The 144179-nt window shown below is 33.3% G+C and overlaps 5 protein-coding genes across 8 annotated transcripts; 3 read left to right on the top strand and 2 right to left on the bottom strand.

The window, feature by feature from the left end:
- Nucleotides 1-33080: 33080 nt before the first annotated feature.
- On the bottom strand, nucleotides 33081-138516 carry LOC143052919 (uncharacterized). Of its 4 annotated transcripts, none has more exons than XR_012971293.1 (3): nucleotides 34762-34789; nucleotides 34651-34668; nucleotides 33571-33685 (listed from the first exon to the last, which is right to left on the bottom strand). XR_012971293.1 is itself a non-coding variant. In XM_076226090.1 (3 exons), exons 1-3 carry the CDS (start codon nucleotides 138505-138507, stop codon nucleotides 135485-135487), a joined length of 594 nt encoding a protein of 197 aa, XP_076082205.1. In that variant the 5' UTR covers nucleotides 138508-138516; the 3' UTR covers nucleotides 135271-135484. The 4 variants fall into 4 exon arrangements, 3 of the variants coding, with proteins under 3 accessions (XP_076082204.1, XP_076082203.1, XP_076082205.1); XM_076226090.1 differs by lacking the exons at nucleotides 33571-33685; nucleotides 34651-34668; nucleotides 34762-34789 and adding exons at nucleotides 135271-135792; nucleotides 137985-138101; nucleotides 138339-138516; XM_076226089.1 differs by lacking the exons at nucleotides 34651-34668; nucleotides 34762-34789 and adding an exon at nucleotides 138339-138516 and having other exon boundaries at nucleotides 33081-33685.
- Nucleotides 45530-48782, top strand: LOC143051445 (uncharacterized). Its single transcript, XM_076224336.1, has 2 exons — nucleotides 45530-45736; nucleotides 48210-48782. Exons 1-2 carry the CDS (start codon nucleotides 45541-45543, stop codon nucleotides 48707-48709), a joined length of 696 nt encoding a protein of 231 aa, XP_076080451.1. The 5' UTR covers nucleotides 45530-45540; the 3' UTR covers nucleotides 48710-48782.
- Nucleotides 75750-78752, top strand: LOC143052920 (uncharacterized). Its single transcript, XM_076226091.1, has 3 exons — nucleotides 75750-75970; nucleotides 76101-76241; nucleotides 78310-78752. The coding sequence occupies exons 1-3, from the start codon at nucleotides 75760-75762 to the stop codon at nucleotides 78618-78620; spliced, it is 663 nt and encodes a 220-aa protein (XP_076082206.1). The 5' UTR covers nucleotides 75750-75759; the 3' UTR covers nucleotides 78621-78752.
- On the top strand, nucleotides 89736-93107 carry LOC143052005 (uncharacterized). Its single transcript, XM_076224977.1, has 3 exons — nucleotides 89736-89925; nucleotides 89972-90217; nucleotides 92644-93107. Exons 1-3 carry the CDS (start codon nucleotides 89736-89738, stop codon nucleotides 93015-93017), a joined length of 810 nt encoding a protein of 269 aa, XP_076081092.1. The 3' UTR covers nucleotides 93018-93107.
- On the bottom strand, nucleotides 121796-122783 carry LOC143052004 (uncharacterized). The gene is made up of 2 exons (XM_076224976.1): nucleotides 122774-122783; nucleotides 121796-122493 (listed from the first exon to the last, which is right to left on the bottom strand). The coding sequence occupies exons 1-2, from the start codon at nucleotides 122781-122783 to the stop codon at nucleotides 121796-121798; spliced, it is 708 nt and encodes a 235-aa protein (XP_076081091.1).
- Nucleotides 138517-144179: the final 5663 nt, after the last annotated feature.

Here is a 144179-nt window from a genome sequence, read left to right as displayed (position 1 = left end):
AAGCAAAATCAAAATCAATCACAAATAAACTGTGTTACTATCTGAAATATGCTTGGAAAATTAGATCATGTATTGTGAATTAATTGTACCTTTATTATATTATGTATTGTTCTCTGCTATCTGTTATTTTGTCACATTGTATTGTATATACTTGTTTATGTATTGCCATAGCATATTATTCATGCTTTCGCAAATAAAATATTCATTCATTCATTCATTACTGTTCGTTTGGCAATGACAAAAAGTGTTCTTTATCATCTAAAAGGAGTAGGTCTGATAAGGACCGATTTTGGCCTCAAATTTCAGGTTCATCTGACGAAAGATTTTGACCACTTTTTAAACACTTAAGTGTCTACTTTACTTGAATTAATTAGTTTATGTGAAAGATTTTAACAGATTTAGTCATTAAAAACGATCCGATTCAAGCTCAAATATGAAAAATCTACCTAATATGCCGAAGAATGTCGCTTTTCAGATGGTTTTTGGTAAAAATGAAAGTGGCCGCATCCGTGTTCATCCTCAACCTTTATATATGTTATGTATTATCATAAAATACAACTTACATTTCAATATTAAGGATGAACACGAATGCGGCCACTTTCGTTTTACACGAAAACCGTCTAAAATTTAACTAAAATGCTAGAATTATGAGGATTTCAGTAATTTAGCATGACTTAATGGTGCTAGTACCAGATATATGTGCATTGTATTGTCAAAAACAGCCTATATTTATGTAGCAGAAGCATTCTACTGTCCAATAAATAACTAAAGGTTTACATTTTAACAATTTTGTAAAACTGCTATATTTTGGGGCCAAAAAGGGGTCTTACTGAACCTACTCCTTTTACAAACTTTGCACAGTCTGTGTTCTCTTTGAACTTTTTTATAACATCCTAATTCAATTTCCAAATTATGATCACTTGCATGTAATTTTGTTAAAAGTTGACGACTAAGTAGAGTAACCAACAACAGCTACTGTCTCAAAAATATGTATACATTAACACTCAATCTACAGTTGTTTTTTTTTTTATATATATATTTGACAGTACTGCTTAGATACCTTAACCGAAGACCAAAAATCTTTACTGGAAAAGCATTTAGAAAGTATTGACCAGTCGGACTTCGCCTATCAAATCAATACCGCAGTTTCTTCAAATACTTTGATAGTAGACAGGGCAAAGACTTCAAACATTATGTGAGTACAGCTTTTCATTACAAATGATAATCAATACAATAAAATTGAGAATGGAAATGAAGACTGTGTCAAAGAGACAATAACCTGAACAAAAACATTGCTGAAATAATCAGGCTTGTCTTATTTTTGCATAAGAACTGAGCTGTCCTTGCTTTACCCTAGCTATTTAAAAGATGTCAGAAAATAACAATGTAAAACATTGAAACAATATATCTGACATGAAATTAAGAAAATAACAGTACTGTAGTTGAAGAGTTGCCACCGTCATATGTAGATTTGGCGGTCGCAAATGCAGTTTTACTGGCGACACATAGCAACTCTTCAACTACAGTACTGTTATTTCGATTCTAATGCATTACAAAAAGAAAACATACGATAAAACTTGAAAAAATGTCTAAATTTGACAAATAGAAAAACATCCGCGAAACTTCATGAATGATTTTGGCACAAAGAGGTCATGGCTAAACGTGACTCATACAAATGAAAACTTACAAACTGGAGGTTATTCCGTTACCTGTACGCTTCAAATTCAGATAAAATTACATTAAAACGGCGAATTTGAGGTAGGTGTTGTTTTATTTTCGATTATATAGTAAGTAATAGAACATTTGTCGATTCAGTCAATTCAAAATGGTGGTACCCTCCTTAGTTACGCCTGGTCAACTGTGGGTTTGACGGCAACTTTTAGCCAATGACAAAAAAAATTGTTACATCCAAATTGCATTAGAATAAAGGATAGGTGATTATGTTTTATTAGTTACACAGTGTGAATTGTCCTAATACGAGAATTTATCGGGTCAATAAAATTCATATCGGGTGAGGCGAAGCCAAACCCGATATTAATTGTATTGACCCGATACATTCCGTATTAGGACAATTAAACACTGTGTAACGAATTTATCCTGATTTTGTTATATTACATATTTTCACATTTAAATTCAATATGATGACAGTATCAACGAAATATAGTTTATATATTTAATCTAAACTGTGAAAAATTAAAAATATAAGGGCTATTAAGCAACTCATTTTTTTTTATAAGGTCAATGGTACAAGGGAGATAATTCCAATTGACGTAATAAAAAATTGTACTGAAATTTATTAGGACAATAACAGCCAATCAAATTGCGAGAAACTACTCTTAATCAGGATAATAATTGTTATCCTGCAATTAGCCAACTATTGTACAAATAACAGGTATACACTAAATTTTTGCTTTATTTGTACTTGTGCAAATAAAGTTTCCTGTTACCCCACTTACAGGTTGAGCGAGTGCTTATATGGATATTTCTGTTTCTGAACCAGTTCTTTTGGGGTCCTTTTTGTGGTCCGCATTTCAACTATGTCGATTTCTTCGAGAAATGTGCCGCTTCAGAATGTAATAAAATTTGATAAAAAGAAGATTTTTAGGTGCAACATGTGAGTTTTTTGACTTATCATTGTAGAAATTACAGTCAATATATTCAGAAATTAAAATGTCGGCTTCCTTAGTTAGAGACAAGGAGATAGATAATTTTACGCTTACTGTAATCCAATCAGAACCATTGTTACATATTTATTGCATTAGAAATTTTGAATGACCATGAATTTGTGTCATATTAGAATAGAAATAATTCATTGAGTTATTTTTAGACATGGTATTCCCTATCTGCCATGGTATTTGCTAGGGTATTTCCCCATCTGCCAATGTATTTGCTAGCAAATACACCGTCACATGGAATTCCCTAATGGCAAATAACCCGGCAGAGAAAAGAAAATCGCAATATATAGAAATTTGTGAAAAATACCATGTTTCTCATCCAGTCAAAATACAGAATTATTACATAAGGTGGAATTACAGGATAAAAACAATGTATGTACAGAGCCGTGCTTTTCGTTCTGTTTCTAAAGCTCATACAAATAAATGTTATATTTCCCGACATTGTACATATATATGTATATGTATAACACTGACAAAAAAAATAGATAGTGCAGCACAACTTGATGTTACAATGCAAGCATGCAGAGTGCATCATAATACAGGCTATATACAATGCAATGTACAGTGGGATTACCATATGAATGACGGCAGGGTGATATATTTATGTGACTATGTTTTTTGTTGTCTAATAAAAAAGTATGTGGAAAGCAAATTTTGTAAAACTCCTATTGGATTTCAGCACAACAGCATGATAGTATGGTGACATCACATTGACATGCATACATTTCTGTTGATTAAAAAACTATTAAATTTTATATTTTATTTTTACATCCATTTTTTTTTTTTATTTTTTGTTTTATTAATATGTTTTGCAGCTCCAAATTGCTGTTATCAATATGGAATATGCTGCATGGCGTACAAAGTACATTTTGGCGTTGGAAAAACTTGCATTGGTAAGAAAGATACATGACAATATATTTCCAATTAAGTCAATTTCATTATTTTTATATCTCCGCTTTCAAAAAGGGGGTATACTGTTTTACCTCTGTCTTTCCATCAGTCCGTCCGTCCATCAGTCCGTCAGTCCATCCGTCCAATGAATATCTTTCGTCACATTTTTCGCAGGAATTACAATACAAGGATTTACGAAATTTGCTTTCAAGGTTTATATAAGTCTGCTATACCGTGTGATGCGTTTTTAGATTCATCACTTGACAACTTCCTGTTTACCGAACACTCGCATATTTTTACACTTTTCAAATTATCCACTTACGGCGTGGGTATCATCAGTGAGCAGTAGCTCGCAGTTTCACTTGTTATTTTCTTTTGACTCGATTTACTTATATTAGATTTTGTATTGCGCCATTTTATAATTCTATGAAATGCACATTTGTAACATACATAATTACCAAACAAAGTATATATAACCACAGACAAACATCTATAATTGGCCATTTACATGAGAAAAAAAATGAAATTTTGCTAATGCCACTTTTAAGTTTTATTATTATGATTATAACAAGGATTTTGTTTATCTGTTTTTTTTTTTTTTTTTCGTTTTTTTTTTTATTTTGGTAATAATTATGAAAAACAAATATACAAACTCTTTCTTTTGTAGATTTCAAAGTATATTTTATATGAACTTACTTTGATACCAGTTTTTTTTTGCAGGACATCCGCACTTACATGTACATGTAAACCAGTGCTTCTAATAATGCACTTCCTTTTTATTTGGTAACTAGCTAATATTATAAATGTTGATGCTCACTAATTTATACTTTTACTTTTGAGTGAAAATTATTAAAATACAACATTTATAGGCATATAGGCATTATTAAACTCACGAACAGAACATGTTTTCATTTGTGTTACCACCTATCTTTTTATGAATTTAATAATTTTAAAACAGTGTTTCAATGGTTTCAAACCTCGCCAATTATCTGAATTGATGGATAAATAAATTTTGCTGTCAAAAACACAAAAAAATATGTATGTTCTTTTAACCTTTCTCATAAATAATAAATAATCTCTAAGAAATGTAGACATGTGTGGTATGCAATTTTCCAATATCTATTTCTAATAGGCATAAATCCTGTAAACATATTTTATTGATCTTGTATTGTTTATCATTTTAATAGTCTGTTAAGTTTCTATCTATCATTTTTAGTTCTTGCTCAATTAAAACGCAAAAGAGGATATATACAAAAAATTGCATTTCAGGGCAATTACTCCTAAAAAGCATTTTTAAAGAGACACAGTCTACTTATCTGTGTTAAAAGATTGCAAAATTAACAACAACAAAAGGCTTTATTTGGCTCATTAGTTCCAGGGGAAAATATTTTAGAAAAAGTTAAAGGACACTGACAGACGTAGAGTCTAAAAATAACAAGCAAAAAGTGTTAATAGAGCTTCCAATTCTATTTTCTATAAAATTGACCTGTAGAAAAAATATGCTAGAGGTATAGGGGAGGGTTGAGATCTCACAAACATGTTTAACCCCGCCGCATTTTTGCGCCTGTCCCAAGTCAGGAGCCTCTGGCCTTTGTTAGTCTTGTATTATTTTAATTTTAGTTTCTTGTGTACAATTTGGAAATAAGTATGGCGTTCATTATCACTGAACTAGTATATAATTGTTTAGGGCCAACTGAAGGACGCCTCCGGGTGCGGGAATTTCTCGCTACATTGAAGACCTTATAGTGACCTTCTTCTGTTGTTTTTTCTATGGTCGGGTTGTTGTCTCTTTGGCACATTCCCCATTTCCATTCTCAATTTTATTTCACTGCTTAGTACATGAATTAAAAACTTGTTACAGTTAGAGAGTCTTGACAGCACTTCAGACAGATATTTAAACAAAGTAATCCTTTTCATTACATACCTGCTGCTCTTTATATGCACATAAATCAATATGAAAATCTATGAATCCATCATATAACTAAGCAATTCCTCAAATAATTTCCATCTATTGCTTAGCTTCTTCTTCTTCTTCTTCTTCTTCTTCTTCTTCTTCTTCTTCTTCTTCTTGAAGTACATGTACTTTCATTGAAAATGCTAAAAGAAATAACGTCAAATTAAATGAACATAAAATATCTGCCAAATTGCCGTAAATATTTTTATACGTCATGTTGATTGTTATATGGCAAAATTGGCTTATTTTGATCTTTTAAAACAAGACCAACAGATCTAGACTTGCCCCGTAAAAAAATAACTACTAGTACAAAAATGTATATGTATGTAAAAAGTATTAAATTATATAAATGTTCTAATCCATCTTATTAAATCCATATGACCGTTGTATGAATTTAATGGTGTGTCAAAGTGGTTTAATTGGATCTCTGACTAAACAGTTTTTGTTATGATTGATAATTCCAATCTTTTCCATCAGTCAACAGTACATGTGTTTGTGCCTGTCCAAAGTCAGGATCCTGTAATTCAGTGGTTGTCGTTTGTTTATGTGTTACATATTTGTTTTTCGTTCATTTTTTTATATAAATAAGGCCGATAGTTTTCTCGTTTGAATTGTTTTACATTGTTATTTCGGGGCATTTTATAGCTGACTATGCGGTGTTGGTTTTTGGTCATTTTGAAGGCTGTACGGAGACCAGTAGTTGTTAATTCTTGTGTCATTTTTGTCTCTTGTGGACAGTTGTCTCATTGGCAATCTTGCCACATCTTCTTTTTTATACGGTCAAGGAGTTTACTTAAATAAGTTACATGTATTAGTGAAAATAACATGCATGTCGTTATGCCATTAATTTTATGAATTGTCTACGTTTTGTTCTAAATTTTTCTTCATTTGAAGTAACATATGTTTGTGATTTGTTGTTTTCGGTGGGCACTAGGGAATTTTTAAAACTATATATATGCGCAGTAACTAAATACATAGCCTAATTTTCAAATTAAATGAATACATTTTTAATCAACCATGGTAATTTCTTTAGTTAATAAGACAAGGATTCTAAGGGATTAAACTTCGCTGTTATAACAATGCTTAGTTATCATTGTAATTAGACATGTAATGAATTACATGTATCATATGAGATAGTTTGGGTGGCATCACTTATACCCTTTACAAAATGAATATAATGCTCCGCATGACTGAGCTTGATACGACCGCAGAGGTCGACGGACGTCGAACACATAACAGTTGGGGCAAGTAGGGACACAACATTCAAGCTGAGTAAAACTCCAAATTTGGATTGTGATTAAATATTTGACACAGCATAGGTTTCTGGCACAGAATGAATATGATCTAAGAACTTACATTTTTTTTAATTTGATATTTACCTATTATGGTCCAATATCCAAATTTTAAATACATGGTTAATTTCAGCATATCAAAGAACCCCGAGAATTTATTTTTTGTTAAAATCCAACTTTCAAAACTTTAGTTTTAGACTCTTTGGACTGTTATGTAGACCAATTTGAAAACGGAACCAACATTTAAAAATCTAGATATACGGTTAGATTTGGCAACCCCAACACTTATTAGACTTTATTTTTCCTCAATGTGGACCAATTTAAAAACAGGGTCCAAAATACAAAAACTTAATACACTGTTAAATTCAGTTATAGAGAACTATTGATGTTGTTAAAAGCTGGAAGTCGGCAATTTTCACACCATTATCACAGGTTAGGAGGGGTTTGGCACCAACAAAGTGAAACTAGTTTGAAACCATCGAATCCTGTATGTGCCTGTCCGAAGTCAGGAGCCTGCTATTCATCAGTTCGTGTTATAGTTCGTTGCAGTATATTTTATTTGTTTATGTGCTCCTTGTTTTGTTGATGAATCATTATCTTTCTGTTAGTTCCTTCATTTAAATTGTTTTACATTTGTCAATTTCAATTGGCTTCTTTTATAAAGAAGTAAGATCACAAAAATACTGAACTTAGAGAAAAAAAAAATTCGGAAAGTCCATAATCACATGGCAAAATCAAATAACAAAATGCATCAAAAACGAATGGACAAGAACTGACTTGGTACAGGCATTTTCAAATGCCGACTTTGCAGTATGCTCTTTTGTTATTGCTGAAGTCAACTTGTAGGATATCATAAATTATTATGACGTCTAGAAACACTATTTTAAATTTTTGCGTTACGCCATTCAGCGACATATAATGTAAGGTGTAAAATAGAATAAAGTAGCTTTCAAGACATCATAATTATTTGGACTACATTTGTATATTGTAGGTGGGCCTCGGTGGTCGAGTGGTCTAAGTATTTCTTCTTTGTAATTCAGCACTCCATCAACATACTGACGATAATGTACTGGGCACTGATTTTACTATGCTGCGTGTGAGTGGGATCTAATTTTATTCGCATATGTACAGTGAATAATATAAAAAAATTCAAAATTTCAACATAATTTCTTTTTCTTCTATTTTTGTGGTTTACATTTTGGTTAAAAGTATATACATTGTCGATTGAAGAATTATTCTAAATGTTTAGATGTTTATTAAGAACAGATCGGAAACTTTCAAGAGTAGTACATGTACATTGAACTGCAGCTTCTATGGGAGAAGGTTCCATTGTAAAATTGTTCTTGGGTAGAATGAGTACTTGTACATGTTGTATGAGTCTTTATAGTGGTTTGTATGGGTCTGAAAATATAAATATATGAATGTTATCGTGTTCTTGTATCGGATTGTGTGAGTAGATATGTTGGGTATATGGCTACAAGATGTAAGATTTTGTAGAAGAAGATGATGCAGGTTCTTATTTGCCTTTTCTCAAGTGTTGCCCAATTTAGTGTTTGCCGCATTTCAGGGACTGAGCTGGTGTTATGGTATCTGTTGTATGTGTACCTTGCTGCGCTGCGCTGGACCACTTCAAGTTGGTGTGTTTGTTATTTGGTATGTGGGTCTAAGACACAACTGTCGTATTCTACCTTTGTTCTTACTAAAGTTTTATGTACATGTATGCTTTTTCTTTAACTGTTTTTTTATTTACCTTTAAATTTCTTCAAATGAAGTTCAGCTTTCGTGTGGCTGCAGCTGTGATATTGATTAGAGTTCGTCCCATTGTAGGTCAGTTTGTAAATATGCCTAGATATTTTTGTTGCTGTTTTTTTTGGGGTACATGTTGGACGAGAGTATAGTCAAATTGTAATAGGTTTTTCTTGAGGTTTTTTTTTTTTGAAGGACTGCACACTTGTCTGGATGGAATGACATGAGCCAGTCCTTCTCATATTTTGCTGCTAGTGTAAGGTCTTCTTGTAGTTTTTGTGTGTCTTCTTTATTTCGTATTGTTTTATAAATTATGTTGTCATCTGCAAATAATCTTAGAGTGCTGTGGTTAGGATCAGGGTTACTACTGTAATCTAGTTATCACTAGCCAGTCAACACCAAGGAAGACAAGTGAGTTCGAATTAGAGATAATGAAACTTTTCTTCCTGCTTTTGTCCAATAATAAACACAAATGTGCATTATTGTTAACCTTTCAATGCCCTTTTATGTAATCCATGAAAAAAAAACTCTGGACGTTTCGTTGCGTTGACCTTTACTCTAGACTTTCACTTCTATGTTTCGGTCCCCAGGTTCTTCTTATTAATTGACAAGTTGTCCATTTACAATTTATCTGTTTATAAGTAGAAGTAAAAGACGAATATATCTCTGTCCATTCTAATTATTTAAAAAAACACAGCTGCAAATATCGCGCGAGCGTCCATGGATTTGCGTCATAGTGCACAAAACGTAATCGGTGAAAAAAAATCCGGGTCTTGCGGGTTTTTGATTTCGACGTGCCAAGTACGTAAAATGAAGGTCCGGAATCATAATTAGGGATAAGAGTAGAAAATATTGACAAGAAATGCAGAACAAATAAGAAAAAAATAAGAAATAAAGAACAGATTGTAAGAAAAGCAGAATTATAGAATAAAAAATCATGGGGTTATAGATAATAATAAAGAAAAAACTAACATTACAGAACAAACTATTAAATAAAAAATATTTATTTATATTATCATTTATTAATTCATTACTGATTCACTTATTTTAAATTCTGTTCAATTCAGAATAAAAAAAAGCTCTGCTGTGGTGTGACATGCTTTTTAACTAATTTCGACATTTGTTTCCAAACATTTTTTTTTTGGTGGAGATTTATTTTCCCGAGGGTATCACAAGCCCAGGAGTCAGCATTTTTTGTGCTGGCATGAATTGTCATTGATATGGTTATATTTATAAATTACTGTTTCTTTTTATTTTTTTCAAATACCAAGGCCTTTCTACCTCAGGCATAGATCACCTTAGCTGTATTTGGCAAAACTTTTAGGAATTTTGGTTCTCAATGCTCTTCAACTTCGTACTTTATTTGGCCTTTTTAACTTTTTGGGGTTCGAACGTCACTGATGGGTCTTTTGTAGACGAAACGCACGTCTGGCGTATATACTAAATGTAGTCCTGGTATCTATGATGAGTTTATTTAATGCCTTTTAAAACATATGAAAACATATGAAAATCATATGTTTTTCATATATTTACAAACATATGTTAACATATGTCATAAAAAATATGAAAACATATGTTTGCTTACATATGTTTTCATGTTTCAAAACATATGTAAACATATGATTGTAAACATATGTTTATCGTGTTTGTCCTAAACACATGAAACATATATAATTTAGAAAACATATGAAAAACATGCGTTGCAATTTTTCCTGTGTAAGGTAGTTACAAGAACAAATGGAAGTTTTTAACGACTTTGACTGCCTATACAACCCTTGTACGGTCGGATCAAGGTAGTTCAGTGGTATACGCCATTTTGAAAAGTAAAAACAGAGTAAATAACCGGTCCAGTTCTTTGTCCAAATCTCAAAACTTGAAGACCGATTTGCAATTAATCTGTTACACTATTGATGTATATAAAGAAAACTTACTTATTCATTGCATTAAAAATGTTTCAACAACTATTTAATAATTGTGCTTTTTGAATTTTTTTTTTTAAATAAGTCCATTTAAGGGGAGTACATTTCAGTACAAAACGTATATTGGAGAAATAGGGCAAATATCATTTTTGTACTTGTATCAAGAAAACAGTTCGGTGACACCATTTTTTCTTTTTATTTTCTTAAAATATATTATAAAACCTTGTTTTCTCATATTTTATTTCAAAATTCTGTTTCTTTGATTTCTTTTTATGGTCAGAAATGTGTTATTCATGAATAATCTAATTAAATTGTGGCAATTGTGAACATATCGTGCCTCGACAAATAGCTTGGTGACTCATATTGTTTATATCTTTTTTATTTATTAAAGGCATCGTAAAATCTTTGTATTGGCAAAGTATAAGAAAATTCTGCATCTTTTTTTTATATATCCCTGAACTTCCTTAAGGCAATACATATGTCATTGTTTGATAATTGTCTTTACACATGCTTCAGTTCATTAAATGTCAGGTGTAGTGCTCTTGTTATACAATTTTGAGTTACCTTACTGGTTACACATCAAACTACTAGTACTTATAACAATCAAGTCCTGACAATCAGAAAAACAGAATAACTTAGATACCAACTGACCTGCTTTTCCACCATCGCCCCTTCCTCCTCCTAATCCTCCTCATCTACCTCCTAATAGTAATGTCAGGTCGCCGCCACCACCGCCTGAATTAAATCTTCCGCCACCACCACCGCCGCCGCCACCACCACCATAGCTGTATTTTGTGCAATATGCAGCTCCGACAAAGAACACAAGACGTAAAGTTAGTTTAGCCATAGTGACTGAGGTTTGACGATGTTTAACCAGTGTGGTGATACATCTGCTTAGATGTGTATTTATACTATTCAATGTTGTGATAATTCTTTGATCATGATTGATGATGCTTAATCAATTAAACTTACTAGAGCATTGGTGAAACGACATGTTTTTATTGCAGTCATTTATCAAATTGAAAACTTTTCAATCCATCCTTGATCAAATTACATCACTGTCAGTATTTTTGCATAAAATAAACTAACCAAATATTTGAAGGAGATGCAATTTGGACATAGAAGTTGTCTATATGCCGCATTATAGCTAGATTAAAGTCTACATTCAGCTGTGTTTAGTTAGTATATATGGTACCTTATGTTTGTGATTCATTTTTCAGTGATATTGTTAAAACTCACAAATGTAAATGAGTTTTTGTTTTGTACTATGTATAAACCATTTGTAAACCAAAAGAATCATTGTAATTCTGACAAAAAAAAGTACATTGATTTAACAGCGGAAGACCAAGTGCTTAGATATGATAAAACACTTTTTAAATTTCTTACGTCCAAAAATAACCTTTTGAAGTCAGTGATCTTAGTTTCATTTGAAGATAGTCTGTTTAAATTAGTCAAATCAGAGGAAAATATTACAGCGATATGGTTTTTTTATATGTATTCAAAGTTCAACAATCTCATATACTCAAAACTTTTTTTTTTCAAAATTCTAGGTACATTTAATAAAACAAAGCAGACATTTTGATTTGTGTTGTATGTTTTAGTTATGAAACTCAGAGAAACATACATGTATCACAGTGCTAAGTTTTTTTTTTATATTTTCAAAGTTCACTAATCGTATATGAATGTATCTACGTTTCAAAATTCTAGGTACATCTCAGAAAAAAAACAAACGTTCAATATCGGTTTTATGTTTTAGTTACTTAAGGAAATATCTTAAAGAGATAACCATTTTTTATTACCAGTTGCATACTTGTAAAGCATAGTAAAATAACGTTTCCTTGACATTCCCTGACTCTATTTTCTGTTCTATTAAACATCAATCGATTATAAAAAAAAATACAGAATATATATATATATCATGCAGGTCAAAACCAAATGTATTTCCTTATTCAAATAGAAGACAAATACATTTGTCAATTTCTCCAAGCAGAATTTGACAGATGGCCATTTAATTTCCTGATGTAAAAGTACACTTTACATAATAGAACCTACAGTGTGTCCTTTCGAAGAAGAATGATTGTGACCCTAATTGAATCTTGCAATACGAAGATTGAAGTTCACACAGTTTATCATTATGTTGAAATGAAGATAATTATAACCCTATTCAAATGTAAAGGTTTATGTGAATTTTTTAACACAAGCATAATCAAGCAATGGCATAAGACTGAAAAATTTGGACAACTGTTAACTCTGCAAAATAAAAATATATGTAATTGTTGAAACCTTAAAAAATGCCTTCGACAAGGAAACATAGAGATATTAAATAAGAGTCAATAAGACAGTTGATAGATATGTAAGCATAGAGATATTAGATAAACTTCAATTAGAGAGAAGCTCGAAATATAAACATAGATATGTTAGATAAACTTACATAAGAGACCTGCTCGATACATAAACATAGATATTTTAAATAAACGTCCATGAGACAGATTCTCGATATGTAAACATAGAGATCAACTTCCGTGAGACGGCTGCTCGCAATGTAAACATAGAGATATTAGATAAACGTCTGTCACAATGCTTATAGGTTGCCTTTCTGAAAATATTGACAATGAATTTTCCCATATGAACTCATGTTACGGCTATAACTGTACCACTTGTATTATGAAGAATGACAAAAAATCATATCCTCGAACGAAAAGTTCATATTCACTACATTTTATTTCAAAGGTCAAAATATACGGTTGTACGGCATTTTTTAAACGTGTACATGGTTTATATGCCCTGATCTTCTAGGAGTTTAACTAACACTGAATGTCTTAATTATCACTAACTTGACTGTTGGATGTCTATGAGATGAGGCGTGATTTGAGAAACAGCTGTATTTACAAAATGGAACATATACAAACATTTGTCGAATTGAAAACTCTCTAAAACACTTTTTCTCACCTTTATACGTTTTTATCGGAATTTGGCTTTAACGCAATTACTGCATATACTATTAGTTATCGCGTACTATACATTGTTTACTCCCTCTAGTGTTTCAATTGTTTAAAGAATTTTAAAACAATACTTTAATTATTTCCGGCTTACCCTATGTGCATGTTTTCTGATATGATATGCCTAGAACCTTTTTAAGACTGCTCATATAACATACTGAAAGCATTATCAGAAATTGTAAATGTAATGTTAAGCAGTCAACCATTCAAAGTTTTGAATTTTCCTCGGAATATTTTTGTGATTTTACTTTTTTCTTTACTCAAGTGATTATATATTTAGCTTCTCTTTTAAATATTGTTTGATGTCTGTTGTTAATTGATTCACTAATGCACGTTTTTAATATAACTATATGTATCACAGATGAGCGCATGTGGTGTACATGTCGTCCAGAACAATGTTTTAAAGGCGAATTTGGTTTGGAAAGACATTGCAGACTTGGCTCCATTGCAATGGAATACCTGCTGCGAAGTTTTACCAGATAGGGTAAACAGCCGTAGTAATGGTGGAACTGGTGGAGCTGGGAATGGTGACAGAGCGCCAAATGAAGGTGGATCTACAAATGGAGGAAGTTAAAAAAGATAAGATGACAACCGAAACGACAAAAAATACGAAATAATCTTCAGTACTTTATGTAACAATTTTAAAAGGATATGTTATCACGAAATCTGTCACAAACTTTGGATAAAATCTATTTCCTGAAAACATGAAGACATATCGACAGATGAAAGTAAAACATGCGCAGGATACACAATGTAACTTACTGATGTTGGCTTGTCGTGTTTTCAGGAATCTTCTAGTCTTGACCATTTGAACGCCCTTAAATTGTTTGCCCATTGACCCTAATTTTTCTTTTTATAAATATTGAACATATATTATTAAAAGCCATCTGTAAAAATCTTAAACAATCTTTGTTATTTTTAATGGTTTTTAAAAACTGAAACTTGTTAATGATAAAGCACTGAAAAAAAAAAGAGCGAACATGTCATTGAGTTTATATCAAACAATTGTGTGACTTGTCAATTCATTTTAGAAACACATATAAGCGTTTCCTTGATCAGCTCAGTCGTCTTGGTGACTCCATACACTTTCAACTTGGTTTTTGGAGTTTTACCTATTATCATGTTATAATAATTGTTGATTTAGATTTGTGTAAAAGAAGTACAGCTAGCACATGAATTATTAGAATCTTAAGTATGTAGCAATATCATTGTATACATCTTTATTGTTCAAGTTCTGAAGCCGAACGAATAAATAACAACGATAAAAATTTGGAATTAATTTGTTTTATTTTTATACTTTACTCACTTCGAATTTCAATAAAGTCTGGTTTCGTTAAAAAAAAATAGTCCGAGAAAAACATATGAAATGCCAAATCAACAAATTGAACTCTTTGATTTACTCGTAGAATAATATTGTAAAATAAGAAAGTTCAAAACGCACTGTTTGGATACTTAAGACAGTCAATTGGCTTTTGATTATTACTGCAGTAACTACTTATTTTATTCTTATTTGCTTCTCAATTTGGCAAACTATATCAGCTTTTTTTTTTAATGATAACACATTCAGATGAACAATAATTAGTTTCTGTTATTAAAACATATAGCTTGCATTCATGATTTTTTTAAATAACAGTTTAATTATTGCAATTTCGATTATCCGAATTCAAGTTTTTAGTATCGTGATACCCATCCAGCTGCATTATTCACATTAGTATAAACATTGCACATGTCAATACAAATATCCATCTGAGCAATCAGTAACGTGTGTGATGTTATTGTACCTGTATAGAAAAACATCCCATAAGTATTGTTGATATATTGCAGGCTTATTTATGACACTCGTTTTAATATCAAACCGTGACAACCAATGTGAATTCATTTTCTTTTCTATACAAAGTACTTTGAACAAATGATTTTAACAACTCCCTTTAAGTAATGTTCACTGCCCTACCCCAATTTTCACTTTTTTCTATTTTTCTATTCTGTTTTGCTCATTCCTCGTTTGGCAAAATTCTGCAATTTGATGCGACTGTCATGCAGGTGAGAGTTTTAGCTAGCTATAACCTATATTAAACCAGGTTTAATCCACCATTTACTACATACGAAAATGCCTGTACCAAGTCAGAAATATGTCAGTTGTTTTTCATTTTGCTATTTGAGTAGGGACTTTCCAATTTGTAATCTCCTCGGATTTCAGTATGTTTTGAATTTTACCTTTTGTTGTATTACATAGAAGGTATTAAACGATGTGTATGTCTCCGTGATCATATCCTCCAAGATCGTTTGAATCTACCTGACACAAGAATAAACATATGCCCACTGTCGTATTCTACAGCGCCGACGCCATTTTATAATCCATAGTCTACACTATAACATCAAATGTCTCCACTTGGACCAAATCTTGGACTAGAACCTTTGCCATCTTTAGCTATTAATATCAGACACCTGTCCGTATTCGACATCAGATCACTATCATTCACCAGATCCTCTAGCAGCTCTTCTTGTACCAGTTGTTTGACCAGAACATCTACCACCTGCACCTGCTAAAACAGTACTATCACGCTAACTGCGGAATCCGCTAGATACGCCACCATTCCGTATCCATCTCCACATCTATCTCAACCATCATATCCAGCTCCGCTTTTTTACATAGATCCAACTCCATATCCCGATCCACCACTATATCGAGATCCGCATCCATACGCAGATCGTTCTCTATATCCAGATACAAATACATATCAAGATCATATATATCTTCATCCTATTATCTTTCTCCGCTTCCATTCCAAGATCCATCTCCTTATCCATCTCCTCTTCCATACCAAGATCCATATCGAGATCGGCTTCCATACCAAGATCCATTTCCAATTCCAGCCCTGCGTCCATGTCAAGATCCATTTAGAAATCAAGCTCCGCTTCCATACCACGATCAATTTCCAATTCCAGATCCGCTTTATACCGAGATTCATTTCAAAATCTAGCTCCGCTCCCATACCAAGATCCATTTCAAAATCCACCTCCGCTTCCATACCAAGATTCATTTCCAATCCCAGATCCGCTTCCATACCAAGGTCCATATCCAAATCCAGCTCAGCTTCCATACCAAGATCCATTTCCATATCCATCTCCGCTTCAATTCCAAGATTCATTTCTATATTCAGATCCGCTTCTATACCAAAATCCATTTCCAATTCCAGCTCCGCTTCCATACACAGCTTCGACATTTGTTTAAGACCAGACACTAGTCCAAGGTCCACTAGCTCCATCGTGCTTCTGCTAGTAACCCGTCACTACTAGACGAAAAAAACTGTCCATACCAGTAACAGTTGTTGTAGGACTGTTTTAGTCTGTTGAAGACTGGAGATGACTGTCAAACCAACTGATAATAACTGTTTAGGTAGTGACATTTACTTTCATTCGTTGTTACAATCAGTTCATGTCTGTACAAACACTTTAGGAGACTGTGAAAATCAAATTTTGCTATCCATAGGCATGTTGGCACTGTTGCAGTTGTTTGTGTCTCACCCTCTGCAAGGTTCGATTAAGATTTAAATGACCAATTACTTGATAACTCATACTATTATCATATTTGGGTTTTTTTTTCGCTTTTTAAGTTTTTGTTTTGCAATCGTTGTTTGTTTTTTCCGTTTATTGCCATGAAATTATCGGTTTAGTTTTGACTTCCTTTTGGTAAATTTCTCTTGTGTGTTGTCTATACAGAGTCGTATATAATTTGCTTCGTCATACCAGATGACTCCGTTAAAAAAAAATCCAACTTATTACAGGAGATGTTGATAGATTCGTTTGAAATTATATATTCGTTTGAAATTATATATTGATTAAGATTTAATAAATTATGTGGAGGTGAAAATGATATGAAGTTGAGTGATTCGTCGGTGTACCTATTATTTAGAATTTTAGTCTAGAAACTTTTTTACCCAGAACTTATTTTATTCATCCCTAATATCATCCAAAGTTCTAATTTCTGGTGTCTCAGAACCCCCACCTGGTTTCCATGGTAACGGCCAGCATTCAAAGATGGCGTTTGGACGTCCAACTTCAAGAGCCTGGCGCACCCAAAAGAACTAGACAAATGACTAAAAATGAAGTTGTATTTGGTTGACAAAGATGTTATATTTTCCGTAACAGCTGTTTCTTTCTTTAAATGTGCCCTTTTATAATAAAAAATAACAGAAGTGACATACAATCCAACAGTGGCCACACCAAAAGTCAACTATCTTATCAATTTTTAAAATGTTGTATTCGTTTTAAAAACAAGAAACAGCAATCTTGGTATTCATGAGCTTTCTAAGAATAGATATGCCAAGTTTTAAAGAGATCAATAAATATAGACGGGGTGTGCCAATGCGATTTTTAAAGATAAATGATATTCAAGTCCTTACGCGGCGACATTTAAACACTGAATTGATTCAGATCGATTATTCCCCTTTTCGATGTAAAAATGACGGCAAAGAAATAATCGACATTTTGATAGATTTTGACTAGAAATAGACACATTAAAGATAAAAAATAATGTTATTTTTTTTCATGTTTACGCTTGAATGTGTTCATGCATCTTTAAAGTATCACCGTGCATACTAAGAGAAAAAAAGGGGATACGCTAACGTTATACTACATGTAAGAGCTTTCGTAACCCAATGTTCATTTCTAACTGCACATGTGTGTCATATGTGTCGAATGCAAATAAAATTATCTTGCTTACTTTCTTAAATTTGATTATTATTGGGTCTTAACGACTTTTAGATTACCAAGGTTTGGCATAGTAAAATAACGTGATGACGAACGGCAAACCAATATTTCTAAAACAAAATGATTCTCCTGATAGGGAAAATGCTTTAACAAGCACCAGTGCATGGTAGTATGAAGCCCCTTCCATCAAACTCATGTTTCATGAGATATAGTAATCTGCTCAGCCCTGTTAAGGTTTTTTAAATGCTTAATAATATTTAAAAACATTTTTAATTAGTTCATTGAATTATTAGGATCAATGACTGTCACATAATATGTGTGAATTGGTCTTTTTAAAACTATATCAGCTGCATGTATGCAAGAATTTTTAGAGCTATGTTCATTTGTTGAACATGCATCTTCATTCATTGCAGTCTTTTCAGTATAAAACAGTAAATTGTTATAGAAAAAAACATTAAAAAAGTAATTTCCTTGAGATAAAACTATTTGTTTATTCAATAAAGTTGTATACATGTGTTCATTATGAGTATTATCTGCCTATTAAATACATATATGTCTATTTCAAGTTTCAATGTCAAAGAAACTTATGATAATTTTTCATTAATTTCAAATAGTTTTCTCAAAATTAAAACAAAAAGCATTGCCTATGTCACATTGAATTAAAACTGATAATTACAATCCATGCAATACTTTCTTGTGGGTTTCAATGATCCATAACAAATGTAGACATGTATCATCCTGCTGGTTTTCATATGATAATGTTGTACTAGATAATTCTTTATTTCTATACTTGTCTTTTTTTTATTTCACATGTAACATGCAAAGAATATTCCTATATTCCTATATTCATGTAAAATGTTGTGTTTTACAAAGTAACAATATATATATATATATATATATATATATATACCATTAAGTACATGCAGGTACCACATATGATGTTTGAATTATAATTCTCACTCCATAATTATCTCAACTACTGCAAATAATGCATAAAAATATGAACATTTCCTTTTGTGTGTTGCTCCTTCAAGAAAGAAGTGCACAGTCATTTCCTCTGATGTAATACTTTTATTTCTTTGTCTTCAATGTTCCAGAGTCAGTTTTAACAGTAATTTAATCCTTCCTTTTGTTGTCATACTGCAAATTGCTGCATTCCAAAAGCTGTACGTGACAGGGCATGGGGTTTTCATATTCAGCATTGTTATAGTTTTGTTATATGTTCTCAGGCTTTTATCTTTAAAACATTGATTTCACTTTCTTTTCATGTATAGATCTAAAACTATCCCCATATATGGTTACAAATTGTCTGACAATTTCCTTGTGTGTGTTTGTCTTCATATGAACAAGTGGTCACTCTTTTTCTCTGACTACTTTCTTCAAATTTCAGTTAGGCTATAGTTTAAACTTGTTTAACAACATCTTCATACATGTACTGAAAAAATATGTAAACAATTAGTGACATATTAAAGTAATTGATATTCATGTTATGATACAAATAGAAAACTTCAGTCAAAATTGTCACATTAGTGTATTCCTTAATTATTATTAATATCAAGTAAGGAATATACATTTATTGAATTAAAAGTAAACTTGACACAAAGTTTAATTGATGAATTGTCTGTAAAAGTACATAAAGTTTGTAAGCACAACTTATTTTAACATTGTTTTGCCAATTCGTTATTTATCAATATGACTAAAATCAATATTGGGTCAGTGTGACTAAATACACCAGACAACTTATAGACCTAACCTGTGGGTCTGGATGTTGTTTACAGAATACATACAATCATGTAATAATCCTTATGAGCAAAAAGTGAAAAAATAAAAGGATAAGAAATTAAAGAATCAGAAAAGACTGATAATAAAAGAAAATGCTGGTGTGTAAAAATACAAAGAATAGAGAATAATGAGCAAAATAGATAAATATTATAGAAAATGGTATTAAAAAATGAAGAACTGAAGGACCCTAGCAAGAATCATTCATTATAAAATAATTAATACTTTAATTGGTGTAGACCTCATATTTGATTTTTATAGAAACTACACTCTTTATGCATTGACGGTCAACTTATATGTACCAGGTGTAAATCAATCTGCAAAAAAGTTACAATATTTATTGACAGGTTTCAATAAACTCAATTGTATACACACCTGTAATTGTAAATAAACACAATTAATTAAGATTGATCTGTTGATGTAAATTGTTTTCAAATAAATGTAGTATTCGTTGGTATTAAGTCACACCCTGCCTGAAGTTGCACGATACCATGATGCCCTCTCTCTTTCTCTTTCCGGTAACCACTAGACGAAGTCATAAAACGTAAACCAATGCCAGAACCAGACACAGAATACCAATCAGCGTCTTGGGTAAGTGTAATCATTTACTCGGGATCACAACATTGGCGCCGCGAGCACTTATTTGCGTGGTGCATTGCAATTAAGATCTCATTTTGTGATTTGAGGCGACGTTCGCTTCAACAGTGATTCCCGCGGAAAAGAATTCGGGGGAAACCTTTGCCGATCGTTTTGTGTTGTGTAATACTCTGGTAGAGAATATTACATAACATTACAGGGGTTTTGCAGCGCGGTAAAACTCCTGTTTTTTGCGTTGTATTGAGTATTTGTTGTTTTTCATATTTTCAAGACGACTTGGATCACGTGACCCAGAAGGGCCAGGGTACCAGTCGTGTTGTTATTGCTTTGTTTACCTCTGATAACTGCAGACCAGAAGGACGGGTTACCAGTCGTATTGTTCTGTTCGCTTCCGCTACTAACCGCAGACCAGAAGGACGGGTTACCCGAAGCAGAAGTATTTGTTATTGAATGAAAATAAAATAAAATAAATAAATAAAACATCTGTAGCATTAAAGGAGTTGGTTGTTGTTGTTTAATGATCAATAAATAAACTTTGTTGAAAATCAGTGTTAGTTATTTACAGTTGCAATATCCATTACAAATATAAACACTTGTAGCTTTCAAGAGCTACTCCAGCTCCCAGCTGGTATAGGAATTAAAACTGGGGAGCAGATAATAGACATAAGGGAGGGCAAGGGTTTTGTGACTGAGTCAGACCTAGCCACAATTTCCCATCTACGAGCGACAATGGCCCTCTTGTCCAGGCTAGACTTTAATCAAAATGGGGGTGGCCGAAATATTGGGCCACCACCTGAGGCCCAAGACAGGCATAATAAAATGTTGAACAGGGTGAACACACCAATAGATGGGGGACACGTTGCCTCACAAAGCACCCCATCACGGGTCAGTGTTCAATCAGCATTTAAGCAAGAAGCAGGGCATCAAGGGCAAAGTCCCGGACCCTGGGGAGGGTCCAGCCAGATGGACTCTGCCTTTCTTGAGTGTAGTCCATATCCCGGGGATGTTGGAGCTAGACCTAAGACCCCAGGAAATTGGGATGGGGATACAGGGAACAAATAATAAAAAAACGAGTGGAGTCACCCCAGTATGGGGGACCCAAACCAAGGCAATCCCCAACATCAAGAGAGTAGTACCAAGACCAAGCCGCACTGGCCAGGGGAAGTCAGTGCATAGGACAAAACTGTCCCGATTAAAAGGGGCGCACCTTCATACCCCATGGGTCACACAAACAACTATGCAGATCAGGGATCAGCATCCTGTACCCAACCAGCCCATACTGGTAGGAGACACCGCGCAGTAGGTATGGCAAGTGGCATGACAATAGGGGCGATGACACAAGACAGGCTCCAACCCAAATGTATGTAGAAAGACAGGACAACAGGGATGGGGACAGAAGGCCGACCCCTGCCCATGCCTATGGGGATAGGCAATTCCAGAATCCGTACAACCAAGGGTATACACCGGTGCCCCCACAAGGGGTTACCACAGGGGGGAGTTATGGGCAACAGGCGTACCCAATGCCACACAATGAGGATAGGCCCAGGGAAAACACAAGGGGACCAGACAGCAGGGGTGGGGCACGTGGAACCTTAAGTGGAATCTCTAAGGCTAGCAATACCCCAAAGAATATAAAGTATGACGGGAAAGGCAACTGGCAGGCTTTTTTTCACAAAATTTGCAAAGTATGCAGAGGTTTGTGAATGGGGTCCTCAAGAATGAAAAGACCAACTTTGCTGGTGTCTTGAGGGGAAAACCAGCGAATATTATGCCCTCATAACTGAAAGAGACAGGGAGGTCGGTTATAGGGAGCTTGTGGAGAAGCTGCACAAGCGGTTTGGTTTCAAGGCAACCCCTGAGACCGCCCGGGTCCAGTTTAACAATGCCCGGCAAGCCCCTGAGGAGTCTCTCGAGGACTGGGCTGATCGGGTGTTGTCCTTGGCCACCAGGGCATTTAAAAACCTCCCGGATGACTATATGTATGAGCAAGCCGTAATGCAGCTCTGCCAGGGTATCGAAAACAAGGAGTTGGGGGTGCAAGTCTCTAACCTTCAACCCCAAAGTATAGAGGAGGCCGTAGATACGGTTATTCCAACATAATACCCATGCAATATATGGGAAGCCATTTAGACGTGAGGTCAGACAGGTAATGAGTGGGCGGTATGAAGACCACCCGGAGGTGTTTCATGAGTACCAGGTACCGCAGGTAAGGGTTACCATGGCCCCCGAGAGGGCCCCTGAGAGGGCCCCAATGAGTACATGGAAAAGTCAATTGGAAAAAACCAATAAAAAGTTTGAAAATAAGCTGGGTTAAGTGCATGAAAAATTGGACGACATGATGGACCAATTTAGGAAACTTCTCACTCGCCCTATGGCAAGAAGCCCCTCACCAGGCGGACGGCCAGCAACAGGAGAATGTTTCCCCTGAGGGGAGAGAGGACATTTCAAACGGGACTGCCCAAAATTTAGAGGAAGGTCCCAATCAAGAAGCCCCTCCCCATATCGAGGATCTGGGCGGGAGAGTGTATTTTATCACTGCTATAAGCCTGGACATCTTCGAAATAAGTGCCCAGATCTGCGATCTAAAGAGATAACTTTCACTTTGCTGAACAAACTCGTACAACGCCGAATCCGTTAACTCCAACGGGGCAGTTCAAGAGGCCAGGGCAAGCCCCCGAAAAAAGAGCTTGGCCTGTCAAAAGATATGCAGTTTAGGGAACAAAATGTGGGGGAAGTGACCTTGGGATATCATTGTCCAGAATCAGTTTGTCCGGGGAAAGAGGTAATGCCCAAAAAATTACAAGAGGCAGAGGGGGTGTTATCATTAGAGTCTGAATGGGAAGGCACCCAAGACGAATTTGATTCAGAAGAGGAAGTCATTCAAGACCATGGAGTTGACCGTCGGTTGTCAAAAACACTGATATATGTGTTGCGGCACGGTGCCAGTAAATGGGGACTCGAGGTTTCGCCTGGGGGATTTGTGTATGTTGATGAGCTCCTGTCTAGGAACCCAGGGTTGTCGCGGTAAACCCTCAAGGAGCTTACCCGTTTGGTTGAAGTAGATGTGGACAAACGTTTCACTTTAGAGAGGGACCAAAATCATGGTTGGTGGAAAATAAAGGCAAACCAGGGGGCATTCCATTGATGTGGGATCCTTTGGTATGCCCTCAGTAGAGGAAAATACTGTTGCCAATGCCTACCACTACACAACCATGCTTGCCTGGGGGCATATAGAAGAGGAAGGATTGAGGCGGATGAATAGGCAACACATTCATCTATTGAGTGAGGTACCCCTACCTTCAAGCCTCATTGGGAAGTACAGATAATGATAGATGTACCAAGGGCTCAGGCAAAGGGTTACGAGTTCTTTTTGGCACCCAGTAAGGCTATATTATGCCCGGGTAACCAGGCAGGAGTCCTACCAGTTCAAGTTCTTTATAGGGGTTGTTCATCTAGACTCTGGAGAACAAATCAAATTTGGACCCCCTCTTGTTCAGTCAGTGCTTACCCAAGATCAGGGGGACCCTGGGGGTGAGGAGAGGGGAGAAATACCAGGGAGCTTATGGTTTAAACGCGAAGATACAAACCTGGCAGCAGTAACTATGGCCAGTTATGGAGAACCCCAGGGTAGCTGGGACTCCACTGAGGGTCATAGCCCTCTCAGGGCGCTTATAACCATTGATACTGACCTAGAAAATAATGAGGAAGCCCATAACAGTGGGGCCTCCTCTTCAGAGGGGGAAGCAGACACCACATTGGTTGATGAGGAAAATGATTGTGAAATAGTCACTGTCTGTCAGCTTCGTTCCGGAACGGTATTTAGGGTACCCATAAAAGTTCAGGGGCAGAGTTTGTTTGCTGCAGCAGAAGTGACCCTAATCTCAGAAGAGGTATACCGGTCCCTAAAATTTGTTCCCCCCATCCTCAGAGAAGTCATCATGAATACAGCAGGAAAGGGGATGCAAATGAATGGGTATGTTGTCGGGCCCGTGAAATTGGAACCGGGTTCCAAGCTCATACAGACCAATCTGTACGTGGCCCCTATAGAGGACGACATGCTGTTGGGTTTCGACTTATTAAGGGCACACTGCATCGATTTGCAAATGTCCGATGGACAGCTGCGAGTAGGGGATGAGGTCATACCCATGACTAAGGGTAATGTCATGCAGGCACCAAGGGTAGCTAACGTGATAATACGTGATAAAATTACGGTGCCGCCCAATTCAGTGATGAAGCTCAGCTGCAAGGTTAACTGTGAACTGCCAAGTTATATTGTCGAGGCAGGCAGCCCCTCTGGTCTTTTGGTTCCCCGCACTTTACATGCGGCGGGGAGCCAACCAGTAGTGTGTCTGATAAATACTTCAGATAAGCATGTACACGTGCGTCAGGGGTAATTAATTGCCTAGGCGGTAGAAGTGGAGCCCATAGAAGTCCCAGCAAAAGTACGAGTAGTAGGTACAGGGGTTGGTACTGGCCCAACAGAGTCTGACCAGGGAATCCCACAGCACCTCAGGGATCTCTTTGATCGCTCCAAGGCAGTATTACTGGGTAGCCAAGAGCAAGAAGCCTTGACATCTCTGTTAAGGAAGTATGGGTATGTTTTCGCAGCAAGTGAGTTTGATTTGGGAACATTTTCAGCCATTGAACATCAAATTGACACTGCGGGACACCCTCCAATAAAGCAACGAATGAGAAGAACCTCTTTTGGGTTTGCTCAGGAGGAGGAGACCTACTTAAAAAAAATGTTGGAGGCAGGGGTCATTCAGCCTTCAGTTTCTGAATGATGCTCTGCCCCAGTACTGGTAAGAAAGAGGGACGGGGGGGGGGGGGGGTCAGGTGGTGCATTGACTATAGGGCTTTGAATTCGACCTGTGTAAAAGACGTATTCCCCTTAGCGTTATTAGAAGAGTGCCTGGATACCCTTGCAGGAAATCGATGGTACTCCAAGCTGGACGCTAACTCAGCGTATTGGCAAGTGAAAATCAAGGAGGAGGATAGGTCAAAAACCGCATTTATTTCAAAATACGGCCTTTTTGAGTTTGCCAGGATGGCATTTGGGCTCTGTAATGCCCCAGCTACTTATGCTAGGGTCATAAACTTGGTTCTAAGGGGGTTAACCTGGGATATAGTGTTGGCCTTTCTGGATGACATTTTGGTTCGGGGAAAGGATATAGAGGATTTTGTAGGGCCCTTTCCAAAGTCTGACAGAGAAAATGAACATCTGCTCATGATTGTAGACCAATTCAGCAAGTGGGTGGAGTGTATCCCTCGCCCTTCTCAGACGGCTGAAGTCACGGCAAGGGCTGCTGTTAACGATTTTTTCTGTAGGTTTGGGTATCCATATGAAATATTCACAGACCAGGGCCCTAATTTCGAGAGTTTACTCTTCCAATCAGTTTGTGAACTGCTCCATATCCACAAGGCTCGGACCACCCCATATCGCCCTTCTGCTAATGGCCAGGTGGAGAGATTTAATCGTACCCTCCTGGCCTCCATCAGGTGTTTTGTGGGTACCAATCAGAAGACTTGGGACTTACACATTCCCCAGTTAGCGGGGCAATTAGGGCATCAGTGAATCGATCCACCGGGTTTACCCCTAATCGCCTCATGTTGGGCAGAGAGGTAAACTTCCCTGCTGAGTTAATGTTCAGGCCACCAAAAACGGGGCAACCTTCAGACCTGGCAGGGTATGTGGGTGACTTGGAAGAGGCTCTAAGGTCTGCCCATGCAATTGCGAGTGCAAACCTCAAAACCTCCCAGCTTAGAGCTAAGCAAGCCTACGATCTTAGGGTAGTTGCCCGTCAGTACAAGGTAGGGGACGTTATCTATAAGCTGGACACAGCTTCACTGCCAGGAAAGTGCAAGAAGCTTAACCCTATGTGGAGGGGACCAGGGGTCATCCTAGAAAGAATCTCGCCTTACCTGTACAAGGTAAAAATGAAGAAAGCCCTCACCACGGTGAACCACGACTGTTTAAAGCTGTGTAGGGATAGGGAGCTACCAGCATGGGTCAATCGGGCAATAGTAGAGCTTTAAAATGGGGGTTGGCCCAAGCAATGCAACCTAACAACACGGTAACCCCTTCACAAAATAGTGTTCAAGATCCTGTCGGGGTGGACCAGGTGCCCCCACCCTACAATCAACTGAGGGCAGGAAGACAAATGCCTCAGGAAATACAGGGGCACTGTACTGCACTGGCTGAGGACCTTATACAGGAGAATTTATGATCTCCTGTGACAAGTGCAGTGAGTGGTACCATGGTAGGTGTGTTGGAATCTCTCCACAGGAAGCGGAAGAGTGGGAGAACCAGGACTACATATGCTCTGGTTGTAAGATAAAACAAAATAAAACAGATCCACCGCAAGTTAGTCTGAATCCTACTAGACTGCGGAGGTCAGCCCGTAGGAAGGGTTCAGAATAGGGTGCTATAATGATGCTGTTGTACATAAGGAGTTTTTAAGTCATTGTAAATAGTTTAAGACATTGTACATATGGAAGCAACTATTTGACTACATGGGTATCTAGTTAGGTAGCTGCTATATTGAAAACGAGGCCAGATGTAAGTAAGTTGGGCCCTCAAAATGTATTTTTTTTTGTATTTGCATTAAGACCATAGATGTCCAGTGACGACGGGAGTACTGGAGGCAGCCCGAAGAGGAGTTGGGCTGCCGAGGAGAAAAAGAGCAGAGAGAGGTAAGCCCCAGGGGACGACACCACGATAGGGTCCCCTCAGTTGAAAGGGATGTCCCAAGACAGGGAGACACAAAGGTCCAGGAGGGGGAAATTAGGGGCACCAGGAATGGGAGCCACGATTCCAGGGCTCGGTCAGGTAGTAGGGAAGGCGCAGTTAGGGACCCCAGTGGAGGAAGGAGCCGCTTTTCCGTTTCCAGGAGCACTCCAGTGGCCGCTGTCCCGATGGCTAGGGGCACCCCTGTGGGCATTCCAGCCGACCGGGATGCTCACAACGCGCCTCCGCTGGGTAAGAGTTTTCAGGGAAGAAAGGAAATAATGCAAGAAAGGAAGAGGAGAAGGAATCGGCAGTAAGAGCGCCAAGCCGAAGAGACAGCCAGGCTTCAGAGGGCACTTTGGGATGCCCAACAGAGGCGGACACCCCAGTCCGGTGCAAGAGGTAGAGCAGGGGTGTCCGCACAGAACTCGTTCCAGGGAGGAGGAAGGAGGGACACTGGGGTGTCGTCGCAAAGGACACCCCAACGTTACTACACGGCCACTGGGACAGGGGTGTCAGGACAGAGGACACCCCAGAACAATAACTCACAAAGAGAGACTGGGGTGTCGGGCCATAGGACACCCCAGGGCGCCTGTCAGGCAAGGGGGTCTGGGGTGTCGAGTCAAGGGACACCCCAACCGGACTGCAGGCCGAGAAATACTGGAGTGTCAGGCCAGAGGACACCCCAAGGAGCTACAAGCCAAAGGAGACTCCAGCAGGATTACGTGCTGAGGGAGACTGGTCCACTGTGACCCAGGGACGTGGTTATCTGCATATGCATTGCAGGAACTCCCTAGAGGATCACCCTGGGTCACAGCCATAGAAGTTCACCCCAGAAAGCCCATCAACTTGACGATAGTTCGTTTGGCAAGATGGAACAGCTGTTGGGGTTGCCTGGGGTGAGGGCCATAGGAGAAGTTGGGCTGGACCAAAACCAGCGGGACCCACCCCTTCTGAGGCAAGTAGGCACATTAAGGTGGGTCCTGAACCTGTGCAAGGGGAGGCCAGAGGTTCCCCTCATTCTTCACATTAGAGGAGCTCCAGAGGATCACCATAGTGCGGAGGCGCACCTGAAAGTCCTAACCACAGTCAGGGAGCGGGTGGCCTCTCAGCAGAGTATCCACCTTCATTGTTTTGACGGAGGAATGCAGGAGGCAGTGCGGTGGATGGATGCATTCCCAAATGCCTATTTCGGCTTTACGGGGGAGGTTAACAAGTTTGACCAAGAACAAGGGCAAGTGGTGTCGTCCCTCCCCCTGGAAAGGATCCTACTGGAGAGTGATGCCCCCTATTTCAGGCCGTCATGGGTGCCCAACAACAGCTATGGGCATCCCCAGTATATTGCCGAGGTAGCAATGGGGCTGCTGGCGTTTAGGTCAGGGGACACCCTTTGGGCATTGCTGGAGGGAGGTAAATGATTGTAAATAGGTGTATATAATTTTTTTTAAAATCTGCCCAGAAAGGAAGATTATTTTTAAGTTTATTTTATTATTATTTTCTTTTGTGAAAATAGCACACTAGCCCACCTAATCCAGGGGGCATCGCGAGGGGTTGAAGTGACTGGGATCGTTGCGAGAAGGGGTAAGGGGCTGGCTGTACATTCAAACAGGGTTTACTCAATTTAGTAGCCCCAAACAAATAAAAGTAGTACCTTTGTCTAATCTGGGCCCTCTCATCTGAGGGGGCCCATCCAGAAATTCACTCTTATTTTTACATCAATTTTGGACAATTTGGCAAAAAATCATAAAAAAAAAGATCCTAAAAGTACAACAAAAATATAAAACTGGGGGGAGTGTAGTATTCGTTGGTATTAAGCCAGACCCTGCCGAAAGTTGCACGATCCCATGATGCCCTCTCTCTCTCTCTCTTTCCGGTAACCACTAGACGAAGTCAGAAAACGTAAACCAAAGAGACAATCGTGCCACAACCAGACACAGAATAGTAATCAGCGTCTTGGGTAAGTGTAATCATTTACTTGGGATCACAACACAAGTTTGTAAAAATTTTAAAAAATCTACACAAAGAAACAAATACTTAAGATAAACATTATTATAGTGAATAAATATTACAAATAAACATTAAATATAATATAATGCCTTTAAACTAAACATAAGGTAACTGAACAAATTGATATAGACACAAAATTTAAATGTGATTTAAAATGATAGTATGTAAGCAACAGATTTAAAAGCATAAATGAAAAGTTGTTTATCAATTATGGCCATGATACTAAATAATATTTCTCACATATCATAACATCTTATATGTGTGCCTGGCTACACAATTTTATAAAATACAGACAAGCCATAGCCATTAGTATGATGCACAGAGTCATGCATGCATATATTTTGAATAATTCTTTGTTTTACTTTTATAATATGTTATAAATTGGAATAAGAAATGATTTAGAATGAGTAATCAGATCGATCTAAAGACTCATGTTCAAATATACCTAATAAATCTTTAAAAAAAATCTCAAGGTGTTTGCCTCAAACAGCCTCAAACATAAATTATAAAATGACATGCATCACGTGACAAATTAAGGGGAGAGGAGGAATTTAGGCATAGGGGAAAGCTGGTGGGGCTCAGGTGGGCATGGTGTTCGGACACTTTAACAAATTCTACTCCTTACGTTGCATGGTTGATCATGGTTTTTGACCATTAATGATTAAGAATGTTTGACCCGCATGTGTGCATCCCTGGTCAGTCTGCAAAATGTCGACATAAAGTAATTTAGTCAATAGACAATGAAGATCGGATTGTTTATAAGCACGTAAAATAGTGTTAACGTGAAAAATTAATTCAAAGGAAGTTTCCACAGACTGCCCACATCATGTTGACAGCGGAAACGTGTCACATTTTTAAGTAAACATGCAGCTTTCTCGTCGGACTACATTCATAATCGTGAATAAAATGAATATCCACGATCCTCGGTAGAAGGCTAAAATGATTTAAAACTAACGTACCTCAAAATATAAGCAGCACACATCTATATTAACGTGTTGTTGTCGAACTGGTGACATTGACTTCTATCATAACAAGGTGTCCGATCAGCTGTTCGTGACAAGCTCAAAATTGACGTCGACGAAACGTCTTAGCCAATCAAGTGTCGAATAGTTGAGAAAATGACGTCAGATTTAGATTGCGATGCAAACACCGACAATCACTGCCATTCTTTTTTTAAACTGCATTAACCTGCCTGCGAAAGTCTCTTGTGCGCACAAAATGCACTTCTTGCGGATTAAAATTTTAAACTTGTTGCCTTTTGGTAGCTTATTATTCGTGTGTTTCTTTGTCAATTATGTTCTCCTATTTATTTATATTGTAGTCCTGTTATGTTGTGTTGTCATTTTAATGTTATATTTTACATGGCCATTAAAGAGGGAGGTTTGGCATGCCACAAAACCAGGTTCAACCCACCATTGTGTTCTTTAAAAATGTCCTGTACCAGGTCAGGAATTTGGCCATTGTTATATTATAGTTCGTTTCAGTGTGTGTTACATTTTAACTTGTTTTTCCGCGGTGTCGTTTGTTTTCTCTTATTTTTGAGTGTGAATTCACATTACTATCAGACGTGACACGGTACTTATCTATCCCAAACTCATGTATTTGGTTTTGATATTATATTTGTTATTCTCATAGGATTTTGTCTAATGCTTAGTCCGTTTCTGTGTGTGTGTTACATTTTAATGTTGTGTCGTTGTTCTCCTCTTACATTTAATGCGTTCACCTCAGTTTTAGTTTGATACCCCGATATTGTTTTTTGTTCGTGGATTTATGAGTTTTGAACAGTGGTATACCACTGCTGCCTTTATTTTTATACTGCATAATTACTAGCTGTATTTGAAATCATACATCAGGGACATTTCTCGATGATAATTTTATCTAATCTATTAATAACGGGAAAATGTCTTTACCGTCAATGATTTGTAAACCCTCGTTACTTTTTTGTTGTTTTCCTGTCGGCCAGCGGCCGGTTACAAACTATAGTTAACAGTACAATGTGAAAAGGAGGTTACAGATGTTAAAAAGAGATATAAAAGAGGGACAAAAGATACCAAAGGGACAGTCAAACTCATGAATCTAAAACAAACTGACAACGCCAGGGCTAAAATTGAATAAAACAAACAAACAACAGCACACACGACACAACATAGAAAACTAAAGAATAAACAACACGAACCCCAACAAAAAACTAGGAGTGATCACAGGTGCTCCGGAAGGGTAAGCAGATCCTGCTCCACATGCGGCACCCGTCGTGTTGCTTATGTGATAACAAATCCGGTAAATAGTCAACTTCGGTAGGTCACATTCATGAAAGGGAAGGGGATTGTAGTTACGACGTAAGGAACATATCCGATATCATTTGTGAAACGGTTATTCCATAACGGTCAACCAACTCGTGATGGCGTCCGTAAAATTCACGAAGGGATGATTTCAACATCACCATTTGGAACTTTGGTTTAATAGCTTCCTTGTGAGCAGCAACCCTCTATCAAGAAAATCATGATAGGAAATGCAAGCACGGGAATATCGTATCAATTGGGAGATATATAGTCCCCGTATGCAGGTGCTGCTGGAATGTTGCTACTTAGAAAGTTCACAATTGGAAAGCTGAAATCATCTCTTTTGTCGTAAAGTTTTGTTTCAACCGACCCTCATTGTCAATTTCTAGATGTAAGTCAAGATATGAGGCCGACTTAACTGTATCTGTAGTATCCTTTATCTCTAACTCGATTGGATAGATGCGTTCCACATATAAAATGATCAGAATACTGCATTCGTTGAGTAGAAATGAACACTATTTGAAAGCATGTCTATCATGACGTATGCATTAAGCCATGTTAGTTGCGGAACAAGGATTTGAAAAGAAAATCTGCACATTCTTTCTTTTTTCTTTTCTTTCTATCGTTACGAATGGAAGTTCTATATCATCGCATTTCTGTATCAAGGCAAATTAAATTGTGTGCTTGTAAAAAGTATACGCACTATCGAAATTCGTGTGAGACCCCCCTTATGTAAAAAAGAACTATAATTGAATTTAAATTAAACATTTGGTAACATCTTGCAGCATGTATGTCATTACATTTTGTTATTTACAACAATTTCATAGTTATCAAAGCATAAAAAATGCGGTCTTTTTGACAAATACGATATTTCCAATTTGTTCATTAAATCATCAATAACATTGATTTTTTTCATAAAAATAATACATCAAAACCAATTGCAATTCATTTATTAAATAAAAGACAAAAACAATTGTCACTTTCGACAATCAAATTTGACAGATTATCCTGTATTTTCTTTTCCTAATTATGATTAAATAATATGTACACAATACAGGACAGAAACAAGAGTGTATGAATTAAATTGTCATTGACCCTGAATGAATCTTGCATGACTATATTCAATCTAAAGACTACCAGACTAGTCAGACATCCAATTCATCATATTTTTTGACATGACGATCATGTTACAAAGGACTGCCATCAATTAGTATCAGACAACAACTCCAAACTTCCTTTGATAATTAAAATAAACTAGAACCCATTTTAAACTGTAATGTTAACGTTAAAAACCTACAGTTTTGACAAGGAATTGAAAGTTAACTTTTGAAACCTGATGGGAAATTTTGGAAATAACGAAGCTAAAATATTTCTTATAACCAAATAATATATAAAGTCAATGAATTAAACGTATCGCAATCTTTTAAGTGTTTATATTTTTATGTTTGTTGTTTGGCCTAGGCATGAAGAAAACCGTTTGATTTGTCATTGATAATCAACAAAAATTCTGCATCATTATATATGTTTATTGTAGTCTATATATGTTTCAAATATGATATGTACTGTCAAACAAACATTGTTTAGTATGAATATCCTTTTCCACCTGACCAACCGGAACCTCCACTGGAACCCCAACCGGAACCTCCTCCGGAGCCTCCACCTGACACAACAATAACTGCAGGTCCACTGGAACCACCATATCCGTATCCACCACTGGAACCACCATATCCATATCCACCACTGGAACCACCATATCCATATCCACCACTGGAACCACCATATCCGTATTTTCCACTGGAGCCACCATATCCATATCCACCACTCGAACCACCATATCCATATCCACCACTCGAACCACCATATCCATATCCACCACTGGAACCACCATATCCGTATTTTCCACTGGAGCCACCATATCCATATCCACCACTGGAATCACCATATCCATATCCACCACCACCACCAGCTCCAATTACAGATACAACTCTTCCTACTACTAATCCGCCACCACCACCACCTGATCCAAGTCCTCCGCCACATCCGCCCCAACCACAACCATCTCCATACCCACCACTGTAACCTCCGCTGCTTCCACCGCCATATCCGTAACCTTTAATAATATTAAAATTTCAATTTCAATTCCACGATAATATATTAACCATTTTTATAAATGTATAACACTACTTGACCAGTCTGAGAACAAAAAAATATTTCATGTTTCTCACTTAAGGCATAGCATATGCAACTGCTTGATAAATTCTTATTTGAATGCTGAAATAATTGTTTGTCGGAAATATTACTCCTGTTAAACATCAAGAGTAAGATTTGGAGTAAGATTTCTGCTTATAAACAAAACTAATAAAGTATTCTAACGTGACGTTCTTCATACCCTTTGGGTATACACCTGTGGTAAATGTGAGTTTATAATTTGGGCTGTTCCAATCGTACTCCCACGTCTTACGATTTATTATGAATGAGATACCCGACGTCATAGAACGATAACGCCGAATATTAGCATTTTTACGGAATAAAACACACTTGTGAAACAGAAAATCATCAGGGAAGTGATGCATATACATGTATGTGTTAAAGGCCATTTTTTAACATATAAGACATACTAGTAAAATAAGTTCAAACATATCACTAATTCAGTTTTGCTCTCTTCTTTACCTTAATTTAAATTTAACGTTTATTTATGGGTACATCAAATGTCTGCCTTCACCTAAAGAAGTTCCATCCAAACGAATTGCCGTATTTGTCCTATTAGAATGTATATATCGCTCGAGGTAAAATATTAAGGATAAAGGGCCAACTCGTGGTAAAAGCCTGTTATACGATTAATAATTTTTTTTTTATTTTCAAGGTAAAATAGTAAACGTTTGTTGATTTTGTATGATAATAATGCACGACTTTAATTAGAACGTTTATTTTCCATTCTTAGGGTAGATGAAGTGTCTTACTTATAATCCATATTTTTGTGTAAAAAAAATGCCAAAATGAAGTTTATATCATTCTTTAAAAGAAATATAAAAATAATGGGTCACGTGACAGATAAAATATGAGAAGATAACTGACCTCCTTTTCCACCACCGCCTCCTCCGCCTCCGCCTCCTCCTCCAACTCCTCCTAATATTAATGCCAAGCCTCCGCCTCCGCCGCCTGATCTTAATCCCCCGCCATATTTACCAGAGCCGCCACCACCACCGCCGCAATATGCAGCTCCGACCAAGCTCACCAGAATCAAAGTTATCATTGCCATGGTGACTGAGGTTTGACTATTTTAAACCAGTGTGGTGAAACAACTGCTAAAATCCGTATTTATACTATTCGATGTTTTGCTACCTGCTTTGATCAAGATTGATAATGTCTAATCAATGAAACTTACTAGAGCATTGGTGAATCGACATGCTTTTATAGCAATCATTGATCAAATAAAAAAGAAAGATTATTTTTTTTCTAAATATATATTCTTAAATACTTATAAGTCAATTTGTTATGAAATTACATCATTGTGAGTATTTTTGTAAAGAAAAAAAAATCAATTTTTCCAGAGGCAGATTTTTTTCTTAGTATATATGTTACATTAATTTACAAAATAAGTTATTTGACAAATCACTAACCAGTGAATTTGAATCATTTAGACATTTTATATTGCTCTTTCATTTGTCTTTGTTCTATTAGTAATGTTCCTTTTAATGTTGGATTGTTTTAAGTGATATCCATTTGGCGTGGCTCGGTACTTAAACATCCCGTCAATGTGTTTGTATTGTCTTTCATTTTTGTTCTGTTGTGTTTTGTACATGCGACCTTTTGTATTTCCTTGGTTTTTATAACGTGACTCTTCTTTTAAAGATCCCGTCAGTATTATATTGTTCTATTTTATTTCATTATTATATATTTCTATTATGAATTACAAAATACGTTGAACCACAAACGTCGAAATTATTCAATCGCGTAATGGAATGAACTATGTGTGGGTTCTTATAAATTCTATATAACGTTTAGACTATTTTAAATCTCGGTCTATTTCTGAAATTAATTCTTACATACTTTTGATTTTTTAATCCTGTATGCTAACATTGGCTTTGTGAAATTTTAAAAATGTTTGTATATACATTGAACGACAAATATCTGACGTTTAAAATTGTATGACGCGTCAGACACGCGAATCAATGAATGTGTTTGCAGATATATGTTTTGCGTTCTGTTAAATTGTTCCTTTCAAAATTGTTACACGATGATGACTGCTGTACCCACTGTTTTATTTATCATGTCTCGTATCTTTGTAAATATAACGTAATTTGATGAGACTGTCTAAGGGTGCATTGTATCATCATCAAAACTATCGTTAATGTGTTTTTGTACTGTGTAAAAACCATGTCAAACCCATGGATTCATTGTTGTTATGATAACAAAGATCAGCCTTAAGGTGGAACCTAACACTACAGGGAGATAACTCTTTTAAATCAACAGATCGTTTTAATGACATTGTGTTGTTGAGGAAAAGTTAAGCTTCTCAATGATCAAAATAAGTGTTTGTCAAACTGCTATATAACCAGTGTAATTCTTCTGATTAAACAGTTGGTTCACTTTTTAATTTTTTTTATATTTTTGTCAAAGGGTCAAAGTTAATACTTTGTAAAAATTTTATGAAAATTAAACGAGCCAAATTTATTTTAGTGAAAGGGTTGGGTATCACCTTAAATTAACAGAGAATAAACCTGTATTAGCTGTAATATTATAAATCCATGCTCATTGTTATAAGACGTCCATTAAATTACATACATTATAATAAGTAACCAATACAAGTGGAGAACTAATGCTTATAAACGATAGAAAATTTGTCAAATTGTGCACGTCCAAAATGACCTGTCAAAATAAGTGATATTAGTTTTAATTACAGAAAGGGATTATCAATACATATTTTCTGTTTATTTATGAAACTCAGTGAAACATATTACAGTGCTAAGCGTTTTTGGTATTTTTAAAGTTCACTAATCCTATATAAATGTATCTATGTTACAAAACTCTAGGTACATCTTATAAAACAAAATGCAGGAGTTTTATGTTTCAGTTATGAAACTGACAAAAATATATTACAGTGATAATCTTTTTATACATGTTTTTCAGAGTGCATACTTCTAAACCACAGTAAACTGACGTTTTCTTGACATTCGCCGCTTCTATTTTCTGTTACATTGAACATCTATCGCTTATATTGTCCCCCAGAAAATATATATACATAGGATCCTTTACTATAGATAATTTAGCTGATCTGTAACAATAACATCTTCATGCCTTATATATCATGTACTGTAGTATGCCGCTAGATTACAACTGACGAGGAAAGGTAACACACGGCCAGCGAAAGCTCTTTTTTTGAGAGCCCAGGTGGTCGTGTGGTCTAGCGGGACGGCTGCAGTGCAGGCGATTTGGTGTCACGATATCACAGTAGCATGGGTTCGAATCCCGGCGAGGGAAGAACCAAAAATTTGCAAAAGCAAATTTACAGATCTAACATTGTTGGGTTGATGTTTAGACGAGTTGTATATACATTATGTACACAGCCATGTATCACCATCATTGATGGCGATCCGATGGATACATCTGTTGTAGAGTTGTCACTAACTCGGACGTACTTATAAATATAATTATTTTCTGTGACTGTATATTACATTAATTTGTAGGATCCTTTACTATAGATAATTTAGCTGATCTGTAACAATAACATCTGCATGCCTTATATATCATGTACTGTAGTACGCCGCTAGATTAAAACTGACGAGGAAAGGTAACACACGGCCAGCGAAAGCTCTTTTTTTGAGAGCCCAGGTGGTCGTGTGGTCTAGCGGGACGGCTGCAGTGCAGGCGATTTGGTGTCACGATATCACAGTAGCATGGGTTCGAATCCCGGCGAGGGAAGAACCAAAAATTTGCAAAAGCAAATTTACAGATCTAACATTGTTGGGTTGATGTTTAGACGAGTTGTGTATATATATATATATATATGTATATATCAAACATGTCACAACCAATTGTATTTCAAGGAATGCAATTATCACTTTCTACAAACAGAATTTGACAGATGGCCATTTAATTTCTTGATGTCAAAAGTACACGGTAAAAACATTACCAACACTGTTACCTTGCTAGGAATAATGTTATTCACCCTCAGTGTGTCCTTGTGAAGAAGAATGATATTGACTCTAATTGAATCATGCAGTACGAAAATTGAAGACTCACAGAGATTATCATGATGTTGACATGAAGATTATATGGGTATATTCAAATATAACGGTTTTTAACGAATTTTTTAAACGAAACACAAGCATAATCAGAATGGTCGATATGTAACTATAGAGATATCTTCGTTAGACAGTTGCACAATATGTAAGCATGTACCAGCTATGATTATTTGGAATATCTACTAATTTTCACTTCTTCATACTACATTTGTATGAGCTTCAAGATTATTCCCCTCATAACTGTACAGGGAAGTTTTAACTAGCTCTAATTGTATTGTTTTATTTTTGATAGTCACCCCAATTTATATCTAGTGTGAAATTATGTGTTTATATGGTATAATTTTTTTGGTATTTCTAATTATTGGAAGAATTTTATGCACATGAGTAGTATACCTAAAACGACAAATTATTTTTCATTTACATGTAGATATTATTAAAACCGTGTTTTTTCAAAAGTGATTATTTTCAAAGGGTGAAATATTTCGCAGTGGTGTCTTGTCATAGCTTTGTTGGACTTGTTTGTTATATAACAATGCTTTAGATTTTAACGAGAGAAATTTATGTATTACTGAAAAATTATTACACCACGGTTTTCGATATCACAAACTAGTTAAAATATTTACTAAATTTGATCATCGGTATAAGGACATCATTCGGAAATATAGCTCAACATGCAGACTTCTTATACGTTCAGGTATTTCACATCCAATATTTTATGGAAATATTCTTTATAAAGCACAAAAATGTCAGTATTTACCTCAGAAGCTAACAAAAACTTTTAATATACTTATTAAGAAGGGATATAGTTACGATACTCTTGTCAGGTCATTAAAGATTGCATATTTTGGCGTTAATATTGATTCACTTATAGGATCGTTGCATCGGAACTAAACACATTTATTATTAATAAACCAGTTGTTGGCATGACACGGGTTATGTTCTTCTCTTATGTTATGATGGAATGATACTTAACCCCTCACGGGGAGGATTGTGCCTGATATTCATATGATGAAGACATCATTTTTCAATCAGTTTACCCTGCCTTCCCTTCCGGAGCACATGAGATCACCCCTAGTTTTTTGGTGGGGTTCGTGTTGTTTATTCTTTAGTTTTCTATGTTGTGTCATGTGTGTTGTTGTTTGTTTGTCTTTTTCATTTTTAGCCATGGCGTTGTCAGTTTGTTTTAGATTTATGAGTTTGACTGTCCCTTTGGTATCTTTCGTCCCTCTTTTAATTGAAGTCTGGAGCTGGCATGTCAGTTAACTGCTAGTAGTCTGATGTTATTTATGTATTATTGTCATTTTGTTTATTTTCTTTGGTTACATCTTCTGACATCAGACTCGGACTTATCTTGAACTGAATGTTAATGTGTGTATTGTTATGGGTTTACTTTTCTGCATTGGCTACAGGTATAGGGGGAGGGTTGGGATCTCACAAACATGTTTAACCCCTCCGCATATTTGCGCCTGTCCCAAGTCAGGAGCCTCTGGCCTTTGTTAGTCTTGTATTATGTTAACTTTTAGTTTCTTGTGTACAATTTGGAGTTTAGTATGGCGTTCATTATCACTGAACTAGTATATATTTGTTTAGGGGCAAGCTGAAGGACGCCTCCGGGTGTGGAAATTTCTCGTTGCATTTAAGACCTGCTGGTGACCTTCTGATGTTGTCTGCTCTATGGTTAGGTTGTTGTCTCTTTGGCACATTCCCTATTTCCATTCTCAATTGTATTGCTTTCTGGCCTTGAATGTTTGTCCCTAATATTTTATTAACTGTGCATTTGCATTCAGTTATCGCAGATCAATTGTATTTGTTCATAGTGTGTTAATTTACCTTTTTTGATTGAGTTAAGCCTTCAAATTGATATTTATCGTGTGTTTTTCTATGTTGTGATGTTATGCTAATGTTTCAGAAAAAGGGAGAAGGTTTGGTACCATTTAAGTCATATGAAACCTCAAATTAAAATAAAAATATGCATATGTTTTTTTATAACTACATGGATAGTTTTCATTATACAACTTATGTTCATATACATTTTTCTGAAGAACATTCTTTAATTTTTCCACATTAAGAAGAAGTTTGCTTATTTTTAATTGCTTGCTTCCAGGAAGCAATTCGACGACATATTTTCTGTATGCATAGTGACCTGAGCGTGACCCTCCTCGTAAAAATCCGGTGATCGCAATACGCATGGATCTGTCATTAAAATAAACAATAATCTGATTATACATGTTAAACACGCTCAGTACCCATGTTTTTTGTTATTTGTTTACTATAAGGTGACAATTGGTAAACTTCGGTTTCAAAACACGGCATTTGATGAACTGCCATATTTGTTAAATCATAACAGACACAGAGAAAACAAAATTGACAATTATACGATGCATTTGCGTAAAAAAGGATAAAATCGTGCACAGAGGACTAAGTTTATGATATATACATGCTTTGGTTCAAAAATTGGATAAATATTATTTTCACCTCTCACTCGTTTCTTATGACTTAATTTTTTTAATCCCGCTGCAAATGTTTGCACCTGTCCTAAGTCAGGAATCTGATGTACACTAGTTGCCGTTTGTTTATGTAATTGATACGTGTTTCTCGATTCTCGTTTTCTGTATAGATTGGCTCGTTGGTTTTCCCGTTTGAATTGTTTTACACTAGTAATTTTGAGGTCAATTATAGCTTTTTGTTCGGTGTGAGCAAAAGCTTCGTGTTGAAGGCCGTACATTGACCTACAATGGTTGACTTTGATCAATTGTTATTTGGATGGAGAGTTGTCTCATTGGTACTCACACCACATCTTCCTATATCTATGTAAAGATAAATATATACCTTCGTGAAACAGATGCTTGATATTTAAACATGGAGATATTAGATATACTTCCGTTAAACAAATGCATGATATAGAAACATAAAGTAGCATATTTGTCTATTGTAATAAAAATTCATAATATCTAATTAAATTTGTAGATTTAGCTAACAAACTCCTTATATTTGTATAAAGTAACGTTCGCTTATAGTGGAGAATTGTTTTAAAGTTAAATAAGGTACAATTAAAAATTGCTTGTTAGTCCTTCTTTGTGATTAGTATTAGATAATTTCCCAATCAATCTATTATGAAGGGGAGATAAATAATTCGATTTTGATTTATAGTCTTTTTAAAAGATATTGAATGGTTCTTTATATTGGTATGTATTCATCTAAAACGTTTCAAATTTATGAAATTAAATTCGTACATCAATGTTTTTGATACACCAATAACAAAAACACTGAAATATATTGAATTGGAACATTTTGTAATGATTCAAAATTATATAAGAAACCTATACTTAATTATAATATAATGAACCTGTCGTAGGAAGAAAATACAATAAAAAATAATTTTTCAGAAAAAATGGTCGAACAATTTAACTTTCATAGCTCATAATTAACGTTTTTACAAAATATTTTAATAAGGTATTAAGAGATTATTTGCTTCTCAAAGTGTGAGGTGCAATAAAAATCGTATATTTGCATCATCTTGATAAAATACAGATTTACTTAAGTCCTGAACATTTCGACATTTGTTTGTTTATTTTAAAAAATACCGGGTTTTCAACAAATCACAAGTACATGTTAAGATCCGACAAAATACCGATATCCCGATATCGTCCGGTAAATATGCTACATAAAGATATTATGTAAACGTCCGTCAAACAGCTGATCGAAATGTAAACACAAATAAATTATTAAGAACATTGCTACATACATGTAGCAGATACATAGGTAGGGCGAGTCTGATACTTTACAGCGATAAAGTCAGTGTTAAGGAAAACATTTTTTTATTTGTTGGTTATAATTGATTTTTAAAATTCGCTTTCATTTAAGAGAAAATACCAATATACAATTATTCTCTTATTTTTGAGATATTGAGATAAGACGTGGCACGGTACTTGTCTATCCCAAATTCATGTATTTGGTTTTCATGTTACATTTGTTATTCTCGTGGTGTTTTGTCTGATGATTGGTCTGTTTCTGTGTGTGTTGCGTTTCGATGTTGTGTCGTTGTTCTCCTCTTATATTTAATGCGTTTCGCTCGGTTTTGGTTTGTTACCCCGATTTTGTTTTTTGTCCATGGATTTATGAGTTTTGAACAGCGGTATACTACTGTTGCCTTTATATATGGCCCACAGGGAAGGTGAATATCCATAATTGACAAAAGGAAAAAGTTTTATTCATTGAGGGCGTAGATATTCGTCACATATGAATGGCCACATTTTGTTTTATACCGAACTAACGGTAGAAGGACCTTTTGATTCATTGTAAAAGAACTGACCTTATTTTAGTAACAAACACAAGTTGACGTTTGGAAATACATTAGTGCCTTAGAATTTCTCATATGTACAATGTAGAATATTTTGTAACTGGAAAGGACAGTTTGTAAACGTTAAAATCAGCAACTTATCTTATATTTTGGTATCACAACTAGTCCACTGATACTATCAGCGATTAAACATCAAAGTAAAAATGCACAACAAACAGATTAATAAATAAGACAAATTGTCTTCGATTAACTCGTCGTACAAAAGACACACATACATAAACAGAAACAACGAATTAAGTGTATGTTAAGTAATACCAAAATATTCGAGGTTTTTATATGTCTTTTGATATTAGTAAAGCGATTTCAATTGATATTTTATAGTGTGTCGCTCTATGTTGTGATGTTACACTCTTGTTTAAGAATATGATGAAGGCTGTTACTTATTAAAACGCTTAAACCCACTGCATTTGTTTGTATCTGTCCTGGCAGGATTCTGATGTTAGGTAGTACTCCTTTGTTGATGTGGTTAATACATTTTAATGTGAACCAACCAGAACAACTGAAAACAGTAAAACATTTTTTTATCGTGTAATTGTAAATTCATATCACAGAGTCAGTTAGTAAGATGTTATTCCAATTGCGCTAAGTGATCATCTCATGGCATATCAACCCAACATTACACTAAAGCTGATTTTTTTTTTTCAGAAACGGAATGATGTCGATTGGTCTCAATTATATTTTGGACGAGAAATGTAGCTTGGGTTAAATTCTAAGATATTTTCAAATTAATTTTACCAGAAGTAGCTCCAAAAATATATAACTTCTGAAATTATTGAACATATTAAAAAGATAGCTTTTAATTATGTGTATACACAACAGAACAGAAGGAGAAAAGTAATTTTGTACCTAATATAGATACATATAATAAGAACTGTAATGACTCAAATATATCGTGGCTAAAAAGAGGGACGAAAGATATCAAAGGGACAGTCAAACTCATAAATCTAAAATAAACTGACAACGCCATGGCTAAAAATTAAAAAGGCAAACAGACAAACAAAAGTACACATGACATAACATAGAAAACTAAAAATGAACCACACAAACCCCACCAAAAACTAGGGGTGATATCAGGTGCTCCGGAAGGGTAAGCAGATCCTGCTCCACATGTGGCACCCGTCGTGTTGCTTATGAGATAACAAATCCGGTAAATAGTCTAATTCGGTAGGTCACTTTTCATAACTTTTTGACAACTATAGCTGATAAAAAAGTAGCCAAATAACCAACAGTGCCAACAAGTATTAGATATCATGGATATCAAAACAGATATTTCAGGCAGATGTCTCACAGATGTTTATATAATATCTCTATGTTTACATATCGTACAACTGTCTCACGAAAGTTTATTTAATATCATTATGTTCACATACCGATACGATGGTCCGGGTATACAGTTAATTCGTAGTGCATATTTTAAGGCAATAAATAACAATTAAAAAATCACACCAGCGCTTTCTCAATAATACTTGTACAGTGTGTTGTACTATTTTGGGGACAAATTATTAAAAAAAATAATAGAAAACTTAATCGGCTCAAAATAAGGACATTTTATGTTAAGGGAGTTTTCAAATTTGTAGACAGCTTCCGAGGTGCTGATTTTTAACCTTTTGTCAGGTGGACCAATTCACTTCTTTACTTTTACTTTAAAAATCATGACCCAATTTTTGTTTACAGTGTTATATCTCCCCTTATTTGCTATTTGACGCATAAAACATGGAGAAAGAAATTGAGAAAAAAACAGGCAAGTAACACGCTGTTCACACTAGAGACTATATTCGTAGACGATAACTGTGGTTCGAAGCAACTATCTCACGGAAGTTTATCTAATATCTCTATGTTTAAATATCGAGCATTTGTCTCATGCCGGTTTATTAATTGGTGTATTTCTGCTTTTTATTATGCTTGTGTTACTTTTTTTTTGAATTCATATGAAACCGATATATTTAAATATGTTTATTTCAATACAATGATAAACTGGAGGACTCTTCAATTTTGTATTGCTCGATTCAATTAAGGTCAATATCATTCTTCTCGCAAGGACACACTTAGGGCCAATAACATCCTTTCTAGCAAGGAAACACTATGCATAATGTTATTGCTGTGTACTTTTTTTAAAACCAGGAAATTAAATGGCCATCTGTCAAATTCTGATTGTCGAAAGTGATAAATGCATTCAACTTCTATTTGATTAAGTAAATGCAATTGGATTTGACATGTATGATAGATATGTGTATATTTTATGGGAATTTCTTTTTCGATTGATGTTAGATAGAACAAAAGATAGAAACGGGGAATGTTAACATGGTCAAGGAAACGTCAATTTACTATGCGGTACAAGTATGCAACTGGGGAAAAAAATAAAAATGGAATAAATTTCTCTCTGTTTCATAACTAAAATATAAAACACAAATTAATCTCCTGCCTTGTTTTGTTTATTAGAGGTACCTACAATTTTCAAACGTTAAAAAATTGGTAGAAGATAAGTGAACTTAGACTTAAAGCTTAGCACTGTATTATATTTCTCTGGGTTTAATAATCTAAACATAAAATAAGTATTGCTATGCCCTTTCTTTAAATGAAATAAGATCACTTATTTTACAGGTCGTTTTATAACGTACAAATTTCACAAATTTTCTATCGTTTTTAAGCATTAGTTCCCTCCCTAATCTCCACTTGTATTGGTTACTTACTATCAGGTAACTTGATGAACGTCTTATAACAATGAGATTGGATTTATAATATTATGATTTATATATGTATATATTTTTGTGAACTTAATATGCTGAATTTTTTTCTCATAATAACAAAATGAAAAGTAAACTCATAGGAGAGCGAACCCTGATGATATTTAAAACGGAGAGGCCTTAATCTATGTGTGAACAAATCATGTCATGTGAAACGATTTACATTCACCGGTTAGTGATTTATCAAAATTACTGATTTTGTAAATTATAGTAACATATATTCTGACTAATAGAAAAATCTGCCACTAAAAAAATACACATATGAATGTAGTCATAAAGTGTCGTGAAGACCACTTTGCCGTCCCGATTACACCTCTACGTCCTTCAAATATTTGGTTTTATATTTTTTCTTTCCACAATTACTGACAATGACATAATTTGATCAAAAATGGACTAAAAAGTATTTAAGAATATATATTTAGAAAAAAAATCTTACTTTTTTATTTGATAAATTATTGTTATAAATTAATGTTGATTCACCATTGCTGTAGTAAGTATAATTGATTAGAAATAATCAATCATGATCAAAGTAGTTCTCAAAACATCGAATAGTATAAAAACAGATTTTAGCAGTTTTATCACCACACTGGTTTAACATCGTCAAACCTCCGTCATCATGTCTATGATAACTTTGACTCTATTGAGTTTGGTCGGAGCGGCATATTGCACAAAAGGCGGCTATGGTAAATATGGCGGAGGTGGTGGTGGCAGTGGCTATGGTCTATATGGCGGCGGTGGTAGTGGCGGCGGCAGAGGCTTGACATTAGTAGTAGGAGGAGGGGGTGCAGGAGGAGGAGGAGGTGGAAAAGGAGGTCAGTTGGTATTTAAGTTATTCGTTTTTTTTTTTATTGTCAGTGCCTTTTTTTCACGAGTACCGGTTGTATGATGAAAAACAAGAAAAGTAACTCCAAAGTGTAAAACAGTGGTATATTTCCTGACGTTAAATCAGGTAAAGCATTTATAAAGATAATTATAAAGCATAACATATGAGCTAGTCTATGTGAAAAAGTTTAAAAACGTAAAATTTAAAAAATTCTAAAAAGTGTGCATACTTATTGGTAGCAGACATGTGATTTTACGTTTCCTCATATCCTAAATATATAAGCTATAGGCAACTTCTAGTTCTGACCCCACCTGTTTGTCTTATTAAAATTTTTAATGAGCTATTTCATATATTTCAATCATTTTCCAAGATCAGTTTAAATGTCTAGATTTGACAATTGACAATGTTAACACCAGTAGCAGTGGGAATTATGCTCTTGCTTACGATGCTGATAACAATGCAATCAAACCAGGCAATGGTTCGAATCATGTGCAAGGACGGTTGATCTATATAAAATTGAAATAACCTAACTTAACTTAACTAACATTTCAACTTCTAAAACACAAGAAGACCTGAATTTTTTTTTATTTCCCTCATGCTTAAATGTTGTCTTACTTTCTTTAAAACTGTAGAACTGATGAAAAATATTAAAATCTTGAGTTTTTGGTCAGTATAGAATTAGTCCTGGAAACAAATGATTTGACGCCTGTTCAAATACAAAATATTCAAATATTTCTACGTCTTTTTTTCTGTTTTAACTGACAAATTCTGGGATAGAATTGACAATTCTATGAATTTTCATATTCATTTTTTTTCGGATCCAATCGTTTTCAAAAATAGTATAACAAACTTTAATAACGTATCCTATAAAGTTTAGCAAACGGACTTTTTGTACCTTTTCTTATGGACTGGCTTATATGTTTTGTCTTGTGGTAGATAAGGTGTCTTCCTCTTTGAAATACCAGAAAACAATCGTTCAAGATCTTTAATAAAATGTGCAATTTTTATGAGAATGTTACACATGTGTAAGAATTTTCAATTTCATGTTTTAGCATATTTATGGTTGCATTAAAAAAAAAAATCCCGAATACTTTTGTTTGATTCATTTTTTCCAACTTTACCACTTAAGGTGAGGCAACTGAAGGGTAGGTGCAGATCATTTAAATAAAATTGCTTTTACGATACAATGTGTTAGGAATTACCTATTTTATTATGTCGTAAGATAACGGGTCCCCTAAACTCTTTTTTCTTTCTTTTTTTCTTGTCTCATGTATACGAAAGCATAATATTACAGGTATCTTGTCATATCTCATCTCAAATTATACGGTGAAGTTTTCCTGTTATGGCAAAAAATGGGTCTTTCATGCATAATCCGTACAAAATCTGTCAATTTTGCACAACCTGCAGCGTGAAAATAGTCCCCATGACCCATTATTTTTTATCATTATACAATTAAGAATGGAAATGGGGAATGTGTCAAAGAGACGACACCCGACCATAGAAAAAAACAACAGCAGAAAGTCACCAACAGGTCTTCAATGTAGCGAGAAATTCCCGTACCTGAAGACGTCCTTCAGCTGGCTCCTAAACAAATATATACTAGTTCAGTGATAATAAACGCCATACTCATTTCCAAATTGTACACAAGAAAGTAAAATTAAAATATACAGGACTAACAAAGGCCAAAGGCTCCTGACTCCTGATGTTAATGATATCTCAACCCTCCCCCTATACCTCTAGCCAATGTAGAAAAGCAAACGCATAACAATACGCACATTTAGAATTCAGTTCAAGAGAAGTCCGAGTCTGATGTCAGAAGATGTAACCAAAGAAAATAAACAAAATGACAATAGTACATAAATAACAACAGACTACTAGCAGTTAACTGACATGCCAGCTCCAGACTTCAATTAAATTGACTGAAAGAATATGATTTCATCATATGAATATAAAGGCACAATCTTTCCCGTTAGGGGTTAAGTATCATACCATCATAATTAGTTATCAAAAGTACCAGGATTATAATTTAGTACGCCAGACGGGCGTTTCGTCTACATAAGACTCCTCAGTGACGCTCATATAAAAAAAGTTCTAAATCCAAACAATACAAAGTTGAAGAGCATAGAGGATCCAAAATTCCAAAAAAGTTGTGCCAAATAGGGCTAAGGTAATTTATTCCTGGGGCAAGAACATTCTAAGTTTTTCGAAAAATTCAAAGTTTAGTATCACGAATTTAAAAATAAAAATTACGCCAGTACGCTGATACTAGAAAATATTAAGCAGTAAAATCAAAGGGAAAATATACGAATTACCGATAATAGGCATTAATCCAACAATGTCACATGTAATGACGTAAATGAGTAACACCACACTTTTCTAGCAGACTGTTCCATTGATATCAATCATTTAGAGAGTAAATATATTACCGAGAAATTGAAATTGACAATTTTACATTATCAAAGGTTATGGATATGGTAGTGGAAGCAGTGGAGGTTACAGTGCTGGGTATGGAGGTGGTTGTGGTTGGGGCGGATGTGGCGGAGGACTTGGATCAGGTGGTGGTGGTGGCGGATTGGTAGTAGGTAGAGTTGTATCTGTAATTGGAGCTGGTGGTGGTGGTGGATATGGATATGGTGGTTCCAGTGGTGGATATGGACATGGTGGTTCCAGTGGTAAATACGGATATGGTGGTTCCAGTGGTGGATACGGATATGGTGGTTCCAGTGGTGGATATGGATATGGTGGTTCCAGTGGTGGATACGGATATGGTGGTTCCAGTGGTGGATATGGATATGGTGGTTCCAGTGGTGGATATGGATATGGTGGCTCCAGTGGAAAATACGGATATGGTGGTTCCAGTGGTGGATATGGATATGGTGGTTCCAGTGGACCTGCAGTTATTGTTGTGTCAGGTGGAGGCTCTGGAGGAGGTTCCGGTGGAAAAGGATATTCATACTATTGACCGGACTTATCATGTTTAGAAAATAATCTATGTTCGCGAATTTAACTATAATTAAACATATAATCATGCAGAATGTTCTTTAATTATCAATGACTTTTCAGTTATTTTACTTTTTAGAACACGTTATATACATACAAACGAGTACACTAAAACGATTGAAGAACTTGTTATCCGCTCACTTGATTGAACAAACATAGTGTACTTAGAACCAGACTTCCAATGTGCTTTCCTTTTACGTCGTTGGATGTAAACAGCTTTTGTTTTGTTTACCATGCACTATTTGCTTCCTTTCAAATGAGTAAAACCCATCCCACACTAGGTTGTTTAAGAATCATATTTAACTTGATATTTAAAGATTTTTAAATTTTCAGACATATCGCTCTGCAAATATATATTGAAAATATGAAAACACACGTGATTTCCTAATGTTCGAAGATTTCCCAGCTGTGTGTGAAACAAAAATAAATTGGTATAACTTATGGGTTTGATTGCACGTGAGCTTATAAATACAGATATGCTAACTGTACTTTATTTTTCTTTTCTTCCCTACAACTTTAAACTTGTCTTTCACATTTTCAATTATAAAATTTGATGACAAATGTATTTACTACCTTTCCTCTCCACCTACATCTACCTGTCCAACCTTTAATAGGGCTGACAATTAAAAAAATGAAATTGATTTGAAAAAATGGTATCTATTAAGCAGAATCCTTTATAATTTCGCCAATGGAACAAGATATATTTTTTAAAAAAAGAACTGGTCTTTTAAGAAATGTAAAATATTTTTTTTTTCGAAACAGAAGAATGAAACTGCAATCACCTAGAAAAATTAAACTTTAATACAATAAAAAATACACCAGAAAGTGCATTGTGAAAATAGTCCTCCTCTTAGGTCATCGTGTAGAAAGAAAACCAAAAAAAAATACTGAACTTTTAGGAAAATTTAAAACGGAAAATCCCTAATCAAATGGCAAAAATCAAATGATAAAACGCACCAAACTAATAGACAATAACCACTTACAGGAGTTGAATAATAATAAACCACGCTCATACTTTAAAATACAGACAATTAAGTGGAAACTCCCATTTTTATAGCGTTTCCAAGAGTCTTGAGTTGTTTAAAGTATTGAAACATTATTCAAAGTGTCGGAAGTTGACAAATTTATTAATGTTAACAAAACTTAATGGTTTTAACTGTTAAAATACAGTTTGATAATGGTTTGTATTTCATTTTTAGTTTCAAAGAAAGTTTTGGGTCAATCTCTTATATTTCCTAGTCATGTAAATTTATGATAAATTGGATATCAGACTTTGTTGTCTTTGGATATATTCATGCAGGATCAATGTAGTGTCAATGTCAACCCGTTCATACTTGAAAGGGGACACTTTTTATTATATATTATACAGCCAAAAAATGAAACCGGAAAAGTCTTTGTCAAAAACAAAGCTAAAAAACCTGATTGCGTTCTCTTTTCAAGACGTTTCATTTCATATCAAAGTAGACCGTGTGAATTAATAAACTCATCATAGATACCAGGACTAAATTTTATATATACGCCAGACGCGCGTTTCGTCTAACATTGATGATAAAAGACTCATCAGTGACGCTCGAATCCAAAAAAGTTAAAAGGAAAAGAAAAGCCAACTAAAGTACAAAGTTGAAGAGCATTGAGATCCAAACTTCCAAAAAATGTTGCCAAATACAGCTGAGGTAATCTATGCCTGAAGTAGAATAGCCTTAGTATTTAAAAAAATTCAAAATTTTGTAAACAGTTAATTTATAAATATAACAGTATCGATGATAATTCATGTCAACACAACAGAATGGTTTTGGACATGTTGGAGTAGTTTTCTCTGTAAAGATAACGAAAAAAACTGAATTGTTCAAGATTCCTGCTTAACAGGATTGCATCTTGACAAATGTGTTCTTCGAAGTTTCAATAACGGATACTTTCCAGCTGTCTTGCTACCTCGAAACAGCACATACACCAATGTGTGTCCATGTTAAGCATGCTGCTGAAAATGATTGTAAACTCTCAAGAGCCTGTATCGCTCACCTGACTCTACCTGGGGTTTTGAAATCATACAAAAACAGATAAAATTTGACTACAAAGTAACAAAACTTGGCCAGCACCTCACAAGGAAAGGACTATTCATGCTATGTTCGATTTCATTCAATTCCTTGGTTCTCTAGAAGAAGACTTTTGTATGCATTTCCCATAGGGTCCTATGTTAAACTAAGCCCCCCCCCCCCTAGCGGCCATTTTTTATGATGGATCGGCTACAAAGTAACAACAATTGGTCAACACTTCATAAGGAACATTCATGCCATGTTTGGTTTTATTCCATTCAGTGGTTCTCTAGAAGAAGTCATTTGTATGCATTTCCCATAGGGTCCTATGATAAACTAAGTCCCCCGATGGCGGCCATCTTGGATGATGAATCAGCTACAAAGTAACAACACTTGGTCAACACCTCATTAGGAACATTCATGCCATGTTTGGTTTCATTGCATGCAGTGGTTCTCTAGAAGAAGTTCAAAATGTAAAATGTTAACGACGACGGACGACGACGACAGACGACAGACGACGGACGCCAAGTGATGAGAAAAGCTCACTTGGTTCGGGCCAGGTGAGCTAAAAAGGGTTGAAGCAGTACTAACACAGATGTGCACTGTAGTTGTATAAGAAATCTGCAATATTCGAAATATTAGGTGTGGACAAAATAGGTTTTCGGAGGAATTCAGAGTTCGATGACTTCCAGTACATGACATATCAAAAAGACATAAATCAATATATCAACATGAACCAAATTACGACAGTGCATCTATTTTTGTTACTAGAAGTTCTACACGTTTCTATAAAAAAAAGAAAATGAAAAGTATTCTAAAAGCTACATGTAGATGTTTTTTTTTAATTTTTCAGTCGATTCTGCTTTGAAAGATAAAAACAATCAAATCAAAAAGGGGGTAACAGTTTTCATTTTTCAGATTCAAGCTGATAAAATAACAACATTGTACGTCAAAAATACACAGGATATGCAGGTAAAAATCACAGAAAAAAACGCCAGATATTCTTCATGTATCCGTTGGTGCAAAGAACGTCCTTAGCAATTGTGCTTTTTTGAAGATATATCCTCTTGACGTTTACTTTTTAAGCGAACATTTAGAAGATGTTTAGCGACTTGATTGATGTCCACTGTAACGACGCCACAAATTCTACTTATACCCTACATATACATTATGATTACACAAATCATTAATGTATGCAAAACATTTTCTTAAACATTACAAATGCTCAATCGTAATCGATTGACAAGGAAGTAATCTGACTTGTTTGTAAAGATATTTCTGCTGTAAAAAAAGAAATGCAATTTGGCAAATAAGTAAACTGCAAGTGATAGAAAGTTAATATATATAGACTGAAACCTTATTATTTCCATATAAGACAGGGTCTCACATTTTGTTTATTGTTCTAATAAGTATGAATCAAATAACAAGTTGAATTAACCACAGCGGTGATATAATGAGACTCAACATATTTAATAATTCGGTTATAATATTGGGATTGTGCATACATGTTTTATTTTTAAATCTTATTTCTCCGTTAAAGAGTTAATATTCTGCTTCTTTTCGTTTTCAGTATTGTAAGTGCTACTCGGGGTAGTGCGTACAGACCATATTTGTTTTATCAGGTTCACACGTGTGCATGTCACACAGCTCTACAATTATATTTTGAAATTTTCCGTCCTGATCGCTTTCCCTTTTTTTAAAATACACGTAAAAGCATGATATAAAGTTTAGAGAGCAGACAACCTTGCTTCGGAAGTTGGCAAACAGGCTGTACATTATGTAATGCTATAAGAGTTTACCTTGTGTTTATAGTATTATATAGGAAATATCACATGTGACACTATATTACTTGTCTTTTTTTCAGAGGTGTTAATACTTTTAAGCCAATTGTATTGTTAGATGTTTCCTCAATAAAGAAAACTAAAGTTTCCAATATATAAACAAAATAAAATACCCAAAATGTCAAAAGACTTTAATAAAAGTTTACGACTAATCTATCATCGAACATTTAAACACCCCAGCTACCTTGCTAAATGAAGTTGTTGAAAACAATTACAATAGGTAACACAAAGTTAGTAATAGAAGTCCCTCAAATGATTTTATTTACTCTCGCCCTTCATCCCTACCTCATTTATGTACATATATTAGGCCGTTCGTTTTCTCGTTTGAATTGTGTTACAGTTGTCATTTTTGGGCCTTATACACAGACATTTCCAGCAAAACCGCCATTTCCAGCTCCAGCTTAATATTCTGTTTTTGTTTTCATCAATTATATGTCCGCCTCCATTTCCAGATCCAGCTCCATACGGCGCGCTGTCACCATTCCCAGCTGATTTTCAGTAAATTGGGACTATTCGTCAAAATTATACGTCGAAAAATAAATTTACAGAAACCAACTTTTGATTATGCTCGTATGATTTGTATATACTGCTATAATTTTAAAAATCCAAATTTATTGATCATAGTTCTAACTGCAAATTATATCGTGGTCAAGACTGTTGGTTACTGTTTTGCGCATAACAGATACGTTACTGTATAACCGTTTTTCCTTAGCAAACGACATTTCATACAAAGTGTCTTTGCTCGATTCTAGAGGTATTCAAGATGATACCAATAGTCATATATCTTGGTGATGAACTCTGAAACGTTGATGAATTGTTTTGAATCAATTCATTTACGTATAAGTTACAGTAACGACAAAAAAACGTAACCATACATTGTACGTTGTTTTTGATAGATAAAATTAAGAATGGAAATGGGGAATGTACCAAAGAGACAACAACAAGACCAAAGATAAGAAACAAGCTGGAGACCACGAACAGGTCTTCACTACAGCGGGAAATATCAGGGAACTGGAGGCGTGCTTTAGCTGGCCTCTTAAGAAAAGGATATATTAGTTCAGTGATACTGATCATCATACTAAACCAAAAAATATATAAATGAACTAAAATTAAAAAACATAAAAAAAAACAAAAGGACAAAAGTGATCATGACTTGGGACAGGAAAAAAGCAGTGGTGTTACAAATGTTTTTTTTTTTTTTTTTTTTTTTCATTTAGATCTCAACCCTCCTCCATACCTCTAGTTAATAAGGAAAACACAGAAATACGCAAAGTAAAACTCATTGTAAAAGAAGTCCGAGTCCTAAGTCAAATTAACTAAACATAATTACAATGATACATAGCTCAACAAAAGGACTTCTAGCAGATACTGACATGCCAGATCTAGACCTCAAATTAACTGATTGAAAAAAGTATGTCGTCATCATATAAATATCAAGCACAGTCCCTTCTGTTAGGTGTTCAGTATTATATCATTATAAAATATACGAGAAGATCATAACCCGTATCATCCCAACCACTACTATTGTGTTATATCCAATCAATAGACCCTGTAAATGAATCAATATTAAAAAGATTTGTCCTTTAAAATAACATGTATCAAGATATTTATCAAACTATGATTAAATATCAATTATAAACAACTGACCTCAATTTTTGGTGAGGTTCGTGTTGCTTAGTCTTTAGTTTTCTATATTGTGTCTTGTGTTTTACATTTTTTTTTAATATTTATCTTTTTTTATTGTAAGTCATGGCGTTGTCAGTTTATTTTTTATCTATTAGTTTGACTGCTGCTCTGGTATCTTTCTCACCGTTTTTTTTTTTTTTTTTTAATTAATTTCCTCGCTTTTTTACAGAGGAGTCGTCCCAGTAAGACCCCCTTTTACCCCAAAATATAGCAGTTTTACAAAACTGTTAAAATGTAAACTGTTAGCTATTTATTGTTAAGTAGAATGAGTATGTTATATAAATATGGGCTGATTTTGACAATGTTATGTATCGGGTATTTGCATAATTAGGTCATGATGAATTACTAAAATCATCGAAATTTTAGCATTTCAATTGTTCGAAGGTTTCCGTCTGAAATAGAAGTGCCTGCATTCGTGTTCATTTAAATATAAGTTATATTTGATAATAATAAAAAAACATATATACAGATTGAGAATGAACATAGATGCAGTCACTTTTAGTTTTTGACAAACACTATCTGAAAAGTGACATTTTATGGCATATTTGATAGATTGTTCATATTAAAACTTGAATATGAGATTGTTTAAAACTGAATCAGTTTTAACCTTTCGAAAAAACTAATTTAATCGACTGAAGTAGACACTCGTGTGTTTTAAAAGTGTTAAAAATCTTTCATCTGACCTTTGAAGCCAAAATCAGCCCTTACAGGACCTACTCCTTTGTGTGTAGTATATCTTTTGTTTGAATTAGTAATTACCAGTCGATTATGATATTGAAAATTCTTGCATATCGGTTCTGGAACTATAATGATCAAACAACTTTAGATATATAATACTAGTATTTGAAATAAAAGAAGTGAGAGTAACGCTTAAAACAGGAATGATGAAACAATAGAATATAAGATGTAACGTATCTGTTCAAGGCATGCAACAAAATAAAGGCAGCAGTAGTATACCGCTGTTCGAAATTCATAAATAGATTGAGAAAAAAACAAATCCGGGTTACAAACTAACACTGAAGGAAACGCGACAAATATATGATGAGATCTACGACACAACAGAAACGCAACATTAAAATGTAACACCCACAGAAACGAACTATAATATAAGAAAACTTTATCATAGGAAACAGATACGTTACTTGATGTGTGTACCCTAATTACATTACTTTATGGATGTTTGCTACTCTGTTTAAAAATAACAAGCTTTTAAAAGACTGTTATGAGATGATAGTATATGAATAAAGAACAACAAATGGGTCTGTGTGCATAAGCCGTTAAAAATTTGGCGGGAAATAATTCCCTCTAGATTTTCTTACATTTAACATTGGCACATTTTTTGTTTAAAAAAAGTATGAAAAATAACAAAGATTTTATAAGCTTTTGAAATATGGCTTAATACACTTTATGTAATAAAATTATGAAAAGAAAAGAAGGGGTTAGTGGGCAATTTTTTTTTAATGGCAATACATGGATAAAACCAGATGATTCCGAAAATCTGGCAAAAATTTAAAAAAATAGAGGAGCAAACATCGGTAATATTATCTTGTCTCGTAGGTACATCATGCAGATGTTTAATTCATTTCTATGTGTTAAAAAGCTTAATTAGTATAGAACAATGTGTATGGAATCTTCTGACCCCGTATATATCATATTAGGTCATTAACACACGATGTAACGAATTTATCTTACCGACACTCTTTACTTGTTGAATTTAGACTAGAGATGTCTTTTTTGCAATCAAACATCTTCTTATTTTTAAATTAAAGTTCTCACGTGTTCAATTTTAAGAACTGCTGCCATTGGTATGCAACAAGCTTGATATAACACAATTCAACAGAATATTCAATACGTTTAAATGATCCAATAAACGCTTCATAGATACCAGGACTAAATTTTGTATATACGCCAGACGCCTGTTTCGTCAACCAAAGACTCATTAGTCGAATCCTAAATAGTTAAAAAGGCCAAATAAAGTACGAAGTTGAAGAGCATTGAGGACCAAAATTTCTAAAAGTTTGGCCAAATACAGCTAAGGTAGTCTATGCCTGCCTGAGGTAGAAACGCCTTAGTATTGCAAAATATTCAAAATTTTGTAAACAGTTTATTTATAAATATAACCATATCAATGATAATCCATGTCAGCACAAAAAGTGTTGACTTCGTGCTTGTGATACCCTCGGGGAAATAAATCTTCACCAGCAGTGGCATTGACCCAGTTGATGAAAATTAACTCATCATAGATACCAGGACTATATTACAGTGTTGTATATACGCCAGACACGCGTTTCGTCTACAAAAGACTCATCAATGACGCTCGAATCCAAAAATGTTAAAAAGGCCAATAATATACGAAGTTGAAGAGCATTGAGGACCAAATTTCCTCAAAGCAGTGCTGAAGTTGTTACTACTAATAGTGTATTGAAATAATCCCGCCTCCCTACTGACCTAATGCAGGATATACACGGTCTCCACGAGCACGCTTTTAACAAATCATATGTATAGACATGTATAGGAGGTAGGATAATACAATTCCAGCTAATAGTAGTACAGCTGCCAATTTGACGTTGTCCTTCATACGTATTCGCAAATTGCAGATTGTTTTGCTGATGATATTATGCAATGGTCATTACATGTGTACACAAAACAATAATGTATTAAGGCAGATACGTCTGAATTTCTAAATAATATCGAAATACATGTGCATGTATCATCTAAAATTGAAACAAATTTAATTTACTGTTGGTACCATTTCTGTTGAGCAAATTTTTTGTTGGTCTTTTATTTCAATTTTTTCCCCAAAACAGTATATTTTTCACTGGTTAAAAGAGAGATCAAGTATATAAAATCATATTTCTGCAATTAAATTGTTCCAATGTTAATTTTTATGTAAATGATTGCAAAGTAACGTACAATTTCTGTGTCCGTTGGTCTATTGTGCAAAGCTGTCTGATTTGAAATTATACCACATCTTCTTTTATTCAATTAAATATTTTTTTGTTTTTGTTACAACTATAGAATAACAAGTTAAAATCAATAAAGTAGCTATGTTTTCATTTTTTGTAATGGCAAACAACTTGATATGATAAAACTAGGTACTGACAATATTTTGAAAGATTAAAAAGGCAGCATATGTACAGGACCAACAAATCAAGTATTTGAACCCTATTTGTTGAAAATGAGGGATATGACACGTCATTGACAATCAAGCATTATTACAATATGTTTTAGAACTTTTCAGTACATCTAAGAACAAATTACATCATTATCAGTAAGAAAAAAGGTAAAAGAACGCAACGGTACGATACGGACGACAACATGGTCTCGATGAAGCCTTATGTAAAATGAAGATGTGGTATGATTGTCAATGAGACACCTGTCCACAAGAGACCAAAAATAACACAGACATTAACATTATAGGTCACTGTACGGTCTTCAACAATGAACAAAGCCCATACCGCATAGTCAGCCATAAAAGGCCCCCATAAGACAATGTAAAACAATTCAAATGAGAAAACTAACGGCCTTATTTATATAATAAAAATGAACGAAACATAAACAGACGACAACCACTGAATTACAGGCCCCTGACTTCGGACAGGCACATACATAAATAATGTGGTGGGATTAAATATGTTAGCGGGATCCCAACCCTCCCCCTAACCTGGGACAGTGGTACAACAGTCCAAACTAAGAACGAACTATAAAAATCAGTTAAAAAAAGGCTTAACTCATCAGATGTACAAAAATACAAGTAAACGTGGCCGGGTACTTATACATCCCCACAAAAAAGACACAATGAACAGATCTGAGAGTACTCGAAGTTATCTAACAGCTTGTTCAAAGCCACAGTGACTATAACTAATAAAAAATCATGCATCTAAGACTAAAGCTTATGGCTAGTTTAAAATCTACATTCAGATATTCAATTGTTTTTAAATATATGTTTTCATTAGTTAGTATATGAAAACTCATCATAGATACTAGGATCGAAATCTCGTATTTGCACACAGACAAAACACTCATCAGTGACTCAAATCAATAAAGTTTAAAAAGTCAAATAAATGACGAAGTTCAGGACCAGTGTAGACCAAACATCCCTTAAAAGTTTGCAAAATATACCTAGTGTAATATATTTCTGAGTTAGAAAAGACTAAGTATTTCAAAAGATCAAAGTTTTGTAAACAGTTAATTTATAAGTATAACTAAATATGTTACATAGCACTTGGAAAATCAGTCAATTTGATAAATTTCTTATCAGTCAATTTAGATTGTTTAACAATTAGCGAGATTTGTAAGCTCCATTCATAATAAAGCTATTTTGTAAAGTCTTCCAAATTGTAGAGGATTTTTCTAGTCATTTTGTACTGTATTTGGATCATGTCTAAGAAAGTTGCTAGAAGTATTTTTTAATAAATTACTTTTTTGTTCATCTTTTTGAACATTGTTTACAATATGTTAAACACACCTATGATGTATTCCATATTATATGAGTTTCCACTCTAAATAAAAGACCATCCTATCAACTTTTGCAAGATCATTACTCCCAAGTGACAATTAAAAGGACACCAATTTGGTGAGGCACAAATTCATACGATGCATTACTTATTGAATTTTGCCTGTGAATTCATTGAAACATTTGTTTAACAAAGAAGCTATTGTTAATTGATAGGAAATTTAAATCAATCCATATCATCACCAAATTTGCTGCAGCAGTTTTAAAAATTATTCATGATCCGATGTTTTAGTGCCTCGTTTGTTGTTATTTTTTTATATATTCATGTGCAATATTACACATAGTAATTCTATCTCACACCATGTTTGCGTTGTTCAAAGAAAGTTTATTTGATGGAAAACAACCAGTGTTGTATCAATAATAAATAAAGGCAACAGTAGTATACCAGTGTTCAAAATTCATAAATCGATAGAGAAAAATCAAATCCGGGTTACAAACTAAAACTGAGGGAAACGTATCAAATATAAGAGAACTACGACACAACAGACACACAACAGCGAAATGTAACACACACATAAACAAACTATAATGTAACAATGGTCATTGTCCTGACTTGGTACAGGGCATTTTATGAAGAAATGGTGGGTTGAACCTGGTTTTGTGACATGCCAAACCGCTCGCTTTAATGACAATGTTTGATATAACAATAAAATGACAACATTACATGACATGACTGCAATCCAAATAAATGTGAGAACATATAGGACATACAAACAACACACGAATAATAGCTAACAAAAGGTACCAGGTTTAAAATTAATACATCAGTCAAACAAAGTAGCCTCTTGTTAATATCATAGTTAGTTTACGCTTTGTTGTTTTTTCTAAGCTGTCATTTCTTCTATTCTATACCGTTTAGAACTTGTAGCAAGTATCTACATTTTAGTCCTTTCCCTCTTTCAGGCCAACATAAAAAGATTGTATGTTTGCCCAAACGCGACCGACCCAAAATAAACCCGCCGACTCGAATTCTTTTTTTGACGTTTTTTGGAAGAATTTTTTTTTCGGATTTATTTTGGGTCCGCTACGTCATCGTACGAAACTTAATATTTGTCATCTTTGCGTTTGAAAGTAACTGTGAATAAGATTAAAAGAAAGCGTATAAGAGACGCAGTTAATCGATATTCGATGTTCTCTGTTTTTATCTTCTGATTTAACGAACGTAAAGAAGTAAAACATGTGAAGTAGCACAGTTTTTTTACGCTGTAGTTGTTTGTACTACCAAACCCTTACCTATATGCTCAATGTTAATTTCATCTTCTAATCGAATATCTGATAAGAATATTCAGGTAGATTTGTTCAAAACCATGTGCAATCGAATATTTTCAAAGTTATTCTGACAGGAAATGGATCCGGAAGTTGCGAATTTACAATCATGCAAGAAGATTTTGTTTTTACTGAATAAAAAGGAATTATTTCTTGATAAATTGTTGTCTTTCATTATAATCTTCCTTTATCATGTAAATTAGATGCCCTTTTATTCAAATAGTTCAAATTTACAAGTCTCATTATATAGACAGTCAGCACGTTGCTGTTTGGGAGAATTTGATAAAACTATAATTGCTCACAGAATCAGAAATATAATCTTAACTGAATGTAGATCCTTCTGAATAATTTATTGCAATATAAATATAAATCCCTTTTGACAAGAGAAATCTGACTTTTGTCAGAAATATTTTTTCACATGTGCAAAAGTAAAAACATGTTATGGACGCCATATTGGATTTTTATACAACTTGTGAGGAAGCCTCTAGAACCATGACCTAAAAATAAAGTCTTCAGAAAACGTTAACTTTATGCAATTATATTTTATTAATAATGATTATTTTCAAAAATTTAAACTTGATTATTTAAAGAAAATAAAATTATAACAAATACGTTTTTAGTTTGGAGATTCTACAGAACATGCTTTGGTCTATTTATAGCCAAATTAGTTTACCTGTGTGATAATGTAAAATATAAATTTGTTTTCAAAACATAAAAAAGACACAAACTAAGGATGGTAGATAATAATTCATATAAATATTTTAGGACATCTAATCTATTTTAATAGAAATAGGATTTAAAAACTGCAAACAAATTTAATCATTACATAATCAGCTGATATTTTTTTTACACAAACATCGTGTTGATGGAACTGTTGAAAATCACTTCACAAATCCAACAGCCCTTTCACACAGTTAGCAATTGTCAGGGTTATAAACATATCAGGATACAAATCATATAGTAGACTAATTTATTTATAGAGGTTTTAAATTCATGGCTTTTGGTTGTCTCTACAAAGGTTTGACAGAGAAAAAAAAGATGTACTGTTTTAAGATCTTTTAATATTTTCATGCAAATTCGGATAAAAAAAAAAAAAAAAGAATTTGCCTACCTACCTACCCACACCCAGTCAACATGGGTCGGGTTTGGGCAAACTGAAATATTTTTAATTGTGGCCTCATATACTTAGTAGTTTAATCAAAAATCAAAATATTCCCAACTTTCAAAAAGCAAAATGATCAAAACTATACGTTACTTTAGTACTTTTAAAGTTTGCTTAAATATCTGAACTATGAAATGTTCAAACGAAGTTTATCATTTTAATATTAGAATTATTAAATGTAAGAGACAATAGCAATCAAAACCAAGGAGTAAACAAAGACTCACAAAGCCAAAGACATTTACATCAACAGTTATCAATAATAATTAAGAAAGACACACGAACTCCACTAAAAACTGGGAGTGAAATGAAGTGCTCCGGAAAGGTAAGCATTTCCTGCACCGTACAGGAAAAGGCAAAATAAGTACATGATGCAAGCTTCTAAAGTCGAATTCTCAGCAAAGAAATATCTATACCAACAGCATGATCAGGGAAAATCGTTTTACCAAAAATAAATACGTTTTCGTTTGAGGCTTGAGTAGTTTTGATGTTCTTTTACATGGCAATTCTCTAAGTTTTAGCTAGATATCTCCATGCATATTTTTTTTTACTTTTTAAGGCAGACAAGGCTTAAAATATTTACGGGACAAAACATCTAGTTATGGACCAGATTTCCTCAGAATGAAATAATAAGTCATTGATAATTCTGCATGAGTTTATGTTTAATTGCAGTTTTACATACAACAAATTATACTAGTGTCTAAACATGGTAAGTGCTGTCAAACAAAAATTGTTTTGATATAGGAAGATGTGGTGTGAGTGTCTATGAGACAACTCTCCATCCAAATAACAATTTATCAAAGTAAACCATTATAGGTCAATGTACGGCCTTCAACACGGAGCCTTGAATCACACCGAATAAAAAGCTATAAAGGGCCCGAAACTACTAGTATTAAACCATTTAAACGGGAAAAACAACTGTCTAATCTATATAAAAAACGAGAAACGAGAAACTCGTATAATTTACATAAACAAACGACAACTACTGTACATAAGATTCCGGACTTAGGACAGGTGAGATATGTGCAGCGGGATTAAACGTTATAAAGGTACCAAACCTTCTCCCTTTTTCTGAAACAATAGCATCACATTGAAACAATAGCATAAACAATAGCATAACAATAGCATAACATTAGTTTGAATATCCTTTTTCACGTGACATAACTGCAGGTTCATTCGAACCACCATATCCGTATCCGCCATTGGAACCACCATATCCGTATCCACCACTGGACCCACCATATCCAGATCCACCCCTGGAACCATCATATCCGTATCCACCACTGGAACCATCATATCTGTATCTATATCCACCGTAACCAAAATCCGCCCCGTATCCAGATCCTCCTCAATACCCAGATCCTCCATCATATCCAGCTTCAAATACATATACGTATACAGCGTCGCCTCTGATCTAGCACCGCCAACGATTCAAGGTCCAGCATATCGACCATAACTACGACTAGGTACACTTCTTGGGAACACTTTGCAGCATCCAGTCCATTTCCTTGGGAATAAGGGTGTTAGTCTGCAATACATGTCCAACACAAATTCCCCTTTTAAAACATTGTCCTTTACGACAGATACATCAAACTTGACCTCCTGAAATTATCGATGACAAATACATATATCAATATATTAAAGAACGTTTATTAGTGAAATAAAACGGCAATCAAAACTCATTTACCTTACTTTGAGGAAATGTTTACAATGTTGTGTTTATTTAAATAAGAAAACGTGCTTACAAAATGAGTACATAACCAGAGTTTAGAAATCAACATCAGGGGCCTGTTTTTCAGTGGTTGTCGTCTGTCTATGTGTTACATATTTGTGTTTTCTTATTGTTTTGTACATAAATAAACCGTTAGTTTTTTCGTTCGAATTATTTTACATTGTCATTTCGGGGCCTTTTGTAAGTGACTTTGCTGTATGGTCTTTGCTCATTGTTGAAGGCCAAACAGTGACCTATAGTTGATAATTTCTGTGTCTGTTGGTCTATTGTGCAAAGCTGTCTGATTTGAAATCATACCACATCTTCTTTTATTACATTAAATATTTTTTGTTTTTGTTACAACTATAGAATAACAAGTTAAAATCAATAAAGTAGCTATGTTTTCATTGTTTGTAATGGCAAACAACTTGATATGATAAAACTAGGTACTGACAATATTTTGAAAGATTAAAAAGGCAGCATATGTACAGGACCAACAAATCAAGTATTTGAACCCTATTTGTTGAAAATGAGGGATATGACACGTTATTGACAATCAAGCATTATTACAATATGTTTTAGAACTTTTCAGTACATCTAAGAACAAATTACATCATTATCAGTAAGAAAAAAGTTAAAAGAACGCAACGGTACGATACGGACGACAACATGGTCTCGATGAAGCCTTATGTAAAATAAAGATGTGGTGTGATTGCCAATGAGACACCTGTCCACAAGAGACCAAAAATAACACAGACATTAACATTATAGGTCACTGTACGGTCTTCAACAATGAACAAAGCCCACACCGCATAGTCAGCCATAAAAGGCCCCCATAAGACAATGTAAAACAATTCAAATGAGAAAACTAACGGCCTTATTTATATAATAAAAATGAACGAAACATAAACAGACGACAACCACTGAATTACAGGCCCCTGACTTCGGACAGGCACATACATAAATAATGTGGTGGGATTAAATATGTTAGCGGGATCCCAACCCTCCCCCTAACCTGGGACAGTGGTACAACAGTCCAAACTAAGAACGAACTATAAAAATCAGTTAAAAAAAGGCTTAACTCATCAGATGTACAAAAATACAAGTAAACGTGGCCGGGTACTTATACATCCCCACAAAAAAGACACAATGAACAGATCTGAGAGTACTCGAAGTTATCTAACAGCTTGTTCAAAGCCACAGTGACTATAACTAATAAAAAATCATGCATCTAAGACTAAAGCTTATGGCTAGTTTAAAATCTACATTCAGATATTCAATTGTTTTTAAATATATGTTTTCATTAGTTAGTATATGAAAACTCATCATAGATACTAGGATCGAAATCTCGTATTTGCACACAGACAAAACACTCATCAGTGACTCAAATCAATAAAGTTTAAAAAGTCAAATAAATGACGAAGTTCAGGACCAGTGTAGATCAAACATCCCTTAAAAGTTTGCAAAATATACCTAGTGTTATATATTTCTGAGTTAGAAAAGACTAAGTATTTCAAAAGATCAAAGTTTTGTAAACAGTTAATTTATAAGTATAACCAAATATGTTACATAGCACTTGGAAAATCAGTCAATTTGATAAATTTCTTATCAGTCAATTTAGATTGTTTAACAATTAGCGAGATTTGTAAGCTCCATTCATAATAAAGCTATTTTGTAAAGTCTTCCAAATTGTAGAGGATTTTTCTAGTCATTTTGTACTGTATTTGGATCATGTCTAAGAAAGTTGCTAGAAGTATTGTTTAATAAATTACTTTTTTGTTCATCTTTTTGAACATTGTTTACAATATGTTAAACACACCTATGATGTATTCCATATTATATGAGTTTCCACTCTAAATAAAAGACCATCCTATCAACTTTTGCAAGATCATTACTCCCAAGTGACAATTAAAAGGACACCAATTTGGTGAGGCACAAATTCATACGATGCATTACTTATTGAATTTACCTGTGAATTCATTGAAACATTTGTTTAACAAAGAAGCTATTGTTAATTGATAGGAAATTTAAATCAATCCATATCATCACCAAATTTGCTGCAGCAGTTTTAAAAATTATTCATGATCCGATGTTTTAGTGCCTCGTTTGTTGTTATTTTTTTATATATTCATGTGCAATATTACACATAGTAATTCTATCTCACACCATGTTTGCGTTGTTCAAAGAAAGTTTATTTGATGGAAAACAACCAGTGTTGTATCAATAATAAATAAAGGCAACAGTAGTATACCAGTGTTCAAAATTCATAAATCGATAGAGAAAAATCAAATCCGGGTTACAAACTAAAACTGAGGGAAACGTATCAAATATAAGAGAACTACGATACAACAGAGACACAACAGCGAAATGTAACACACACATAAACAAAATATAATGTAACAATGGTCATTGTCCTGACTTGGTACAGGGCATTTTATGAAGAAATGGTGGGTTGAACCTGGTTTTGTGGCATGCCAAACCGCTCGCTTTAATGACAATGTTTGATATAACAATAAAATGACAACATTACATGACATGACTGCAATCCAAATAAATGTGAGAACATATAGGACATACAAACAACACACGAATAATAGCTAACAAAAGGTACCAGGTTTAAAATTAATACATCAGTCAAACAAAGTAGCCTCTTGTTAATATCATAGTTAGTTTACGCTTTGTTGTTTTTTCTAAGCTGTCATTTCTTCTATTCTATACCGTTTAGAACTTGTAGCAAGTATCTACTTTTAGTCCTTTCCCTCTTTCATATACTAAGTAGTTTAATCAAAAATCAAAATATTCCCAACTTTCAAAAAGCAAAATGATCAAAACTATACGTTACTTTAGTACTTTTCAAGTTTGCTTAAATATCTGAACTACGAAATGTTCAAACGAAGTTTATCATTTTAATATTAGAATTATTAAATGTAAGAGACAATAGCAATCAAAACCAAGGAGTAAACAAAGACTCACAAAGCCAAAGACATTTACATCAACAGTTATAAATAATAATTAAGAAAGACACACGAACTCCACTAAAAACTGGGAGTGAAATGAAGTGCTCCGGCAAGGTAAGCATTTCCTGCACCGTACAGGAAAAGGCAAAATAAGTACATGATGCAAGCTTCTAAAGTCGAATACTCAGCAAAGAAATATCTATACCAACAGCATGATCAGGGAAAATCGTTTTACCAAAAATAAATACGTTTTCGTTTGAGGCTTGAGTAGTTTTGATGTTCTTTTACATGGCAATTCTGTAAGTTTTAGCTAGATATCTCCATGCATATTTTTTTTACTTTTTAAGGCAGACAAGGCTTAAAATATTTACGGGACAAAACATCTAGTTATGGACCAGATTTCCTCAGAATGAAATAATAAGTCATTGATAATTCTGCATGATTTTATGTTTAATTGCAGTTTTACATACAACAAATTATACTAGTGTCTAAACATGGTAAGTGCTGTCAAACAAAAATTGTTTTGATATAGGAAGATGTGGTGTGAGTGTCTATGAGACAACTCTCCATCCAAATAACAATTTATCAAAGTAAACCATTATAGGTCAATGTACGGCCTTCAACACGGAGCCTTGGATCACACCGAATAAAAACCTATAAAGGGCCCGAAATTACTAGTATTAAACCATTTAAACGGGAAAAACAACTGTCTAATCTATATAAAAAACGAGAAACGAGAAACTCGTATCATTTACATAAACAAACGACAACTACTGTACATAAGATTCCGGACTTAGGACAGGTGAGATATGTGCAGCGGGATTAAACGTTATAAAGGTACCAAACCTTCTCCCTTTTTCTGAAACAATAGCATCAATTTGAAACAATAGCATACACAATAGCATAACAATAGCATAACATTAGTTTGAATATCCTTTTTCACGTGACATAACTGCAGGTTCATTCGAACCACCATATCCGTATCCACCATTGGAACCACCATATCCGTATCCACCACTGGACCCACCATATCCAGATCCACCCCTGGAACCATCATATCCGTATCCACCACTGTATCTATATCCACCGTAACCAAAATCCGCCCCGTATCCAGATCCTCCTCAATACCCAGATCCTCCACCATATCCAGCTTCAAATACATATACGTATACAGCGTCGCCTCTGATCCAGCACCGCCAACGATTCAAGGTCCAGCATATCGACCATAACTACGACTAGGTACACTTCTTGGGAACACTTTGCAGCATCCAGTCCATTTCCTTGGGAATAAGGGTGTTAGTCTGCAATACTTGTCCAACACAAATTCCCCTTTTAAAAGATTGTCCTTTACGACAGATACATCAAACTTGACCTCCTGAAATTATCGATGACAAATACATATATCAATATATTAAAGAACGTTTATTAGTGAAATAAAATGACAATCAAAACTCATTTACCTTACTTTGAGGAAATGTTTACAATGTTGTGTTTATTTAAATAAGAAAACGTGCTTACAAAATGAGTACTTAACCAGAGTTTAGGACTCTTGTGATGCATAACGTCCATGATTGTAGTAGCATATAATTGTCTTATATATTACAATTGTAGAATTGTGAAGAAACAAAATAGTTTATATCATACCGTACATCGTCTATGGGCTTCCAAAATGTCGTATATGACTTTTTTGTTTAAAATTACTTTTTAACACAAAACATCTTGGTGGGAGGAAATCTTTGACATTACAAAATAGCATACAGCTAGACCAATCAAAACATTTGAAATACGACGTGTGAAAAAATTGCCACTATAAATTGCTTGTAATGTTAGCTTCAAAAATGTTGTATGTTAACATGAAAAGTGTTTTATAATGGTTTTGGGAATCAGATACTTGTACATTTCTTTATTACTGTTAACATAAGTTTAATGTTTGTGTAATCCACAAACGTCATAGTTTTTATTTCACTGCCGTTTACAAAATGTTCAAGATCACATACGACAATTTGCAAGCATTAATTTTAACAAAATTTTCAGAGCCTGTTTGTGAAATATTTTTTAGTTGAAATACATGTGAATTTACTACATTTTTGAAGCCCAACGACGACATGCTTTTGCAGGATAGACCATTTGGTTTCAGAAATAAAGTACAATAAAATCAAAGGTAAACAAGTCACAGTCAGATAGTATCGATTTGTAGTATTTCGCTGATGAAAGAGTCTCAACAGAACGTTTGATATAACTCATGTATTATTACTGTAACATGAACAAATCTCGATTTCCCTCCTCCTCCTCCTCCGCGTCCTACCAATCCGCCCCTCCTAAAACCATCAGTCCTTCGTCACCACAGTCAGATCAAACTCCAAATCCTTCGCAACCACCACTGCCAACTGATCCACCCCCGACAAACCTCACCGGAATCAAAGTTGTCATAGCCATAGTAACTGAGGTTTGATGATGTCAAACATTGTGGTGATACGACTGCTTGCATCTGTTTTTATTCTACTGGGTGTAATCAGAACTACTTTGATCATGATTGATAACTCTTAACCAAATAAACTTATTAGAACATTGGTGAATCGACATGACTTTATAACGATAAGGATGCAAACAGGTCTCCATGAAGCCTTATGACTAGATTATAATCCACTTTCAGATATCCATGTTTTTCGAGGCAGATTTTTTCATTAGTTACTATATGTAAACTCATTATATATACGAGGATAGAAATTTCGTATTCGCGCACAGACGAGTGTTTCGTCTATACTACACTCGTCAGTGATAATTGAATAAATAAAGTTTACAAAAAAAAAAAACGGGGTAGAGAAGCATTGAGGACCAAACATTCCTAAAAGTTTTGCCAAATACAGCTAGAGTAATCAAATTCTGAGGTAGAAAAGCCTTAGTATTACGAAAGATCATAGTTTTGAAAACAGTTAATATATTATTATAACAATTATATATATTTTTTTTTTGGAAAATCAGTAAATTTGATAAATCACGTATTAGAGGAGAACTACGACACAACAGAAACACAACATTAAAATGTAACACTCACAGAAACGGAGAAGCTATTGTTTATTGATAGGGAATTTTAAGTCAGTCTATATCAGCACATAGTTTGTTACAGCAGTTTATAAAAAAAAATATTCATGCTCCAATTTTAAAGTACCTGGTACGTTTCTTTTTTTCATTTTGCAATATTACACAAAGTCATCACATTTTACACTATGTCTGCGTTACTCAAAGAAAGTGTGTTTGATGGATAACAAATAGTGTTATGTCTTATATCAGTGGGTCGCGTACACTTCAAATATTGACTGTGGATAGAAATATAGTCACTTAGATCTTCTATGGACCGGAATTCAAAAGCATTCGTTTGACTGTGCAGATATTTCAAATACATAGACATGTCTTGTCAGAATTGGTGTGTTTAATTCTTTGTACATTGAATAATTCTAGGGGAATATTTACGTGTTCTGCTCGTTAAAAACCCTGGAAACAAATATTTGAGGATCCTTTGTTAATTGGCTGTCAAGTTTATAATTCATTCTCATTTTTGAAACGCACGGCTTGCGTATCAAATTATAAACCTGGTTACTAATTACATCCGTATAACAAGCAATTATAAATAACAGATTCAACATGAGCACAGCGTGTTCAGTTCTTCAAATGAATCAAATGCGAAATAAAAAGTTGAAACAAAAAGGCAATAAAAAGGAACCGTTTCGTTCAATGATTCGGATAATTAAACAACCATTGTAATATGTATTATACACGTTTTAATCCATTGATATTCTTTCCTTATTTAAAGATATGAAATATCAATTCTTGATTTAGTTTTGTAGTTATGAAACCAAGAGACACAACATGTATACAAGGTAACAAAGATATGCTTTATGATATGTTTCAAAGTTCACCTGTCTCTATCTTATCAATCAACATCCTTGGCTGCACGTAACTGCACACATGTAGCTGAACATCAATAAGACGATCTGTTTTTATTTTTTATTTCATTTTTGTTTTTAGAAAATTGCTGCACAGTAACCAGTAACATTTCCTGAATCAAGTAGAAGACATAAATGATGTCACAGTCGACCATAAGAAAATGACAAAAATTAATATGCATTGTTCTTTTCTTGGTGATTGATATACATCACACACAAAGAGTTCATATTTCTTAACCCAGTGGTTGTAAATAAACGCATCATAGATACCAGGACTAAATTTAGTATGTACGCCAGACGCGAGTAATAATACATGAGAATCCAAAAAAAGTTAAAAAGGCCAAATAAAGTACGAAGTTGAAGAGCATTGAGGACCAAAATTTGTAAAGGTTTTGCCAAATACAGCTAATATAATGTATGCCTGAGGTAGAAAAGCCTTAGTTTTTCAAAAAATCCAAAAAAATCAAAAATTTGTAAACAATAAATTTATAAATATAACCATATCAATGACAAATGTGCTGGCTACTGGGGTTGTGATACCCCCGGGGAAATAAATCTCCACCAGCAGTGGCATCGACCCAGTAGTTTAATACGCCAGGCTTGCGTTATGTCTATATAAGACTCATCAGTGACGTTCAGATCAAAATAGTTATAGCGCCAAACCGAATGCAAATTTGACAAGAAGCAGACATTTACAATAATATATAAAAAAAGAAAACGTGGTATGATTGTCAATGAGACAACTGTCCACAAGAGACCAAAATAACACAGATATTAACAACTTTAGGTCACCCTACGGCCTTCAACAATGGGCAAAGCCCATACAGCATAGTCAGCTATAAAAGGCCCCGACATGACAATGTAAAGAAATTCAAACGAGAAAACTAACGGCCTTATTTATATAAAAAAATGAACTGAAAAAAATAGTTGTTAATGTCTGTGTCATTTTGTCTCTTGTGGACAGTTGTCTCATTGGCAATCATACCACATCTTCTTTTTTATACACAAACAAAAAACTGTGTCATTACGACAATCACTTTAATGTTTTGTTAATTGTTGATAGAACATACACCTATTAAAAACATAACGCCGTTTTGAATAGTAGCATCAACTATGTCTTGTATATCGTATGTTGTAGAAAATGATTATCCCATGCGAGGTATAGGTGGTCATTGTTATACCGTAAAGATGAAGAAAATAGTTTGTAATCTCTTTTTTTACCGGTTCTCGTATTGTGAACTTTTGTTGAATTACGGCATATCACGTAAATTAAGCACTTCATCATGTTTTGTAGATTTTCTCGCGTAAAACAAAATTATATCTGTGGTTTATTAAATCTTCAGTGAAGGAAGATATATCATTGAGACCCTTTCAGAAAATAAATAATTGTTAAGAGAAATAATATAATCAGTTTACCTGAAAAAAAAGTGAACTGATCGATTTTCTTTATATATCTTAAAGGAACTCTGACTCATGTGAAATCATAAGATACTAAACGATTGCACGTCATTGTCGTACGATATTCGATCAAGGTCAATACCATTTATCAGCTCAGGGACACACTTTTTGCTATTACAAAATAAAAATAAGAAATAAAACTACATGGCAATCCGTCACATAGAAATTGTCGAAAGAGACAATCGAATTTGTCTACTAATTGATACATCAATGCGATTGAGTTCAGTTTATTTTCCTGTTAAATTAAAAAAAAATGCATGATTGATGTTTAGTATGCATGTATGCATTTATTTCTTTTTTGTATTAGTTATTTTGTATAGATTTGGTGAATTTATGAGGCGTTGCCTGATCATTTTCGACATATAAGTTTCAATGTGTCTCTGATATTATTCTCCATTCTTTTACAACACAAAATCAAAATGCTCTTCATTCCAAAATGTTTATCTGCGTTTCCTCAAAATCAAAACCGAAAAAAATTGGCTTTCTTAAAATCTAAATACATGAATTGAAATGAATTGTTATCATTTATAAAGCGTAGTTCCATTTTACTTGCACTTGTACTAGTTTCCGTCTCTTTTGAACAAGTACTGCTAGTGGTAACTGCAGAAGTAATATAAATTAATGGGAAGAATGTTTACGGAGTTTGTTATACTTTAATACATTGATTATTTCATGTAAAAAGTAAAATCACAAAAATACTGAACTCTTAAGAAAATTCATAACGGAAATTCCCTTATCAAATGGCAAAATCAAAATCAAATGATAAAACACATCAAACGAATGAACAATAACTGTCATATTCCTGACTTGGTACAGGCATTTTCAAATGTAGAAAATGGTGGATTGAACCTGGTTTTATAGCGCTAAACCTCGTACTTGTATGATAGTCGCACCAAATTTCATTATATTTACAACTATGCATGAACAAAACAGACTTATTAGGTATACATTGTCAAAATATGGGTACAGCAGTTCTCACTGTGTCTCAATCTCAAAACAAACAAATATTTAAGAGCACAAACAGTATCTTTCAAATTCAACAACTACATTAATAGCTTACTTATATATGTGTTTTAAATCAACTCATAAAGGATTGATATATTTGAAGTCCTCGCGTGTTTTAAGTCAGAAAATGTAAAAGTCACACAGGAAGAAATACAAAATGATTTTGTCGTTCAAAATATTTTCAAAATTTTATTTCACATGGGGAATGTTGGTATACAGGTTTGAAAAAAAATTTTTGTTCGTATTTATATCAGAAAAAAGACCGAGATTAAAAATTATGCAGAAGTTCTTTCGGACGTTGAAGAATCCCAATATGGTTAATACCACTACGCGAGTAAAAGAATTTTGTAGTTCAAAATATTTTCAAAATTATACTAGAACAATAACATAATAGCGGTATCTTTACGAAAACAGAGCCACGTCGGATGTACCAAAGAAACACAAAAAGTCACATGAACAAATCACATCAGCACAAATGAACGATAATAGAAACACATTGACCGGATGAATTAATACCGAGCCACGTCAAATTCATATCGCAGAAAACAGACCAAACAGTAAAAGTAATATTAATAATAGAACAAAGAAAACTAAAAGATTTAAATACCACGATATTAAGATGATAAACAACGTCAGTACGCAGAATTTTTACATCAAGGTCATCATGTATAAATTTTGTGAAGTTGATACGGAATATTTATCAACAAGGTCTTGGTACCTTCCAATAAACTTATTTTAGAAACAGAACGAGACATCTTTAACATACCCCTTGTTCATAAAGGCAACTGTAGTATACCGCTGTTCAAAACTCATAAATCCATGGACAAAAAACAAAATCGGGGTAACAAACTAAAACCGAGGGAAACACCTTTTTGCTGCTCAGACGTTTACAATACTGTTTAATATCGAATAAGTTTGGAAATGTATATCCCATATGCAGGTAAAGTTGGTATATTGCTACTGAGCTTGGGGAAATTTATAATTTAAAAATGAAAATGAAATTTTGAATTTTTGTATAATCGCTCTACACATTCGTATTGAAAAAGGCCAACCAACTGTTTAATACCAGCACACATATTAGTTTAGTGTAGAAGGTTGGCAGATGCCTTAACCATAGAATTCATGTTCAACGATTTATACAAAATTCTTGTAATTGATTTTCAACATTATAAAATGTATATAGATATAGGAAGATCTGATATGAGTGTCATTAGACAACTCTCCTTCCAATGTAATAAAATATTACATTATTTGATTAATTACATTTGTATTACAAGGTATATACATATTAAAAAAGGACAGCAAAGATAAGATAAAATACAATATGTAAAAGTGTAAAATCAAAACAATTGGAATGTTACTAAATGAATGAGATACGCATAATATGTAATATACAAACAAAAACTGTTTAACAACTATAAAATGTATTTACATAAATATATATTTTTTTTTCCTGCAATCTAACATCTCACTTTTATCAATAGCAATACAATTTAGAATGTAAAACCTAATTTTTGAGTTTATATGAATGTAAAAAAATATTTGGTGATTAACCAAAATGTGTCCCCAGTACACGAATGCCCCACTCGCACTATCATTTTCTATGTTCAGTGGACCGTGAAATTGGGGTAAACCCTCTAATTTGGCATTAAAATTAAAAAGATCATATCATAGGGAACATGTATACTAAGTTTGAAGTCAATTGGACTTCAACTTCATCAAAAACTACCTTGACAAAAAACTTTAACCTGAAGCGGGACAGACGGACGAACGGACGGACGGACGGACGAACTGACGAACGGACGCACAGACCAGAAAACATAATGCCCCTCTACTATCGTAGGTAGGGCATAAAAAATCATATGGTGTTTCAAATCCTTATTGGATGTGCTCCTCACTAGTTGGAGGAAGTTACAGAAAAGAAGAAGAAGACGAAGGTGGTGTGCTTCTTTTTCTGCTACAGCCCTTTGAAAATACACAATTGTGATGATTTTCCCATTGTTCATCAATTTTTTCCCATTTTGTGGCTATTTTCGTGAAGAAAAAAAATCCCAGTTCCACAATTAAACTTTTGTTCATACTCTCTATAAAGATGAAGTGGGCCAATCTGAATAAATTTAACTAAAACACTTACGTAATTTTATCATTTTTTATGCTTATTCGTGTCAAATTTACCATGTTGTCAATTTTGTAAATTTGTGCTTTTTCTCACTTTAAAAAACAAAATGCATATTATTTCACCTTCTTTGTTATCAATGATAAAAGAAAAAAATATATGGGATGTATATGTTTCTGGTAAAATCATTTTTTGTAACCCTCACTCATTTTCTCAAAACTTGGGCTAAAAAGGCTGACTAGATTAGTAATAAAATTTGAGAATTTTATTATTCAAATTGTATTACTCAAAAACTACTTATTGGAAATACACATTTTTTTCAGAGAAAAGTTTGATTATGATATTTATCAAATTCATTGCTATTTTCCACTTTTGACCCATGTTTTTTTGTTTGCCATGACACTGGTTATGTCCTTCTCATATATGTTATGATGGTATGATACTAAACCCCCAACGGAAAGGAGTGTGCCTGATATTCATATGATGAAATCATAATCTTTCAAACAGTGTAATTGAAGTCTGGACCTGGCATGTCAGTTAACTGCTGGTAGTCTGTTATTATTTATGTATTATTGTCATTTTTTTTATTTTCTTTAGTTACATCTTCTCTTAAACTAAATTGTAATGTGCATATTGATATGCGATTACTTTTCTACATTTGCTAGAGGTATAGGGGGAGGGTTGAGATCTATAAAGCATGTTTAACCCTGCTGCATTTTTGCGCCTATCCCAAGTCAGGAGCCTCTGGCCTTTCTTAGTCTTTTATTATTTTAATTTTAGTTTCTTGTGTACAATTTGGAGTTAAATATGGCGTTCATTACCACTAAACTAGTATATATTTGTTTAGGGGCCAGCTAAATGACGCCTCCGGGTGTGGGAATTTCTCTACATTAAACACCTGTTGGTGACCTGTTGTCTTTTCCATGGTCGGGTTGTTGTCTCTTTGACACATTCCCCATTTCCATTCTCAATTTCATTTGGAAATAATTTCTGAATGAGATTTGAATGAGACTGAATGAGACTGAAACATCAAAAGAATATACCCTTAATAACTTTCAAAATATCAAATTTTCCTCAACTAAAAAAGAAAATGTTCCCATTACTGATCAAAGAAAGGTAACTTCAAAGCCGAGAATGACATAATATTTCAATTGATTGTTGTAGAAAATTAAATTCATGTCGAATCACTTATAATCAATCAAGTAAAATTGTTTTAGTATTATCAATCCTAATCAAAGAAAATGTGGTTACATCAAATGGTATAAATACAGATCTAAACAGTTGTGTCACCTCAGTTAAAATCGTCAAACCTCAGTCATCATGGCTATTATAACTTTACTGCTGTTGAGTGTTGTCGGATCTGCAATTTGCCATGGCCCAAATAGTGGTGGAGGCGGCGGAGGGTACAGTGCTGGGTACGGCGGCGGTGGTGGCGGAGGGCTTGGATCTGGCGGCGGTGGCGGAGTATTGTTATTAGACGGTGGATTAGGAGGAGGAGGAGGAGGAGGAGGTGGTGTTTGGGGAAAAGGAGGTAAGTTAATATTACTGTATTTTAGTTTTAAACTATAATTACGTCATTTCTTCTTTGATTTGTATATATTTCATACTGTGTAAGCTAATTCCAAAGTTGATTGCTCTATCAATTTTTAATTTTTTTCAAGGATATGGTGGTGGAAGCGGCGGAGGTTATAGTGTTGGGTATGGCGGCAGTGGTGGCGGAGGATTCGGATCTGGCATTGGTGGTGGTGGACTATTGGTATTAGGAGGACGCGGAGGAGGTGGAGGTGGTGGAGGAAAAAAGGGTAAATAAATGTTACAGTATTTTAATTATGTATTACCAGTACGTAAGAATCATGTACAACTATAAAACTAACATGATGAAGTTTAAGAGAAGCAAAGTTACCGACACTTGATAAAGTACAGCGAATGTATAATTGTTATAAAAGTAATGCATTTATTGAGCTAAATCGATTGCTCTATGCATGCTCGGGTACATCTGTATGCATGAAAACCTCAATTAAAGTAACCATTTTTCTTTTAAAATGATATTGGAATTGTAAAAAAAATAGATTATAAATTATTTTTAGATACCTATATGGAGTTATTTTTTTTTCAGAAAGATAGGTTATTCTTTCGAAGAATCAACCCGCACGATACCATGTTTCAAAGAAATATGATCCAAGGCATAAAATAAAGACCAGTGTGAGGTCATTATTTTCCTTGGTGTAAATGCAAACTATAATTTACTTCAAAATCATATTCGTCTGATAGTTTTTTGTTGACAAAAATTCAATCTATGATAGGTGTAAAAAATAGCCCGCATTTTAATTCAGAAACAAATAATGTGAAGTTTTGTAAATTTATCTCTACAATACAGAGACATTGGCATATATTATGTTAGATGAATTTTAATGTTAAACTTTCACGATGCTTTCAAATAAAGCCATATAACATATTCCTTTGTATGATTTTGATAATCTTATTGATTTAGATTGAAAATTTTAATTGGTTGCAGGTTGATCAATGCCATGCATATTCAGGACTATACACACTGAATAGGAAATCATACTGTTACCTACATGTTTTATATTCTTTTTCGTTTAACATGTACATGTATCACTATTTCAGTCCCCTTTCATGTCAGTTCTTATTGTTTTAAATTTATGTATATCTTTTACTCTATCAAATGGTCAACTAATAAATTATTCTTATATTCTATTGTAAAAAATGCATGTATACCTCACCATGGGGTCGGTAGAGTGGAGTGTATATAATTATATACTAATCACCTGTTAAAAATGTATTGCCTTTCAAAAGAAGATCATTCTGAATATTTCATTCGATTCAATTAAAATTGTTTAAAAAATAATCACTTTTCCGCGATAGAATTGTCATTACAAATTTTTGAAAAAAAAACACCTCCACCTTCCTTCTTTTCATACAATAAGTTGGTCCAGTAAATTACTTAAAAAGTGTCTTGCATTTTTCATACACCGTTATAGGATGGTAACTATTCATGTTTGTCTTACTTTATACAGTTTGAGTAATTTGTTTATTGTGTATGGATAATAATTAGTACGGTTTATATCTAGATTAATTAGTGAGTTTTATTTCACATTCTAAATGAGCCGTAGGGCGTATTAAAACATGAAGGCATTAAAAAGGAATATCAGTTTGGTCGGTAAACTAGGATGCTCAATTTTGCAAATCTTTTTAAAAACAATAAATTGTTTTATAGTATGTAAGTAGTATAATGCACATTTTGAGGTTTTTCTTGTCGTTGAACATACCTCGGGATGTCAGGATTGCTTAGAGAAAGACCTCCCTACAGTCGGTTTTTCACTCGATCAATCCTCACACCCCTCGTTGTGTTCTACGACAGGAAAAACCTTTAAATACGCATTGTCTATAACGTAATAAAAAAAAAGATGAAAACAAGAATAAATTTATGGGTCCGAACCGGTTTTTCAGAAACGTTCATAGCCAAATATATGAAAGCCGTATATGCATGTTTAAGTTCGTAAACATTGGAAGAGGTAAACGACAAATAAAATAAAATACATAAACAATAGCCAAATCTATCTAAGGTCAACTTTGCCTCAAGGAGTGAAATCTGAGTTTCTTCATAATTTTAAAATTTATAAATGAACATATTCTCAAATTGCCTAAAGTATATTGAAAATATCTGTTGATATTATTCCTTTTTACAAACACACCGACCGGTATTTTACTATTAATTTCAAGAGTTAAATTAACCATATAGCCTCAATATTACTTAGTTGATTATTGATGCGTATCCCTTGTTAATCAAGAAAATAATTATACATGTAGCTATTAAATACAACATGTGTTGAACATTGTTGATTACAGGTGGTCAAGTATGGTGTACCTGTCGTAAGGGACAATGTTTTAAAGGAGAATTTGTTTTGGACAAGTATTGCAGACTTACACCCTTATTCCCAGGGAAGTGGACTACATGCTGTAAGGTGTTACCAGGTAGTGTAACTAACCGTAGTTACGGGGGAGGTGGTGGAGCTGGATTCGGTGGCGGTGCTGGAATCGGCGGTGGAGCTGTAGTTGTAGTTGGATCTGGTGGAGGAGCTGGATTCGGAGGAGGATCTGGTGGTGGTGGCAAATCTGGATATGATGGAGGATTTGGTTATGGTGGAGGATCCGGGTAGGGAAGTGGATCTGGATATGGAGGTAGAAAAGGAAGTACATACTAAACAAAATTTGTCTAACAGAAGTTATTTAGCAAATGAATGTGTTTTATGATATATGTAGAAATACAATTAAAACATATTCATGCACAATGTTGTTTTTTTTTTATTTTAAATGTTGAAACAAACGTTGTTGTTTTTATTTTGTTTAAATAACGATACATACATAATAATGTTTCCATCTAAAGTAAGATTAAAGCTTTCAAAGAATTCAATTAACAATTTATTTGAAAATTAAAATGATGTTCTTTAAACCTGAGTTACAATTGGTTTTCCTCGTCGTTTTTTGTTGCACGTCAAAAGGATTTGAATACCAATCATGCGTGTCATCCATCATTTGTTATCTTAAGGTGGTATGGGAGTCTAAAATAAAAAAAATGATAGAATTTGTTCATACTTTGCCAAAACGTAGAATCTTTGATATATGGTCAAAAACATAAAAAAATAATAGGTAACCGCGAATTTTCTCAAGCTACAGGTTGTGACAGATTGACACATTTTGTATGGATTACATAGGAAAAAACACCATGTCGTGATATTAAACTAAACAGAATGATAGAACTGTAAAAGAAATTAGAAAAAAAATAGATTTCAGACAATGCTTTGAGAATATCAAAAGAAAATATAGGGTCACCGTACGTTTTTTCCGACTGAAACACAAAATAGGAAAAATCCATGTAGATTTCTTCAGAAAATGCAATGTTTTAGAGTTACATCCCCTTCAAATGCCAATCTAAAAACATTTAAAAAAACAACCAAGTATAATCTAAACTTGTAAAAAGTATTAATGTTTATAAGTTATATTCTTATATATTGGTTCTTTTAAATGAAAATTCACATTAGATATCTGCATTCCTGTATCAAGTTTTGCTGACTTGATAGAAAATCTGGACCTTATATTCTCTGGTTTTTACAATCCAAAATGGCGAAAGACACCCATACTACCTTAAAACACTTTCAAAAACATTCAAAATCTGAATTTCAAAAAGTCCTCCCACTGTTTCCACTGTCATCATCTTATGGTGTTTAGATATCTCAACTTGTTCTTTTTTCTCGTCTTTTGACAACGTATTTAATTTTAACAAAAGAAATATCTGTATTACTGAAAACCTATTACACCAGGGTTTTCAATATTTGCAAAGTAGTACAATTATTAAGGGCATTATTCATAGATATAAATCAACATGCATTCATCTTATTTACTTTTCTTCTTTTATAAATTGTTACTTGGATTGAGAGGTGTTTCATTGGCATTCATATTACATCTTACTATAGCTATATCAAATCTGTTATAATGGTAATATACTATACAAACCACAAACAAAATCACGGAGTGGACGTGGCCGGATATTTAAATATCCCAACAACATAAAGACATCAAGTACAGATCTTAGAGTATTTGCAGTAACTGACAGATGGTTCAAAGCTAACAACAATTAATACAAATAAAAAATGCAATTGAGGCTAACTTAATAATCAGTACACATCCAACATCCAATTGATTAAGTTTAAAGACGTCTTGTGTTGTATTGTTACACCACTGTTCTGGGTTAAGGGGAGGGTTTGTATTCCGCTAACATGTTTAACCCCGCCTGTAATTCAGTGGTTGTCGTTTGTTTATGTGTTACATATTGTTTTTCGTTAATTATTTTTACATAAACTATAGTCTGACTCAAGCTTTGCTGTCCGTCAAAAAATTGCGATTATTTTTTTATTTGAGCAAATATTTGTTTCAAACAGTGATTTTCTTAAAGAAAATAAAATTACAACACGTTTCACGTACCTATTGTCATCCCGAAACTATCTAAATGCGTGTACGAAGCATTAAAAATGTTTCTATGGGAAATTAACATTGCAATGGTAGCCATTGTTTTTCCTGTTGATTTGTTTGGGAGAATAGATTAACGTCATCAAAGTTCACGCGACGTTACGCAAAATTATCAAAGGGAAATAACTCCTATGAAAAACGCTGACTTTGACTTGCAACCAGCTATGAACTACGTGTTTTGGCAAAGAAAATGAAAAATAAAGGCAGATGCATGTATAGACATTTTGTGAATAAACAAGTGTGTCATTAGGATTCTGTTACCCCATCCTTTTCAAATAATCTATATTTTAAAAACGTTTACCTTTTCAAACATTCCGTAAAAATATTACCTTTTCTCATATTGTTTAGGTTCAATGTGGTATGTAATGTAACAGTGTAATACAGGTACTAAAGTTTCAAAAGACAGAAAATTGGTTGAAAAAATACAGCTTGAAACACCCAGAAAGATGACAGACGAAGAGATTATGGGAACTTTATTGACCTTATCATATATTTCTAAAAGTTTTCCCGACCGATTCACATGTTTCAAAGCATAAAACTGTTATATATTCTAGTGGCACGTGGCACCTGGTATATAGTAAATGCCCCCCTTTTTATCCTCACCGAAGATTACCATAACTGTTGCAGTCCTGTATCTAAAAATCATCATTCGTCACTTTCTCTGATTAATTTGCTTTTTCCATGACGTCCATAATTGCGAATCCACCTCGACGTTTTTATATGTATGTCTAAAAGATTAAGTCCTAAAAAGTAATTATCAATAGAACTTTGTTTACTCTCCAGGATTTTTAAAAAAGAATGACGGGAGTACTTTCAAGTTGTTCCGCTACGGATGCTACTCTTTTCCTTTCCGAATGAATACATAGGCGAGAGAATTGCGACTCCAATAGAATATATTTTGTTTGATAAAACGTTAGTTTTTTTCCGATATTTTTTTTTTCTAATATACCAATAATTGAATTGGTTCTTATTTTTCATGTCGGGGAGAGACCTTTAAAACCGACTATTTTTTTCATTGTTGAAGGTCGTGTTGTTGTCTATATTTGCCGCTTATATATTTTTGGTTTGGCCTTTCTTGAACAGTTGTGTCATTGGCAATCATAATACATCTCCTTATTTTTGTGCATTGTTCGAAACATAAACATAAAAATAATGTCATTTTCGGTGAAGACATATGCATGTGTTCGTTACAAAATTATACTTTGCATTTGTGTAACAATTTTCCATTAATAATTCATTTTTGTCGAGTCTTCGAGAGAAACATATCGAACATGCATTCTGCTGTCGGCGGTTGAGACGTCCACAAGTATGCACTCTGCGGGTAAAGATTTTTAAATGTTGATAACTTTCTTAAACTATCATGTATTTCTCCCATACTTTGACACAACCTTGTTTATGATCATTAGATACAGGTAGTATCGAGAAGTAAATTTTGTAAAAAAAAAAAGAAAAAAAAGAAAAAAAAACACTTTTTTGTCCGTATGTTTATCATAAAAAGACTTAGTTTTCCTGCCAATTAAGGGCATACGATATAGTTACAGGGGAGGTAATGACGTTGCTAACGTAAAATGTTATTTTCGCGACGTCAAACTGTGACATATCGGGAAAAGGCATTTTTCGACTGATTTTTTTAATTCCAACTGATTTAATTTGAAAACGAGTGCATGCACCCCTATTTTTTAAAAGACCTTTTGTTTGATTTTGCAGGGGGATTATGTGGACCAAATTTTATAAAACTGTGAATAGTGGATTTTTTTTAATTTTGATAAATATACAGCAAAAAATTACGTTTTTTCTCAATTCATGATCATTTGATAAATATGAATTATTTCTGAATAAAAAATGAATATTTTTTTTGGATACTTTTATATATATAAAATACAGAAATTACAAATTATTTAACAAAAAACAAATTGTGTTTATCTTTTAAAACAAAAGAGTTATGGCTTTGTTTCGAAAGTGAAAATACGGCCTCAAATAATTCAAATTTTGAGCAAATATACAAAATTTCGACCTCATTTTACTCAAAAAGTAGCACATGGAGGTATATTTTATATTGCATATATTTGATTTAATCAGGTAAAAAATAGTCTATATGGAAATACGGCATCAAAACTGTATCGTATGCCCTTAACATTGCATTCACTTTGTTGTTACAGCTGATTGCATTGAATGAGTGTGTAGACAAAGGTAATATATTTGGTGAAACAAATACATTAGATTGGTTACCTGTCGGGCTAGTCTAATCTTAAAGGAGGGTAGTTTACCTAACATAATAATGACTTCACTGTTCAGTTATAAAGCAAGCTAACAAAAGATATTACCTTTGTCTACACACTCTATGCAATCGGCTGTAAAGTTTTTAAAATCTTAATAACTTTCTGAAACAATCCTGGATTTCTACCAAACATGGTCGGAATTTAATTGTTTATGATACAAAATAGTATCTAGTAAACGGAAATTTTGTAAAAATATATTTCCTGTTTTTCTGTATGTTACTTATAAATGAACCTAGTTTTTCTTTCAGTCAACATAACATACAGTCTGTCGTTAAAGTTCTTAACAAATTAATAAGATTTATAAAGTTGGCAGGACACTGGATCCTTACACGTACATTTTAATTTTAGGAAATTGATTTAAAAAAACCAACATATTTGCTGCATGTTTATCTGGTTTATGAAAAAAAAGTCGGTAGTTTTCTTCATTGAAAGTTGGGACAAATAAACTTCAAGCCAATTGTCATATCAAAAAATTAGGGTAAATGAGCTCGTTTTTGAGTAAATTGTAAAATTAATTGGAAACATGCATTTTTCATATAGATAGACGGTTGGTTTTCCCGTTTTAATGGTTTAACACTGTCTAGTCAATTTTTGGAAGCGCCAATGCTTCGTGTTTAAGTCTGTAGACGTATACTAATTATGACTATGATGGACAGTTATTTCATTGGCAATCATCGCACATATTATTATATATTATTTACATTCCAACTTTGTCTGTTTTACAGTGTCAGTTTCTTAATTCTTTTTCGAGATTCTTTTCCCCATCTGATATTTCGCTGAGTTTTGCTATTACCCCCCCCCCCCCCCTTTTCCCAAATTAAAAAAACAGATTAAACATTGCATGTAAATCTAAATGAGAAATCAAGGAGTAGGTCATTCTAAAGTTTGATTTTATTAAGATAGTTGAATAGTTCTTAATGTAACACCTATAACACAAATAATCGTATGTCGTGTTTTTAAGACGAACTATAAAGATGTATGCCTAATGTATTCTAATTCATTCTGGGTAAGGTTTTTAGTAGACCGTTTCCTTCGGCTTGATATTCCCAACATGCAGCCTGAAATGTTCTCCATGCTGTCGACTGACAAATCTCAAGTATTAGCAAAGTAAAAATAATTAGACTTTATTGAAAAAGATATTGCCCAAATATCGGGATTGATGGCACACGTGAAACTTGAAAACATTTTATATACAACACAAAAATGATAAAATAGTCATAAAATTATGAATAAATGAATTATTATGCGCCAATTTATTCATTCACGGCATATTGCTCAGTTGCGTATTTAATGATTTTGAGACGATGTTCCATTCATTTGGGTATTTTCAAGTACCTGCAAGTTACTTCATTTCGACGTCTTACACATAAACGTCACAAATAACACTGTTTTAATGACGTCATATACTTTAACGGTACAGTTTGAAAATAGAATAACATGTGTTTATAATGTCAACTATGTAAACTTAATGTTTACAAAGTCAAAGACATCACTAAAGGCATATAAGGTCTTGAATGTGTATTCCATGTATGCGGAAAATATGCACTTTACTTCGAAAAAATAGGGTTTTGATAATTATTTTGGACTGTAAGAGTTTTAAAAGTGTGTATAAACAGAACGAATTCTACAATATATAATTTAAAAATAAAATTAAGAAGTAAGCATCATTAAGGTCATCTGCATAAGTGATAAGAAAACTATTAAAATATACCCCACATGCATTTAGATATAAATGCTGAAAGTTACATAAGAGTTAGTTAATATCTGATTACTAACATTAATTTCACGAGTTTTGTTGTCTGCACAAAAATCAAGGAGAAAGCAAGAGAGAGAATGGCAACTTTATGTGAACATGCATATTCAATCTCAGTTACTGTTTCTGATTTTTTGATGGGCGTGTCTGCTACATAAACCGCGCGAAGAAGATGGAAGTTAACGGTTTCGCTGATTGGTTGACGGAATGTTACGGAAATAGCGGAAACTGTCGAAGTGAAAATCACAATAACGACTCCCTGTTGTTTCCAGGAGACGGAAAATGGACGGCATAACAATGTTAAACCTCCGTAAGGATCGGAATGTGGGCGGTTCATGATGATCAATGGAGCGGTTAGTTAATAGATAATGTTAAATGGAATGGATGGACAGTTATCGAATGTAATTTCTTGGTCAAACGATTTAAATCATAGCGGTAAAACAAATATAACGTTTTTAAGGCAGACAGGACCCCCTGAGCCAGACTATAGTGCCGTTAGTTTTATCGTTTGAATTGTTTTACATTGTCATTTCGGAGCCTTTTATAGCTGACTATGCGGTATGGGCTTTGTTTATTGTTGGAGGCCATACAATGGTCTATGGTGGTTAATTTCTGTGTCGTTTTGGTCTCTTGTGGAGAGTTGTCTCATTGGCAATCATACCACATCTTCTTCTTTTTCATATAAGCACTCAGAAAAAAAACCTCTACTTTATGCAATGCCAAAAGACAGATAACAACTGATTGTATAGATCCATGAATGTATATATGTTTATGCATAGCAATAATATATAGTTTGATTTTAATTTAATAAAAACAAAATCAATGAATAACACCAATAAAAAAAATTAAAGATAAAATAACACTGTTGCAGTGGTAATCTTTAACAATAAGTTTATCTAAAGGATCGATAGGTTTACCAGGATCATTTTTAAATATCCGAGCTCGATATACAATGTCTCCGTAAAAATGAGAATGAATTATTCCATTAAAATACGTTTTTAAAACAAAATATGTATATACAATGGAGACGAAAGTAAACGTTTTAAGTTATATGTGGTAACGAAATTCCTAACTTATTAATTTACGAGTTATAAATATATTAATTTCGATTACATCTAAAATGTCGTGACAAACACGGTCATAGCGAACGAATTGTAAAATATAAACACCATAAGATAGTGCCAAACAAAGATCACCATAAAAAAGTAACAATAGGGTAAGAAAAAAGATCGTCCGTTTTGTCGCAAATTTTGTCGTAAACTTAAGTAATAATTTTCCCGAGTAAAACTGAAATATCTACATATAAGTCATTATTCACGTTTACATTTGATTTGTTTAAATCAAGTTTCTTTGTGTACATTTCGGCAGTAATTTTTGAAAATTCTTGATGATTCAACGAAAACGTATCATTAAAATAACGGTAAGTGTTGTTGGAAAAATCAATTTCGCTGGGGTCTTTACCGTTTTTTGTTTATAATCTGTGCTTCATAAGAGTACAAAATATAAGTTTGCTATTAAAGGAGCGAAATAAATGGCTTTTAGAAAACCTACAGTCTGTCGATAAACTTTGTTGCTAAAACGTACATAAAAATTATTAAGGAGAAATTTAACAGCTTGGATCATCTCACCTCTATTTAGTATTTCAAACATATTTACTTTCTTCGTTAGAGATGAATGCTCTAATTGAGATGCAGCCAATTATTTGCATTCAGATTGACCAATGAACATTAGACAGTGAGATTTTAGGTTAAATTAGAGTCAGGTACCAATTCACTCTTATATGATGCCTACTGACTTGACATAACTTATCAACGTGTAAGTATGTATGTTGCAGCATAATAATGTGTGTTGTAAGTGAATTTGGAAATGCCTCCCTTCAAGATTGCATGAGATTACTTATGATTTGTTTATGTGTTTCTCAATTTGTGCCATTGCATTAACAGTTAGTTGTCGAATTATTTTATTTTTGCCGATGATTTTTTCACGATCAAAATAAACTTGATGAGTAAATCAACCTGAATTTGCATTATACAAGGCTTATTGAGTATATAGATACTCACACGTCTTTGGCATTCGTATATTTTGGTTCAAGCGATACTGTTGAAAGTAAATTAAAAAAGCGATATTCTGAATATATAAATGCATGGTGGTTTATTCATCTTTAAACTAAATATCAGCGACTAATTCTTTTATGATTTGCATTTAATGGAATACATTTATATGATTGGTTGAGAGGACTTCCGGTAGTGGATTTGCCGTTGTTCTTTCTTTTTTGTTTTTTTTTGCGCTAGAAGACGTTAACCGAGCTAATTATTGTAACCAATGTAAACAAGATGGCGGCAATAATATCACTATCCGGTTGGACGTTGAAATTATTTATTTTCACTTCGTGTTGACCGATAAATTTAATGATAAACACGAAACATTCATAACAATGATTATAAGATATGTTTTAGCTTTTTTTTAATCATACAGCAAAATACAATGACTACATATTTTTTACGTTAACCAACAAATATGTGCATGTGCCAGACCAGAGCATGGACAAATAAATTGCTTATCACACATTTTAAAGAACAATAAGGATTAAACGCCTTTTAAAAGTATTTAATTGGTGTATGAACTGGAACTAGTCACTCAAAAACATATCATTAAAATCCTTTGAACATGTTTTTGTATTTGAGCGAATTGGTCGAGTTTATACACAAATACATTCCTTTAAAAAACGCGTTTAATCCTATAATGGTACAAACGGGCTTTCAATATCATATGTCGAAAATTAACCGGTAAAGACATGGTTAAGAAAAGAAAAATACAAACAGACGAACAGACAAACAGACGAACGATATTATAATATAAAACACAATAAGGAAAACAAAAGAATTTCGTGATCTCGGTTGCTAAGGAAGAGTAAGCAAACGCTTGATCACAAATGGCATCAGACGTATTGCTTATGGTAGTACAAACTTAGTTTTATATTTCATTCGGTAGGTCATCTTCGAACAAATAAAAGGGCTTGTAGCAACGAAAGTTTTCAAACAATATTCGCTATAATCTATGAAACGGATACTCCATAACTATCAACCAAACATACATTACAGAAAACTATACAACTGACTACACAATTATAACCAACACACAAACATAAATTTCCCATGAGTACTCTGACTAATGCGAAATCATAAGATACTAAACGATTGCACGTAGCAATACAATATTCGATCAAGGTCAATACCATTTATCAGCTCAGGGACACACTCTTTTTATATTAAAATAAAAATAAGGAAAGAAATTACATGACAATCCGTCACTTCTAATTGGCATACAAAAGCGATTGAGTTCAGTTTATCTTCCTGCCGATAAAAGAAATGCATGATTGATGTTTTAAAAAGTATATTTTTTTTCATTTTTTCTATTAAATGATTTGGATAGATTTGGGGAACTTAATGAGGCGTTACCTATTAATTGTTAACATATAAGTTTAAATGTGCTTCTGGTATCTTTTGACGCTTTTTGACAAAAAAAAATCAAAATGCTCTTCATTCCAAAATGTGTATCTGTGCTTTATGAAAGCCTAACTGAAGACAATAAAATGTGGCGGCCTTTAAATCTAAATACATGGATTAAAATGGATGTTTGCTATTCAAAAGTGTAATTCTTTTGTAGTTGGGCTAGTTGGGCTAGTGTTTCTGTAATCAAACATCTCACTTTCATCATTAGCAATACAACATCTCACTTTCATCATTAGCAATACAACATCTCACTTTCATCTTTAGCAATACAACATCTCACTTTCATCATTAGCAATACAACATCTCACTTTCATCTTTAGCAATATAACATCTCCCTTTCATTATTAGCAATACAATTAAGAATGTACACCTCTGAGGAGCCAATAGAGGCAACGGTAGTATACCGCTGTTCAAAACTCGTTAATCCATGGACAAAAAACAAAATCGGGGTAACAAACTAAAACTGAGGGAAACGCATTAAATATAAGAGGAGAACAACGACACAACATTAAAATGTAACACACACAGAAACGGACTAAGCATTAGACAAAATCCGATGAGAACAACCAATATACCATCGAAACCAAATAAAATGAATTTGGGATAGAAAAGTACCGTGACATGTGAAACGAGCTATGACTTGGTACAGGACATTTTTAAAGAAAAAACGGTGGGTTGAACCCGGTTTTGTGGCATTCCAAACCTCGCACTTTAATGGCATTGTTAAATATAACATTAAAATGACAACATAATAATACAGGACTACAATACAAACAAATAGGAGAACGTAGTAGGGAAAGAAATATACAAACAATATATAACAAAATGCATCTGGTTTTAAATTCAATACGTCAAACATTTCTAGAAATATTTTGTTTTTCTAAACCTGATTTTTGGGTTTATATAACTGTAAAACAATAATTGGTGTAGAAAACTTCATATGGTGGTGCACTTCTTTTTCTGTGACACGAAAAAGCATAAAAAATGATAAAACTTTCTATATAAACACCTACCTTTAGTAACTTTTATCATTTTTTATGCTTTTTCGTGTCGAATTTACTATGTTGTCAATTTTGTAAATTTGTGATTTTTCTCAGTTTAAAGACCAAAATGCAAATTATTTGAAATTCTTTGTTATAAATGATTGAAAAAATACATATCTAAGAAATTTGAAAAAATAAAAAGTCATATGGGATGGACATGTTTCTGGTAAAGTCAATTTTTGTAACCCTCGCCCATTTCTTCAAAATTTTGGCTAAAAAGACTGACTAGTTTAGTAATAAAATTTGAAAATGTTATTACTCAAAAACTGCTCATTGGAAATACACAATTTGTTCAGATTAAACTTTTATTCCATGTTTTGGAAATATATTCAGAACGAGATTTCAATGAGACTGAATGAGACTGAAACATCAAAAGAATATACCCTTAATAAGGTTTCAAAATATCGAATTTTCCTCAACTAAAAGAGAAAATGTTTCCATTACTCATCAAAGGAAGGTAACTTCAAAGCTGAGAATGACATAATATTTCAATTGATTGTTGTAAAAAACTAAGGTCATGCCGAATCACTTATAATCAATCAAGTTTAATTGATTTAGTATTATCAATCCTAATCAAAGAAGTTGTGTTTACATCCAATGGTATAAATACAGATCTAAACAGCTGTGTCACCACAGTTAAAATCGTCAACCCTCAGTCATCATGGCTTTTATAACTTTGCTGCTTTTGAGTGTTGTCGGATCTGCATCTTGTCATGGCCCATATGCTGGTGGAGGCGGCGGAGGGTACAGTGGTGGGTATGGCAGCGGTGGTAGCGGCGGAGGACTTGGATCTGGTGGCGGTGGCGGAGTATTGTTATTAGACGGTGGATTAGGAGGAGGAGGAGGAGGAGGTGGTGGTTGGGGAAAAGGAGGTAAGTTAATGCTACTGTATTTTAGTTTTAAACTATAATTACGTCACTTCTTCTTTGATTTGTATATATTTCATACTGTGTAAGATTATTCCAAAGTTGATTGCTCTATCGTTTTTTAATTTTTTTCAAGGATATGGTGGTGGAAGCGGCGGAGGTTATAGTGTTGGGTATGGCGGCGGTGGTGGCGGAGGATCCGGATCTGGCATTGGTGGTGGTGGACTATTGGTATTAGGAGGAAGCGGAGGAGGTGGAGGTGGTGGAAGAAAAAAGGGTAAATAAATGTTACAGTATTTTAATTATGTATTACCAGTACGTAAGAATCTTGTGAAAATGCACAACTATAAAACTAACTCCATCAACATGATGAAGTTTAAGAGAAGCAAAGTTACCGACACTTGATAAAGTACAGCGAATGTATAATTGTTATAAAAGTAATGCATTTATTGAGCTAAATCGATTGCTCTGTGCATGCTCGTGTACATATGTATGCATGAAAACCTCAAATAAAGTTAACATTTTTCTTTTAAAATGATATTGGAATTGTAAAAAAAATATATATTATAAATAAACTTTATATACCTATATGGAGTTATTTTCTTTCAGAAAAATAGGTAATTCTTTCGAAGAATCAACCCGGACGATACCATGTTTCAAAGAAATATGCTCCAAGGCATAAAATAACGACCAGTGTGAGGTCATTATTTTCCTTGGTGTAAATACAAACTATAATTTACTTCAAAGTCATATTCGTCTGATAGTTTTTTGTTGACAAAAATTCAATCTATGATAGGTGTAAAAAAATAGCCCGCATTTTAATTCAGAAACAAAAAAAAGTAAAGTTTTGTTAATTTATCGCTACAATACAGAGACATTGGTATATATTATGTTAGATGAATTCCAATGTTAAACTTTCACAACACTTTCAAATAAATCCATATAACATATTCCTTTTTATCGGACCACAGATGAATTTTCACGTTGTGATTGCTTAAACGCCGTCACGTGGTGACCCTCTATGAGACCGAATGGGGTTAGTAAGTTTCATATGGGGTTCATGACGCGTTAATGGTGACGTCATCTATTAATGTTGTTGTGTTTCATTGTTTATTTTTCAACAAAACGCCGCAGAAAAAGTCAAGCATCCGATAAATTCGTTATACGGTTAACTACTGACCCCCTACGGATCCATAGAGGGTGAATAAAATTCATAGGGGACTCGGCCTCCGGCCTCACTCCCTATGGATTTTACTAATCCTCTATGGATCCGTACGGGGTCAGTAGCGAACCATATAACTTATAGTATGATTTTGAAAATCTTATTGATTTAGATTGAAAATTTTAATTGGTTGCAGGTTGGTCAATGCCATGCATATTCAGGACTATACACACTGAATAGGCAATCATACTGTTACCTACATGTTTTATATTTTTTTTCGTTTAACATGTACATGTATCATTATTTCAGTCCCCTTTCGTGTCAGTTCTTATTGTTTTAAATTTATGTATATGTTTTACTCTATCAAATGGTCAACTAATAAAATATTCTTATATTCTATTGTAAAAATGCATGTATACCTCACCATGGGGTCGGTAGAGTGGAGTGTATATAATTATATACTAATTATCTGTTAAAAATGTATTGCCTTTCAAAAGAAGATCATTCTGAATATTTCATTCGATTCAATTAAAATTGTTTGAAAAATAATCACTTTTCCGCGATAGAATTGTCATTACAAATTTTTGAGAAAAAAAAACCCACCTCCCTTCTTTTCATACACTAATTTGGTCCAGTAAATTACTTACAAAGTGTCTTGTATTTTTCATACAGCGTTATAGGACGGTAACTATTCATGTTTGTCTTACTTTATGCAGTTGTAGTAATTTGTTCATTGTGTATGGATAATAATTAGTACGGTTTATATCTAGATTAATTAGTGAGTTTTATTTCACATTCTAAATGAGCCGTAGGGCGTATTAAAACATGAAGGCATTAGAAAGGAATATCAGTTTGGTCGGTAAACTAGGATGCTAACTTTTTCAAATCTTTTAAAAAACAATCAATTGTTTTATGGTATGTAAGTAGTATAATGCACAGCTTGATGTTTCTTGTCGTTGAACATACCTCGGGATGTCAAGATTGCTTAGAGAAAGACCTCCCTACAGTCGGTCTTTCACTCGATCAATCCTCACACCCCTTGCTGTGTTCTACGACAGGAAAACCTTTAAAATATGCATTATCTATAACGTAAAAAAAAAAAGATGAAAACAAGAATAAGTTTATGCGTCCGAACCTGTTTTTCAGAAACTTTCATAGCCAAATATATGAAAGCCGTAAATGCATGTTTAAGTTCCTGAACATTGGCAGAGGTACCCGACAAATATAATACATAAACAATAGCCAAATCTATGTGAGGTCAAATTTGCCTCAAGGGGATGAAACCTAAGTTTCTTTATAATTTTAAAATTAATAAATGAACATATTCTCAAATTGCCTGAAGTATATTGAAAATATATGTTGATATTATTCCATTTCACAAACACACCGACCGGTATTCTACTATTAATTTCAAGAGTTAAATTATCCATATAGCCTCAATATTACTTAGTTGATTTTTGATGCGTATCCCTTGTTAATCAATAAAATAATTATACATGTAGCTACTAAATACAACATGTGTTGAACATTGTTGATTACAGGTGGTCAAGTATGGTGTACCTGTCGTAAGGGACAATGTTTTAAAGGAGAGTTTGTTTTGGACAAGTATTGCAGACTAACACCCTTATTCCCAGGGAAATGGACTACATGCTGTAAGGTGTTACCAGGAAGTGTAACTAACCGTGGTTACGGGGGAGGTAGTGGAGCTGGATTCGGTGGTGGTGGTGGATTCGGTGGCGGTGCTGGAATCGGCGGTGGAGCTGTAGTTGTAGTTGGATCTGGCGGAGGAGCTGGATTCGGAGGAGGATCTGGTGGTGGTGGCAAATCTGGATATGGTGGAGGATCTGGTTATGGCGGAGGATCCGGGTATGGAAGTGGATCTGGATATGGAGGTAGAAAAGGAAGTACATACTAAACAAGATTTGTTAGTCAAGTTATTTAGCAAATGAATGTGTTTTCTGATATATGTAAAATTACAATTAAAACATATTCATGCAAAATGTTTATTTTTATTATTTCAAATGTTGAAACAAACGTTGTTGTTTTTATTTTGTTTGAATCACGATATATACATAATAATGTTTCAATCTAAAGTAAGATTAAAGCTGATTTCAATTAACAATTTATTTAAAAATTAGAATGATGTTCTTTTAACCTGAGTTACTATTGGTTTTTCTCGTCGTTTTTTCTTGCACGTCAAAAGGATTTGAATACCACATCATGCGTCTCATCCATCATTTGTTATCTTAAGGTAGTACGGGAGTCTAAAACAAAAATGACAGAACTTGTTTTTACTTTGCCAGAACGTAGTATATTTGATATATGGTAAAAACATATTAAATAATAGGTAACCCCGCATTTTGAGCAGTTGTGACCGATTGACACATTTTGTATGGATTATAAAGGGAAAAATGTTGTGATATGAATTCAAACAAAATGATAGAATTGTAAAAGAAATTAGAAAAAGATAGATTTCAGACAATGCTTTTAGAATATCAAAAGAAAATATAGGGTCGCCGTACGTTTTTCCGGCTGAAACACAAAATAGGAAAACTCCATGAAGATTCCTTCAGAAAATGCACTGTTTTAGAGTTACATCCCCTTAAAATGCCAATCTAAAAACATTTAAAAAACAACCAAATATAATCTTAACTTGTAAAAATATTAATACTTTATAAGTTATATTCTTATTAATTGGTCCTATTAAATTAAATTTCAACTACATATCTGCATTCCTGCATCAAGTTTTGCTAACATAAATGAATCAAGTTTTGCTAACTTAAATGCATCAAGTTTTGCTAACATCAAGTTTTGCTAACTTGATAGAAAATAAGGACCTTAGATTCTCTGTTTTTTTTACAATCCGAAATGGCAAAAGACACCAATACTACCTTAAATACACTTCAAAGAACATTCAAAATCCGAATTTCAAAAAGTCCTCCCACTGTTTCCACTGTCATCATCTTTTGGCGTTAAGATATCTCAATTGTTCTATTTGCTCGTCTTTTAACAACGTATTTGATTTTGACAAAAGAAATATCTGAATTATTACACCAGGGTTTTCAATATTTACAAAGTAGTCAGAACAGTTACTACAATGTTTCTTCGGTTTAAGAGCATTATTCATAAATATCAATCAACATGCATTCATCTTATATACTTTTCTACTTTTATAAATTGTTACTTGGATTGAGAGTTTTTTCATTGGTATTCATACCACAGCTTACTATATCTATATCTTGTATGCTCAGTTATATAACATCTAATCTGTTATGGTAATATTCTACACAAACCACAAACAAATAGTGGACGTGGCCGGGCATTTGAATATACGAACAACATAAAGACATCAAGTACAGATCTTAGAGTATTCACAGTAACTGACAGCTAGTTCAAAGCTAACGGTAAACTACTGTTGCCTTTATTTAACAACAACTAATACAAATAAACTAGAGGCTCTAAAGAGCCTGTGTCGCTCACCTTGGTCTATGTGAATATTAAACAAAGGAAGCAGATGGATTCATGACAAAATTGTGTTTTGGTGATGGTGATGTGTTTGTACGTCTTACTTTACTGAACATTCTTGCTGCTTACAGTTATCTCTATCTATAATGAACTTTGCCCAGTAGTTTCAGTGGAAAATGTTAGTAAAAATTTACAAATTTTATAAAAATTGTTAAAAATTGACTATAAAGGACAATAAATCCTTAAGGGGTCAATTGACCATTTCAGTCATGTGGACTTATTTGTAAATCTTACTTTGCTGTACATTATTGCTGTTTAAAGTTTATCTCTATCTATAATAATATTCAAGATAATAATCCTAAACAGTAAAATTTCCTTAAATTACCAATTTAGGTGCAGCAACCCAACAACGGGTTTTGCGATTCATCTGAAAATTTCAGGGCAGATAGATCATGACCTGATAAACAATTTTACCCATGTCAGATTTGCTCTAAATGCTTTGGTTTTTGAGTTATAAGCCAAAAATTGCATTTTACTCCTATGTTCTATTTTTAGCCATGGTGGCCATCTTGGTTGGATGGCCGGGTCACCGGACACATTTTTTAAACTAAATACCCCAAAGATGATTGTGGCTAAGTTTGGATTAATTTGGTCCAGTAGTTTCAGAGAAGAAGATTTTTGTAAAAGATTACTAAGATTTACGAAAAATGGTTGAAAATTGACTATAAAGGGCAATAACTCCTAAAGGGGTCAACTGACCATTTCGGTCATGTTGACTTCTTTGTAAATCTAACTTTGCTGAACATTATTGCTGTAAACAGTTTATCTCTATCTATAATAATATTCAAGATAATAACCAAAAACAGTAAAATTTCCTTAAAATTATCAATTTAGGGGCAGCAACCCAACAACGGGTTGTCCGATTCATCTAAAAATTTCAGGGCAGATAGATCTTGACCCGATAAACAATTTTATTTATGTCAGATTTGCTCTAAATGCTTTAGTTTTGGAGTTATAAGCCAAAAACTGCATTTTACTCCTATGTACTATTTTAAGCCATAACGGCCATCTTGGTTTGATGGCCGGGTCATTGGACACATTTTTCAAACTAGATACACAAACGATGATTGTAGCCAAGTTTGGATTAATTTGGCACAGTAGTTTCAGAGGAGAATATTTTTGTAAAAGATTACTAAGATTTACGAAAAATGGTTGAAAATTGACTATAAAGGGCAATAACTCGTAAAGGGGTCAACTGACCATTTCGGTCATGTTGACTTATTTGTAAATCTTACTTTGCTGAACATTATTGCCGTTTACAGTTTCTCTCTATCTATAATAATATTCAAGATAATAACCAGAAACAGTAAAATTTCCTTGAAATCACTAATTCAGGGGCAGCAACCTATCAACCGGTTGTCCGATTCATCTGAAAATTTCAGGGCAGGTAGATCTTGACCTGATAAACAATTTTACCCATGTCAAATTTGCTTTATATGCTTTAGTTTTTGAGTTATAAGCCAAAAACTGAAATTTTACCCGTATGTTCTATTTTTAGCCATGGCGGCCATCTTTGTTGGTTGGCCGGGTCACGCCACACATTTTTTAAACTAAATACCCCAATGATGATTGTGGCCAAGTTTAGTTAAATTTGGCCCAGTAGTTTCAGAGGAGAAGATTTTTGTAAAAGTTAACGACGACGGACGATGACGACGACGACGACGACGACGACGGACGACGGACGCCAAGTGATAAGAAAAGCTAACTTGGCCCTTTGGGCCAGGTGAGTTAAAAATGCATATAAGACTAACTTAATAATCATTATACATCTAACATCCAATTGATTAAGTTTAAAGACGTCTTATGGTGTACTGTTACACCACTATCCTAGTATAAGGGGAGGGTTGGTATCCCGCTAACATATTTAACCCCGCCACATTCTATATGTATGTGCCTGTCGCAAGTCAGGAGCCTGTAATATAGTGATTGTCGTATGTTTATGCGTTACATGTTGTTTTTCGTTTATTATTTTTACATAAATTAGTGCCGTTAGTTTTATCGTTTGAATTGTTTTACATTGTCACTTCGGGGACTTTAATAGCTGACTATGTGGTATGGGCTTTGCTTATTGTTGAAGGCCATACGATGACCTATAGTGGTTAATTTCTGAATCGTTTTGGACTCTTGTGGTGAGTTGTCTCATTGGCAATCGTACCACATATTTTTTTATATATAAGCAGTCAGAAAAAAACCTTTACCTTCTGCAATGCCAAGATACAGATAGCAACAGATTGTATAGATCCATGAATGTACATATGTATATGGATAACAATAACAACCGATTGCATAGATCCATGAATGTACATATGTATATGGATAACAATAACAACTGATTGTATAGATCCATGAATGTACATATGTATATCAATGCCAAGATACAGATAACAACCGATTGCATAGATCCATGAATGTACATATGTATATGCATAAAAACCGATTGTATAGATCCACAAATGTACATATGTATATGGATAAGAATAACAACCGATTGTATAGATCCCTAAATGTACATATGTTTACCAATGCCAAGATAGAGATAACAACCGATTGTTTAGATCCATGAATGTATATATGTATATCAATATAAAAAAGAAGATGTGGTATGATTGCCAATGAGACAGCTATCAACAAAAGACCAAAATGACACGAACATTAACAAATATAGGTCACCGTACGGCTTTCAACAATGAGCAAAGCCCATACCGCATAGTCAGGTATAAAAGTACCCGATAAGACAATGTAAAACAATTCAAACGAGAAAACTAACGGCCTTATTTATGTAAAAAAAAATGAACGAAAAACAAATAGGTAACACATCAAGAAACGACAACCACTGAATTACAGGCTACTTGGGACAGACACATATATAAATAATGCTGCGGGGTTAAACATGTTAGCAGGATCCTAACCCTCCCCCTAAACTCGGACAGTGGTATAACAGTACAACATAAGAACGAACTATATATATCAGTTGAAATAGGCTTAACTCATCAGATGGACACATATACAAGTGGACGTGGCCGGGTACAAAAAGACACATCGAACAGATCTGAGAGTGCTCGCAGTTATCTGACAGCTAGTTCAAAGCCACTACCAACTAATAAAAAAATCATGCATCTATGACTAAACTATCAAAATTTGGAATTAAGATCTATTCAATTATTGATCTATATTGTCGTGCAAACTAATCGATAACAAATTCCCCCGTATACATGGGTACCTATTACCCGGGGTCCTACATCAGTGGACCTTTTATCCACCTGCATTGAAAACATAAATGATGTAAACTTTTACAATATACATTTCAACATTAGTAAAGATACACAAGTTTGAACTCCTTTTTGTCAAGAATATAGAAATTATGTTAAACTTTGAAATTATCCATTTAGAAATATTCATTTGTAAAGTAAATGCGTATGGTTAAAAACAAATCTGTCTAAATAGGAAAGTGAGAATACACCAAACAATTGAACACTGTGTTCAAATTATCTTTGCAAAACTGGTGGTACTGAATTCCGAAGATGATAGTAAGGGGTGCGGGAATTTCTCGTTGCATTGCAGACCTGTTGGTGACCTTCTGCTGTTGTCTGCTCTATGGTCGGGTTGTTGTCCCTTTGGCACATTTCCTTTTCCATTCTCAATTTTATAACATATGCAAAGACATTCAAATTTGTAAGCAAACCATATTTAATTCTAAATTTCCGTTCGAATATCTATTTTTTAATGTTACGATGTCTAATGAGATTTTTTTTAAATAACAAAACCTGCTATGTTCTATCTCATTCCTTCCTGGATAAAATAGCAGTTAGATGTAAAAAAATATAAATTCGCCTCATTTTGTAGATTGAAGCAACATTTCAGGAACTAGTCATAAATAATCAGGGGATATGTACTTGCGCAGAAAGCTTTGAATTCTTGAAAAAGAATACTAAGACTTTTTTACCTTAGGAATAGATTACTTTAGCTGTATTTGGCAGAAGGTTTAAGAATTTTGGTCTTCAATGCTCTTCTTCTTCGTAGTTTTTATGGCTTTTTGAATTGTTTTCGTGTCGAGCGTCACAGATGAGTCCTGATATCTATGATGGTTTTATGTACTTCTCTACAGAGGAGAAAACACACACAAAAAGGGAATACAAAGTTGCATTTTTCTATAAACTGTTTACCGTACATGAACAAGTAGAAATGTAAATTGTCAAAATACTTTATTTTATCAATATATAATCTTGTGAAACGATTTAATTAAAACAACAGTGGCACAACCTTTTGACCACCAATGAATGTTGTATAATTAACTCCATATTCCTTTTTCACAGCATGTTAAGTTCTTGAAAAGAATCAAATGCGAAAAAAAGTGAAACAAACAGGCAATAGTATGAACCATTTCCTTCAAATATTCTGATAATAAAAAAAACCATTATATTATGTATTATACACTTGTAGTTCATGACATAGAATATAGAAACATTCCAAAAAAGTTACCATTACTGGTGACAAGTAGAAAGAAACTATGTGCCTATAAAAAAAATGACAAATATACGGAACTACGACATTTGTACATTTACGAGCAAAATATTCAAACGTCTCTAATCAAATGACAAAATCGAAAGCTTGAATACATTAACCACAGTTAACGAATAGATAACAGTTGTCATATTCCTGGCAGGAACATGTATTATCGTATGTAGAAAATGGAGAATTAAACGTTGTGATATAGCTACCTATACCTCATACTTTTATTGACAAATACTATGAACAAAACATACATATATACTAGATGAATAGGTCAGAAATATGGGTACAGTTGTTGTGTAAAAATCTAAATCCCTTTTAAACAAAAAAAAAAGTATCAAAGACACCCTAGTACTAAAAGGCATAATACAAAGCACATTAGCAAACATGAAAGATAATAATGCAAACTTTAACATAGCATATTAACACAATGACGCGATTTATGAGTACAGATCTACGTCAAATGTAATTAGCAAAAAATATACTAAACAGTTAAAGTAATATTCAGACAAATTCAAGAATACTATAGCATGTTATCTAGATGATAAACAACGTCAGTACCCATTATTTAAACTTCAAGAAAATCGGGGTTTTTATCAACAATAATTGTGTACCTTCGAATGGACTATTTTTTTACATAGGTTCTTACGCATACCACTAGTTCATCACATTTCTACTCAGACACAGGTGACGTTTTACCAGTTGAAAGTCGAAAGTCAAAAGTATCATTTTATAAATATCGAACGTATAAATGATTTATCGAAATATATTCCTTGTCCCATTTATAGATATGAAATATCCATTCTTTTTTTTATGTTGTAGTTATTAAACCTAGAGACACATATACAACATGACAATATAACAGTGATACGCGGTTTTTATTTTTTCAAAGTTCACCAGTCTCAATCTTATCAATCAACACCAATGACTGCACACTCTTTAACATCAATCAGACAATCTGTATTTATTTTTATTTTGTTTTTATAGAAAATTGATGCACTGTAACCAATAACATTTCCTGAATTAAAAGGAGAAGACCGAATATGATAAATAATTGACAGATTAAAATGCATTGTATTTTAATAGATATTAAAGTACACAAGAAACACAGTGTAATTAAGCAGTTTGGTGTGTAGCTGTTGTGTTTTTATTTGTACTAGTATAATTATGCATGGCTATCGGATTTAGTCCGGACATAGAAAAGTCGTCCTGTTTATCATACTTTTGGATTGACGTTTAGAGTAAAAAAAAACAACAATATTATCTGCACAAGTGGAGAATCAATCAGAAAGAGGAACAAGGAATACCAAAAGGGACAGTCAAACTCATAGATCGAAAACAAACTGACAACGCCATGGCTGAAAACGAAATAGACAAACAGACACATAATAGTACACAATTCACAGCATAGAAGCTAAAGACTAAGCAACACGAAACCCACTAAAAACTTGGGTGGTCTAAGGTGCTCCGGAAGGGTTAGCATGTCTTGTTCCATATGTGGCACCCGTCACATCGAGAGATACTTGGATCCGTGATCAATTGAAATTGAAATTGACTGCCTTTGCATCATCAAACAGGAATAACATTTTCATGCTTGGTTTGAATAATTAGGTCATATTCAATAGAATATATCATAAAGATAGAGCTAGCATTTTCGAACATGATATCATTGGTTGAGGGAAGCTGCTTAGAAGATAACTTTTATAGAGTGTTATCATCCCTTCGATATACTATTATGAATTGGTTGAAAGTTGTGGACTTAAAGATGATTATTAAGACTTTCCAATTAATATCAATACAGTCCGTCCTCCTTTACTTGAATATGACATTAGGATTTAGATCTATCACTGATCAGGATGTGGGATAACACATGTAGTAGAAGAAAAGCTACATATCCTCAACATATGAGTTATAAAAAATTCGACATCAAAGATTAACTTATAAATCAGTACACATCAAATATCCAATGTAATAAGTTTAAAGACGTCATAAGCAGTCAGACAAAAAACATTACATTGAGCAATGTCAAGGTACAGGTATCAACAGATTGTATAGACCCATGAATGCACATATGTATATGTAGAACAATAATATCTAGTTTGCTTTCAATAATTTACTGATAACATAATCAATACTAATACCAATACCAATAAAAACAATATATAAAGATCACCATACAGTCTTGAGGTGGCAATTTTAAGAATAAGTTATTAAAGGATCGATAGGTTAACAGGATCAATTCTAAATTTCCAGGGCACGATATACAACATCTCCGTAAAAATTAGAATGTGTTATCCCGTTTGAAATAATATTACTACAGGCCCAACCAAACTTTAAAACCAAATATTTCTATCAAAAGAAGATTTTAGTAAAAGTTTTAAGTAATATGTGGTAAAAAGTAAAATCACAAAAATACTGAACTCCGAGGAAAACTCAATCGGAAAGTCTCTAATAAAATACAAAAATCAAATGACAATACTCATCAAACGAATGGACAACAACTGTCATATTCTTGAATTGGTACAGGCATTTTCATATGTTGAAAATGGTGGATTGAACCAGGTTTTATAGCGCTAGACCTCTCACTTTTATGACAGTCGCATCAAAATTCCGTTATATTTACAACGATGCGTGAACAAAACAGACATAATGAATAAAACAGTCAAAATATGGATACAGCAGTCACCACTGTGTTACAATCTCAAAACAAACCAGCATTTACAAAAAAGCACAAACGCATCTATCCAGTTAAAAAAAACACATTCATTACTTGTCGTGTCTGACGTAAGAAAATGTAAACGTCACATAGGAAGACATTTTGTTATCAGTAACGAAATTCTTGACTTATTAATTTACCAGTACTACATATGTTATACTATAATATGTTCGTCATAATCAAAAACGTCACAACAGACACTGCCATAGCGAACAAGTTATAAAATATAAACACCATAAAATGGTGCCAAAAGAAGATCACCGTAAAAAATGTGCAATAGGGAACTTCCCTTTTGTCGTAATTTTAAGAGTTTATTTTCCGGTGTAAAAAAGAAATATCCACATCAAGGAAATTTATTAACGTTTACATTTGACTTGTTTAAAGTATAGTAAGTTCCTTTTGGAAAATTTCGGTAGTATTTTTGGAAAATTCTTGATATATCATCAAGACAATAACAATGAAAGCCAAGGAGTAAACAAAGACTCACAAAACCAAAGGACATTTACATCAATAGTTATACATACTAAATTAGAAACAACACAAACTCAAGATAATGGAACGTGTTGTTGAATAAATAAATTAAATTAAATTTAGACGTGTCTTTACCCTTGTTTCTTCATTAAACTGATTCATAACAGTCTAAAAAATAAGTCTGATATTAAAGGGGTGAAATATTTGCCTAGTCTATAGGAATACACACAACCTGTCGATACCAGTGTTGCCAAAACGTACATAAACGTTATCAAGGAGGAAATTACAGCATCGATCATCTCATTACACCTCAAGGTTGCACTTTGTAAATACAGCTTGTTCATCAAAGAACGCCTCTTTTTGGGAGAATTAGAATATTCATAGAAAATTTTTTTCACATACTGGTTCCCAGTTCTGATCTGAAGATTGCATCTCATAAAGGTATAACTTGGGACAGTTATTAGAAAATATATATGTGAATAATGTTTATATTGACATCTATGTTAACCCTACAGTCGAGGTAGGGATAGTTAAAAAAATTAGTGATAGTCTAAACTCTTACAAGTTCGGGGCATATTTACTTTGAAAATATGCCACACAGCCCTATATTTTGAACTTTAAAAACAAATGGTAGTGCATATGAAATTTCCATTCTAGGACATGATTTTTTTTCAAACTTTATAGGAAAAGTTATAAAAGGTACCATGATTATCATTTAAAACCCCAGACGCATGTTTCGTCTACACAAGACTCATCAGTGACGCTCAGTTAAAAAATAGTTATAAAGCCAAGTAAGTATAAAGTTGAAGAGCAAAAATTCCAAAACGTTGTGCCAAATATGGCTAAGGTAATCTTTTCCTGGGATAGGAAAATCCTTAGTATTTCGAACAATACAGGATTGTAAACAGGAAATTTATAGAAATTACCGTATAATTGATATTCATGTCAACAACGAATTGCTAAATACTGGGCTGGTGATACCCTCGGGAATGAAACGTCAACAAGCAGTGTCATCCAGTGGTATAAATAGTTATCAATTAGCATTGAGGTCCCAAAATTCCAAAACGTTGTGCCAAATACGGCTAAGGTAATCTATTCCTGGGATAGAAAACTCCTTGGTATTTCGAAAAGTGGTACAGTTTGGAATTTTGGATCCTCAATGCTCTTCAACTTTGACTTGTTTGGCTTTATAAATATTTTGATATGAGCGTCACTGATGAGTCTTATGTATAGGAAACGCCCGTCTGGCGTACTAAATTATAATCCTGGTACCTTTGATAACTATTTAGCCGTAAAGAGAGTTCCTATGGGAAAATGCATTGTCAATATTTACAGAAATGCAACATCCTGTAAGTATTTCAAGTATATCTACTTTTCTCATAAGAGAAGAATGCTCTGAATGGGTTGCAGCAAATATTTGAGTTTAGATTGACCAAATCGTCATTAGACAGTCCATATTTTGATGAAGTTTTAGGGTTTAATAAGAGTCAAGTACATATCCACTCTTATACGATGCCTACTGACTTGTCATAACTTGTTAACGTATGTAACAGCCTCATAATGTGTGTTGTAAGTGAATCTGCAAATGCCTCCCTTCCAGAGTGCATGAGATTACTTCTGATTTCTTTATTTTTTTCTCAACTTTTGCCATTGCATTAACAGTTATTTTTATGTTTGCCGTTGTTTTTTTTTTTCACAATGATAATAAACCTGCTCAGCAATTCAACAAGAATTTGCATTATGATGCACTTTACTCATAAGTTTATGTATTATAGCACCTCAGTTATCCAGATATTTACACGTCTTTGGCATTCATATTTTTTAGTCAGAGCGATCCTTTTGAAAGTAAATAAAGAAAAGTGATATTTTGAATCTATGAATGCATGATGGTTTATTCATCTTTAATTAAAATATTAGCGAATGGTACAAAGGGGCATTCATTATCATGTGTCGCAAATTAACTGCCAAAGACATTGTTAAAAATGCAAACAGACAAACAGACAATTTATTAGACAAACAGACGAACAATAGTATAAAAAAAAACATGGAAAACTGAAGATCGTGGTGATCTGGATTACTAATAGTTATCGAAGATATCAGGATTATAATTTAGTACGCCAGACGCGCGTTTCGTCTACACAAGACTCATCATTGACGCTCAGATCAAAATAGTTATAAAGCCAAATAAGTATAAAGTTGAAGAGCATTGAGGACCAAAATTCAAAAATATTATCTATTCCTGGGCTAAGAACATCCTTAGTTTTTACATAAAAATCAAAGTTTTTGTAACAGGAAATTTATAAAAATGATAATATAATTGATATTTATGTCAACACTGAAACTGACTACTGGGCTGGTGATACCCTCGGGGACGAAACGTCCACCAGCAGTGGCATCGACCCAGTGGTGTAAATAGCTATCAAAGTTACCTTGATTATAATTTAGTACGCTAATAAAGAGAACACAAACGCTTTTTTCACAAATGACATCGATCGTAGTGCTTAATTTAGCACAAACGTAGTAATAAATCTTATTTGGTACTTCCAATTCGAGAAAAGGGAACGGGCTTGTAATAACGCAAATTTATAAAAATATTCTGTATAATCTGTGAAAGGATATTCCATAACGATCAACCAAACATACCACATACGAGGTATAGGTGATGATTGTTATGCCGTTAAGATGTTTTGATTTTTTTGGTAAAAAATAGACTGTCTCGTTTGATACACGTTCTCGTATTGCGATCTTTGGTTGAAATTGAGGCATATCAAGCAAACTAATCGGTTCATCATATTTTGTAGATCTGCCCGTGTAAACTGAAATATCTATGGTTTATTTAATCTTTATTGAAGAAAGATACATTGTTGAGACCCTATCAGAAAATAATGCTTGTTAAAGGAAATAATATAATCAGTATACCTGCATGAAAATGTAATTGACCGATTTTTGTCTTGAAGGAACTCTGAATCATGCGAAATCATAAGATACTAAACGATTGCATGGCATAGCCGTGAAATATTCGATTAAGGTCACTTCAATTTATCAGTTGAAGGACACACAATTATATAAGAACAATAGAAAGGCACATCAATCCGTTATATAGAGATTGTCGAACGTGACAATATTATTTGTCCTCTAATTGATATACAGATGCGATAAAAGAAATGCATGATTGATGTTTTAAAAAGCATGTATGACTTTATTTCTTTTTCCTATTAATTGATTTGTATAGATTTTGTGAACTTAATGAGGCGTTGTCTGGCCATTTTCGACATATTAGTTTTAATTTGTCTTTGGTGCTTTTCTCACTTCGCCGTCCATATGTATAATGCATACGAAAATAATAATCCCATTTTAACATTTCCCAGCCATAGATTATAGAATTGGTGAAATCTGATTAATCATAAATGAGAATTGAAAATACAAAAAAGAATAATCATTAAATAGTATTATTGACGCTTATCAAACATGTCAAAGATACCAGGCTTATAATTTGATATGTCAAAAGTACACAGTTGAAGAGCATCAGAAGTTAAAAATGTATCATAAATAACGAACTCCGAGGTAAATTTAAAAAAGAAAGCTTCAAAAGGCAAAATCAAAGACAATATACAGCTAACGAATGGACAATAGCTATCATATTCCTGACTTGGTACATGCAATGTAGAACATGGTGAATCAAATCTTGTTTTAAAACTCTAAACCTCTCACTTTTATGACAGTGCCATCAAATTCAATTATATCTACAATGATGCAAGAAAAAACATAATAGGTAAAATTGTCAAAATATAGGTAGAGTAGTCATAATGTGTAACGTACAATCTCAAAACAAACAAATATTAAACAAAGAAGCATAAAAAGCATTTATCAAGTTTAACAACCACATTCATTGCTTACTTGTATATATATATTTTAAATCAATTCATTAAAGAATGAAATATTTGAAGTCCTCGAGTGTTAGACATCAGCAGATGTAAACGTCACATAGGAAGAAATACAAAAACATTTTGTGGTCCAAATTATTTAACAAAAATGTAATTTTACATGGGAAATGGTGGTCTACAAAGTTGAAAAATCAAAAGTTTTGTTAGAACTAATTTCACTTAAAAAAAGTTTGAGATTAAATTTTAGCCAGAAGTTCTTTAGAAATTTAAAGAATCCTTATATGATTAATACCTCTACGGCAGTGAAATAATTGTGCCGTTTCAAGTATGGTCAAATTATGATAGAACGATAAAATAAAAAGTACAAAGCCACGTCATGTGTACGTAAGAAACACAGAAGCAAAAGTGAAAGATAATACAAACACATTGACGAGATGTATATGTTACCAACCACAACAAACGAATATTACAGAAAACAATCCAAACCGTAAAAGTAATATAAATAATAGAACAAAGACAAATTAAAGAACAATGTAACAAGTCCCTAAGGATGTTCTTAGGTGAGGTTAGGTGAAAATTAATAAATCAATAAATTAAAATTGATACTATAAGACGGTAGAGCATTCCTTAAGGATAAAAATAAAATATTGATAGGTCATGGACCTCCTTTTCGTGATATTTGAGATTTAAATTATGGCGGGAAAAGGCTGACTCGGACTTTTACCTTTTGCATTGGTATGATTTGGGTCTCTAAACAAAACAAAGAAAATCAAGAATTTTTTTAAATTTTGGTAAATGAAATTTCATGAGCTATTAAGTCTTATATGAACAAATAAATGCGTGTTATGAGGGGAGGGGATTTTTACATTGTATTGTATGGAAAAACACCAAGGAGTCCGAACATTTGTCACGAATTCCAAAACTTCTCCTAAGTACATCTAGAAGATGGTAAACAACGCCAATACGTATAATCTATACATCATGACCATCATTATAATTTGTGAAGTTGATACGGAATATTTATTAACAAGGACTTTCTACTTTCCGATGAACTTTTGTAGAAAAAGGACGAGACGTTCTGTGACATACCTCTGGTTCTACAACTTGGTGACGTTTTACAAAGTCTGAGTTGGAGCTGCAAGCTCTTGATTATTGAATTAGTTGGAAAAGGTATCTATCATATGCAGGTGAAGTTGGTATATTACAAGCCTACTAAGGTGGGGGAAAATTCATAATTGTAAAATTCAAATGAAATTTTTGAAATTTTTGTATATAACTCTACACATCCGTATTGAAAATGACCTACCAACTGTTTAATACGAGCAAACTTATTAGTTTGGTGTAGACATAACACACGTTCGGTATAAAAAACTATAACCATGTGTCTTTGATAACCTTTGAAAGGTTGAAAGATGCATTAACTGTAGAATGCATGTTCAAAGATTTATACAAAATTCTAGTAGATGATTTTAAAGGTATAGGAAGATGTGGAATGAGTGCCAATATGACAACTCTCCTTCCACTGTATCAATTTATTACATTATTTGATTTATTACATTTGACAAGGTATATACATATTAAAAAAAAAACCTGCAAAGTTAGGATATGTATAAGTGTAAACTCAAAACAATTAGAGTGTTACTAAATAAATTAGATACGACCATCACATAATATATAAAGAAACAAAAACTATAAAATATTTTTTTTGGAAATATATATTCTTTGTAGGAGTTGATTGGGTTTAATTTTCATAATTGCTAGGAATTACGTCTTCCCGCCAAAAAGCCTACATATTGTTATATTTAGAATAGTTATGTATTCATATATTAAAGTATGCCAAAAAGATCATAAGGTATACATGTCAAATCAAAAGTTGCTAAAATTGTTTCTGTAATCACAAATCTCACTTTTATCAATAACAATACAATAACTAAGAATCCAAATATCATATTCTATACATACAAAACGAAAATGTTCCCATTACTAATCAAAGATCTAATTAAACATATTTATTATTTAGTAATTAAGTTGTGTACACAATAGGTATTCCTTTTCAACCCCTAAAATACAAGGAAATAAATCCATCAGCATTATCAGGTAACTTCAAAACCGAGAATAACATAATAATTTGGGTTTTTTTTTTTGTTGTTTTAAAAGTCATGTCGAATCAGTTATGATCAATCATAATAAAAGAAGATGCGATTACATCGAGTAGTATAAATACAGATCTAAACAGTTGTATGACTACAGTTAAAATCGTCAAACCTCAGTCATCATGGCTATTATAACTTTACTGCTGTTGAGTGTTGTCGGATCTGCATTTTGTCATGGCCCATATGCTGGTAGAGGCGGCGGTGGCGGCGGTGGTGGTGGCGGAGGATTTGGATCTGGCGGCAATGGTGGAATATTGTTATTAGGCGATGGAGGAGGAGGAGGTGGTTGGGGAAAAGGAGGTTAGTTAATATGACTGTATTTTTGTTTTAAACTTTAATAACGTCACTTCTTCTTTGACATGTTTAATTTGTGTCTATTTCATACTGTTTAATATTATACCAAATTTGATTGCTGTACCCTTATTTTGACATTTTTTCAAGGATATGGGTCAGGATATGGTGGCGGAAGCGGCGGAGGTTATAGTGCTGGGTATGGTGGCGGTGGTGGGGGAGGATTTGGATCTGGTATTGGTGGTGGTGGACTATTGGTAGTAGGCGGAGGAGGAGGAGGGGGCGGTGGCGGAGGTGGCGGAGGAAAAAAAGGTAAGTCAATGTTACACTATTTGTAGTATTATCATCAGTACGTAAGAATCTTTATGTATAACTGTAGAATTAACTCCATCAACATGATGCAGTATAAGAGAAGCAATGTAATCGACAGTTGATAATAAACTCATCATAGATACCAGGATTAAATTGTGTAATTAAGTCAGACAGCGTTCCGACTCTTAAAGACTCATCAGTGACGCTCGAATTCAAAAATGTTAAAAAGGCCAAATAAAATGATAAAGTGCAGTGCGTGTATAATTATTTTAAAATATTTTCACTAGTAATGCATTTATTGAGCTACATCGAACGCTATGTGCATGCTCGTATACATCTGTATGCATTCAAACCTGAAATAAAGTTACCATTTTCTGTTAAAAAAAAATAACTGTAAAAAAAACAGATGAACACAAGAATAATTTCATGCGTCCAAACCACTTTCATAAATGTCTTTATCAGTAACTCTCATAGCCAAAAATATGAAAGCCGAGAATGCATGTTTAAGTTCCTGAACCTGAACATTGGAAGCGGTAAACGACAAAAAAAAATACATAAACAATAGCCAAATCTATCTAAGGTCAACTTTGCCTCAGGGGTTGAAACCTAAGTTTCTTCATAACTTCAAAGTTTATAAATGAACATATTATTAAATTGCTTGCAGTATATAGAAAATATATATTGTTATTTTCTCATGTCACAAACACACCGACCGTTATTCAACTATTATTATCAAGAGTGACATACTCCATTTGACCTCAATGTAGCTTATTTTGTTCATGATACGTATCACTTGCTACTCAATAAAATAATTATACATGTAGTTATTAAATACAATGTGTGTTGAACATTGTGTATTACAGGTGGTCAAGTATGGTGTACCTGTCGTAAAGGACAATGTCTCAAAGGGGAATTTGTTTTGGACAAGTATTGCAGACTAACACCCTTATTCCCAGGGAAATGGACGACATGCTGCAAGTGGTTTCCAGGAAGTGTAACAAGCCGTAGTTATGGTGGAGGTGGTGGAGCTGGATTCGGCAGCAGGGCTGGAATTGACGGTGGAGCTGTTATTGTAGTTGGATCTGGTGGAGGAGCTGGAGGTGGTGGAGGATCTGGATTTAGTGGAGGATCTGGATATGGTGGAAGATCTGGATATGATGGTGGATCTGGGTATGGAGGCGGATCTGGGAATGGAGGCAAAAAATACTAAACAAGATTCGTTAGACATGTTATTTAGCAAATGAATGAGTATTTTGATATTTCTGAAAATAGAATTAAAAACATATTCATGCATATTTTTTTTTCTTCTAATTATTAATAGTGAATTAAACGGGTTTTACGTTCACGAGATATACATGATCTACTTAATAATAATTCTTACATAATTCGCATCTATAAATACTTGAATTGGATTGATCGATAAGATTTTTTTTCCCCTTGGTTTACAATTCCATAGACCATGTTTTCGAAACTACTTTCGTAACATTTACTGAGATCTTTTCATGCGCTATAAACATGCATGCAGATATCCCATGATTTGTTTTAGATTGAAAAACAAATACATAACAGTTTGGGTTTTTTTTTTCTAGTGCATATTTAACAAACAAAATATAGTGCTTGAAATCTTCAAAATATATAACATTTAAATTTAAATGAAATCCCGCTAAATTTCATGAATGATTTAGTAAACTTTTTACGTCATGGTAAAACACGACTTCATACGAATGAAAACTTTTAAGCGAAAATTTACTTAGTTACTTGTACGCTTCAAATTCGAATAATATAACATTAAAATGAAGTTTTTGAGATAGGTGCTATTTTATTTTATATTCTGTTGCAATTATCTAACATTAATGGATTTTTGAAAGTCAATATGGCAGCTATCTCCTTCGTTACATCCGATTGATTGTGCATTTGATGGTAATTATAGAAGCCGTTTCCCTACAAAAAATATTCAATAAAAGTGGCGAATATTTAGATGAAGAATTATAAGGATTAAAAAAGAGAGAAAGATACAGAGGGAAAGTCAAACTCATAAATCGAAATACAGTGACAACGCTAATGTTAAAACAGAAAAAGACAAACAGAAAATAATAGTACACCTCAAGATGCAACATAGAAAACTAATGACTAAGCAACATAAACCCAACCAAAGACTTGGGGTGATCTCAGGTGCTCCGGAGGGTAGATATCCTACTCAATATGTGGCTCCCGTCGTGTTGCTCAGGTTTTAAACACATTTTTTTAGAGGTAATTGATGTGTTATCTTGGGCTCTAATTCACAAATTTACGTTATGTGATAACATATGTGAGAGAATTTGATGTGTGTTATACCACTGTTCATTCCAGCGCAAGTGATGACCATACCACTGTATCAACCAGAATGATTTTTTTTACGTGTTTTTAGAAAAGATTGTACTTGTGGTCGTGTATTATTTGTGAAACTTTCAATATTCTAAAAAGGCGAATTTTCTTTTAAAAGCCTTACATACGCAAATGAATAAGAAAAAACTATACCAATACAGAACGACATGTTTATGAAATTATAGCTAATCTTTTGGCTGCCAAATATTTATTCGTTAATGCAAAACATTGAACTTAACATATCTGACATTTTCTCACCTCCCAATGTTTTCCTTTTACTTTTTATGATGTAGACTGATCACTGTTTTTGAATCTTAGGCACTTTGATTGGATTAATTTGTTAATAGTTTAACTTCAAACTGTTTATGCTTTTCATACATACTATTGATTACTCAGAACGTGCATGAAAGTGTACAGTAACTTAAATGGCCTTCAAACTGAACACTGGACGAATCAATATTATGTTTTATCAAGGAAAGTTATGGTATGAAAGGTAAGAATTGCCACTTCTATTTTCACAACATTTTCAAAGTACACAGTAGATAGATTATTCCTTAAAAGCCTATTGAGGACACATAAAAGAAAGATTGCAAATAAGACGTTTTTATTTCATTAAACCAATCATTTTTCGAAGAGAAATGCCGAAAAACATTTTACGCACGGATACGCCAGGTAAAATTATGTTTTATAAATACAAAAAGCATTTTCAGTCATATTGGTATATATTATTCACAATATTTCCAAACATATGTAGTCAGTAAATGAAGTCCAAATATGTCCGATCTGCATATTTTGGTCAATACGATCGTTTTTTCGTCTATCTCCCAAAATCGTGTTAGGCACCATACCATAAAAGTCCTCTAAATTTTCATATTAACGTATCCTTTGTCATCATCTTATGGTGTTTATATATCTCAACGTGTCCGATTCGCTCGTCTTTGTAACAATGTATTTGATTTTATCAAAAGAAATGTTTATATTACTGAAATATTATTTTCGATATTAATAAAATATCTATAACATTTACTCAAGTTTATCATCGGTTCAATGGACAGTTTTTGTAAATATCAACCAAAGAGGCGAGAACAATACCAGCGGAACATTTAAACTCATAGATCGAAAACAAACTGACAACGCCATGGCCAAAAATGAAAAAGTCAAACATACAAATACTAGTACAAACGTCAAAACATAGAAAACTAAAGACTAAGCAACACGGACTCAACCAAAAACTAGGGTTGTTCAGGTGCCCCAGAAGGGTAAACAGATCCTGCTCCACACGTGGCTACCGTAGTGTTGTTCATGTTATTACAAACCCGGTCAATAGTCGTATTCGGTATATTAAAATTCGCGAAAAGGGAATGGGATTTAAGTTACAACATAAGGAATATATATGATATCATCTATGAAACAGTTATTCCTTAACGGTCAATCAACTCGTGATGGCGTTCGTAAAATTGTCGAAGGGATGATTGTATCACTTGGAACTCTTGGTTTAATATCTTCTTAGTGAGCAGTAACCCTTTATCAAACGAATAGGAAATGCAAGCTTGGGAATACTTTATACTTTATCAATTGGGAGATATATACTCTGTATGCAGGCGCTGCCAGAATATTGCTACATAAAAAATGAAATATCACATTTGAGAAGTTGTAATCATCTCTTTCGTCTTAAAGTTTTATTTCCAATTGTTTCTCATTGTCAATTTCCAGACGTAAGACAAGTTATGTTTATGTTTGTCAGTTAATTTTAGATTTATGAGTTTGACTGTCCCTTTAGTATCTTTCGTCCCTCTTTTATGGGACAGACAGACCTAACTGTATCCATTGTACATTTTATATATTACAAAGGCATACAGAATTTTTTCTGAAACTGACATTATCAAGATGCTTGATTTCCTGATTGAAAATATATTTGTTACGTTTAGAAGACTGTTTTTTTTTTTTCAACAAACTGTCTGATTTCAATCGGAACAAATCGTGCCCTTCTCCTAGCCGACTTGTTTCTTTATTATTATGGGGCTGACTCCATACAGGAACTTCTTAGGATGAAAAAATAGAAGTAAACGATATCCTTTAACATTACTTTCCACTAGATAGATGATGTTCTCCTACTAAATAATTCCAAATTTGGTTACTTTGTTGAACGCATCGATCCCATCAAACTTTTTTTTTTTTTAAATTGGTACTTGTTTATTCTAAATATTTCCTATTTACAATTTCCTCAGTTGCCCAGGATGCAAACTGTAGATTCCCGTTTACATTTAAACCAACTGTCCTGGAAGCAGGAGGCTGAAAAAGTGCACTGTATTATCAGAAAAAATAGTATACATGTAATAATACTTATATTCTTTTATATGACAATGAGTGAAAAAAGGAATATCTTTCTAGAATGTAATACTAGTGATAATAATATAACATTATAACATAAACGAGTGCACCTATAAACCAGATTCACATAACATTATAACATAATCGAGTGCATCTTTAAACCATGAATTACCGTAATCAATATAAATTAAAGAGATATAAAAAAACAGACTATATAACATCGTGACTGTTATCTCCTGCAAGGTATGTACGTATAGTATAAAATTAATTAATGTGTTTATTTTCTCTTTTTCTAATGTATTATTCGATACGTAACAGGGTACAGATTTCAGATGTGTTATCATGTATGATTTCCAAAGATTCAAAATATAAGTAGAGGACATTTTTATCCCATCATATTTGATTTTGTTTCTTATATACAACGTCAAGGACCACTTTGTCAAAATAAAAAAGAGATTTACAAGTAAAGTTTGGTTCGATTGACCACTGCTATTTCCCAAAAGCATAAATTGTTTTAAATTTTCATCATCTAATTGAACATTCCATAATGTAAAAATATCTTTGATTTTACTAATGATTGATTTTGTTGTATTGCAATCGAAAAATAAATGTTGCAGATTTTCAGTATTATTAGCTGTTTGGCAAATATGACATTTTCCGTTTGACAATTGCATTTTTTTAAGTCTACTTTCCGTATATATGATATTGTGAATGCATTTTCATTGAAATTCCTTCATTTTTTTTTGGGATATTGACTTTTTTCAAATTGCTCCATACTATTTTCCAATTAATTTCGTGGCCATAAAATTCTTGCCACTTAAGTTGACATTTTTGGATATATATTCTTATTAATCATGCCTCTAATATATTTGAGTTTTAATTCTTTAGATTTGATTTTTTTTCCATTTCTGTCTAATATAACCATTTCATTAGAAAGTTTCAATTCTATGTTTGTTTTTTCATTAATTTCATTATCAATTTCTTAAATTTGTAAGAAGTCAATACGCAAGTTCCGAGATAGTAACTCTCCTGTGATGAGGACGCAAAACGTCGCGTTACTAACCGGAAGGTGGGACACGTATCCACAACAAACAACAAAGTTAACGATGGCGGCGGAATTAAATAGAATGCTTAAACCAGCTTTACGCTCATTTTTAATGGAAAGAGGAATGACGGTATCTGACTATAGTGTTCAACAGTTGAGAGAACTTGCTTTTAAAGCTGTTGAATTGGATTTGCCGGTAATTTCAACACCAGATGACACAGACTCATTTCTTCAATTTAGAAGTACAGTTGTAGTAAATGGAGAAAAAGTAACTTTTCCGACTGTCTTTCAGTGTGACCAGAAGGGGTGGACAGATGATTTGAAGAAAATTCCAGTATTTTCTATGGCAGATGTTTTTGATTATCTTGTTTCGTATACTAAATGGACACCATCACGACTTAGAACTTACAAGAATGAGAGGGGCTTCCGACTTTAAAAGTCAAATCATATTTCTTCTGCTGAAAACTTTAACTTACCACATAAACACTTTTATATAAAAGCTAGTTGCATCAGAGAAACATCACAGAAAGCTGATCCCTACATGACTTGGTGTTTGGTTAATTCCGAAGGTGTGTGCATATCAGCAGGATGTCCTTGCACAGCGTAAGTAGTCGCGAAAGTAGTCAATTAGTAATCATGATCAATCATGGTGCAGTGGCGGATCCACAACTTTTAATATAATGTCATTAATGGGGCCATAAGACATAAGAGGGGTCCACTACAGTCATGCTTCTGTGATTTCCTTTATAATCAACCAAAATTTTCTCATGAAATAATATTGTGATTTTAAAATATCTTGGGCTGGGGAGGGGGAGGGGGTACATTGTAGGTAAAGTAGATTGTTAAAAAGTATGTTTTTCTCCAATGCATGAAATATAAATATTCTGTCACAGCATTGGCCCCCAAAAAATATATTTTCTTTTCTAAAAATTATGAAGAAAAAAAACCTGATTTCTAAAGGTGTCCAAAAATGATATTTTTTGTTTTTTATGTCATTTAAGTGGGGTAAGCATACTTGTTTCAATATTTTTAAACTTATTTTTCTGTATATGTGACATGTTCATGTATGTACAAATGCAGGAAAAAAACTACTATAGTTGGATGTTATATATATTAACAAATTCATAGTTAATTCAGAGTTCTTGTAAAATCCCTTATCTTCAGTTCAGTTAAAAAATTAATTGAGAGTACCAACCTAAAGTAATTTAGGTATTTAATCTATGATATTTGAAGAAGTTTAAACTAATTCAAATATTGCTTTTTCCTCACTTGATACTAAAACATTTTTGTAGTTCAATATACAGTTTATTCTTTATGAGATATACAATGTACAATTTAAATGAAATCCTTTGTTTGTCCTCAAAATAATTCAAAACTGATATACGTATTCTTTTTATTTAAATCAAAAATATCTTTAAAGTTATAATCATTTATTTCTTAAAGTCTGGTGCCCATTCTTCTATTTATTTAGACAAAACTAATGTATGCATACTTCTTTAATATTCTATCCTTAAATTGTCTTGACAAGTGTGTTAAAAAAGGTTTTTCATCTATAATTTTTAAGTACACTTATTTATCTCTTATACATGACTACTCATTTAAATTTGTGTAATTATCTTATTTACTAATAAAGAAAAAAATTTATTTAACAATGCCTATGAAATTTTGTGGTATAAGATGTATATATAGTGTATATGATCCATTTTTTTCATTTTGTATGAACTTACAGACTCATTATTTGTTTTAAAATTATATGTATATGTATTTATAAATGGTATATGGATAAAAGGTATACATCAGTGAGACAGCAACTCAACAACAAAAATGAAAATGAATTTATATTAGTTGTAATAACTTGTTAACAATCCTGTATATATGAGTCACTTGAGCTTTGAACTTTGAAAAAAAATTGAAAAGGTATCCATATTTTGAGAATTACATGATATTAAGGAGAATAATAAATTCAAGAGCTAATTTCAAAAAATGATCTCATTAATTCAAGTTGATTGTAAGTCATGAACAATACATTATACTTTCAATAAATCTTAGTTGTACATTTTTTTGGTGAAACCTACTCCAGAGATAGAGTAGAGTAAAAATAAGAACTTATCTTAAATTGTCATCTGGGCATATTAATAAATCTTAAGATATAATTTGTCTTTACAAACATATATATATCTGTGCATATTAATCTTAACATATAATTATTCTATACATACATGTATATATATCTTTTATAACCCTGATATTTTTTCTCTTATTTTTTCAGGGATGATGGAGGATGTAAGCATGTTGTAGCACTGCTATTTTGCCTAGCAAACTGGTCTGACAGACACATAGACAGAAACACAGAGACATGTACAGATACCAAATGCAGTTGGGACATTCCAAGAAAGGTATCTGTTCCTATGAAACTGGATAGTATAGAACTTTCAGTAAATTCCAGGGTACAGCCATTTGAACATGTGTATGACCCAATAAACAATGATGACAACATGTCTGATGTAGAATTTGAAACAGGTCTCCACAACTTAATTCAAGGTCATGACACCCAGATTATTGAAGTGCTTGATAAATCTGAAGACAGTTTAACCATGCCTAAATCTATCATTGAATCAGCAGAAGACTTCTTGGAAAATTCTTCTTTTTTGGAATACCTCAAATCAAAAGTGAACCAGGATGACTGTGATCAAATTTATTCTTTAACAGAAGGTCAGTCTGATAATCAGAATTGGTATGAGTACAGGCTAGGTAGGATAACTTCATCAATCATTCCTCTTGTGTATCACTATCAGGGCAATGATAAAAACAATCACATTGTCAGACAGATATTGGACAAAAACAACAGTTTTTCAACTCCTGAAATGATTTATGAGAAAGAAAGGGAGCATCTTGCAAGAGACTTATACAGCAAGGAATATATTTCTCAACATGAAAAGGCTGTTGTTGAACTATCAGGACTAATAATAAACAAAGATATTCCACATCTAGGAGCTTCTCCAGATGTTATTGTTAACTGTAAATGTTGTGGGAAAGGCATAGTAGAAATTAAGTGTCCATACACATTCAAAAATCTAACATTAGATGAAATCAGTGAAAAAAAATATCATCTTACCAAAACCTTTGATGATGTCATTAAATTAAAGAAAACTTTCAAATTGGTATATACAGATTCAATCTCAAATGGCAATTTCTAATTTACAATGGTGTGACTTTGTACTTTACCTTAAAGGAAGTATTAAAACAGAAAAGCACAAATTACATGTTGAGAGAATTACATTTGATCCCCAGTTGTGGAGTAGTGTATTGAACAAAGTTAACTTGTTTTACAGTAAATATGTTGTCCCTAAATTAATCCAGGATTAATGAAGATCTTAACATGCTGAGCATATATATTGATAATAAATTATTTCATTAATGTTCAGTAAACTGTGTTATTAGTTCAATTACAGAAACAGTCAATGTGCATGTAGAATTTGTAATTGTGACTACTCTAATAATATATGGGTCTTTTAAAATTAATTTTTTTATGTTATTGTTTTATTGATGTTAAAAATCATAAAAAAGTGATATTAAATTGCAGTTAAGTACTGTTTTCAAATTTATATCGTTTGTTTTAACATATATATTTAAACTACGGTACATATATTAATACATGAACATGTACTGCTACATGTATTTTATACTGGAGTACATGTATGTTTCTTTAAAAAGAAGAATAAGTATTATTGCTGTTGAGACAGCTATCCAGCAGAGATCAAAGGCCAATAAAACAACAACTTTTTGTCACCTTGTGACAAGTTATAGATGATAGATATAGGAATACACTTACAACTGACCGCATCCCCTCAAAAACATTTCAAAAAGAAATTAAAATCATTCAAATTGAAAGATAAATTTCTAAACCTACTGTGTGATATTTATTTTCACTGGGATAAGCATTAAACTGAGGACAACCAAAAGCTTTATTACAAGTTCTTATATATATACAAATTAAGGTACAACACCCTTTTTTGTACTTCTGGTTCCGTTTTGCAGCATTTTTCTTTTCTTTGTTTTTCATGGCGGCCAAGTTAAACACTTATTATTTGCTGATTCTTAAATAAGGATGTAATGTATAAAGAATTACCTGGAGTCAGAAAAATGTGTCCTGGTAGGGTGACATATCCTCCTCATAGACTTTGTCCTTGTAAACTATGTTAAAAATCTGGTGTCGTTCAAGTATAAATAAGGATCAATTTTTGAATTATTCCTATCACAATAACATGTTCTCCACCTAAATATGAATTTTTATTATCCTTGTTTAGATTTGGTTAAACTTTTAATATGCATCATGCACTGAAGAGACATACATTGTAAAAATGCACATCTGGTGTAATGAAATTGGTACAATTTAAATTATTAACTTGCCACTGGACATCTAGAAACCATGCATATATCGTTTTAATAAATGACTGTTTCAATATCATTATGAATAACAGATGTGGAATATACACTGATGGAGGCAACAACCCAACAACAAAAAATTGACATCTTAAGAATAAATATAAGCCACTAACAAGAAATTCTTACTGGAAAAATCGTTATCCGACAAAGACAAATGAGGGTTACTGATTTTGGACAGGCACATCATGATTTTTAACGCTTAGAAAAACCGCACACATGCTACATGTATATAAATGTTGCCATGGATAATATGCAAAAAAAATTTCACAAGGGTATACAATGATTGTGGTCTTTTTACTTGTTTACTGGAGGTTGGAATTCTGTAATGTTGACAATTCACAGGTTTCTCTCTTATTTTATTAACTTTCATCCGACTGTTTTAATCTATATATAATTACTGTGAATAACAGCATAACTGAATGTCAGATCTGCATTTTTCTTCCATCACAAGGATTTTAATTCATGCTACTGTAATATCAGGGAAACACTGCCCACACTGTAACCAGCACCATAGATAACTTGACCACCTACATGTAAACTGAATGTCTAGTGTAAAGTTTGAAATAATGGTAAAAACATAGAAAGCTAGACCATGATCTCTGTCATTACTTCCTTTTTTTGATTGCAGGATAACCAGGTTACTGCATCATCATATAAATAGGAAGATGTGGTATTAATGACAATGAGACAACTCTCCACCCAAGTCACACTGTATTTAAAGTTAAGAATTAATGGTCAAAGAAGGCCTTGAACACAGAGGAAGCATACTTTAGTTAAATTGTCATAATTTTTATGTCCCACTTTAGGTCTTTTGTACGCATTTACATTCTATGGACATGATGGACACATTCTTGTTTTCTTCACATTTCAATTTACACTGTTATGATGAAGTTACTACTAGACATGAACAAAACGCATTGAAATTGTTATATATACTTTAATAATTATTTTAAATGGCAATATGAAGTCATTCATTTGTGTCAGCTTATTTATTTGAAAACAATTCATAAAATGTTCTACAGTGGTTAACAATCAACAATATAAATATTCAACAGTCATGATAGTGCTAAACAATTGCACTTATCATCCCAGACATTGAAATGAAGTTATTGCATAGACAACAATACATATACAAACAGAATAACATATATAATTTCATTTAAGTGATCTGTAATTTGCTACAAATTAGCCCTAGCTTCCAGGTGTTTTCTCCAATTCCCCACCAAAATGCAAAATAAGACCAAAAAACAGATATTCTTTTAGTTGCTGCCTAAATCCACAATTTCATATTAATCTATGTATTTTAAGATCTACTGATGGTAAAGCAGTGCAATTTAGGTAGGGGACCCTTATCTGAAGTTTTTTTTTTAAACAATTCTGTTGTATTGCTAAGGTGCTAAAAATGATCAAGACCCCCTCTAAGATGAAAATGAAAATACCACCCTCCCCCCTGACAAAAAAATGAAGCAGTTATTAGACTAGCTTTTAACTTTGGTTATGCTGTTACATATCATGAACATAATTCCAACTGATACACCTTTAACTTGAATATTTTGAAGTTCTAATAATATAAATCAAGTACATGAAATAACGAAAATGTTACAGAATTGTAATGAAATCAGCAGGAAATACTGTATCATGGTCTCTGTTCCAGTAGTCTGATATCATGAGCTATAATTGCAGTTTAATTAAAAAGCAATTTATTGTAACCATAATTCCCATCTAATGATCATATTATATATTGAAAAGACATCATATCCATTTTTTTTAACAAAATCAGAGGTAATAAAGGTCAAAGATTGCAATCAGTGTTTCTGCAATAAACACAAAATTGATACATTGATTTAACACAAAAAGCAAGATATCTAGGCAGAAAAACAATCATTATCAAAACGTTGGTGCAAATTTTAAAAGTTTAATTTTTTTAGTTAAACATACTGTTTTCAACCTATTGAAAAAATGATGTGGTTTGATTGTCAAATGAGACAAATCTTTGTCCGAGACTAAATTTCATCGATATAAATGTATATAAGAAAATTTAAGAAAGTTATTTCAATTTTTAACAGTAACAGGCTTGCATTCATCGACTTTTTTTTAAAGTATGAGTTTTTAAACCCGATTAATGTGAATATTTACTTTTTCAGGTGATATCTGTAACTGTGTCACTTCTAGATCTCTATGGACATTTTACCGCCTAACTAATTTTGGCATTAAATTGCATAAAAATGCTGAAACTTTGACCATTTGATTAGTCAATGGTTTCAGAGACCATGCTATAGTATTTCCTATAAGTTTAAATAGCTTTAGTCTTTGTATGGCTCTTTCAACATGAATTCTCAACATAGCTATAGATCGAGTTTGTTTAATTTCATTCACATTTAGTCTTTTCTTCTTTCCCCACACACACTTACGGGTAAATGGTGGCATATTTAATGTTGCTTTTTTATCAGTTAATAAATCTCTTATTGTGAAGCCTCTATCCGCCATAATGTCATCTCCCTCTTTAATATAATCCATAAAACCAGACTTTTCAGTAATAAAACGATCGGATACAATACCGCCGTAAACATCTGAAACAAAAGTGAAGGTTCCAGAAGGTGAGATCCCTAAAAGACATTTACCAGTATTTTTTTATTTATAAGTGCTTTATGTTGAGGCCTGTGCTGTAGAAGATCTTGGATGTTGAAAACAAAATTCTGTACAATCAATTATAGCTCTTGTTCTCGGGTATAACATTTTGAATGAATGTGGCATATGTTTTCTTACTTGTTGCTTCGATGGCCATTTAATTAGTTTTCCAAATAAACCTGACATAAATGTTATCCATGTTGTAAATATCTGTGAAACACGGGTCTTTGATATTCCAAAAATATCAGCTAAGTCATAATCTATTAGACCAAGACGAAGACGTACTAACGTAAGTATAAATTCCTGAAAATCTGTTAATTTCCTTTGTGGTCCAGGCTTTAATTTATTTCCAGTTTGGTAGTTTTTGTCATTAACACTTCCCTTGCCAGACCAGTACTTTAACTTAGAACATTTGGTCATAAGAAGCTGGAAAATACCCATTAAAATAGCGAAATTTTGAACACCGGTATAAAACTTTACATCTTTGTCATCTTTGGTTACATGTTTAACCAAAATTTCTCTGGACAAGCTCTCTTTATCTTCCAGGGTATGCTTCAGTCTGTAATTTTCCTGTTCCAGTAGCCTGATATCATTAGCTGTAACTTCTGTCTGAGTAGAAGAATCTACAAGCACTTTATCATCTCTGTGATAACTATAGTCATGCTCTTTAGTTGGCTTATGTGTGGGATGGTTTAATTTTGATACATATCTTTGACCTAAAAATAAAATGAAGATTAAATAAACAGCAGCACCAAGTGTTTTGAGCATTTTAAAATTTAATAAAATTATATAACTCAAGTTTGAGTTATTGTATGACATTTGAGATAAATGGTGAATGTACAAAATGTACATGTGTCCATGTGACATATGCATGGATGCCCAAGCTTGTAAATGATATGAAGATGCATTTATGTGTTGTGATAATAAGCAGGGAAAAAATTCTTCAAACAATTAATATTTAAATTTCAATCTTTTCTCTCAGATAAAATTTATTACATGTAACCATCCCCATTCATAGAAGCCAAGAAGTTTTTAATGAAAGATTAATACACATTGAGGCCTTTAGAACGGACGGAATGACAGATGGAATGATAAATAAGTCAAGCAGTTACTAGACCTGCTTTCACCATTTGTGACACAGGTAAAAATAAGTCATGGTATTATAAACCAAACAAGAAATGAATATGTCACATGAATGCAGTTGTCCTATAGCTTATAGTTTAAGAAACCAAAACAGACCAAAACACAAAAACTTAACACTGAGCAATGAACCGTGAAAATGAGGTCAAGGTCAAACCTGTGAGACTGACATGTACATTATAAAATAATTCCATATACAGTACAGCCTGTGACATCCTCTTAATTATGTCCACCCTCTTGCATGGTCAACATCCAATGGTGGCCATTTATTGGGGTATTCAATCTTGAGATGTTGGCCATTTATTGGGGTCATAAAACATAGGTTGATGTTTTATCTAATAATGTTACCTGCTGTAATCAATCAGGGTTGAAGTTTTCAACTTGTATGTTTCTTTAAAATTTACCTGTACAGGTAACTTAGGTTTCTTTCAAAATTGACATTTCACCTTTTTTTGGAAAATGTAGAATAAGACATTGTTTTAGTCTTTGTTAATTAATATTATTTTTTGATTTTTCTGTCTTTTGAATTTATTCAAATTCAATTTTTTTATTTTTTATTTGCTTTTATTCATTTTTGTATGATTTTGTTTCTTATTCTTTTAATGTCTTTTTAGTAAGAATCTTGAGACGCAAAAAGACAAAAATGTCAAAGATAAAGTTATTAACTAGCATTTGAAAAACAATAGACTTTAATTAATTTTCTTTAAAAGTAAAAAAAAAAGGAAATGATGTTCATTGTATTTAATTGTTTATTTGCATTATTTAATGAATTATCATTAATAATAACTGATAATCAAGCAAATGATATTTTTAAAGAAACCATGAAGGAAGTAGTTTTTAGCAAGCCTGTTTCTTAACAAAATAAAATGATCAGACAATATCAATCTTCTTATAATAAATTTTTATAACATCTATTATTATTCAGGAAAACAACAAATATCATTAAACGGTTTTAATAGGAAAAAAATATGTTTTGGTATATCTTTTTTTTTTTTTTTTTAATCTAAAATCAGGAGTTAACATTGTGCGTGAACAATTAATGGACATGTTGAAGAGACTTATTTTCCAATAAATATTTAATGAGAAAAACTGTCTTGCTTTGCTTTTTTGAAACAAATGTGAACTTATTAAATATGACATCTTCAGTTTGGCTAATATCTGTCAGTTAAAAGCCAAAATTTCACAACATACACTTATATAGATGGTTACACTTTTATGGTCTATTTATCAAATCATTTTTTTCTGTGTACATTTATATTGTTGGAAGTGCTGGACTGGTATGATACATATTCTTCGTATACATTTGCAAATATTTCCCTAAACCAAGGCCTTTTAGATAAAGTTAACAGTTTCAAGGACTTGAATAAATTAAGACTTTAAAACCCTTGATGGAAAATCAATTTAAAGAAAACTATAAGAATAGATTTAAGAATAAAAACTTTGGTAAAAACTGTATACTCAAATGTGTCACATAGAGAGTTAGTGGTCATATTTTAGAAATAGAAAATAGTGGACAATATAGAATTCCTAGAAAGGATAGAATATGTAAACTGTGCCACTTGCTGGAGAATGAAGACCACTCCTTCCTTAATTGTGAAATTAACAAAACAACTTAAGATAATATATTTGAAAATTGTTTACCTTCTCATAATATTGTCTTTTACCCACGAACAAAAAGTGAAAGAAATGCTAAACCTTTATTACATGAATATGTTGAAAACATTGGCTCCCTTATAAAATAGTCATTAATTAGAACTGAGGTCAGAAACCTAAAAAAAAATCCATGTGTTTTAATTTCTTAAATTATATAGAATTGTTAATTCTTTGCATTATAATGTTTTTTTTTTGTTTTTTTTTTGTTTGTTTTTTTGTCACAAACTAAATACCATATGTTTATATGACAATACAAATATTATCAAATTTTGTTGAATTAATGAATATTTTGAATATATTTATTCAATAGAGAAATAAAGAATTTTATTTAGAATAGGTTCTAAAGACAATCTTTAACATTTGTTAAACAGTATTGAATGCAGATAAGTCTATCTAAGTATTTAAATATAAATCATTTCGATTGAAGAAAATTAATTTGAGAAACAACTTTTCAATAGAAAAAGGCGGGCATTGGGAAAGTTTGCATTATATTAGAAGATGATATTCCTTTATTCTTCACTTACCATTAAGTACATGAAAAAAATTTACTTAAATTGATTAAAAAGGTATATTGTCAAAACAAATAATTTTATTTTTGAATTTTCTTGTCATAATCACAGTAATTAAATTTAACAAACACATACATGTATATTTTATCTGAGACACATCACCTGCAAGTTATATAATTTTAACATTTGAATGCAGTCAAGATTTCCCTTTATCCTTGACTAGTTTTTGATTAATATCTTGTGTATTAATTAAGCGACAGGGGGTAAAATGATGGACATATATGGCCACCATGGTGAACATATTTTTTATGGCCACCATGAATAAGATAATGTCACAGGTAGTACTGTACCAAATACAGTTGACCTATTGCATATACAGTATTAGAAGTAAGACCAAAACTTAACTTTGATCACTGGACCATGGAAATGAGGTCAAGTTCAGATGACACCTGCCAGTTTGACATATACACCCTACAATCATTCCATACACCAAATAAAGTAGATACCTTTTGCATACAGTATAAGAAAAAAAGATCAATACTAAAAAAATTAACTTAAACCACTGAACCATGAAAATGAGGTCAAGGTCAGATGACACCTGCCAGTTGGACATGCACACCTTACAATAGTTCCATACACCAAATATACTAGACCCATTGCTTATAGTATCCGAGATATGGACTTGACCAACAAAACTTAACCTTTTTTAATGATAAGATAAGATAAGAAAATTTATTTTAAGTCGGGTTACATGAAATACTACAAACATAAGCTCTGTAGAGCTTTTTGCTGACATTGATTCATGAAATGAGATCGCAATCGACTGAAAAACAGTCTGACGAACATGAGGACCTTGCAAGGTACGCATATACAATATATATATTTATCCCTTTACTCATAATAAGAGAAAAATTAGCATTACAAAAATTTGTAACTTTTTTGTTCTTACCTGGCAAATATTCAGTTGTAACAAACTTTTCTGTGTTTATGACCTCAACTTCTCCACAAACATAAGGTATAGCTGAAAAGATAACTTGGCTCTCAGGGATGGATCCATGATGATTATCAGAATCACATGCATGCATTGGAGATTCAAGGTTATTGTCTGTTCCAACTTGTGTTGAATTGCTGGTTTTTCTGTAATATTAAAGTAAATATATCATTATATAATAAAAAGAAAAACATACATTTTGTTTATATAAATGATATACAAAGTGTTTATTGTATCGACAGTTACACATTATTAATGTTCATGAACAAAAAAGGATACATGTACATATTAAAAAAATATAAATAAAACAGTTGTTATCAATAAAAAACAATCATTAATATACTTTCTGGTGATTTTAATAATGACTGACAAACTGCTATTTGAAAGTGTAGTCATATGCCTCAGTGTTATAGCTGAATGCAATTTAATAAAATTGAAATTAAGATAAGGTGTAATATTTTGTATATAAGTATCCCTTAATGATGCATAGCATGGATAGATTGAGAAGAAATGGTATTCATCCTCAATTTCTTGTCTATTACAGGATAAGTAAATGTTTTGATTTCTTTCAGTGTTGGTATAACGCCCCCTTTCAATTGCTAGGGAATGGGCACTGAGATTAAATTTTCTAAAAACTGATATAAATATATATAATCAGTAACAACACCAAGATCATTCCAAAGAAAGATGAGAGAAATATAATCTTAGACTGTTTAAAACCAATAATTATACCTAGTTACAGGCATAGGTAGAAAAGGCTGTGGCATTATATATTTGGTTTCTCTCATATAATGCAGCATTAAATAATGACTTAGTCATACATTGTATTAACGTATATAGGAAAAAAACTATATCCCACTCCTCTTAAATCCAAGCTTTAAACATGTAGCTGTTTACCAATTCTTCATCTTAAAAGGTAATATATTATTTTACAAAATTAAATGCCATTTTTTGCATTGTGACAGTTCTTAGAGTTTTTGCATAATAAAAATAAACAATATATATTTATAAATAGGATTTTTTATGCAAAAATTAAAGTATGATTCTGAAAAAGTCTCCACCCACCAAAAAATAATGCTGAAAATGGCCAAGTCCAGACTTGCAAACAATTTGGGCAGCACTTCTAGTAAATATGCTTTTTCACAAACCCATCCCCTATTCCCCAGACTATACAGAAGGAAATCAAGAAAGATACATTGTAAGAGGTGCTGGGCAGGTTTATTTATATGACATAAAACCATACACCATCTCAAGTATTAACTATAGTATTTAAACTAAAGAAAATCTACAAACCTTGCACCATTGCTAGTCAGAAATCTTTAAAAAAACATTTTTTTTGTGGTTACTCAACATTGTAGTATAGTATTATGACATATATTTTTTAAGAATGTTTTTGCACCACCCCCTTTCTTTCCTGTTCCAATGTTGTAAGCACAGGCACTTGTTTCTATTAATGGGGAGGTCGACTTTCCATGCTTCGATTATAATAGAGAGTCGACCTTGCCATTGATATAAACCTGTTCCTTTGGTTCATAATCACACTCACAGACCTGTACATGTAAGATCTATACTTTGCTATTTTGTTTGGGGGGGGTGGGGTGGGGTGCGGGTTGGATGGAAACGACATAAGAACAGTAGAATCTGTTTATAAAAAAAAATACCTTTCACTCAACGGCTTCTTGAAATTGTTGTAAGGAAACAGTGTTGGTAGAGTGTTGTTGTTTTCATCAAAGTGCAGTGAACAAATACGTGTGTATTTCGTTGGAGTCCAATCATTCGGCCGCCTAATCAATATCAACCAGTCTCGCCTTTCCTTTGCGTTCCTTGTCTTATTTGGCAGAGAAATAAATGTCACACCTTGCATCCAAGGATACTTATGCAGTTTGTTAAACTTTCTAGTTGATGCGGTGCAGTTTGGAACTCAACAATGATAAACCACCATTTTCCCGCAGGCGTCCTTAGTAGTCCCACCTTCCGGTACAGAAATACACGGAACGCAACCTCAGACCGAAGATTTTATTCAGTAACGATAACTCAGACCGGAACCCGAAACTTGCGTATTGGTATTGAGTTTTTAACTCTTGAAAATTCCGATATACAGTTTCGTTTATCTACAAGTTTTTCAAATATAGAACAACAGCTGTAAAATGTGTTGGTTTCTTCATTCCATATGTCTTTGATATACTTCATGTTACTTTGTAGAAAGGAAGAAAAAAACAATGGCTTATTTTGAAATGAAATTTTTGAATTACCAAATAGGCTCATATTAAGTACCTCGTCCTTAGTTTTGGGATTATCTCCAATTTTTAGAAAATTAGACCATGTATAAATCATTTTCTGATAAAATAAAGGTATATTTTCAAGATTGAGTCCTTTAATATTTGAACATTTACATAAAAAATACTGATCATTATACTTGTTGTCAAATTGTCGAAGCCAATACTTAGCCAATCGCATTCCAGCTTTCTAACGGTTCATGGATAATGCGATAAAGACACTTTATTTGCTTACTTCTAATGAATAAGTCTATACTTATCATGACCATCAAACTTGACATAAAGCATACAACAGATACGGCTGAGTCTGCCTCATATATTGACTTAAATTTAGAAATTGACAAAAAGGGTCGGTTAAAACCAAACTAAGCAAAAAACGAGATGATTTCAGCGTCCAAATTGTGACTGCATACGGAGTACATATCTTCAAATTGATACGATATGCGAGCGCCTGTATTGTTCTGTCTTGATTTTCTTGATAGAGGGTTGCTACTCACAAGGAAGTTATTTAACCAAGATTTCCAAATGGTGAAGTTAAGTCATCCCTTCGTAAATGTTACGGAAGCGATCACGAGTTGGTTGACCGTTGTTATGAAAAAACCGTTTCAAAGATAATACCGGGTATGTTTCTAACGTCGTAACTACGATCCCCTTCCATTTGTAAGAGTTTGGCCTACCGAATTAAAATTGAGAATGGAAATGGGGAATGTGCCAAAGAGACAACAACCCGACCATAGAGCAGACAACAGCAGAAGGTCACCAACAGGTCTTCAATGCAACGAGAAATTTTCGCAATCGGAGGCGTCCTTCAGCTGGCCCCTAAATAAATATATACTGGTTCAGTGATAATGAACACCATACTAAACTCCAATTGTACACAAGAAACTAAAAGTTAAAATAATACAAGACTAACAAAGGCCATAGGCTCCTAACTTGGGACAGGTGCAAAAATCCGGCGGGGTTAAACATGTCTGTGAGATCTCAACCCTCCCCCTATACCTCTAGCCAATGCAGAAAAGTAAACGCATAACAATAGGCACATTAAAATTCAGTTCAAGAGAAGTCCGAGTCTGATGTCAGAAGATGTAACCAAAGAAAATAAACAAAATGACAATAATACATAAATAACATCAGACTACTACCAGTTAACTGACATGCCAGCTCCGGACTTCAATTAAACTGATTGAAAATTATGTCTTCATCATATGAATATCAGGCACAATCCACCCCGTGAGGGGATCAGTATTCCATCAGAAACATATATGAGAAGAACATAACCCGTGTCATGCCAACAACTGGTTTATTACTAATAAATGTGTTTAGTTCCGATGCAAAGACCCTATAGGTGAATCAATATTAACGCAAAAATATGCAATCTTTAATGACCTGACAACAGTATCGTAACTATATACCTTCTTAACAAGTCTATTTAAAGGTTTTGTTAGCTTCGGAGGTGAATACTGACTTTTTTGTGCTTTATAAAGAATATTTCTATAAAATTTTGGATGTGAAATACCTGAACGTATAAGAAGTTTGCATGTTGAGCTATATTTACGAATGATGTCCTTATACCGACGATAAAATTTAGTGAATGTTTTGACTAGTTTGTGATATCGAAAACCCTGGTGTAATAATTTTTCAGTAATACATAAATTTCTCTCGTTAAAATCTAAAACATTGTTACATACACGAGCGAATCGTACAAGATGAGAAATGTAAACACTGTAAGAGGGTGACAAGGGAACGTCACCATATAAAAATGTTAGACTATTTACTGAGTTGTAATACCATAAACAACACGACGGGTGCCACATGTAGATCAGAATCTGTTTACCCTTCCGGAGCACCTAAGATCACCCTCCGTTTTTGGTGGGGTTCGTGTTGCTTAGTCTTTAGTTTTCTATGTTTCTTGTTTACTATTATTTGTCGAGTTGTCTCTTTTACTTTGAGCCATGGCGTTGTCATGTTATTTTCAATTTATGAATTTGACTGTTCCTCTGGTATCATTCGCCCCCTTTTTATCTATTGTTAAATGTAGACATCTAAAAGTGATGATTTTTCATTCCCTAACGTTAATTATCCATTTTTAGATGGTGACGTTCCAAAGTCACCATTTTTATGTAACAACGTATTAGATTTAAAAGAGAAAAATTTATGTATTTATGAAAAAATATTACACCAGGGTTTTCGATATCACCAACTAGTCAAACATATACTAAATTTTATCATCGGTATAAGGAAATCATTCGTAAATATAACTCAACAAGCAGACATCTTATACGTTCAGGTATTCCACATCCAATCTTGTATGGTAATATTCTTTATATAGCACAAAAATGTCAGTATTCACATCAAAAGCTAACAAAACCTTTAAACAAACCTATTAAGAAGGGATACAGTTACGATACTATTGTCAGGTCATTAAATATTGTATATTTTGGCTTTAATATTGAATCACTTGTAGGGTCTTCGCATCTGAGTTCAACACATTAATTCTAAAACCAGGTGTTGGCATGACACGGGTAATGTTCTTCTCATATATTTCATGATGATATAATAATAAACCCCTAATAGGAGGGATGATTGTGCCTAATATTCATCAGTTTAATCGAGGTCTGGAGCTGCTAGTAATCTGTTGTTATTTATGTATGATTGTCATTTTGTTTATTTTCTTTTCTTTCATATTTTGAGTTTAACTGTGCGTATTGTTGTGCGTTTGGTTTTTCTACATTGGCTAGAGGTATAGGGAGATGGTTGAGATCTCAAAAAACATGTTTAACCCTACCGCAATTATGCGCCTGTCCAATGTCAGGAGCCTCTGGGGTTTGTTAGTCTTGTATGATTTTTAATTTTAGTTTCTTGCATATAAATTAGAGTTTCGTATGACGTCTATTATCACAGAAGTAGTATACATATTTGTTTAGGGGGAGCTGAATGACACCTCCGGATGCGGGAGTTTCCCACTACATTGAAGACCCATTGGTGGCCTTTGGCTGTTGTTTTACTGTATGGTCGGGTTGTTGTCTCTTTGACACATTCCAAATTTTTATTCTTAATTTTATGTTATATACTCAGTTATATTACATCCTATCTGCTATGGTAAAACTCTATTATAAGTACATAACTAAGGAAATTCACCTCAAAAGTTAATTCTTTAAAAAGATTTATTCAGAAGGAATGTAGTTATGATACTGTTGTCAGATCAGTCAAGTAGGCATGAAATACAATATAATAGTTTGATGCACTTATAGAGTTTTGTATCGGGAATACCCTCATTTATTTTAAAACCAGTTGTTTGCATGATACGGGTTATGGTCTTATCATGAATGTTATGATGGTATGTGACTAATTAAACGAAGAACAGGAGGAATTGTGCTTAATTTTCATATGATGACATTTTACGGTACTTTTCTATTCCAAATTCATGTATTTGGTTTTGATGTTACATTGGTTATTCTCATCGGATTTTGTCTAATGCTGAGTCCGTTGCTGTGTGTGTTACATTTGAATGTTGTGTCGTTGTTCTCCTTTTATATTTAATGCGTTTCCCTCAGTTTTAGTTTGTTATCCCGATTTTGTTTTTTGTCCATAGATTTACGATTTTTGAACAGCGGTATACTACTGTTGCTTTTATTTACTGGGGTCTAGTGTTAGCATGTTAGTATTTGCTAGTAGTTGTATAAATAAAGGCAACAGTAGTATACCGCTGTAGTATAGTTTTCAAAATTGCTAACAATAATTACCTATTCTGATGTTCTATGAGGGTTGCATGAAAAACAAAGCTTGTATTTCCCCTATTTCTCATCATCAATTTTAAGTCGCTATACTTACATGTTGAGATCAACTTAATCATTCGCTCGTACAATTGATAATGTAAATGCGCATGCAAACGAATTTGTCCAGGTACTATGTGCATACCTGTGCACGTATGTTAATCATGTACGTAAGGGCTAAAGACATAAGACAGTTTAGAATAATAAAACAAAGGTATTGTGCAGCTTAAATGTGAATCAGATGAATTATACTGCGTGGAAAGGAAATTTGTATTGTTAATATTTCAAAGGTTTTACCACCAGTTAGATGATCTTATCACAGACTATAATCAAATAGACAAAATGGGTTGAAAATGAAAGAATGATATATTTTAAGTATCTATTGTCTAGCTTTCATGAATGGCGGCAATGGCGAGAGTAAAATCAAAAGCCATTGTTTTGGAGCTGTATATTCATAATGTTACTACAAGCAAGCAATGCAAAATAGAGCAGGTATTCAGGGACAATAAATATTAAATCAATATATTACAAAATATTTAAAAGGAAGCCTGCTCTTAGGTTGAAAAAGTAAAAATGCTCAACTCATAAAACTATAACATTATAACTAAAGAACATAACTTATCTAAATTATTGGACGATAAGTGCATAAAAGTATTTTTCAATGGGCTTTTATCAGAGAAAATGTGTTGAATTTGGATTGAGAGTTTTTAACAAATCATCGTTTGATTGAACTTTTCTTTAATTTCAGTGTTCTAAATTTACCGAAAGCTAGTCAAAAATATATCAACAAATTGTTTGCCTGGGTTATATAATGGTATCAGGTTATAAAACACAAGATTATGTAAATACAAGTTCTCCTCATGAACAGCGTGGGTAACCCATGTATATCTATGTCAAAATAATTTGATAGATTTTTGTACCATATGATAAAGTAAAAACAAATTAAGTAATGAATAAAACTTGTAATTTTTGCTGAAACTTTTGTACCTTCTAGCCTCCTTAATTTTCTATCGTCTTCATTTGTCAAAATTAAAGCGATTGGTAGTATTTTTGATGTTATCAATGTTTTGTATGTTATCGGGAAACTGCTTAATAAGACATGGTAACATTTACAGAAAAATGATAAACATACAAATCATATAATTAAATTTGTATACAGTAATATTATTGGTGTTGTCTATAATGGGTGGTTATTTGACAATGATAACACCATTCATTTCTTCAACTTTTTAGAACACTTTTTTTGGTGAAGCTTACAAAAAGTCACATTCGATAGGACGATACAAAATTCAAGATCTATAGTATTTCCGGGCTTAATTTCCTTGGTGAAGGAGGAAGCTTTCAAACAAAGGGTTTCAATATATGAAGCAAAAATCACCCGTTCACAAGTTTTACGGACGCCATAAGGAGATGGTTGACCGTATTGAATATCTATGTTACAATATATAACAATTGATATTTTCAAATTATCCTTACAATCTCTATTCCCGAAAGTGACATACAAAATTACGTTTATCGCCAGGTTGTCTATTACACAGGCAGCACGAAGAGTACTACATGGGAACAGGAGCAGCTTATCATTCCTAGATATCTTAGTTTTAAAGGCATGTGCATTTTTTTTTATTTTATTTTTAATATCATCGTTGTTTCAATAGACAATAGTCATGATAGTGTCAATGTTTTTTCATGACACACCTGTTTCTTTTGTAATGTTCATATTTTGTGTCAAGTTTCAGAGTTTGAATATTTTACTTGTCCGATTGGTCTTAAAATGAGGCTGACGAAACATAATCTGCGGTTCATTTATATTTTACAATTGAGAACAGTATATCATGATATATAGATATAGGAAGATGTGGTGTGAGTTCCAATGAGACAACTCTCCATCAAGTAACAATTTGTAAAAGTAAACCATTGATATGGTAATTTAGATACTTCTTATTCTGAGTGTGTATAAGCAGAGTTGAGATTTTGGTGAGACAGTTTTGACAAATCTCGATCAGAAGAATTTTGTGAATGACACCTTACCGAACAAAGTGGTGTTTTAAGATGCTTGTAATGTAGCCGCAGGTGCTATTACTGTAGAGTTGATTGAAACATGGAGCGATTATGAGAAAAACGTGAGCTTAGCGAGAACTACGGGCTATTCAAATAGCTTTGTATTCATTTAGATATGTTGTTAAGAAAACAGTACAGTCAGATGCCACATAGATAATCCACATTGTGTAAAAATAAGCAATTGAGGTAGCACCAAGATGCATTTACTCACATATGACGTTTTTAAATTTTGTTCGAAGGAAGTTGTCATTGTACACCAAATATGGGTACCTAGATCAGAAAATTGTAGAGCTGATTTTTTTGTCTTAATTGATAGATATAGATTACTGTCAAACGTCTCAGGAGTTATTTAAATACATGGATAATTTATGGGGTCCTTACACCGTTGATAAATTTTGCCAAATTTGCTAATACAAAATTGAAGCGATTCAAATCCATATTTTTGAATCCCGGGAGTAAAGCTATTGATGCTTTTACACAAAACGTTGAAAATAATTGGATAGTACCTTCAATTCATTTAATTACTAACAGTATACATCATTTATTACTGTGTAAAGCCGAAGCTATCCTGATTTTACCAAAATGGCCGTCCTCATCGTTTTGTATGTTATTATTTAGACGAAACATGAAATTCGTAATCATGTATTGGAAGTCATTGAATTTTCATGTGAGCAATATATGTGTCTTCAAGGGAACACCAAGAATTCCATTTTTGGCTCTAAGAAATTTAATTCTAATATTTTAACTGTTAGGCTAAGCACAAGGTAGATAAATGTTTTTGTTTTACTGTGACATAGACATAAAACACGTTGGCAAGGCTATATAAATGATAGCGAGGTTGTTTTTGCTTTTTTACATTTTTCCGATATTTTCAGTGTTGGTATGTGGTCATTAGAAATTCTTTCACCACACCAGCCACTACGCAATTGAGCAAAGGGTCCTTCAAAATGTTGTATTCACTCTAGAGATGAAAATACACGATAGCAGTACAAAGGCAGAACATGGTGGATGACACGCATGCTGTATTATTCAAATCAACAAAAAACGACTGAGAAAACCAATAGTACCTCAGGATTAAACAAAAAACACCATGATGATTGTACCTATTATTTATTATATGAAACTGCATTAATCAATTGAAACATTATAATGTATATATAGGGGTTTAAACAAAAGAAAACAACAAAGTTTGATCCAGCATCAATAGTTATAAAAATACATTATGTATGAATATATTTTAATTGTATTTTGACACATATCAGAAAACACATTTATTTGCTTAATAACTTCTGGCAGACGAATATTGTTTAGTATGAACTTCCTTTTTTGCCTCCATATCCAAATCTACCTCCATACCCGGATCTTCCACCATATCCAGATCCGCCACCACCACCAGATCCAACTACAATAACAGCACTGCCACCGATTCCAGCACCACCACCGAATCCAGCTCCACCACCTCCACCGTAACTACGGTTAGTTACACTTCCTGGTAACACCTTACAGCATGTAGTCCATTTCCCTGGGAATAAGGGTGTTAGTCTGCAATACTTGTCCAAAACAAATTCTCCTTTAAAACATAGTCCTTTACGACAGGTACACCATACTTGACCACCTGTAATCAACAATAACCACCACAAATTGAAAATGATAACAACAATTATTTGATTGATCAACAAGGGACATGCATCAGGAATCAAATAAGTTAAAAACAAGTTGAATCACAAAAATAATAAACTATGAGGAAAATTTAAAATGGAAAGTACCTAATCAAACGGCAAAATCAAATGATAAAACAAAACAAACAAATGGACAACAGCTGTCACATGCTGACTTTGTATAAGCATTTTCAAATGTAGAAAAAAGTGGATTGAACAATCGCATGAAGTTCCATTATATTAACAACGATGCATTAAAAAGCAGACATAATAGGTAAAATTGTCAAAATAGGGAACAGTAGTCATCACAGTGTCACAATCTCAAAAACAGCAAATATATAACAAAGATTCATAAACAGCATCCATCTTGAGCATCTAATTTAACATCCACATTCATATAATTATAAGCCTCGGTCACACCTTAACTGATGGCTCGAACGGATGCCTACCGGATGACTTTTTTTCAATCCGTTCATGTCCGTTTAATTTCCGTTGTTATCCGTTAGACGTCCGTCCATATCCGTTTCATGTCCGTTTAGCGTACGTTTTATCCGTCGACGTCTGTTCTGTCCGGTGGAAAATTTTGAGCATATTCAAAACTTTGAACGGACATCCAACGGATGAAATGTCCTTTGAATGTCCGGTAGGCGTCCGTTTTGTACGATACTCGTTCGTTTCGTTTCCGTTTAGTATCCGTTACTTGTCCGTTAAACATTCCTTTGAAGTCTGGTATATACATTCACCAATGCACTTCTACCTGACGTTTAACGGATAAAACGGATGTTGAACGAATGTGAAAAGAACTTCTACCGGACGTATAACGGATAAAACGTATGATGAATGGATCTGAAACGGATAAATGTCAATTGAAAATTTCGCGTCAGGAATGCAAATTATTGGTGTGTCAGATTTCTTGAGGTTTCTGAATTCTTCTTATTCATAATCGATCTTAAGAGTAAGGGCACGTCTTCATTATGAAGCAGCTCTTATTCAGGCCAGACACTGCCCTGTGGCGGCATTTTGAAGAACAAACCAAAACAAGTTACATAGAAACATTTTGAATATTTATGCGATTTACATGTATAAATACTGTCGCCTTTAATTATTCCGTATATCTTGTTCATCCGTTTTATCCGGTACATTTTTGATAGGTGTCCGTTTTATGCGGTACTGGTCCGTTGGATGTACGTTTGCCATCCGTTCTGTCCAGGACGTTTCGGTTTCTCGTACGTTGCATATCCGGAGTGTGTCCGATATGCATTCGTTACGTGTCCGTTTTATTTTATCAGTACATCAATGGACTCCCAAAGAATAACAATTGTGTCAACGGACAACTTTTATTTTCATCCGTTAGGCGTTCGTTCGTGCTATCTGGTAAGGTGTGACCACAGCTTTATATATGTATTTTAAATCAACCCATAATGGATTGAAATATTTGATGTCCTGTAACCTCATTCACATGAACTCTAAGTGTAGAGTTGTCGCGTGTTTGACATGTAAGCGTCAGACAGGAAAAACATAAAACAATTTTGTTAAAAGGATAAGAAAACAGTAGTATACCGGTGGGTGTGTTTTTGTGAAATAGACAAATAGCAAAAGATATTTATTATACTGCAGGCAATTAACAAATATGTTTGTTTATAAATTTTGAAATTATAAACAAAACTCCCTGGGACAGAGTCAACCTTAGATTTATTTGGCTATTGAAAATGCATTTTGTTTGCCGTGTACCTCTTCCTATATTTAGGAACTAAAACATGCATTCCCGGTTTTCACATATTTGGCTATAAGCGTTCCTGATAAAGAAATCTAGTAAAGCGGTTTGGACGAATTAAATTGTTTAACGTCTTATTTTCATATTTTATGACAAATATTTTATTTACAGTTAATTTATATAATACAATTATTCTACAGTTTCCATATCAATTTTCAGGTAAAATGACAATTTTGCATGCATAGAGCATTCGATTTAGCTAAAACAATGAACAAAGTGACTCAGTGAAACGGGTTTTTAACATTATACACTCGCTGCACTTTATCAATTGTCGGTAACGTTGTTTCTGTTAAACTTCATCATGTTTTTATAGTTATACATCAAAATTCTTACGTACTGATAATTAATAATAAAAATACTGTTACATTTACCTACCCTTTTTACCTCCACCTCCTCCTCCTCCGGTGCCCAATACCAACAGTGCACCACCGCCAATGCCAGATCCAACACTATAACCTCCGCCGCTTCCGCCACCATATCCTGACCCATAACCTTCAAAAGTAAAAATATCCAAAATAAGTCAAAATACTGCTATAATCTTAAACACTATCAACTAGACACAAATGAAAAAAGATGTTATGTAATAATACTTTTAATTCAGATATTGTAATGTAATTATACTGTAAATTCAGAAATTATTGCAAAAATGTGACAATCGCAAAAGATCTAAATTTCAATTTTTAGCTTTTTTTATATGAATTGTACAGGATTACTAAAACATTAACTAACCTCCTTTTCCACCACCTCCTCTTCCTCCTCCTCCTCTTCCGCCTAATATCAATTGTCCACCACCACCACCACCTAATCCAAATCCTCCGCCACCACCACCGTACCCACCACCAAATCTGCTAAATGCAGATCCGACAAAACTCAACAGCAGGAAAGTAATCATAGCCATGATGACTGAGGTTTGGTGACTTTAACTGTGGTGATACAACTGTTTAGATCTGTATTTATACCATTCGATGTAATCATATTTTTTTTAATTTTGATTGATAATATTGAATCGATTAAACTTGATTGATCATGATTGATACGACATGGCTTTTATATCAGTCAATGGACAAACATATTTAATTCCGCTAAATTATGTATGTTTGTGCATGTCCAAAGTCAGAAGCCTGTGATTCATTGCTTGTCGTTTCTTGCTTTGTAGTATATTTGTTTTTCGTTTTTTTGTACATAAATTAAGCCGTTAGTTTTTTCTCGTTTGTATTGTTTTTCATTTGCTATGTCGGGGACTTTAATAGCTTTAAATGCGTTATGGGATTTGCTCATTGCTAAAACCTGTACGGAGACTTACATTTGCTAATGTCTGTGTCATTTAGTCTCTTCAGAATATTTGTTTCAGTTGCAATCACACAACATCTATTTTTTAATACTAATATGTCATTCTCAAGGTACTTTAGTTCTTTAATATTTGTAGGGTTTCCCATTTTTGTTTCCTGATTCACAGACTAGTATTATCTATACCAATTGGAGTTTTTGCCTACGGAATACATATTTTGTGTAGAAAATATTTTAATAATTGTTCTCTTGTTGAGCGTTGTCTTATTGACAATTATACAACGTCTTCTTATTAGTAGAAATTAAAGTCATGTTTATTATCAAACAAATTCTATATGAAATGTGTCAGTGGATGTGAATATGTAGATTACATTTTGGAAAATAAAACGTAAGACCATAAAAGAAATATTTGAAAGGAAGCCTGTTATTATGTTGAAAAAATATAAATGCACAAAATGTAAAACTATAGTTAAATAACAAAACTAAAAAATCTAAATGTTTGGACTAAGAGGTCATACAAAAGTATTTTGTCAAATGTCTTTTATCTCTATAAAGTATAGTACTAGAGGCAAACCAGTGCAAAATATGCAGCAAATGCAGATTTAAATAAGAGACTTAATTTGAATTTGTCCGATGAATCTCTCTCCCGAGAAAATAATACAGTGTTTACTTCAATATTTTGATTTGAAACTATTTACTCTATTGGAACCCTTGTAATCGTAAAACTATTCAGCGCTATAAGATCTTACAACCAATTTGTCAATGCCACTGTTAGTGGATTTTTTATTCCACGAGGGTATTAGCAGCCCAGTAGTCAGTCAGCACTTCTGTTTTTGACAACAATAATTAGTGATATGGTCATAATTATAAATGAACTGTTTACAAAACTCTGATTTTTTTCATATACAAAGGCATTTTTACACCAGAAATAGATAACCTTAGCTGTACTTTGCCAATCTTTTAGGAATGTTCAGTCGTCAATGATCTTCTTCTTTTTTTTTTTATTTTCCCTTTAAGATTCCAGCGTCGATGATGAGCCTTTTATAGTCGAAACGCGTACGTGTCCTTGTAAGTTTTCCCTAACAATGTCTAACTTAAAAGTAATGTAGCTTGTAATTGCAGGTGACTGATTGATGCTCCTATGAATTTCTCGTTGGTTCAATCTGCTGAAATTTAAAACTATTGCGTACAAAGATGATATTAGCATATGACGTATTCATATCATAAGGGATTTGCATTGCCTTCAGTCTGTATATTTTTTGGATTTTTATTATGCATGTTATATAATTTTTTATAAAGAACAAGCAAAAATTTGTAGCATTTTGATTGAAATGATGGCATAAATGTTTGTTTAATTTAACTGTTAAAATTATTTAGATAGGGAATGACGATCTTTGTGAAAAACAGCCCTTGATAATGCCTTAAAAATAAACATTTAAGTATTCTTTAAATTTCCAAAAGCTAGATAAAATATCTAAACAAGTTAATATACCATGTTTGCTATGAATATTATGTAAATAAAAAAAGATGTGGTATGATTGCCAATGACACAACTATCCAAATGAGACCAAAATTACACAGAAATTAACACCTATAGGTAACCGTACAGCCTTCAACAATGAGCAAAGCCCATACAGCATAATCAGCTATAATATGCCCCGAAATGACAATGTTAAATTAATCAAACGAAAAAACTAACGGCCTTAGTTATGTACAAAAATCTACGAAAAACAAATATGTAACACGTACAAAACAAACGACGATCACTGAATAACAGGCTCCTGGCTTTGGACAGGCACATAATGTGGCAGGGTTAAACATGTTGGGGGTATCTCAATCCTCCTCATATCCTGGAACAGTGGTTTTACAGTACAACATAAGAACGAACTATAAAAATCAGTTAAAAAAGGCTTTATTCATCAGATGGACAAAAATACAAGTGGACGGGGCAGGGCACTTGTACATTCCAACAACAAAAAGACACTATGTACAGATCTGAGAGCACACGCAGTTAACTGGCAGCTAGTTCAAAGCCACAAAAAACTAATAAAAAACAGTAAGGAAAAAAACATTAGCTTGTGCAATACCAAGATACATGTATCGACAGATCGTAGATCAATGAATGTGTATGTGTATATAACATACTAGTAATATTTAGTTTGCTTTTAATTTACGGATATCAAAATCAATATTTATACCAATAAAACAATATTCAATGATCTTATTACAATAATTGTTGAATTTATAACCTTTTAGAATAAGTTTACTTAAAGGGGCGATAAGTTTACAAGGATCATTTTTAAATTTCCGGGCACGGTTAACAACATTTCCGTAAAAATGAGGATGAGCTATCCCGTTTGAATCAGTTAATATGACATGGGTTATGTTCTTCTCATATATTTAAGATGGTATAAAACTAAATCCTTAACAGGAGGAATTGTGCCTGATATTCATAATCTTTCAAGCAGTTTAATTGAGGTCTTGAGCTGGCATGACAGCAACTGCTAGAAGTATGTTGTAATTTATGTATCATTGTCATTTTGCTTATTTATTTTTTTTATTTTTAGCCTCTTCTGACATCAAACTCGTTATACGTTTACTTTTCTACATTGGCTAGAGGTATCGGGAGAGGGTTGAAATCTAAAAAAAACATGATTAACCCCGCCGCATTTTTGCTCATGTCCCAGGTTAGGAGCCTCTGGCCTTTGTTGTCTTGTATGATTGTGAATTTAAGTTTCTTGGGTATAAATAAAGGCAACAGTAGTATACCGATGTTCAATACTCATATATCGATAGAAAAAACAAAACCGTAAAATTAGGAGTTAAGTATGACGTCAATTATCACTGAACTAATACATATATTTGTTTTGAGGCCAGCTAAAGGACGCGTCCGGATGGTGGAGTTTCGCGCTGCAATGAAGACCTTTCGCTGTTGTCTGTTCTATAGTCGGGTTGTTGTCTCTTTGACTCATTTCCTATTTCCATTCTCAATTTTAATCAAACATATTGATATTGTTTATCGTGTTTGTAAATCAAACGTGAAGCTATGTGTAGTACTGGGCTGCTATAACAGTGTATTTTATGCTATCTTGATATTACTAAAATATGACATGGCTACGCACATTTTCAAATTAATCTGATTATTAAATACACGGTATACTGTTGATAACGATAGGAATCACTTGTTCTATACTATTGATAACGATATGAATCACTTGTTCTATACTGTTGATAACGATAGGAATCACTTGTTCTATACTATTGATAACGATAGGAATCACTTGTTCTTGGTCATTAAAAAAATTATAAACAAAAATATTACTGGGGATGTTTATAATAGGCAGAAAGCAGAGAATGATAAGGACTTTAATTAATTTCATTTTTCTCGTTTCCTTTCATTTTAAGCTAACATGGGTACCATATATTGTCAATAGGATACGATATACAAGATTCGATCAAAATCAATGCAAATAATTAGCTCAGGGACACTCTTTTTAAAATTATAGTAAAAAAAAAATCAGGAAAGAGAAATACACGGCAATCTGTCAATAGCTCGACAAACGTAACAAAATAATTTGTCTTCTTCTTTATTTAACAACTTAAATGTGATTGGGTTCAATATGTCGTTGCTGATTAAAAAAAAAACAGATCGCATGATGGATGGTTTAGTCTGCATACATGCAGTTGTTCTCGTTTTCCTATGAATTGATTTGTATATAATTGGTACAAAAAAAAATGCTGACCATTACAAAATGTTTCTCTAATGTTTCTCTGGGTTTCGGTATAACTTTAACTTAAAACGAGATTAAAAATTGGGTGACTTTACAAAAAATATATATAGTATTAAAAGTGATATTCGTATTTATGAAGAGTTATTATATTTTACTAGCATTAGTATTCGACCGTCCTATTTTGAAACACACATTGACGTGCCGCTGATATTGGTCACGTTATACCACAGAATGAATAGCAATGTTTATATTTTGGGCTCTAAATTTTCAGCTTCTTTATCATTTACGGATTTGTTTTCGTAATTGTGAAGTCTTATGTGATTAATAGGATTTTATATTTAGTTTTGAAATTCATAATTGGGTTTTAATTTTGTTTACATATAAATTAAGAAAGTTTTTTACAAGAATAAAAATGAGGTTTATTTTAATATCCAGCCGGAAGTCTTAAATTAACTCAAATTATAATTGACTAATCTAAAAGTACTTTTTTGTCAGTTATGTCTTTAAGTATTATTTAAAAAGGCATGTGCTACGCTTGTTTTCATATGCTTCATATATCATGTATATGTTCTACCGTTTTCGCAAATTAGGAAATCAGCTTAGATGCAAAAAAAACTCACCAAAATTTAAAGGGATTTTTTGTGCACAACTACTTTATTCTACTGTCAACATCTGTATTTATTATCAAATAAATTTGTGATACCCGAAATTTCGGCACGAAAGCTATACAAATTCGTACTAAAATGGCCTACCATCTGGTTTTATACATTGTTATACGAGCAACACGTATTAGTCTGATGTATACGAACTTAGCATCCAGTTTACACAACTATAAGTAAGGTATCACATTTAAATGTTAAGAGTCCCAGTAGCCATAGAATTCATGTGAAACGATTTGATGGAAATGTATACACATATAACAAAAACTGCAAAGATATGATAAGATATATATTTGTGGAAATCAAAACAATCAATTTTCTACTAAATTAATTAGATGGAACGGACAATGATATACGAAAAAACAAATGTGTAATCTTTATAAAAAAATCAGATACATAAATAAATATTCTGAGTGAGCGTTGTTTTTTGTTGTTTTTTTTTTTTGTGTGTTTTACCTATGAATTATACAAATAAAAACGTGGTATCTTTACCGAAAAGACAACAAATTCATTTTATAAAATTTACCTATATTTTGCATGTGTTTTTATTGCGCGAATGAAATGCTAGTGCCTGTCCAACAGAAAACGAAACAAGTACAATTTTTCTGCATTTTATGTGTATTGGAGACACTAGACACAATGCAATTAACAATCGGAACTCCTAGTTTTTGATGGGGTTCCTGTTGTTTATTCTTTAGTTTTCTATGTTGTGTCATGTGTACTATTGTTTGTCTGTTTCTTCTTTTCATTTTTTGCCATGGCGTTGTCAGTTTATTTTCGATTTATGAGTTTGACTCTCTCTGTTAACTTTCGTCCTTATTTCAAGAAGGCATATGATATTATAAAGTTATATAATTATAAAAATATAAAAAAACAAATTACATGCACTCTTT

This window comes from Mytilus galloprovincialis, chromosome 11, assembly GCF_965363235.1.
Source record: "Mytilus galloprovincialis chromosome 11, xbMytGall1.hap1.1, whole genome shotgun sequence".
Lineage (NCBI taxonomy): Eukaryota > Metazoa > Mollusca > Bivalvia > Mytilida > Mytilidae > Mytilus > Mytilus galloprovincialis.
Note: the sequence above shows the minus strand (reverse complement) of the source record. Positions and strands in the feature narration are given on the sequence as shown.

Excerpts from the sequence above, each read along its gene's own strand:
- LOC143051445 (XM_076224336.1), top strand. The coding sequence starts at position 45,541 with ATGTCTATGATAACTTTGACTCTATTGAGTTTGGTCGGAGCGGCATAT. Across the intron at positions 45,737-48,209 it reads AGGAGGAGGTGGAAAAGGAG|GTTATGGATATGGTAGTGGA; the intron begins GTCAGTTGGTAT and ends ACATTATCAAAG.
- LOC143052005 (XM_076224977.1), top strand. The coding sequence starts at position 89,736 with ATGGCTTTTATAACTTTGCTGCTTTTGAGTGTTGTCGGATCTGCATCT. Across the intron at positions 89,926-89,971 it reads AGGAGGAGGAGGAGGAGGAG|TTTTAAACTATAATTACGTC; the intron begins GTGGTGGTTGGG and ends ACTGTATTTTAG. Across the intron at positions 90,218-92,643 it reads AGGTGGTGGAAGAAAAAAGG|GTGGTCAAGTATGGTGTACC; the intron begins GTAAATAAATGT and ends TGTTGATTACAG.
- LOC143052919 (XM_076226088.1), bottom strand. The coding sequence starts at position 34,834 with ATGGCAATGATAACTTTGATTCTGGTGAGCTTGGTCGGAGCTGCATAT. Across the intron at positions 33,686-34,650 it reads AGGCGGTGGTGGAAAAGGAG|GTTACGGATATGGCGGTGGA; the intron begins GTCAGTTATCTT and ends ATATTATTAAAG.
- LOC143052920 (XM_076226091.1), top strand. The coding sequence starts at position 75,760 with ATGGCTATTATAACTTTACTGCTGTTGAGTGTTGTCGGATCTGCAATT. Across the intron at positions 75,971-76,100 it reads TGGTGTTTGGGGAAAAGGAG|GATATGGTGGTGGAAGCGGC; the intron begins GTAAGTTAATAT and ends ATTTTTTTCAAG. Across the intron at positions 76,242-78,309 it reads AGGTGGTGGAGGAAAAAAGG|GTGGTCAAGTATGGTGTACC; the intron begins GTAAATAAATGT and ends TGTTGATTACAG.